This window comes from Megascapheus bottae, unplaced genomic scaffold (assembly GCF_031878675.1).
Source record: "Megascapheus bottae isolate mThoBot1 unplaced genomic scaffold, mThoBot2.hap1 HAP1_SCAFFOLD_45, whole genome shotgun sequence".
In the NCBI taxonomy this organism is placed as follows: domain Eukaryota; kingdom Metazoa; phylum Chordata; class Mammalia; order Rodentia; family Geomyidae; genus Megascapheus; species Megascapheus bottae.
Window position 1 is genome coordinate 2,343,867 of NW_028327483.1, and position 144,179 is coordinate 2,488,045.

At 40.9% G+C, this 144,179-nt stretch overlaps 1 pseudogene; it reads left to right on the forward strand.

Annotated features, from left to right (window-relative positions):
• Positions 1–76,591: 76,591 nt before the first annotated feature.
• Positions 76,592–76,928, forward strand: LOC150039748 (uncharacterized protein C4orf46 homolog pseudogene; annotated as a pseudogene).
• Positions 76,929–144,179: the final 67,251 nt, after the last annotated feature.

A 144,179-nucleotide genomic window follows, 5' to 3' on the forward strand; every position in this document is an offset into this window, starting at 1 on the left:
AAGCTGATCCCTGCCTACCAGAAAGGTGATCTCTTTTATGTGGGAAATGTACGGCACAATTTCAGATAGTGAGGTACAATGGAGCACTTGCTGGTTATTCTCTTGAAAAAGTGAGTGTTCCCCCTCCAAACCCAGGCTGCTCAGCCCCTCCTGGCCGAGGCTTGGAATACTTGGCACCTCTCTGAGCCTGGTTGGTTCATTGGGGTGTTCACAGGGGAGCTAAGCATGACTCAAGTGCACAAGCTGGCTACTTTATTAGGACTGGGCTACCACACCATTTCATTTCCCTCAGAAGCTACTGGAGTCTCAGCAGTGTGCTTATTGAGAAGTTGGATTACAGGCATTAGTGAGTGGCACCCAATTCCAGCCCTCACCTTGGTGAGGTCCTAGGAAATTCCATTTCCCAGGAGGAAATAAGGTTTTAAGTAGCAAAGGTGGAGGCCTGTGAAGTGTTGGAGACAAAGGAAGGCTAGGGACTGAATCACTTCTGAGCCAACAGGGAGGGATTGTGTTAGCTTTGCCTGTTTAGATCCCAAAGCATTTCCATTTTGGTGTGTGGTCCACTGCTGGCAATTGAACTTGAACCCAGGGCTGAGTGCCATCCCTTTGGTTTTCAATGATTACCATTTTACCATTTGAGCCATCGGTCCAGTTTTGGTTTTTTGCTGCCTAATTGAAGACAAGTGCCTTTAGACTTTTCCTCACTAGACTGGCTTCCAACTGTTATCCTCAGATCTCTGCATACTGAGTTGCTAAGATGAGAGGCATGAGCCATTGGTGCATTTACTTTGGACAGATGCATAGAGGCCTCTTAGCAGAATTTTCATTAACCTATAGACATATCTCACTTGGGTAGCTTTATATTCCTGCCTGGCATTTAGTTAGCCCTGTACTTGTCTTGTTAGCTCCACATTGGAAAACCATACAGTTGACTTCCTTTTCTCCTTCCATCGCTACAGATCCATGCACCGTAACTGGGAAGAAGATGAGCAAGTAAAGAAGTAAGTGGGGTTACACAGAAATAGAATATCTGTCATGTAAAACTGGGTATATTTTTTTATTGGTCATGAGATTTTAAACTCTGGGCCTGTGTGGTGTCACTGAGCTCTTCAGCTCAAGGCTATCACTCTATCCCTTGAACCACAGCACTAATTCTGGTTTTTTTGGTGGTTAATTGGGGATAAGATTCCCACAGTCTTTTTTGCCTGAGCTGGCTGTGACCCTCCTTCCTCACATCTCAGCATCTTTAGTAGTTAGACTTGTAGGCATGAGCCACCATGCCCGCCTAAAAAACTGGGTATTTTTGAGGCATCTAATCAAAACACAATTTTCTTGTTTGCACATCACTTGTGATTTCCACCAGGTCTTGAGGTTGGGACTTCAGTGGATGTTAGATAACACAGTTGTAGGTCCCCCGGGGTTTGGCCTAGTAGTAGAGTGCTAGGGTAGCATGCACCGAGGTCCAGGTTCGATTGCTTAGTACCACAAACATAGAAAGAAAAAACAAATGCTGGAAGTAGTGCTATGGGTCAAGTGGCAGAGTGCTAGCTTTGAGGAAAAAGCCCGAGGACAGTGGCCAGGCCCTAAGTTCAAGCCCCACGACCACCAAAAAAAAATACATAACAGAGTTGTGGGTGTAATTGTGAGTGTGGACACTCATGGATTACAGCTAGGGCTGTGTGCAAAAAGTCAGATCTCGTGGGGAAACAACCTTCTCATTGTCTATGACATCGAGCATTTTGGAGGATTGTCTCTAAGAAGCTTCTGAAAGTGGGGTGTAAAAATCCTGTTCTCTGATTTGTCTTCCCTCCTCCCAGCATACAAGTGCGCATCTCTGCAGGACAGCCACAGCATTAGAGTCCTGCAAGAAAGGGGCTTTGGTAGAAGGCTAAGAATGGAGAGAGAAGGCTCCTACTTTCCTTGTCCCCAGTGAGCCCACAGGACCCTGTGTTCCATCTTCAACGATGTGCATGGACTTCTACTCCAGTGATTTCTATGAGCTCAAGAACTGCCACACCCTGACACAACTCAGACTCTATATGAGGTCCACATGCCGGCCTCAGAGCTGCTCTTCCACTTACACATCGCTTTTGAGTAGGGGAAGAATGCATGACCAGTAAGACCAAAAAAAGAAGAAGACCTGGTGTGGGCGTCTCAGAGCCTGTGAGTAGGAAGCTCACCGGGTGTAGGTACTGGTTGGCCCTTACTTCTTCCCAGCTTGGCAAATTGCCCTTTATGGGTGGTGTCAGCCAGGTAATGTCTGTTCTCTGTTTGAAATGACTCAGGCATAAGCACTCATTAGAAAGACCGTACATCTCCTCAGTGTTCAGTCCAAACTCCAATTCTACAGCTTCCTCCATTAGAGCCTCATGGAAGTTGAGTGACACTTCAGCTTGTAGAGTTCACTCTTAGAATGCTGTACCTATTTTCATTCTTAGGTTTTGTAAAAGAGCTTCTCCTGAACTCCAGATGAAAAACCCACCAGTGGAACTGGTGACTGATGGAGACTGAGAATCATCACTGCACTCCAGAAAGCATGGGCCTTCTGCATAAAGCACCAAACAGGTTTGCAGTCCTGTGGATATAGCTTGTGCTCTGAACCCCACATGTGACACAGTTGAACATGCAGATACACTAGAGGAAGAAAAAAAGTAGGCACATTTCCTTCCATTTGCTTTCAAAGTGCACCCAGAGTCAGTCCACGTGAGTCAGAGTGACACTCTACTTACTGTGCAGGCTAAAGGGGCACACGCTGGGCTCATGGAAAGTGTTCCCAGCTTATGTGCAGGGGAAGCAGTAAGTGCAGTCTCAATACTGGATTCACTGGAGGAAAACGAATCGATCCTCACAAAATATCCAGACCCATCTGTCTCACCTCAGGAGAAGCAGTCTCCAGTCAACAATCTAGTATCTTCCCCCCTCTTCACTCAGAAAGAAGGTTCTGTTTCTTATGATGAGGCGAGCCCTTCTGAGGATTCTGAGGTAGAATTACAGCCTGAAGGCAACTTGGAGACCAGTCTGGATTTAGAGCTTCCCTGCCCCCTTCCTAAAAATACATCTCTTTACCTTGCTCTCATGATTGGTGTCAAGTGTTCATTGTATTTACTTTTCTAACTATTAAACTTTCATTGTTAATATTATGGTGTACAATTCTTCTGTCGTTTTTATACTCTGTTTTACTTTCCACCTACAATGTGAGCTCCCAGACACATAGGTCCTAGGTGGGCTAAAAACCAGACTGGCTTGCACCTATACAAGAAAACCTTACTGGATGTCCAGGGAACAATGACATGCATGGAATCACCAGGAATCCAGGCCAGGCCTCCATAGAGAGACAGGTCAGCTACCAAAGCTTAAGTACAGAGCATATGAGATGCCTAGAAAAGTATTCTGTCAATTGGGAGAAGTACCAGAGTAACTGAAGTAATATGTCAGACTCTGTTGTGAGTTTGTCTGTTTATATATCCATTGTGCTTTGTACAAATATTTAAGAAAATTAAAAGTCCACAACATCATCAAAATTCTACTTTGGCCTTGAGTGTGGCCTAGTCGTAGAGTGCTCACCTAGTATACAAGAAGCCATTAATTCAATTCCTAGGCACTGCATACACAGAAAAAGCCAGATGAGGCTCCGTGCCTCAAGTGTCAGAATGGTAGACATGAACAAAAGTGGCCAAGGACAGTTCCTCTTCCCTCAGTTCAAGCCCCAGGACTAGCCAAACAAGAAATCATACCACTTTTCCACACATTTTGAAATAGATCTGATTTATCTAACCCTACTCTGTTTTTGCCAGTCCAGGGCTTGTTCCACCAAGCCAAACTCCTGGCCTCCAAACTTACTATTTTTAATCATTTAATTATTTTTACATGATCACATTTCATGCTGTCTGTATTAATACCATAAACGGTATGCTTAGTGTAATAATGGTAAAGGCAAAACTTAAGAAATTAATAACTAAAAGTTCTTTTTATTTTTATTAGTTTTATAGCATTAGTACAATTTTTTGAGAAAAGATACCTTGAATGTGTATTTTAGAGTTCAAGTAATCCGTTTTGATAAATGATATCTGCCTATATCATTTATTTCAACACGTCACAAAATATTGTTTTCAATAATGAAAATACAAATATATTTGTTGGAAATGAAATTTATGACTTTGGGAGAAGGGAAAGAGAGAGAAATGGAGGGGAGGTAACAGTGTTTCCAATAAATATACTCATTACATATATAACAGCAATCTCTTTGCATATCACCTTGACAACAAAATCAAAAAAGTATAAAAATTTTAAAAATCTACTTTGGGAGAATTTTTTGCCAGTCCTGGTCTTAGACTCAGGGCCTGAGTACTGTCCTTGTTTTTGTTTTTGTTTTTTTCTTAAGGCTGGTGCTCTGTCACATGTGCCACAGCATCACTTTTGTCTTTCCTTTTCTATGTATGTTGTGCTGAGGAATTGAACCTGGGTCTATGTTCATGCTATGCAAGAACTCTTCCACTGGGCTAAACTCACAGCCCCAGTGGGAAGGAAGTTTTTGACAAAATATGTGGGACGTATGTACACTAAGAAGGAAAAGCCATCAACAATAGAAGAATAAAATAGAAAAAATATTTCCTTTGATAATGACATGCCAGTATCGTGGCACATCTCTGTAATTCTACCTTCAAGAGTGGGACAGTGCCCAGTCCCAGAGTTCAAGCCCCACAATTGACAAAAATCAAACAAGCAAACAAAATTCACAAGGAAGCCTGCAGACTAGAGCTGTTCCGCTGAGTCTCTTCTCTATGGGAATCAGGCAATATTTCACTTTTTCTATCTCTTCCCACCTCAACATTGATACTAAAATAAGACTGTGTTGAAACTTTCAATATGTAAAAATCTTTTTCATGAAACACCCTGAAATGTTCATTGCTTATATCTCAGTTGAAGATAGTTGATTTGGGGCTGAATTGATAGAGTGCTAGCCTTGAGCAGGAAAGGTCAGGGATAGAGCTGAGGCACTCAGTTGAAGACCCAGTGCCAACACACAAAAGAAATTATGCATTTTATACATATTTTCTAATTTCTTAATGAATTTTTCAATCTGTATAAAGACAGGGTATATTCCTCTTTACTTAAGTGAGATTGCTCTTTCTTTTTCTTTTTGCCAGTCCTGGGGCTTGGACTCAGGGCCTAGACATTATCATTGGACTCGCTTGCTCAAGGCGAGTGCTCTGCCACTTGAGACACAGCACCACTTCCAGCTTTTTTCTGAGTATGCGGTACCGGTGAATTAAACCTAGGGCTTCATGTATACTAGGTGAGCACTCTACCATTAGGCTACATTCCCAGGCCCAGTGAGATTCCTCTTAAAGTCATTGTATGTTCACAGAGTTTGATCTCACAAACTTTAGTGCCCTGGTTGGCTTTGATCTGTGATCCTCAGCTCTGAGCCTCCTAAGTAGCTGAGATTAAGGTGTGAGCCACCATGCCAGGCTTCCAATCTTTTTTCTACAAAAATATATGTAGTTATCTAAAATATATCTAGAGCAAAAAATATTGAATGTCTCCAAAACAAATCTTCAAAGAAACAACCATCCCATTAAAAGGTGGGCTAAATACTTACAAATGAGTATTCTCTGAAGAAAAAATTAAAATGGGCTTTGGACACATGAAGAAATGCTCCATATCTCTAGCAATAGAAAAATGAAAATCAAAACAACTTTGAGATTCCACCTCACTCCAGTCAGAATGGCCATTATAAAGAAATCTAATAAGAGATGCTGGCGGGGATGTGAACAGGGTGGATCACTACTACACTGTTGGTGTGAGTGTAAACTCGTTCAACCACTAGGGAAAGCAGTGTGGTGGTCCCTCAAAAGACTTAACATAGAGCTCCCCTATGACCCAGCAATTCCACTACTTGGCATCTACCCAATTGTTCAGAAACAAGGACATACTAAAGCCACTAGCACAACGATACCCAACGATGCTCTCTGCAGCACTATTTACCATAGCAAAGATATGGAACCAACCCAGATGCCACTCAGTAGATGACTGAATCAAGAAGATGTGGTACTTATACACAATGGAATTATACGCTGCCATCAGAAAGAAGGACATCACTGCATTTGTAAGGAAGTAGAAAGACTTGGAAAAAGTCATATTAAGTGAAGTAAGCCAGACCCAAAGGAACATAAGCTCAATGGTTTCCTTCATTTGTAATAATTAGTACATATCTAGGACTCTCCTAGCAGAGGATTACAATAACTCAAAAACCTAGGTATATAAGGTCATATAGGATGAGACTAAGTAAAAGGATCTCTAGGATATGGGAACAAGAGCTATATCTTGTGTCATCGTTGTTCTTAATCTTGTGTGATTGTTGTCCTTAATCTACTATGTTATTTCTCATCTCTTTTTTTGCCCTTTGGTAAATCTCATATTGTTACTGTATCTGACTTTGTTACCTGGCAAACTGTATATATGTTATTTGTTTAATTGAAATAGTAAAGGGAAGGGGGAAAACAAGATGATTGGGAAGGGTGGGGGGGAAGGAAATGGGGACAAAAATATGAGGAGGGGTATCAATGTGTGAGAAGTAATGCAGTCCACTACCTGTAAATGTAATTGTAACTCCTCTATACATTACCGTAACAATAAAAAAAAGAGACTACAAAAAATATCTATAGAAAATGAGGCTGAATGATGGAAACAACCAGATGCCCTACTGCTGATGAGTAGATACAAAAAATGTAATACACACACACACACACACACACACACAATAGAATTCTACATAGCCAACAGACAAGATAAAATAATGGGATTCTCAGGGAGGTGGATGAAATTAGAGTGAATCATGTTGAGTGAGATAAGTCAGTACCAAAGGAACAAAAGGCACATAGTATCCTCAATATGTGGATATTAGTTTCAAACAGTACAAAAGGGATGACTCAATAGTTGGGTACCCAAGTTCATGGACATAGTCTTGCAGATATAAACATAACTACATAGACATAAAAATCTGATTGACTATATACTCTATAGACATGTGTTTTATTACATAGATTAAAATGTATTTATGACATGCAAAGACTCAGCTTAATTTTAACTATATTCTAAAAAGTATGTGCAAGTGATTGTATATAGACTCCCTTCTTGAATTCTTGTTTGTTGAACATGATATTTGAAATATGATGTAAAAATCAAGGTTAATAAATCTTAAAAAAAAGATGCTGGAGGTACAGACCAATATTGGATTTGCTCTAAGTGGTACAGAATTTTTCTTAATGAATCAAGGGTTTTATAACAACTGTTTAGTATTCTGAATGTTCTACAATCAATGATTATTGTGGAAAGATGATATAGCTGACTGTGTAGATGGTATGAAGACATTATTGGCCTAAATGTAGAATAAAGCATTGGTAAGTGGCTGTTAGCTGTCCAGATTCTACTGGAGTATGTGGAATGAATTTATTAAGCACAAAGCAGGCTCTTAGTCAGATGTGGATCAAGATTATGTAGTTCTATGAGATAAATGAGGAAAGATTAGGAAAAATCTGCTCAGATATCTAGATACACTTTCTAAACTGAGGTATCCGGTATCCGGGTTCTTTTTGTTGTTGTTGTTTGTTTTTTTTTCATTCTTGGGAGCTTGAACTTTGGACCTGGGCAAAGTCTCTGAGTTCTTTTTGCTCAAGGCTACTGCTGTGCTAGTTTTAGCCACAGCTCCACTTAGTTTTCTGGTGGTTAGGTGGAGAGAAGAATCTTACACTTTTTTTTTATGCCTGCAATGGCTTTGAACCACCATCTCCCTGGCTAGCTAGAATGACAATTGTGAACCTTCAGCGCCTGGCTAGTGATTTTTTGAAAACTATACTTTTTTTCCAAATCACATAACTGGTTCCTAGCAAAGTTTTGAAGCCTGAGTTAAATGTGACAATCAAAGAGTTTTGTCAGGGTGAGACACTCTGTGCTCAACGTTAGCAATCTACCACTTCAGCCACAGTGGCACTTCCTGCTTTTTTGTTTATGTGGTGCTGAAGAATGAAATCCAGGGCTTCATACACGCTAGACAAGCACTCTATCTCTGTGCTATATTTTCAGCCCAAGGTTTTTTTTTTTTGTTTTGTTTTGTTTTTGATGTTGTTGCTTCTAAGGTACTGTATGATGTTCTTTCTTTTTATTTGATTTTTTCCTCTTTTGTTATTTTTCCCTTTAGTTTTAGCCTCTGTAGTCACTGTGATTGATTTGGGTTCCCCGTGTCTTTTATGTAAGTTTATCTCATTTAGGGAAGGGAAAGTGTTTAATAAAAAGGTAAAAACAAAGAATGAAGGGCGAACGATTTCAACAGTGATACTTACAAGATACTGAATGGAAACGAACTGTACAACCTGTACTCCCTCAGCTGAGCGTTGGAAAAGACAGAAAAATGAGGGAGGGGGTAACAATCTTCTCAAGACATGTACTCATTGCTTATGTAATTGTATATCAACTGTATATCAACTTAACAAAAAATTAACTTAAAAATAATTTAGCCAGTCGTGGTGGCTCACACCGGTAATAGTAGCTACTCAGCAGGCTGAGAACTGAGGATAACAGTTCAAAGCCAGCCTTGGCACTGAAATTCATGAGACTCTTATCTCCAGTTAACCACTAGAAAACCAGATGTGGCCCTATGGCTCAAGGGTTAGGGTGGTAACCTTGAGCTGAAGAGCTCAGGGACAACACCCAGGCCCAGACTCAGAGTTCAAGTATCACGACTGGACTGACTATATATATACGAATGATATGAGCCAGTCTCTGGGGGCTAACACTTGGAATCCTATCTACACAGGAGACTGATGTCTCAGGATCAAGTTTGAATCCAGCCCAAACAAATTCCATGAGATTCTGATTTTCAGTTAACTACCAAAAATCTGGAAGTGGAGCTGTGGATCAAGTGGTAGAACACTAGCCTTAAGCAAAAAAAAAAAAAAGAAAAAACATTCAAGGACAGTTCCCAGACCCTGGGTTCAACCTAAGACTGGCATAAAATAAAGAAAATGTGATGCTGAGTCCTCCATCATTTGGTGTTTTAGTTCAATATACTTGACATGATCCTTAGAAATTATATCCCTAGCAAACGCTCTCCCTTGAAATTCTGCTTCATACTTGATTCCTAGAATTTCAGAATCGTTATTATCTCCTCCCACTTAGCATAGCAGTCTAGTACTGAAAATTTTAAGAAATCATTTTAGTAATCCTAAGAAATCTGGTTATTATCTACACACACATTAAATCAGTAGAAGCCACTTTCCACTATTACCTGAATGTATTTGATACCTTCTTGAGTTAATGATCCTTAAAGAGTAAAACCTATGGAATAGTTATGAAACTAACAGTCACCATTCTTCTACCTAATATTGTAACATAAGTTTATAAAAGCGGGGACTATTCTGAAGTGTGAAGATGATAGCTTCTAACTCTAATATTCTCATGATGTAGGGTTTTACAGAATCAGGTTGCTTGCTTTTGGAAAGCAAAGGCAAGGATAAATGATATAAGTAAGTTGCCCTACATATCAGAAGGAAAATACTACTGGATTTAAATCACCTTCATTCATCCAGTGCTGGTGAAACAAATATTAACAATTCCAAAAGCTAAGAAGCATTATATAAATCACTTTATCATGATGCGCAAACAGCCAACTTAGATCAATCTTCCAAGAAAGAAAAAGGAACAAATGAGAAGCAATTAAGGTTTCCAAAATGAACCAGCCGGTGGTGGCAGCTCACACTTGTAATCCTAGCTACTCAAGGCCTGAAATCTGAGCATCTGGACTCAAACTATGTCTGGGATGAAAATCTTCCTGTCTGAAACATCAGCTCTGTGCCCACATCCCAGCTGATGCACTCTGCCCACCAAGTTCCAAACACCTAAGACCATATCCTATCTGAAATACTAGCAAATGTACTCACACATTATTTACTCTTTTGGAGATAGTTGAAATATTTATCAGAAACATTTCCTTGGCTTCATAGTGGAAGTGGAAATATGTACTCACTAGAAGCCCATCTGGTAAATTATACAGTCAATCATCTTTCCTCACATCTTGTCAGTTAGATTGAAAAATGAGTGTTTGGATCAGAAGAGATGCACATGAACATACAGTTTGTAAAGTACTGTAATCATAGGTACTCAAGATAAGCTGAGATCTGAGGATTCCAGTTCAAAATCAGCCATGCAATAAATTCTGTAAGACTCTTACCTCAATTAACCAGCAAAAAACCAGAATATTGAGTTGTGGTTAAATTTCCTAGAGGCCTAATCTTTGTATAAAAATTATAAGGGTTAGCATCCAGGCCATGAATCAAGCCCCGGCACTGGCTCACACACCCAAAAACTAACCCTGAGGACAATAGAGGATATGCACATGTTTGGGAGGGATGCAGATGGATGGGATGCTGATTTCATTTACCTAACAGTTAGTCTCAACCATTCTGTACAGGGCAGAACTCTCTGTGAAAAGTCCTAGGTAAAAATCGTCCTCAAGATCACCAGATGCATACCCATTTCCCACTGCACAATTAAAATACAAACACACGGCCAGGAATTTAGCCTAGTGGTAGAGTGCTTGCCTAGCCTGCATGAAGTCCCAGGTTCAATTCTTCTGCACTACATACAAAAAGCCAGAAATGGTACTGTGGTTCAAGTGGTAGAGCTTTAGCCTTGAGAAAGCCTGAGGACAATGCCCAGGACTGGGAAAACAAAACAAAACAAAAAAAAGGCTGTCAATGGGGTTGATATGGCTTAGTGGTAAAGTGCTTGCCTAGCATGCAGGAGGCCATGAGTTTTGATTCCTCAGTACCACATAAGGTACTCACACACTACCACTCTACCACTCTATCAGTAGGCCAACTCCCGGCCCCACTGACAGTCTTAAGCAAAAAAAAAATCTGATCTAATGTTCTAGGCCCTGAGTTCAATCCCTAGTCCTGGCCCAATACCACCCCAGAAGCCAAAACTGCAAAAATACCAAAACAAAAATGTGAAAATGTTATAACTTTTCAGCAAAATCCAATAAGACCACATAGTGTACTGTTTAAGATTCCTTGAAAATGGTGGTAAAGAAAAAAAAACCCACACAAATTCAACATGAGCTTATATGATGCAAGATACAGGCCACCAAAATAATTTTCCCATGCCGGGCATTGTGGTGCAATGCTACAATCCTAACTACTCAGGAGGCTTTGATCTGAGGATTGTGGTTCAAGCCAGTCCGAGTAATACCTTCAGTAAGACTTTCGTAGACTTTGTGAGACCATGAGCCACCTGAAACTGGAAGTGGTGTTGTGGCTCAATGAGCAAAGCGGTTCTCTTGAACTGAAGAGCTCAGGAAAAACACCCAGGTGCAGAGTTGAGTCCCATGACTGTCAAAAAAAATTCCCCAGTAAAAAATGTTGCTGGGGCTGGGAGTTTGGCCTCCTGGTAGAGTGCTTGCTTAGAATGCACGAAGACCTGGGTTGGATTCCTCAGTAACACATACATAGAAAATGAAGGAAATGATGTGTGGAACAAGTGCTAGAGCGCTAGCCTTGAAAAAGGGCAAGAAAAGTGCTTAGGCCCTGAGTTCAAGCCCCAGACTGGCAAAAAAAAAACCCAAAACAAGTCACCTCCTCAGTGTCATTGAAAGACATTGCAAGTGTGACAGCTTTTTCTCACATCAGAAAAAGTAGAAATATCCTGCAGCAAAGCTGTATTCAAGTTGAACAGACTGTAACATTTAGTAATCTGCTAAAACTTCAAGTCATCTTTATGTTTCTTTCTTTCTTTTTTTTTTGCTGTTGACAGTGAACAGAATATTCTGGAAGTATGGCTGCAATAGAAGGAAAATGAGATAGTCTGAATCTGTGATTTTGCCCCAAATTTTCCTACTTTAAACATTATACATATGCTGGAAAAGTATAAATTCTTCTTATGAAGGAATACTCTTTTGTGTCTCAAATAGAGCATTAAACTCTCCACCAAAGATGAATCCACAGTCCATTAGTTGGTAGATAAATATTATAAAGGCAATTAATTTCCAGGTTAATATACAAACAGAATTAATTTAAAAATATTTTTCCACAAAAATAATTGAAACAAAAAAATCCCCAAATCTTCACTAAAAGTAGTTATGACTGAAATACACTTAAGGATGTATGAACTATTTTTCCATTAATGTAAAGGTATCCTAGGGTTGCATTGAGCATTTGTACTCTACTCCATTCATTTACATATTTAAATACCATGTTATAAAAATATTTCTCACCCAATGCTAAAGCAGGAACGAATAAAAATAGTTGTCAAGTGGCACATTTCACAGTATTCAAATACTCTGTTCACTTGTGCAATGACTTGCAATCTGTCATTTAACCTGCTTGGGCAAAATTGACATCAGTAAAGAGGATATAAACCTGGTTTGAGAATTCCCTAATGTTCATGTTCTTAAACATTCATGTGAAGAATTTGACCATCCTCCTAGAGATACAGGACCAATAAAGATGCCACAGCACCAACAGCACAGAACAATACATCAAGAAAACACAACAACACAAAACAAAAACAAAAAAACCTTAGAGAAAAGGCAGAATTCAAAAACTAGTCACCAAAAACTCCTTAACATTTTATATATGGATTTTGGGAAGGTCTAAGAAATTAGTTGTTAGATTTTGAGAAATCTATATTGACCCAAGTATTGTGCCTTATATCTACTTAACAATCCTGTGATTTTATTTCAGTGTATACATTAAGTGTACATGAGAGTAGTGGAAAAAAGACCAGGAATTTAGTTTAGTTGCTTCAAATACTTTTTTCCAACTCTGATAAGCCCTACACAGCAGAGGCAGAAAAGACAGGAAGAGGAAGATGTTTGCTTGCCTTAAGCAGTATTTGGTTCTGCTTCCCACGTGTTACTCTCCTCCAACACTCTCAATCACTTGGTGATGTTTGAAGATTTAGAACAACTTTCAGGAAAGAAAATGAGCTGGCCTGTGGAATACACCAGAGCCTAATTATTAGCCAGGACATGAAGTCATGGTTTCGAGTGTAAGGACCTTTTCCACCATATTCTTCTGTTCTTCACAAATTACAATTTCTCCATTAGAATTATGAGCCTGTTTTACATCACTTCAAATGAGACTGACTAAACTTCAATTCTAAAATAATTGATAAAATATAATTTAGGGTCAGAAGGATAGCCTAGTATTAGAATGCTTGCCTAGCATTCATGAAGACCTGAGTTTGATTCCTCGGTACCGCATACACAGAAAAAGCCAGAATTGGTGCTGTGGCTCAAGTGGTGGAATGGTAGCCTTGAGGAATGCCGAAAGTGCTCAGGTCCTGAGTCCAAGCCCCAAGACTGGCAATAATAATAATAATAATAATAATGATGATGATGATGATGATGATGATGATGATGATGATGATGATGATAATTTAAATATAATGCAATTCCCTTTTTTGTGTGCTTCTACTTGTTCTTGAGGTCATGGTGTGGTCTGGGTACTGACCATGTTTGTCCAGGACTAATATAGTACTACTTAAACCACATCTCTTCTAGCTTTTCGTGATTATTTATTGGAGAATTGAGTCTCTTAGACTTTCCTGTTCCAGCTGACTTTGATCCTCAGATCTCAGACCTCTCACTAGGTAAGATCAGAAACTAGAGCCACCAAAGCCCAGTTACAGTAACTACTTTTGATTTTGCCAGTCCTGGGGCTTGAACTGAGGGCCTGAGCACTGTCCTTGGACTTTCTCCAGGCTAGAGCTTTACCATTTGAGCCACAGCACCACTTCTGGCTTTTTCTGTCTGTGTGTTACTGAGGAATGAAACCCGGGTCTTCATGCCTGCCAGGCAAGTGCTTTACTACTTGACCAAACTCCTGGCCCAGAAGCCTGACTTCTAAATACAGATTCTATTTCTAATAAAACACCCTGAAATAAGCCAGGTGCAGTAGTTCACACCTGTAATTGTAACTACTGAGGAGGCTGAGAGATCTGAGAATCTTGGTTCAAAGCCAGCCAAGGTACAAAAGGACCTTGATACTCTTATCTCCAATTAGCCTTTAGAAAATGGAAAATGAGGCTTGATTCAAGGGTAGGGTGGTATCCTTGTGCTGAAGAGCTCACAGACAATGCTCAGGCCCAGGGGTTGGGTGGTAGCCTTCAACTGATGAAATCAGGGAAAGCACCCAGGTTGGAGTTCAAGTCCCATGATTGACTAAAAAGCAAAACAAACAACACAAAAAAACCCCAAATCCAACATTTTTTATCCTTGGCTGAGGATGGTTGGTTAGGATATTTTATGTTGTATGGTTATTAAGTGCCGTATCTCCAGGAGGATGTCCAGGGCTCTTTACATGTTTAACCTAGAAGTGAATTGCTTTTATAATGCCTACCAATTAATGGAGTGTGGATTGGTCCTAGTTGAAGAGTTTAAGGAGTTATTTGAAACATAAAAGATTCTCCTCCCATAAGAAAGCTTTGTGTGGGGCCAGAAGTTTGTCCTAGTGGTAGAGTGTTTGTCCAGCATACACGAGATCTGGGTGTGATTCCTTGGTACCACATACATAGAAAAGCCAGAAATGGTGCTATGGTCCAGATGGTAGAGCGTTAGCCTTGAGAAAAGCCCAAGGACAGTGCTGAGGCCCTGAGATCAAGTCCAAGACTGGCAAATAAAAAAAGAATGCTTAGCCATCATGGTGGCTCACACCTGTAATCCTAGCTAATCAGGAGGCTGAGATCTGAGGAGTTCAGCTCAAAGCCAGGCCAGGCAGTAAAGACTGTGAGAATCCTAGGAAATAGGAAGTACTTCTTTGGCTTCAGGGTAGGGTAAGTAACCTTGAGCTGCAGAGGTCAGGGACAATACCCAGGCACAGAGTCTAAGCCCCATGACAGACCAGAGAGAGAGAGAGAGGGAGGAGAGAGAGAGAGAGAGAGAGAGAGAGAGAGAGAGAGAGAGAGAGAGAGAGAGAGAGAGAGAGAGAGAGAGAGAGAGAGGAAAACCCTTGCATCATGTTAGTTGGTTTATTTATTTATTTATTTATTTATTCATTTAGCTATGATTTTCTTGTGTGCGTGTATGTGGGTCCTGGGGCTTCAACTTGGCCTGGGCACTGTCCCTGAGATCTTCAGCTCAAGGCTACTACCCTACCCTTGAGCCAAGCCCCACTTCACATTTTCTTGAAGCTAAATATCAGGTTCTTTTGTGTCCTGGCTGGATTTCAACCTTGATCCTCAGATCTCAGCCTCTTGAGTAGGTTGGATTACAGGCATGAGCCACCAAACCCAACTTATATAATGTTTTCAGGTGAAAAATCTGGGGCAAAAATCACACAGGTTCTTTCCTGACTACCTCATTTGCTTCTCTTCCAGCCATGCTTCCAGAATCTTGTGTTCATTCTCAACAGGAAGAAAGAATGAAAGGATCTCTGGTGAGTTTCTTTTTCTCACTTTGTTTTACATTTCATTTTATTAATCCAAGGGTGTTCAAGATTTAAAAACGGAAAAAAAAATTCAGCTTTAGGGACATGAGCATAAGTCACAAAGATTGTTGGTGTCTTTCATCCCTGGTCCTTCTCTACTAGTAAGGGGATGGGGAAAACACACCCCTACCAGGCCAAGCCTGGAGAGGAAGCGGCCCCCTGTCCTCCCATACTCAGCCTTCTTACCCCGGAGCTCGAACAGAGACTCCACGTACCTTCATCAAGGCAGGAAAATCTCTCTCTCTTCTTTATGCCCCAAATCCCTCCTCCTTATATTGGCTATGGAAGCCTATCAGTATAAAATATGGACAGAACCAAGAGGTGCATGTTTTTTATCCTTACTACAAGACTCAACAGAAATTTATTAAACATGGCATTACTTGACCCCCGACAAAAGATAGTTTAGCAAACTTTAAAATCTGCACATCCTAAGTTGAGTGCAAATTTGCTTCAATTTCTTCAGAGTGTTTATATTTTTTTTATTTTTATTTTTTTTACTGTAAGAAAACGTCAGGGCCGGGAGTTTGGCCAAGTGTTAGAATGCTTACCTAGCATGCACAAAGACCCAGGTTCGATTCCTCGGTACCACATACATAGAAAAAAAATCGGAAGTCATGCTGAGGCTCAAGTGGTAGAGTTCTACGCTTGAGAAAATCCAAGGACAATGCTCAGGCTCTGAGCTCAAGCCCAGGTTTGGCAAAAAAAAGAAAAAGTCACAATTGTTATATGATTCAATGATACATAGGAGGTGACATCTCATGGAAGGTGAAGGTATGCTAGTAAGTGGTCAGAAATCCCATCCTCATGAGAATTATATTATCTTAATGAAGTCTTAGTGGAGTTGCTAAAATAGGGTGGTCACACATACCTTCTAATCTTCTAGGGAACTGAGTAAGCTATAAGTATTTACTCTCTAAGATTGCTTCTTGGACTGTTTTGTGGTCTTTGTCTTATGTGAAATTTAGGCTATATTTGATTATGCAGTTTGTGGTCTTTCTAGAAATCCCTCTTTTTTTTTGTAAGGTGTCTTCACAAAATTTTTTTCTCTAATTTCTGTCCTCATTGTCTGTTTCCTGCTCACTAGTTTTCTTCATTTCTCTTTTGTTTGCATCTGTTTTTCTCTGTCTCTTTTTCTTTTACCCAATCCCTCTTCCCTCCATATGTCTCTCACTTTTTTTTCTTTTCTTCAAATGCTCTGTCTGGGAGCTAGTTCTCCTTCCTGCTTTCCTAATCAATTTGGCTTTGCGGATGTGACTTTTCTAATTGATAATTTTCTTTTTCTTTTTTTTTTGTAGATTGTGAGGCTTGAACTCTAGGCCTGGATGCTGTCCTTGAGCTCTTCATCTCAAGACTGCAACCCTAACCCTTGAGCCACAGAGCCACTTCTGTTTTTCTAAGTGGTTAATTGGAGATGATAGTCTCATGGACGTCAGTGCCTGGGTTGGATTGGGGCTGGCTTTTAACCTTTTGAACCAGCTTTGAACCGAGATCCTCAGATCTAGTCTCCAGAGTAGCTAGGATGACAGGCGTGAACCATCATACCCTCCAAATAGATAATTTTCTTCTCAACAATGTAGGAAGATTATTGTTAACTGTAACCCTAGAAAATTATACAAGATTCCAGTGCCAAAGAAAATTAGAAAACTACAAAGACATAAACAGATAGAGACATGGGGACATTGAGGAGGGGAGGCCAGGGCTCCCAAGGCTCACTGTCACTTGAGTACACAAAAGCAAGTATATTTGCTCGAGTTCACACAGGGAAGGTTACCATGGGTACATGTAAAAAATAAAGCATCTGCATTAATACTACAATCAGAGCCAAAAAAGAGTTTGGGAGAGACACTTGTTCACTTATTTTTTTGAGTCTGTAACTAGAGTGCAGAGAAAGTTCAGATGTTAACTTCACCTTACCAAGCCTTAAAGGCCAACAGCAGGGCCATGTATGTGGCCTAGTGGTAGAGTGCTTGCCTAGTATGTGAGAAGACCCAGGTTCAATTCCTCAGGACCACATACACAGAAAAAGCCAGAGTTGCCAAGCACAGTGGCTCACACTTGTAATCCTAGCTACTCAGAAGGCTGAGATCTGAGGATAATGGTTCAAAGGCAGTCTGAGCACTAACGACTGTGAGGCACTTATCTTCAATCAATCAATACAAAATGGAAAGTGGCTCTGTGGCTCAAGGGATAGGGCTGTAGCCTTGAGTTGAAGAGCTCAGGGACAGCACCCAGGCCCTGAGTTCAATCCCCAGGACCCACAAAAACAGAAAAAGAAAAAGCCAGAAGTGATGCTGTGGCTCATGTGGAAGAGTGCCTGCCTTGAGGAATGCCTGTAATCCTAGCTACTCAGATATCAGGCTAATATCTGAGGTTTTGGTTCAAAGCCAGCCTGGCCATCAGAAATCTGTGAGACTCTCTTCTCCAGTTAACCACTAGAATATGGGAAGTAGCACTGTGGCTTCGTAGGTAGGGTGATAGCCTTGAGCTGAAGAGCTCAGGAACAGTGCCCAAAGGCCCAGAGTTCAAGCCCTACAACCCACCAAAAAAAAAGAAAAAAAGTTTCTCCCCCAACTGATTATTATGCCAGATATAGGAAATTAACATTCTGCATGTACTTCACTGTATTATTACTTGAAACCCTAAGATTTTGCAATATTCTCACACTATGAGCATATGCCATCATATAATGTAGTTTCTTTTGAATGGAATAATTGCATTCATAACGTAATTTATTCCCCCACCTTGCTTTTGTTGATACCACAAATTCTCTACCACAATAGGACACAAGACATTAGCCATTTTCTGGTGGGTAATTGGAAATGAGTCTCATGAAATTTTGTGCCAGGCTGGCTTTAAACCATGGTCCTCAGATCTCAGTCTCCTGAGTAGTTAGGATGACAAGTTTGAGCCACCAGTACCTGGCTTGCCTTTTTTTTTGTGGGTCGTGGGACTTCAACTCTGGGCCTAGGCACCATCCTTAAGCTCTTCATGTCAATATTTTATGTAAGTCTAAAGCATTCATGTAGAAGAATAAAATTCCAGGCATGGTGTGATTATAACTCAGGGCTAATTGCTTGATGGAAATGTACCATTACAGAAGTCTGTGTCATTTCATGATGTGGCTGTAGACTTCAGCTGGGAGGAGTGGCAGAATCTGGACAAAGCTCAGAGGACCCTGTACAGAGATGTAATGCTGGAGACCTACAGCAAGTTGGTGTCATTAGGTGAACAAAAGTCAAAATAACTTACAGGGTCAAGTGCCTTGTTATTTTGTAGATAGGTGAATATTTATAAAACTTTAAGTCCTATTTAAATGTAAGATTCTAAGCCCTGAGAAGTATCATTCCTTTCTAAAGAAAACCTAAGTTTATTTTGTTCTCATTCTTCAGGATACATAATCAACACTTTGACAAAAGTTCTAAGTTATGTTCCCACTAATGGAGATGACATTCCAAACTTACACAGTAATTGTAAGTGGATAAACAATCCAGAATAGAATATATATCATTATTGGAAATAAGATCTACAAATCACTAAACTGTGAGTTTATACTGGAAATCTGGCACTAGGTGCAATGTTTCATGCCTGTATTCTTAGATACTCAGAAGGAAGAAATCTGAGGATTCTAATTTGAAGCCAGCAATGGTAGAAAAGTTCCCATGAAACTCTATAACTCCAATTAACCCCTCAAAAATGTTAGTGGAGTGTCGAGGGTTTGGCCTTGTGGTTGAGTGCTTGCCTAGCATATATGAAGACCCATGCATGTCAGCGGAGCCAGGACTCAAACTGGTAGATTTCTAGCCTTCAAGCAAAAGAGCTAAATTCATGCCATACAGAATGAATCCAGAGCTGGGGAAAAGTCAACCATGGAGCCAGTGAGAAATGAGAAAAAATATTTAAGAGCTACCTTGTGAGCGGGATCTGAGTTCTTACAGCAATGATGACCAAGCATAAGCAATTATTCTCCACTGTTTCTAATTTACAGGTCCCTGTGTTCCCAAACCTGTATTTATTGTCATGCTAGAGCAAGGTGCAGAACCATGGATAGGAAATTCCTCTGACAAGAATATCACAGGTGAGTTAATGCATGTTCCTGTTGATGTTGGAGCCTGAGCCCAGTGGTAAGTTCATGTTGCAATGTACTGAGTAATAATGTTCTTAGTTATCCTAAGTCCTGTGTGTGGAACCTAGGGTAGTCTTTGTGAATGAAGCAAGAATCATGTTTGTTTGTTGGTTTTGTTTGTTTTTTTTGCCAGTCCAGTGCTTGGTCTCAGGGCCTGAGCATGGTCCTTGGGTTTTCTCAAGGCTAGCTCTCTACCACTGTAGTCATAGCACCACTTCTGGCTTTTTTCTTTGTATGTGATACCAAGGAAGTGAACCAGGTCTTTGTGCATGCTAGGCCAAACTCCCATCCCCAAGAATAATATGGTGATATAATGAATTATGTGGGGCAGTAGATTTAAAGGTAGATTTCTCTGTGGAAATCACTGTGAAACAAAATAAAATGAGAAAGCCGGGAGCCAGTGGCTCACACCTGTAATCCTAGCTACTTAGGAAGCTGAGATCTGAAGATGAAGGTTCAAAGCGAGACCTATCACAAAATGACCTTAGACTCTTCTATCCAATGAACCACTAGAAAATGGGAAGTGGGGCTGTGGCTCAAGAGGTCAGGGAAAACATCCAGGTCCAGAGTTCAAGTTCCATGACTGACAAAGAATGAAAGAAAGAAAGAAAGAAAGAAAGAAAGAAAGAAAGAAAGAAAGAAAGAAAGAAAAAAGAAAGAAAGAAAGAAAGAAAGAAAGAAAGAAAGAAAGAAAGAAAGAAGGAAGGAAGAAATGAGATTTCATTTTCTTTGAAACTGAGACTAAAGGTATGTGTAAAGAAGGAATAAGTCAGGGCTTTATTCTCTGGTAAGGATATTCACTTTTCGCTTGTTGGCAGACACTGGGATTCGGAACCAAACCTTTCCAGCCAGGAGTTGAGCATAGGGGTAGAGGGCTTGCCAAGCATGCACAAAGACACCCATTTGATTACTCAGTACCACATACATAGAAAAAGCCAGAAGTACTGACTTAATTGGTAGGATTCTAGCCTTGAGAAAACCCAAGGACAGTGGTCAGGTCCTAAGTTCAAGCCCAGGACTGGAAAGAAAAAAAATGAAGTTTTAGTCTAGAGAAGATAATTAACTAGACAATGAGCTGGAGTTTTTCTGGTCTTCCATGGTTCTCGGGGACAGGAGTGTCAGAAAAGTAATTTTGATGAGACTTCAAATGGAAAGAAACAAATTTCAAAATTCCCACACATACCTAAATTGAGACATTATGGAGAAGTTATAACTGAAGGGATGTAGGTATAAGTCCTTACTCTCAAGAACAATCCTTGCTTAGATGAAAGGCAAACAGACATATAAACCACTCTTGTGGCCTCTGAATCTAGAAAATATTCCTGTTCCTCACTTAATGGTTAAAAAGCATTGGAGCTGGGTGAGGTAATCCTAGCTGTTGCTCAGGATCTGAGGATCAAGGTTCAAAGCCAGCCTGGACACAAAAGCACCTGAAACTCTTATTTCTAGTTAACCTCTAGAAAACAGGAAGTATGGCTGTAGGTCAAGGATAGGGACTGTAGCCTTCCACTGAAGAGTTCAGGGACAGGGCCCAGGTCTATGAACCACAAAAAAAAAAGAAAGTTTAAAAAAGAAGCAAAGCAGCACAATATATAAATTATTTCTCAAAAATAAAAGAAAGGCAGCTATTTCCCAATGTATAAACAAAGCAGTATTTGAAAAAAACAGATGCAGGTATAGTATAAGCAGTATTCAGCTTAAAACTATAGCAATACATAGTTGAGTAATTTGAATAAATATTTCCTGTAATATAAAAACAAAACAAAAACACAGAAAAATATTGGTCATTGTAAAATATCATTTTCTTAATATGTTAAGGAGAAATGCATATATTTCCCCCAAATTAATTTCCACTTTTTTAAAGAATTTATTATCGTTGAGTTTTACGTCATATTTTAAATTACAGGTTTAACAAACAAGTGTTCAAGAAGGGAGTCTCTATTTACAATCACTGAGACTTAGTAATTAGAACTTAATCAAAATTATGCTAAGGGTTTGTATGTCAGAGAAAAATTAATTTATGAAATAAAACATGTCTATAGAGTCATAGGTTTTTATGACTATATAGTTATGTTTATATTTCCATTACCATGTCCACAGCATTGGGTATGCAGATATTGAGTCCTCGCTTCTGTTCTCTTTGGATTTAACAGGCACATGTTAAGGATACCATGCACATTTTGTTCCTTAGGTCTTGACTTGTCTCACTCAACATGATTTGCTCTAGATTCATCCACTTCCCTGCAAATGCCATTATTTTTTCTTGTCTGTTGGAATTCCATTGTGTATATATACCACGTTTTCTGTATCCATTCATCTGCGGTAGGGCATCTGGATTGTATGTAGAATTCCATTGTGTATATATACCACGTTTTCTGTATCCATTCATCTGCGGTTGAGCATCTGGATTGTATGTAGAATTCCATTGTGTATATATACCACGTTTTCTGTATCCATTCATCTGCGGTAGGGCATCTGGATTGTTTCCATCGCCTGGCTATTGTGATTAGTGCAGAGGTGAACATAGCTGAGCATCCTTATCATATCTTGGGTCATGTTCAGGGTAGATACCCAGAAGTGGTATGGCGGGATCGTAAAGAAGGTCTATTTTCAGTTCTTTCAGAAACCCCCACACTGCTTTCCAGAGTGGCTGAACTAGTTTACATTCCCACCAGTAGTGTACTAGGGTTCGTTTTTCTCCACAACTCCGCCAGCAGCTGTCATTGTCTGAGTTCAAACACTTGGCCATTCTTGTTGGTGTAAAGTGATATCTTAGGGTTGCTTTTATTTGTATTTCCTTTATGACCATAGATGATCAACATTTTCTCATATGCTTTTCTGTCATTTTATTCTCATCTTCTGATAGGTCTCTCTTAATTCCCTTGCCTATTTAGTGAATGGTTTATTGGGTTTAGAGGGGGATTAATTTCTTGAGTTCCCTGTAGATTCTGCATATTAAGCATTTGTCAGATGTATTATTGGTGAATATCTTTTCCCAGTTGGTTGGCTGTCTCTCTACTTTTGCGACTATGTTTTTATCTGTACAGAAACGTTTTATTTTTAGGTAGTCCCATTTATTGAGTCTCTCTCCAATCTGTTGTGACCCTGGGATTCTGTTCAGGAATCTTTTGCCTGTGCCTATGAGTTCCAATGTCTCTCCTAATTTATCATAAGGCAGTTTCATGGTTTCCTGTCTAATGTTGAGGTCTTTGATCCACTTTGAGTTAATGCTTGTGCATGGTGAAAGGCCAGGGTCAGTTTTAACTTTTCTGCATGTGGTGCCCAGTTTTGCCAGCACCAATAATTGAATAGACTGTGTTTGTTCCACTGTATATCTTTGGCTCCTTTGTCAAATACAAGTTGCCTATAGGTATGTGGTTCTATTTCTGGGTCTTCTATTCAGTTCCACTGATCTTCTGGTCTGTTTTTGTGCCAATACCAAGCGTTTTTTGTTATTATGGCTCCATAGTAGTGTTTGAAGTCTGGTATTGTAATACTACCAGCATTGCTCTTTTTGTCTAGAATTGTTTTGGCTATCCTAGGTCTTTTCTTGTTCCATATGAACCTTTGGATTATATCTTCTATTTCAGTAAAGAATGTCTTTGGGATATCGATGGGTATTTCATTGAATTTGTACATCAATTTTGGCAGTATAGCCTTTTTCACTATGTTGGTTCTCCCCAGCCATGAGCATGGGATGTCTTTCCATTTCCTAGTGTCCTCTTTAATTTCTTTCATTAGGCTTTTATAGTTTTCATTAAATAATTCCTTTACATCTTTGGTTAAATTAAATCCTAAGTATTTTATTCTTTTGGGGTCTATTGTGAATGGGATCATTTTCTTCATTTGGCCTTCTGTTGTTAGAGTATTGTTGGTGGACAAGAAGGCTACTGACTTCTGAAGGTTAATTTTGTATCCTGCCACTTTGCTAAAGTAGTTTATTAATTCTAGAAATTTGGGAGTGGAGTTTGTTGGGTCACTCAAGTAGAGGATCATGTCATCTGTGAATAGGGATAGTTTAATTTCTTCTTTCCCTGTGTGGATCCGTTTGATGTACTTTTCTTGCCTTATTGGACTGGCTAAGGGTTCCAGCACTGTACTGAAAAAAGTGGAGATAGTGGGCATCCCTGTCTAGTTCCTGATATTAATTTGAATGGTTCCAGTCTTTCACCATTTAGTATAATACTGGCTGTAGGTTTTTTCATATATGGATTTAACTGTTTTGAGGAATGTACATCTTATTCCTATTTTTCTAGTGCTTTCAACATGAATGGATGTTGTATTTTGTCAAATGCCTTCTCCACTTCCAGAGAGATTATCATATGATTCTTATCCTTAGCTCTATTGATGTGATGTATTACATTGATTGATTTGCGAATGTTAAACTAGCCTTGCATCTGTGGGATGAAGCCTACTTTATCATAGTGTATAATTTGTAAAATTTGCTTCTGGCCAATAATCACCATAGCAAAGATATGGAACCAACCTAGATGTCCCTCAGTTGATGAGTGGATCAACAAGTTGTGGTATTTGTACACAATGGAATTCTATGCTGCTGTCAGAAAGAATGACATTGCACCATTTGATAGGAAATGGGAAGACTTAGAAAAAATCATATTAAGTGAAGTAAGCCAGACTCAAGGGAACTTAGGCTCAATGGTTTCCCTCATTCGTCATAATCAGTAGAAACCTTGGTCTCTACTAGCAGAGATCTGCAATAGAGCAAAATCTTGATACATATGGCCATATAATGTGAAGCTAATTGAAAGGAACTCCAGGATATTGAAACAAAAGCCATATAATGAATGATTGTTGTCCTTAATGTACTATGTTGTCTCTCATCTCCTTTGCTGTCCCTTGGTTATCTCATATTGTTATAGTATCTCACTTTGTTATCTGATATATTGAATTTATTTGTATTTGGATATTTGAAATTTGACAGGGAAGGGGGGAAAACCAAGACGGGTGGGGGGTGTGAGGGGGGAGGGAAATGAGTACCAAGACATGTGAAAGAGTATCAATGTATGTGAATTAATGCACCTTCTATCTGGCAAATATCATGTAACCCTTTTACTAATTACAATAAAAAAAGAAAAAGAAAAAAAATAAATTTGTTTCTGGAATCTGTTGGCTAATATTTTATTCAGGAGTTTTGCATCTGTGTTCATTAGAGAGATAGGACTGTAGTTTTCTTTTTTTGTTGGGTCTTTCCCTGGATTGGGGATGAGAATAATATTAGCTTCATAAAATGAAAAACATTATTGGTCATTGTACAATATCATTTTCTTCATCTGTTAGTGGTAAACACATATATTTCTCCCAAATCATTTTCCACTTTTATATTTTAAAATATCTAACACTTAGGATGGGAAAGTGAAGTCCTTACCTTTACATTAAGGGATATTTGTATCTCATGTATGTTTTTGTCTTTTTTTCTGTTTCATTTTAGATGTCTAAGTAATGGAGAATGTTTTTAATACCTGCCAGGAAAGCCCACATGAATGTCTTTGTAAAGTATCAATTGCAATTAGTATTGAAGCAGAGCAAAACGTGAGATTAGCAACAATGTTTAATTTGAGCTCCACACATAAGCCAGAGCTGATTATTAATAGTGGGAACACCTTAGGGATAAGGATTGAGGAGTTTGTTAATTGTCAGAACATGCTTCTCTCTCCTGAGCCTGAGGAGATCCATGCCGCATATAGGTCTCGTATGTTTCCTGTTGTTGAAGAATCCCTCAGATATTCAGAGCATTTAATCATAATTGTGACAGTCCAAAAGCACTGCAGTATCATAATTCTGTTCTCTGTGCCCAAGAAATTCTTCAGGGAGGAGGAAAAAATGCTGAACGTACTGTGTGTCAAAAAATATTTTACTTAGCACCGACTATCACTAACCACAAGAAAATTTACACAGGAGAGAATCCTCATACATGTAGTGAATGTGAGAAATTTTCAGTAATAAAATACGCCTTATAATATCTCAGAGCATATATCTTGAGATATCTGATGAGTACATCAAGTGTGAAAATTTAATCTCTGAGAAGTCAGACCTGATGTTCCAACTTCGATCTCCAACAGAAGAGAAACCTTATGAGTATGAGGAACGCAATAAAATTTCTGCCCAGAAATCAGCTGTCAGAAGGCATCAGAGATCTCACACAGAAGAGACATTTTATGAATGCAATAAATGGCAGAAGTCTTTCAGAAAGAAGTTATGCTTCACTTTGCACCAGAGAACACACACTGGAGAGAAACTTAATGAATGTAAAAAATGTGGAAAGTCTTTCACCTTTCAGTCATCCCTTTATGTTCTTCAAAGAACACACACAGAAGAGAAAACTTATGAATGTAACAATTGTGGAAATTCTTTCACCCAGAAGGTATATGTTCGAGTTCATCAGAGAACACACATGGGAGATAAATCTTATGAATGTAACAAATGGGAAAGGTCTTTCATGTGGAAGGCATAACATATTATTCTTCAAAGAACACACACAGGAGAGAAACCTTATAAGTGTAATGAATGTGTAAAGTCTTTCAACTAAAAGTCACGACTCTGTGTTCATCAGAGAATACACAGAGGAGGAAAACCTTATGAGTGTTTCAGATGTGGAATATCCTTCTCACATAAGTCAAACCTCGAGACACATATGACAATTCACACAGGAGAGAAACCTTATGAATGTAACCAATGTGGAAAGTCTTTCAGACAGAAGTCTTCCCTCAATTTGCATCAGAGAACACACACAGGAGAGAAACCTTATGAGTTCAACAAATGTGGTAAGATCTTCAGGTGTAGGTCACATCTCGGGAGGCATAACAGAATTCACACATAACCTTATGAATGTTACCAAAGTGGGAAGTCCTTCACACAGTATTCACCCCTCAGGAAGCATGAGAGAGTTCAAACACATGAGAAGCTTTAGCAATGTAATAAATGGGAAAGACTTTTAATCTTTGGAAGAAAACTCAGCTTGTGTCACAGAACCAACACAAGATAAAACCCTTAATGAATGTAGCAAATGTTCAGTCTTTACCCCAGAAGGCACAACTCAGGATTTATCACTAAACACACACAGGAGAGAATCCTATGAATGAAAAAAACCTGGAAAGCTTTTCAAGAAGTCACACTTCTTTGCATGAGACCACACACACACACAGGATAGAAATCATATGAATATAAGGAATGTGGGAAGTCCATCATGAAGGCATGGCCAAGTATAGAATGCACATAGGAGAGAAAAACCTTATGAATATTACAAATGTGGAAAGTGTTTGACCTGGAAGGCATACCTCTGTGTTCATCACAAACCTGATTCACATAGAAGAAAAGAAAACTAATGAATATAACAAATGTGCAAAGACTTTAAATCAGAAGTCAATCTTCAGTACATTTCAGAACATATACAGGAGAGCAAGTCTGAGTCATGGAAAACATTTAGCTATATACAGTATCTCTATATGTAAGCATGAGAGGAAGTCTTCAGAAGTCAACCTTCAACAAGCATTAAGAGCACTCACAGAAGAAATAAATACAATATAGGAAACCTTTGTCAGAAACCTCTATTAGAGCTGACTGTGTGGCTTAGTGGTAGAGTGCTCACCCAGCAAGGATGAAGGCCTGGTTTCTATTCCTCAGTACTACATAAAAACAGCAAGCCAGAAGCAGCACTGTGGTCCAAGTGGTAGAGTGGTGCCCTTGAGCAAAAGAAACTCAGGCCCTGAGTTCAAGCCTGAGGATTGTCTCCAAAGAGAGAGGGGGGGAACTAATTTCCAAACTGTACAAAGAAATCCTGCATGGGAGAGGTAAGCTAGGTATAATGTGAATGACTCCCTTGGGCACTTTCTGCAGCAACATTTCTCATTGTGTTTAGTGGTGAAGTCCCTGAATATTATCCAAAGGAAGTGGACACAAACGAAGGGCATTAATTACTCCAGGCTTTACAATTAATTAAGAGAGTGGAGTTGTTGCCTTGTGACTTTTATACTAAGGAATGGTTTGTGAAGTTAATTTTATTAACTCAGTAATAAGAGCTCTGGCCCACTGAGACTGGAATAAGCTAATCTCCACGATGGTCTGGGGAGTGATGGATGGGAAAAGATTGTCAAAATTTGAGCCAAGTACCTGAGATCATCGATTTCTCCACTGCTCCCCTAAAGTCTGCTGTGTGTGTGGTCCATGCATTAAAACACAAATGACCTGCTACTTCAAATTAAATTTTTGAATGGAAGGTACAATGGGAGATACTACTCTTTGTTTATTGCAAAATTTGCCCAATAGGAAAATGTTTCTCATCACCTTTTGCCTCAAGTTATTTATGAAACATTCAGAAAAGATGTAAGGACATACTTTGGGGGATTTAATGTGTGTGTGTGTGTGTGTGTGTGTGTGTGTGTCTGTGTGTGTGTTTGTCTGTATGTCTGTATACACAAATCATTTAGCTTGAACTTAGAGCATAAGCACTCCTTAAGCATCGTTGCTCAATGCTCAGGCTTACCATTTGAGCCCCAGCTTCTCTTCTGGTTTCTTTGGTGCATAAAGACAAGACTCTTAAATATTTGGTTTTGGATGAGTAAGTCCAAAATGACTTCAGTGCTTTCTTTATATTTAATTACTCACTGATGGTGAATCACATGTGACTTAGTGACTTTAGCCTGTTCTTTTGTTCCGCTGAATGAGTTTTAATTAAACACCGGTGTTCATTAAGTGAAGAACCTGAGTATTCTCACTGTTCTGGAGGTGAAGTTAACAGGAGGATGAATATCTTTCTACCATCACTAATTATTATTTTAGACAGTTCCCTTCAGAATTTTGTACCCAAACTAAATGAAAACATAGATTTGTTAAACTTACAGCAGTGTAAAAAATTAGAAGCATGGCCAGACATGTTGGCTCACATCTGTAATCCTAGCTATTCAGGAGGCAGAGATCTGAGGATCAAGGTTCAAACCTGGCCCAGGCACATAAGAATCTGAGAATCTTATCCTCAGTTAACCTCCAGAAAATGGGAAGTAGGGCTTGGCTCAAGGGTAGTGCCTTGAGCTGAAGACCTCAGGGACAACCCCCAGGCCTAAAATACAATAATAGCCTTGAGCTCAAAACCTCAGAGACTGGGCCCAGGCCAAGATCAAACCCCATGACCCCCTGCCCACCAAAAATTTGGAAACATGGAAAAGATGAGAAACAGCAGCTAGTTAGAAGATTATTATGGAAATCCAAGTGATGTGGCCTGGGAGTTTAACCTAGTGGTAGAGTGCTTTCCTAGCATGCACAAAAAGCTGGGTTTAATTCCTCAGTACAACATACATAGAAAAAGCTGGAAGTGGTGTGATGGCTCAAGTGGTAGAGTTCTAGCCTTCAAAAATCCAAGGACAGTGCACAAGCACTAAGTTCAAGCTCCAGGACTGGCAAAAAAAATCTAAGGGATGAGACAGACAACTAGTTATAGGGAGAAATGTGGTAGGTATTTGAAGTACAGTATTATGTGCCATGTTTTCATTGTGCAATGATTGCATATACAAAGCCAGATTGCATGTTTCTTTGTCATGAGGACAGTCTCATGGATGGTTATGGACAATAATACATTACACTAACATACAGAAAGATATTGAGCAATCGCACAAACGAATCATGCCATTCTATTTCCTCTTCTTCACTGCTATCTTGTTCAATCCACCATGCATGTCCTTCTACTTCCTCTAAACACTTCAGGTTCCCTTTGTTTTTCCATGTTGAGCCAGTCTCTTCCACTTCACTAATAGTTTTGTAATCAACACAGATGAGTGTCCCTAGATAACTCCTCCTGTTGCTCTGTCTCTGCTTCGTGCTCTTTGGCTTTCTTAATGAACTGAACTTCATCATCCTCATCTGAGGATTCCAGGGGGGCATAGTCTGGCTTCTTTTATTTCATATATTTTTATTGTAATTAATAGAAGGGTTATATTATATTCACCAGACTGCATTACCTCACAAACATTGATATCCTTTCTTATGTCTTGGTCCCCGCTTTCCTCCCTCATCCCCATTCCTCACCTTGTTTTCCCCCTTTCCTATCCTGTTTCAAATAACCAAAGCTGCATCCATACATTATATCAGATAACAAGGTGAAACACTGTAACAGTATTAGATAACCAAGGGACAGCAAATGAGATGAGAGATAACATAGTACAGTAAGGACAACAGTCACTCATTATATGCCTTTTGTTTCTGGAGGTCCTTTCATTTAGCATCATTCTATATGGCCTTATGTACCTAGGTTGTATTCTATTGTAAATCTGCTAGGAGAGCCCAAGGTTCTACTGATTATGTATGACAAATGAGGCAAACCACTGAGTCTGTGTTCCTTTGAGTCTGGATTACTTTACTTATTATGATTTTTTTCAAAGTCTTTCCATTTCTTACAAATGGGACAATGTCATTCTTTCTGACAGAAGCACAGAATTCTATTGTGTAAAAATACCACGCGTTGTTGATCTACTCATCAACTGAGGGGCATCTGGGTTGGTTCCATATCTTTGCTATGGTAAATAGTGCTGTGATGAACATTGTTGTACTAGTGAATTTAGTATGTCCTTATTTCTGGATGATTGGGTAAATGCCAAGTAGTGGAATTCCTGAATCATAGGGGAGCTCTAAGTTTAGTCTTTTAGAGGCACTGCCATACTGCATTTCATAGTGGTTGAATGAGTTTGCACTCCCACCAGCAGTGTAGTAGTGATCCCTCCTGGCCACATTCCCTCCAGCATCTGTTATTAAATTTCTTGATCTTGGCCATTCTAACTGGAGTGAGGTGGAAAGGGGGTAGAGGAAGTGAGACTTTGCCTCTTTGCAGATGACACGGTTCTGTATTTAAAGAACCCTATAGACTCCCAAGCTGCTTGAGCTGATTCAAAACTTTGGCAAGTAGCAGGGTATAAAATTAACCCTCTAAAGTCAAATGCCTTCCTATATGCCAACAAATGAGAAGAACGAGGCAACAATCAGGAAAGCTACTTGTTTTGCAATAGCCTCAAAGAAAATAAAATACCTAGGAATTAACTAAGAATGTAAAGCATCTTTTTGATGAAAACTCTAAAACCCTGGAAAAGGAAATTAAAGCAGAACTAAGGAAATGGAAAAACCTATGTTCCTGGATTGGAAGAAGTAATATCGTGAAAATGGCAATCTTGCTAAGGGCTATCTACAAATTCAATGCAATACTCATCAATATCCCAATGTCATTCTTACTTTTTAAGTTCTTATGTTTATTTTAAACAACATTCTATATAATATACATTTTGAAGATTTTCTCTACAACGAACTCAGCTAAGAGGCTGAGGAGAGCCAAGTCCTGTCCATGAGGAAATAAGGATGGCAGCAGCGCAAATCTGCTACACTGTGTGCCTGCTTGGCAGTTCCTATTCTGTGGTAGACCAGACCAGAGGGGGCAATATGGACTCTGCTGCATGAACACAAGCCCTTCACCAAGAGCTTCCTGAGGGATCCTGATAAGCTACAGGGTGGCTACAGGGTGGTGGGATGTGTGTGGGGTGGAAGTGACAGAGGGATGGACTCATGACAAGATGGGTGAAGACATGAGAGGAATGATGAGAGCCCAGTGCATTGGTTTCCAGGGTTAATGGGTGAGAGGTAGAGAGGCATGATGAAGGAAAGATGGAGGCAGGGGAAGGTGGTGACAGAGTAAGGCCATCTGTGGTGCCAGCCTGCCCATCATCTGAAGCCCATAGGCAGCTTCCTGATCCCTCACTTTGTCCTGTTCCTTGTGGAGGGAATGTCATGTGAACCCAAAATTGGGACGTGGAGATTGGTAGTAGCACCTGGATAACCATTGGCCTCTACCTGGGTGAGGGGTGGTTATGGCTCCCGGGCAGGGTGGCCTGATAGCTGTGGAACAGATCTCTCCATAGCTACCACAAATTCAATGATTTGCCATCTAGGGTGAGAGCAGAAGTTTAGCCACCAGGACACCCCTAGCCAGGACAGAGGTCTATCATTCAGATGGCAGCACAGGGGTGAAGATGCTCCCACCATAGGCCTAGTTACATGGCCGTCCCTGAATGCAGGACAGGAAGAGGACATGAAAAATTGGATGGAAAGCATCTGTCAGACCACTGGATGGGGGCAGGTGGAGAGAACATGGCTGTGGTGGCACCCAAAAAAAGTATAAAAGAAGCAAAGGAACCAGGTGCTGGTAGCTCAAGCCTGTCATCCTAGCTACTCAGGCATTTGAGATCTGAGCATCACAATTCAAATACAGCCCAGGACAGAAACTCCATGAGACACTTACCTGCAATAATCTACCGAAAAAAATCTGGAATTGGTGCTGTGGTTTAAGTGGTAGAGCACTTGCCTTGAGTGAAACTAGGTCAAGCTCAGTGATAGCACCCAGGGCCAGCCTTTAACCTGTAGGAGAGGCAAAAAAAAATATCAAAAAAGGAGCTGGTGAAAAGTTAAAGGGACATTATTTTGACAAACAATGGAATGGTAAGCTGCACTCAGAAGACTTGCACAAAACCTGGAAATCCCTGAGACTTACCTATGTATCCTATCTGTCTAAATACATATTCTTTATGCATTTATATATTAGTATAGAGAGACAGATCAGTAAATATGACTATACATACATACATAGCCAGACACATATGGGTGTGTTATAGTGTATGTGACTTTGTGTGTGTGTGTGTGTGTGTGTGTGTGTGTGTGTGTGTGTTGTGGATGGGTACCTCTGTTTAAGAGAGACAATATGTGTAAATATCTTTACAAAACGTTGATAAAATGCAGATAGACATAAGCTCTTGGGGGAATCTGAAAGGAGAAGATTATTCACAGGCACCTTTATCCTTATGAAGTCCTCAGCAAGTTTTAATACTTTCATTATATACTTTTTCTTTCTAAACCAGTACTAAGGATTCCTTTCAGGGACCAGGTGCTGTCAGTTACTATTTTTGTTATGGCTGGTAGAAGAGGAACCAAGTCACAGTTCCACTTTTGCCTTATTTATTCGTGCTTAACTAAAGATAAAGATTTCTATCAGTGACTTTCTTTCTAGGGCTGGCTTCTAACCAGGATCCTCAGATCTCAACATCCTCTATAGCTACAATTAACAGAATGAGAACCCAGCACTGTGCATGTGGGAATTCAGTTCCAATGCACAGGGCAAGAAATTGTGTGAATCTCTCAATTCCAATTAGCTACAATAAGCTAGAAGTGAAAGACCAATACCTTTGAGGAAAAGATGCTCAGGGTTATCACATAGGTCCTGAGAGTAAGCCCTAAATCCTATACAAACATGTCCATGTGTAGACTGGTACACATACACACACACACACAATATCTCAGGAAATATTGGATCTTGAATTAATATCCAGAGATTGGACAACAGCATAGCAAGTTATGAAATCTGTTTTTCTTATGTATGTTGAGGGAAAGGAATAGGTAACAAGATGCAGAAGCAAAGACTTCAGAGACAAATGCTGTGAATGACTAGCTTGTAAAAAGCATTTTCTTTTCTTTTCTTTCTTCTGCCACTCCTGGGGCTTGAAAGCATAGCCTGAGCACTGTCCTTGGGTTTTCTCAAGTCTAGCCTTCTCCACTTGAGCCACAGTGCCACATCTGGATTTTCTATCTACCTGGTACTGAGGAATCAAGCCCACACCTTCATGGATGCCAGGCAAGCACTCTAACAGTGGGCCAAACTCCCAAAACTGATAAAGTATTTATAAATAGTAATCATCATCATAACTGACAACCAGCTAAAGCCAGCTCACTTGGCCTGTGGATCAGGCGGAAGAAAGTTACTGCTGTGCTATTGCCAAAGGTTATGAGACTTGGGTCTCAGGCATGAAAGATATGGATGCCTCACTCAAAGATGTAGATGCTTGATTAGTGCCAAGCCACGAATCCAGTGTATCAGGCCTTTGTCTAGGAAGAAAGCAAGGAAAATCAAGGGCAACTCAGACAAGGTATATTCCTGAGAGGAAACCTACTTCACCCCATCATCCACCCCACACACTACAACCTTCTTGTTGCTTTCAAGTGTCTATACTGACATGACATTTTGTGGCATTTTCAATCTACTCTATCCCAATTCCTTAGTGTGAAGTGTGCTCCCATTTCTGTGTTTGAAAGATCCATTCTTTTTGCCACCATAGTGTGATGGTGAGTCAGCTCAGACTCTGAATGAGCCTTGTAACCTATGGATCCTGGAGGAAGGCCTGTTGGAGATGCTGCTGATAAAGCTGATCCCTCCCTACCAGAAAGGTGATCTCTTTTATGTGGGAAATGTCCTGCACAACTTCAGACAGTGGGAGACAATGGAGCAGTTGCTGGAAATTTTCTTCAAAAAGTGAGTGTTCCCCCTCCAAACCCAGGCTTGCTCAGCCCCTCCTGGCCACGTCTTGGAATACTTGGCACCTCTCTGAACCTGTTTTGTTTGCTGGGGAGTTCACTGGAGAGCTTAGCATGCCACAAGTGCACAAGCTGGCTACTTTATTAGCACTGGGCCACCATGCCATTTTGTTTCCCTCACAAGATACTGGAGTCTCAGCAGTGTGCTTACTGAGAAGTTCGATTACAGGCATGAGTGAGTGGCACCCAGTTGCAGCCCTCACCTAGGAGAGGTTCTAGGAAATCCCATTTCCCAGTAGGAAATAAGGTTTCAGTAGCAATGGCGGAGGCCTGTGAAGTACTGGAAACAGAGTAAAGGCTGGGGGCTTAATTACTTCTGAGCCATCAGGGAGGGATTGTGTTAGCTTTGCCTCAAAGCATTTACATTTCGGTGTGTAGTCCAGTCCTGCCACTTGAACACTATTGGCAGTTATTAAGGGATCCGCAGGTTCTGCCCAGAAAAGGGGGTGAGGGGACTGAGGAAGAGGATGGAGGCGAGGAAAGCTATGCTTGGCACCGATGGTATCACGGAAGAGGTTGTGAGAGGCTCTGGGAGTCTGTGCTAGTGCCCTCTGTGTGCTGATGGTTATGGAGGGTGATAGCAGAGCAATGAAACCCTGGTGGTTGTTACTTCTCCTGTGCTGGAGAAAGACATGTTCCTTCTTCCAGTGGCAGGACTTCCGGTGTGCCCTGCGGTCTCTGCTCGTCATCAGGCCTAACACCACGCTTCTTGCTGAGAGGAAGAATTTTTGTGTGCTCTCTGTCTAGTTAGGCCTCTCCAGCCTGGTAACTCTCCAACAGTTACATTCCAGAAGGTCTCCCAGCTCCTCCAGCTCATTTCTGTGGATGGCCTTGTTCTTGAAGCCATCCTCTTATTCTGCATTGACCTCACAAACTCCTCTTTCTAGAGTCAACCTTCCCCCTTGTGCTGGGGTCCAGAGCTCTGTCCTAGGCCCATTCAGAAGGACAAAGGAAGTGGATACAGCTTTGGAAATATAAGCAGAACCACATCACAGTTGGAAAGGCTGACCAGAGGATAGCTCGAGTGGTAGAATGCCCTGTGTTCAATTCCTAGTACCACAAAAAAAGGTAATGAGTAGGTGTTGATGACACTTTGAATCAATAGCTATAGCTTTGGATGACAGAACTGGGGAGAGAAAAGGCCATCATGGCTGCAGAGGACATGGAGGCCACAGCTTCAAGATGCCAGAGATTTTAATCTGTTTGTATGTGGAAGGGAGAAAGTAGAGGAGAATGGAAATTCACAGGTGAGAAAGGCCACTGGGGGGATGCACCTGACAGAAGGAAGAGACTCTCTCTCCCCTTCCTGGAGGACAGGAGCCAGGTAGGTGTCAGGTGATGGTAACCCATTCCTTGGAATCCAGACCCCTCGATTGCATTGTCTCTGTAAAAAGGACCTTCAAAGATGGTGGGGGGAGGGCATAACAGAGTGCCCTGGAGGAGGAATGAGGAGGGGAGCCCGGTGCCTGCTGGATGATACAGTGGGCTGACTGGCACTGGCAGAGGCAAGAGTCGAGCTGTGGCTTCTCTTGTGGTGTCAGGTGGCCTGGGGCAGACAGTGCAGCAGGCATCGGGGCCTTGAGGGGCTTCGTTTCTCTGCTGGCTGGGAGACATGGAAGCCAGGAAGGCTGTCAGATAGGAAGACAACAGACAGTGTTCTAGTGACCTGGAAAGGCTCCAAGACCGGGGGGCTGAGCTGGAGGATGCCCCGCTCAAGAATTGAGGGGGGGCAGATGCTGGCTCCTATTTTCCCGCACCCCCTACCCACTGTTGTAAGGCAGGGTCCCAATGCCCTCCACTCTCCAGATCCAGTGGCCTGGGAGAGCAGCCTGGTAGGCGGGTGGGAGCTGGGACAGCTCCACCTCCCCTGGTGGGGTGCTGAGTCTTAGGGTCCGCCAGATTGTCAGTCTCCAGTCAGAGGGCTGGGGGTTGAGCCCTTTGGGCGGGTGGGAGTTGGGACTGCCCCGCCTCCCTTGGTGGGGTGCTGGGTCTTATGTGTAGCCCGCCTGTCAATCTCCAGTCAGTGGCCTGAGGGAGGGGGCTGTTGAGGGAAGGGACAGGATTCTAAATTCCTTGCTCCCCTGCTCCCGCCAGTCTTTCTCGGGCGGGGTGTTGGGGCCTGAGTTAAGTTCTATTGCTTGGCACCCGCTCCGCTTTCCCGATGTGTTTGGGGACACGCTGTATTACTCACGCCTCTGCGTCCATCTGCGGGTGCTCCACGGTGGTAGGGAGTCTTTCACTCCCCTCAGGTCTCCGCCGCTGCCTGTGTTCTGCGTCTGGGTTCCGCTGCTTGCTGTTCTGGTTCCGTGTCTGGGTTCCGTTGCTTCAGCCATTCGCTGGCCCGGTTCTGTGCTGGTTTCTGCAGCCATTGGGCTCCCAGCGTGGTGCCCTCCACTGCCGCCGCTTTTCGTGAATTAGAGCCAGTGCCCGCCCCTGCTTTCCCTGCGTGGAGCCGGCACCCGCTCAAGCTGCTTTTCGCGGCTTGGTCTGGCACCAGCTGCAGCTTATCATGGCTTTCTGCGGCTTTGGGGGAGTGGTCGGGAGGGGTCCTTGCGTTCCAAATTCTTTGAGAAAGTTGGATGTGAGTTTTATCTGGATTTCTTTTCCGGTTTGAGTCCTTCTCCGTTGCTTTTTGAGTTTGTTGTTGTGGATTTCTTTAGATAGTTGGCTCGTGGGACTCCCTGGTTCTCTCTTTTTGTCAGAGAAAGCTAGGCAGCGTCCCTATTGTCTCGGCGCCATCTTCCTTGCCCCTCTGGGTGAACCATTTCAACAGTCATACTTACATGACACTGAATGGAAATGAATTGTACAACATGGGTGGGCAGGAGGCTGAGGGTTGGAAAACAGAGAAAAATGAGGGAGGGTTAACAATATACACCTCAAGACATGTACTCAATACTTATGTAATTGTATACCAACTCTATATAAGTTAACCAAAAAATTAACTTAAAAAATAGTTTAGCCAGGCATGGTGGCTCACCTCGGTAATCATACCTATTCAGGAGGCTGAGATGTGAGGATAGCAGTTCAAAGCCAGCCTGGCCAGTGAAGTTTGTAAGACTCTTATCTCCAATTAACCACCAGAAAACCAGAAGTTGCTCTATGGCTCAAGGAGTAGGGTGGTAGCCTTAAGCTGAAGAGCTCAGGGACAACACCCAGGCCCAGACCCAGAGTGCAAGTGCCAGAACTGACTATATATATATATATATGTATATATATGTATATGTATATATATATATATATATAAATGTATGAATGATAGTAGCCAGGCTCTGGGGTCTCACACTTGGAATCCTATCTACACAGGAGACCGATGTCTCAGGATCAGGTTTGAAGCCAGCCTAAACAAATTCCATGAGATTCTGATTTACAGTGAACTACCAAAAATCTGGAAGAGGAGCTAGCAAAAAAAAATTCAAGGACAGTTCCCAGGCCCTGGGTTCAAGTCCCAGGACTGGCACAAAAAAAACAAAATGTGATGCTGATTTCTCCATCATTGGGTATTATAGTTTAATATACTTAATATGAGCCTTAGAAATTAAGTTCCTAGCTAATGCTCTCCCCTGAAATTCTGCTTCATAGCTGATTCCTAGAATTTCAGCATCCTTATTATCTCCTCCCAGTTAGCATAGCAGTCTACTACTGAAAATTTTAAGAAATCATTCTAGTAATCCTAAGAAATCTGATTATCATCTGCACACCCATCAAATCAGTAGCAGCCTACTATTATCTGAGTGTATTTAATCCCTTCTTGAGTTAATGATCCTTAAAGAGTAAAACCTATGAATAGTTATGAAACTAACAGTCACCATTCTTCTACCTAATATTGTAATATAAGTTTATAAATGCAGGGACTATTCTGAAATGTGCACATGATAGCTTCTAATTATAATATTCTCAGGAAGTAGGGTTTTACAGAAACATGTTGCTAGCTTTGGGAAAGCAAAGGCAAGGATAAGTGATATAAGTAAGTTACCCTACATAGCAGAAGGAAAATACTACTGGCTTTAAATCAACTTCATTCATCCAGTGCTGATGAAAAAAACTATTAACGATTCCAGAGGCCAAGAAGTATTATACAAATCCCTCTATCATGATGCACAAACAGCCAACTTAGATCAATCTTCCACGAAAGAAAAAGGAACAAAGAAGCAATAAGGTTTCCAAAATGAACCAGCTGGTGGTAGCAGCTCACACTTGAATTTCTAGCTACTCAAGGCCTGAAATCAGAGGATCTAGATTAAGTCTTTCTGGGATGAAAACATTCCTATCTGAAACATCAGCTCTATGCCCACAGTCCAGCTGATGCATTCTGCCCACCAAGTTCCAAACACCAAAGACCATCTCCTAATTGAAATACTAGCAAACGTACTTACACATCATTTCCTCTTTGGGACATATTGGAAATATGTATCAGAAACATTTCCCTGGCTTCAGAGTGGAAGTGGAAATATGTTCTAACTAGAAGCCCATCTGGTAAATTATACAGTCAATCATCTTTCCTCACATCTTGTCAGTTAGATTGAACAATGAGTGTTTTGATCAGAAGAGATGTGTATGAGCATACAGGTTGTAAAAGTACTGTAATCAGGGCCTTGACTTTGGCCTAGTGGTAGATTGTTTGCCTAGCATGCACGAAGACCAGGTTTCAATTCCTTGGTACCACATACATAGAAAAAAGATGGAAATGGTGCTGAGGCTCAAGTGGTAGAGCTCTCTCCTTGAGAAAGTCTAAGGACAGTGCTCAAGCCCTGAGCTCAAGACAAGGACTGTCAAAAAAAAGTAGTGTCATCATAGGCACTCAGGATAAGCTGAGATCTGAGGATTCCAGTTCAGATTTAGCCATGCAATAACATTTTGTAATCTGCTAAAACTTCAAGTCATCTTTATCTGATTTAGGAACATATTCCTGAAGCTCAATGTGTCTTGCTGTTAAGGCTGTATACCCTTAGTTTCAAAACATGGAAATGGAAAACCAAGTAAGAAATAAAAACCAACTCATCAGAGAGCTGTTCTTTTTCTTTTTTTCTTTCTTTGTTGCTTTGTTGCTTTGTTGCTTTATTGCTTTCTTTCTTTCTTTCTTTTTTTGCTGTTGACAATGAACTGGAGATTCTGGAAGTATGCCTGCAAAAGAAGGAAAAGGAGGTAGTCAGAATCTGTGATTTTGCCCCAGATTTTCCTGCTCTAAACATTATACATGGGCTGGAAAAGCATAAAAATCTTCTTATGAGAGAATAACCTTTTGTGTCTCAAATAGACCATTAAACTCTCCTCCAAAGAAGAATCCACAGTCCATTAGTTGGTAGATATATACTATAAAGCAATGCATTTCCAGGTTAATATACAAACAGAATTAATTTTAAAATAATTTTCCACAAAAATAATTGAAACAAAAAAATCCCCACATCTTCACTAAAAGTAGTTATGACTGAAATACACTTAAGGATGTATGAACTATTTTTCCATTAATGTAAAGGTATCATAGGGTTTCATTGAGCATTTGTACTCTACTTCATTTATTTACATATTTAAAGACCATGTTATAACAATATTTCTCACCCAAAGTTAATGCAGGAAAAAATAATAATAGTTGTCAAGTGGAACATTTGACAGTATTCAAATATTAGTGTTCGCTTGTGCAATGACTTGCAATGTGTCATTTAACCTGCTTTTGACAGCGGGACATCAATAAAGAGGATATAAACCCTGGTTTGAGAATTCCCTAATGCTTACATTCTTACATATTCATGTGAAGAATTTGATCATCCTGCTAGAGATACAGAACCAAATAAAGATGTAACATAAAAAAAAACTGCTCATAGGAGTGGCACAATCCTAAAAAACCATCCTCAGCCAAGGCACCAGAAGATTAATATTTTATGTGACTTCAATAATCTTGGCCAGAAGTTCGGTCTAGCAGTAGATTGCTTGCCCATATGCAGGAAGACCCAGGTTCGATTCCTTGCTATCACATACATAGATAAGGCAGAAGTGCTGCTGTGGCTCAAGTGGTAGAGCTCTAGCCTTGAGAAAGTCCAAGGACAGTGCTGAGGCCCTGAGTTCAAGCCCAGGTCTGGCAAAAAAAAATCTTAACACAAGAAATACCAACCTGAGGACACCCCAAAATGTAGATCCATAAAATTTAAAAAACAAAAATTAAGAAGGGATATCAAGGTTTGTTTGCTTGTACTCTGTAGACTTCAGTTAGATTGTGTTGGGAAACACAATAGGAATCATTTTAAAACAAGGTTAACATATTAGTTGTGGGTTTTTGTACTTCACAAGAATGGTTTCTGCCAAGTGCTAAAGGCTCATCTCTGGAATCCTAGCTACTCAGGAGGCTGAGATCAGAGGATCATGGTTCAAAGCCAGCCTGGGCAAAGTCCATGAGACTCTTTATCAACTATGAACAACTAAAAAACCAGATGTGGTGCTATGGCTCAAATTGGTGGAGCACTAACCTTGAGCTGACGAGCTCAGGGATAGCATCCAGGTCAAGAGTTCACTAGCACAAGAACGTTCATTGCAGCAGTATTTACTAGAGCAAAGATATGGAACCAACCCAGATGACCCTCCGTGGATGAGTAGATCAACAAGACGTGGTACTTTTACATAATGGAACTTTATGCTGCTATCAGAAAGACTGACATTGCCCCATTTGTAAGGAAATGGAAAGACTTAAAAAAAATCATATGAAGTGAAGTAAGCTAGACTCAAAGGAACATAGGTTCAATGGTTTCGCTCATTTGTCCTAATCTGTAGAAACCTTGGACTCTCCTAGAAGAGATTTACAACAGAACAAAACCTAGATACATAAGGCCATATACAATGAAAGGACCTCCAGGACATAGAAACAAGAGCCACATAATGAGTGATGGTTGGGTTTTTTTTGCTTTTGATAATTCTTTATTTGTATATATATTTTAAAATCACAGTTTTCAGAATACACAAGAAAATTTAAGAAAAATATTTGTCTTATACTGAAGCGAACATTTCTTTGGTATAGAAATTATATCATATATGGCTTTTAGGCGAAAACAAAAAAAATAAACAAAACAAACAAACAAACAAAAAACCAAGAATTAAGGCCTAACTTGCTAAATAAAACCATTCTTAACTATTCTTTGCCCATCTATTTGTCCCCTATTGCAGCTCCACTGTGTGGATTTTGAATATAGTTCTTTATGCATCAATAGATCTACAAAGACATAAAAAATCACATCAAAGGTGCTCAAAAGTCATAAATATATGATGTCAATCTTGACATGATAGATAGCTAAAATGAAACACGGTCAGTGAGATCAAATCATACAAAACATTACATCACTTAATTTGACACATTAGAAACAAAGTCTCTTCTGAAGTTATTAAAAAGCAATAACACAGATAATGTAATTCAAACATGAAAACATCAAATGTGAGAAATATTAAGTGTGAAGGCAATCAAACTTAAAAATAAGTGGGGAGCTGGGCATTGGTTATTCATCCTTCTATTCTTAGAAATTCAAGAGGCTGAGATCTCAGGATCTCTATTGAAGGCCAGCCCAGGCAGGAAAGTCCAAGAGAATCTTATCAAAAAGGTGGAGCTATGGCTGAAATAGTAGAGCTCTAGCCTTGAGCAAAAAAGGTCAGGAATTATAAGTATGGCCAAGTTTAAGTCCCATGATTATCAGGAAAATAAAATGGGGATAAAGGGCATATTTTCTCTAGACATACTTTTATTCTATAAAGTAAACACTTTTTCAAAAAGCATCACACAATGGGAAAATTTACTTATCTATTTCAAATATCCAGAAGGGCAGACCCATCCAGATACAAGAATCTTTTAGAACCCCAAACAGACCTGACCAGAAAAGAACATCCCACCGCCACATCGTAATCCGAACTGGATCAGTAGAAACCAAAAAAAGGATCCTAAAGGCAGCCAGGGAAAAGGGCTCAGTAACCTATAAAGGAAAACCAATCAGAATAAACCCAGATTACTCAGCAGAGACCATGCAAGCAAGAAGTGACTGGAAGCATATATGTCATGCCCTTAAGTCAAATAACTACCAACCAAGAATACTGTACCCAGCTAAGCTCTCATTCATAACTGAGGGAACAATAAAAACATTCCATTCCAGGGAAAAGCTGCAACAATATGTCGAAACAAAACCAACACTACAGAGAATTCTGAAAGATGTTCTATACATAGAAAACCAAAATAAATGCAATATAGGGAAAGAAATGGCACCTAAACAGCATACCACCTAAGGACCACAAGAACTGTCAAGACACAGGCCCAAATAAAAGCTTTTAAAAATGGTAGGACCTAATAAATATCTCTCAATCCTAACTCTCAATATCAATGGACTCAACTCTCCAATTAAACGGCATAGACTGTCTAGTTGGATCAAAAAGTAAGAACCATCGTTCTGCTGTCTTCAAGAGACACATCTTACCCAAAAAAACAATCATCTTTTGAAAGTGAGAGGTTAGAATAAACTCTATCAAGCTAACTGCCCCCATAAACAGGCTGGAGTTGCCATCCTCATATCAGATAAAATAGACTTCAAACCAAAATTAGTAAGAAAAGACAAAGAAGGTTACTACATACTACTAAAGGGATCTTTCCTCCAGGAAGATATAACGATCCTTAACATTTACACACCCAATCTCGGAGCTCCAAACTTCATCAAGCAAACTTTACTTACACTGAAAGCATACATAGATCGAAATACAGTGATTGTCGGTGACTTTAACACACCACTCTCACCTATGGACAGATCATCAAGGCAAAAACTCAAAAGAGAAAGCTTAGAACTGAACAACTCTATAGACCAACTAGATCTAACAGACATCTGCAGAATATTCAACCCAGCAACAACACAATATACGCTTTTCTCAGCAGCACATGGAACATTTTCCAAAATAGATCACATCTTAGGCCATAAAACAAACCTGGACAGATTCAGAAACACAGAAATTATTCCATGCACACTCTCAGACCACAAAGGCATCAAACTGGAACTGAACACACATCTCCACCAACGAAAACCCTGTAACTCATGGAGACTGAACAACACATTGTTGAATCACCAACGTGTCATCGAAGAGATCAGAACAGAAATCCAACAGTTTATGAAATTGAACAGTAAGGAGCACACAAAATACCAACTCCTTTGGGACACAGCAAAGGCAGTACTCAGAGGAAAATTTATAGCGCTGAGTGCCTACAACAACAAGTTGGAAAAATTGCAAACCAACAAATTAATGTCTCACCTTAAGCTCCTGGAAAAAGAGCAACAAACCAACCCTAATCCCAGTAGAAGAAAGCAAATAATTAAAATCAAAGCATAATTAAATTATTTGGAAGCCAAAAAAAACTATAGAAGGAATCAACAAAACAAGGAGTTGGTTCTTTGAAAGAATTAACAAAATTGACAAGCCCTTACCAAAAAAAGAAGAGAGCATATTGAAATAAACAAAATCGCAGATGAAAATGGTAATATCCCGACACAAATTACCAAGATACAGAATATCATGAGGGAATACTTCTCAAACCTTTATGCCAACAAATTTGAGAATCTAGATGAAATGGATGAATTCCTAGCCAATATTAACATACCCACACTGAACCAAGAAGAACTAAGCCAACTCAACAGGCCTATTTCAAGCTCTGAAATAGAAATGGCAATTAGAGAACTTCCACCTAAGAAAAGCCCAGGGCCAGGTAGATTCACAGCTGAATTCTACAAGGTCTTCAAAGCAGAGCTCACACTAATACTCCTCAAGTTCTTCAACGAATTTGAAAATGAAGGTTCCTTACCAAACTCATTCTATGAAGCCGGTATAACCCTCATCCCCAAACCAGACAGAGATTCATCAAAGAAAGAGAACTATAGACCTATATCTTTGATGAAAATAGATGCAAAACTTCTCAACAAAACACTGGCCAACCGTGTACAACAACTCATCAAAAAAATCATACACTATGATCAAACTGGATTCATCACAGGGAGGCAAAGCTGGTTCAACATATGCAAATCAATTAATATAATTCAACACATCAACAGGAGCAAGGACAAAAATTACATAATTGTTTCAATAGATGCGGAAAAGGCATTTGACAAGATCCAACACCCCTTTATGTTAAAAGCTCTGGAGAAACTAGGAATCCATGGAACATTCCTCAATGTAATAAAGGCTGTGTATGAGAAACCCACTGCTAGTATTACACTTAATGGTGAAAATCTAAAGCCATTTCCTCTAAAATCAGGAACGAGACAAGGATGCCCACTCTCTCCACTACTCTTTAACATAGTACTAGAATTCCTAGCCAGTGCAATAAGGCAAGAAGCAAGCATAAAGGGGATCCAAGTAGGGAAAGAGGAAATAAAACTATCCCTCTTTGCAGATGACATGATTCTGTATTTAAAGAATCCTATAGACTCTACTCCCAAGCTCCTTGAGCTGATTCAGAGCTTTGGAAGAGTAGCAGGCTATAAAATCAACCCTCAAAAATCAACTGCCTTCCTTTATGCCAACAGTGAGAGGAACGAGGCAATAATCAGGAAAGAAACTCCTTTCACAATAGCCTCAAAGAAAATAAAGTACCTAGGAATTAGCTTAACTAAGAATGTAAAGGACCTTTTTGACGAAAACTTTAAAACCCTAAAAAAGGAAATTAAAGCAGAACTAAGGAAATGGAAAAACCTCCCATGCTCCTGGATTGGAAGAATCAACATTGTGAAAATGACAAACTTGCCAAGAGCTATCTACAAATTCAATGCAATACCCATCAATATCCCAATGTCATTCTTTAAAGAAATAGAGGAGGCAATCCGAAATTTCATATGGAATAATAAAAGACCCCGTATAGCAAAAACACTTCTTAGCAGAAAGAACAGCACAGGAGGAATTTCAATTCCGAACTTTAGACTCTTTTACAGAGCTATATTTCTCAAAACAGCTCAGGACTGGCACAAAAACAGGCCTGAAGACCAATGGAATAGAACTGAGGACCCAGATATTAAACCACAGACCTATGGCCACCTAATCTTTGACAAGGGAGCCAAAAAAAATAGAATGGAAGAAAGACAGCCTCTTCAACAAGTTGTGCTGGCAGAACTGGTTAAGCACCTGCAGAAAACCAAAGCTGGATCTTTCTTTGTCACCTTGCAGTAGAATTAACTCCATATGGATCAAAGACCTGGAGGTAAAAGCTGACACACTGAAAACTCTACAGGAAGGAATAGGAGATACACTAGGCCTCCTTGGCACAGGTAGAAACTTTCTTAATAAGGACCAAGAATCACAACAATTCAGAGAAAGGCTGGATAAGGGGGACTGCATTAAACTGCAGAGCTTTTGTATGGCAAAGGACATAGCTAGTAAACTAATCAGGAAGCCTACAGAGTGGGAGAAGATCTTCACCAACCAAACAACGGACAAAGGCCTCATATCTAAAATATATCAACAACTCAAAAAATTGAATCACTCCAAAACTAATCTCCAAAGTAACAACCATCCCATTAAAAAATGGGCCAAAGACTTAAAGAGAGTCTTCTCTGAAGAAGAAACAAAAATGGCCTATAGACACATGAAGAAATGCTCAACATCTCTGGTCATAAAAGAAATGCAAATCAAAACAACTCTAAGATTCCACCTCACTCCAGTTAGAATGGCCAGGATCAGGAAAACGAATAACAACAGATGCTGGAGGGGACGTGGCCAGGAGGGATCATTACTACACTGTTGGTGGGAGTGCAAACTCGTTCAACCACTATGGAAAGCAGTGTGGCAGTGCCTCAAAAGGCTAAACATAGAACTCCCCTATGACCCAGCAATTCCACTACTTGGCATTTACCCAACCACCCAGAAACAAGGACATACTAAACCCACTAGCACAACAATGTTCATTGCAGCACTATTCACCATAGCAAACATATGGAACCAACCTAGATGTCCCTCAGCTGATGAGTGGATCAACAAGTTGTGGTATTTGTACACAATGGAATTCTATGCTGCTGTCAGAAAGAATGACATCGCCCCATTAGTTAGGAAATGGAATGACTTAGAAAAAATCATATTAAGTGAAGTAAGCCAGACTCAAAGGAACTTAGGCTCAATGGTTTCCCTCATTCGTCATCATCAGTAGAAACCTTGGGCTCTACTAGCAGAGATTTGCAATAGAGCAAAATCTTGATACATAAGGCCATATAATGTGAAGCTAATCGACAGGACCTCCAGGATATTGAAACAAAAGCAATATAATGAATGATTGTTGTCCTTAATGTACTATGTTGTGTATCATCTCCTTTGCTGTCCCTTGGTTATCTCATATTGGTATAGTATCTCATTTTGTTATCTGATATATTGAATTTATTTGTATTTGGATATTTGAAATTAGATAGGGAAGAGGGGAAAACCAAGACGGGTGGGGGGTGTGGGGGGGGAGGGAAATGGTTCAAGACATGTGAAAGGGTATCAATGTATGTGAATTAATGCACCTTCTATCTGGCAAATATCATGTAACCCTTTTACTAATTACAATAAAAAATAAATAAATAAATAAGTAAAACAACTAGTATCCAGAATGTACAAAGAAGACAGGAAATTCAAGAGGCTAACAGTTAACTACCCAGTTAATAAAGCCAAGTAGAGACTACTTTGTGTATGTGTGTGTGTGTATGTCGCTCATGGGGTTTGAACTCTGGACATGGGAGCTGTCCCATCAAAAGCAGCACCATGCTTACCTGTGCCTATCAAGCACCCATTGCCTCCCAACAACCCTACCAGGGCACTTTCTCACCTGGGGTCAGCTGGGGAGGAGCGGGACGTACCATCGCCGCGCAGAAGGTGGGAGATCTGATGTTTAGAGTCCCCAAATCACACCCAGATAGACTGGATCCACAAGAATGAGGATGTATAACTTACTAAGTGGAGAAGAAAAAATCCCTAGCACAGTTACTCCACGCTGCCCAACACTGGCGCTGGCCATGGTGATTCCGCATCCTTCCCCCACCCCCCAGGGAGTTGGTGGTAGTGTCCAATTCACTGGAAGTGAGAAGCTGAAGTGCAGCTGAAGTGCCTGGGAGTTGGGGCTTGGCTCTTGCTACTTTCATCATTCCTCCTTGGCCCACGTGTTGACCTGCTCCACCCTGTAGCAAGAAAACGCAAGGCTGGAGGGCCCTGACTCAGCAGAAGGAGAAGTAGCTTCTGCAGCCGGAGGCACTGGGACTGGTGGCCCTGTTTTCCTGCCCTATGTGCTACTGTGGGCTTTGCAGCAGCAGCCTGACTGGGACTGGGGGCTGGGCTTTTTCCTGTGGCCAGTCAGGTGAGTGACTTGGGGCAGAGGGGCCAGGGACACTCCATCCACCTCCCCGGCAATGGTTTTTACCACTTTGCCTCCTCATGTCTGTGTACTCAGAGAAGACTCTGGAACGGTCAGTGCTTCTTCTTCTTCTTCTTCTGTTGCCTACTCCTGTCCCCTGACCTGCTCAAGCATTCTCATTCTGGAAAGCACCCTGTCTGCATGTCTGTATCCAGGGTGTGATGCCTTGGATAGGACTGGTTCCCTCTTCAACTCTGCTCCCCACCATCACCCCCAACTGCTGATTCTGGTATTTCTTCTCAGGCAATCTGTTTTTCAATTTACCTGCTCCCCTCACCCTCAGCAGCTTTCCCCTTACTATTTCTTTGTCAAGTCCTGTGGATTCCTTGGGGAGTGAGTGCAATGATCTTGGAGTTTCAGATCCCTTGCATGGAGTGAAAGATGAATTTCTGGTTCCTGTCACTTTTGAATCTTCAGGAGTAGAGGTGTCCCATTGGAGGTATCCCCCAAAATGTTCCAGGGTTTCAGTTCCCTGAGGGTAGAATGCCCCATGCCTTCCTTTCCTCCTCTGAACTGATGGGACTTGGTTGGTTTTGTTTTGTTTTGTTGACACTTTTGGTCATTGAACTGAGGGCCTGAACACTGTCCTTGAGCTTTCTCAAGGCTAGAGCTCTACCACTTGAGCCACAGCACCACTGCCAGCTTTTTTGTATGTATATGGTAATGAGGAATTGAATCCCAGTCTTTATGCATGCTAGGCAATACTCTCCCAAACTCCTGGCCCCAAGACATGGTATTTCTTGTACTACAAACTGATCATGATCACATTATCATGGTCAGAATTGTGCCTCTTTGAAACTCACTCATAAACCTGCACATGTGTACATGCATTTGTACTAAATTAGTATTTTCTTCCTTCATGTGTGTATGAGTATTCAGATCCTGGGTCTTGAGCTCGGGACCTGTGCGCTGACCTTTAGAAATTTTCACTCATGGCTGGCACCCAACTTCTGGCTTTTTGGTGGTTCATTGGAGATTGAAGTCTTACAGCATTAACTGGGTAGGCTTAGAGCTAGGATTCTCAGATCCCAGTCCCTTGTGTGAATCACTGGCACCTGGCTTGGACTAGCATTTTCCTGCTCCATCATATTACTTCAAATCTCTCATCTTCTGGCAAGTATATGGCCAGAAGTTTGAATTTCTTTGTATAGTGGGATATTTCAGATTTGTTTATGGGGTTGTGTATCAGGGTCAGACTTGACTGAGTATTGGCTGTCCTCAAGGGAAGAGGCTGACTTTGAGGTTGATGGTTTTTGTTTTCTCCTCAGTATCAGGCTGTTATCTGTTTTGGTATCTTGAGCACAGAGGATTCTTTGTCACAGACCTAATCCATAGGGGAGTAACAATTCTACCAAGTTGTTGCAAACTGCCAGGAGATCTTTATTTATGTATATTTTTGTGAGTCATGGGGCTTGACTTCTGGCCTGGGCATTGTCCCTGAGCTCTTCAGCTCAAGGCTACCACCCTACCCCTGGGCCGGTGGTTGTCCATGATCTCTTCAACTCAAGGCTACTACCTTACCCCTAGAGCCACAGTCCCACTTCCTGTTTTCTAGTGCTTAATTAGAGATAAGAGTCTCACAGTCTGTGCCCTAGGGTAGCTTTAAACCTCCATCCTCAGATCTCCACCTCCTGAGTATCTAGGATTATAGGCATGAGCCCCCACACCCAGCTTTATGGTAGATCTTTACTGTTCTGAAACTGAAGAACATTAGAACACTTCTTTCCTCAACCCAAGATTCAAATCTTGATAGCCAGCCTAAACTTTCTCCTCTCTATATCTTGTGTGTATGTTTCTTTCTTGAATCTCTTTCCTCAAGGGGTCTGGATGCCAGGACTGGATCCTCAGCTCTGCTGTGGATTTACTGCGTGTGTTCATCATCAACCATCTCTGTCTCTAGACCTTAATTTCTCTATCTGTAGACTATGATTAATGGAGAGAAGAGCCATTAGTGCCTTGGCTGGCTTTGAGTCTTGATCCTCAGATCTCAGCTTTCTGAGTAGCAATGATTACAGATGTGAGCCACAGTGCTGGCAATTCTTTTTGATTGTTTTGTGGGTCATAGGGCTTGAACTGGCCTGGGTGCTGCCCTTGAGCTCTTCAGATCAAGACTACCCTCCTACCCTTGAGCCAAGCCCCACATGCCATTTTCTAGAGATTAAATGGAGTCTCAAGTCCTCAGTCTGGGCTGGCTGAGAACCTAGATCCTCCTATCTCAGCCTCGTGAGTGGCTAGGATTACGAATGGGAAGCATCCAACTGACTGTTTTTTTTAATTCCAGTGATGGGGCTTAGCCTCTTTTTCCCCCGTCAAGTTTTCCTCATGAGCCATAGGACTACTGGCATTTTCTGAGTAATTTATTCGACGTGAGAGTCTCATGGAGTTTTCTGCACATGGTGGCTTTGAGCTGCAGTCCTCAGGTGTCAGCCTTCTGAGTAGCAAGGAATATGGGTGCAAGTGTTCTCCCCACTTCATATTTTTTTGCCAGTCCTAGACCTTGAATTTAAGGTCTGAGTACTGTCCTTGAACTTTCTCAATGGCTAGAGCTCTATCACTTGAGCCTCAGCACCATTTCCAGCTTTTTTCTTGGTGTGTAGTACTGAGGAATTTGAACCTAGGTCTTTGTACATGCTAGGCAAGCACTCTACAAATGGGCCAGAATCCCGGTCCCCTAGTTCATATTTTTATTGGCTTTTTTGGCTTACAAATGGAACCGTGTGAGCCACATCTTCTGTTTTGGTTCTCTGTAGTTTTATTTTTCCTGTGAATTATTGATGATTCATAGACTGGGCTGGGAATGTGGCTTAGTGATAGAGTGCTTGCCTAGCATACATAAATCCCTGTGTTCAGTTTCCCAGTACCACATAAACAGAAAAACTGGAAGTGACACTGACCAAAGAGCCCAGGTCCTGAGTTCAAGACCCAGGAATGGCTCATGCATGTAATCCTAGCTACCCAGGAAGCTAAGAGCTGAGGATCACCATTCACAGCCAGCCTGAGCATGGGATCTCACATATAATGGAGGAAAACAAAGGATCTCTTCCACAGGCTAATGGATAAGGTCTGGGAAGACAAGTCCGAGGTCCCCATGAAGAGCAATGGATTGGATGGCGGTGACATACCATGCTCTAAGAAACCCCTGCATGGAAACTTTTCATTAGTTAGCTGAAGAATTTATTAACGGTCTGTGAGCTGTGCTCACAATCAGTGCCCAAGCTCTGAGTTCAAGCCACAGCACCAACAGCACAAAACAATACAACAAGAAAACACAACAACACAAAAGAGGAACAACCAAAAACCCTTAGAGGAAAGGCAGAATTCAAACACTAGTCACCAAAAATTCCTTAACATTTTATATATGGATTTTTGGAGTGTCCAAGAAATTCATTGTTAGATTTAGCGAAATCTTAATTGACACAAGGGTTGTGCCTTATGTCTACTTAACAATCCTGTGATTTTATTTCAGTGTATGCATTAGTTTAGTTGCTGCAAATACTTTTTTTTCTTCCTCCCTTTGGTCATGGGGCTTGAATTGTGGGCCTGGATGCTGTCCCTGAGCTTTTCAACTTCAGTCTTGTGCAACACCACTTTGAGCCACAGTGCCACTTCTGGGTTTTTGTGGTTAAAAAGGGATTTCATGCTGAGGATGGCATTGAACCGTGATCCTCATATCTGTTTCCATCATTAGTAGCTAGAATTATAGATGTGAATCACCTCACCTGGCATGCAAAGCATCTTGGTGGGGCAAAGGGAGGATCCTGGGACTTGAACTCAGCCTGGACAGTCCCTGAGTTCTTCAGCTCAAGGCTGCTGCAATACTCTTGAGTCAAGCCCCATTTTCTGTTTTCTAGAGATTAACTGGAGATAATAGTCTCAGGTCCTTTTGTTCCCAGGCTGGATTTGAACCTTGATTCTCAGATCTCAGCCTTCTGAGTAGTTAGGATTTAAAACACCTAAAGTGAGAGTGTGGAGAAGTTCAAAAAGTAAATAAATAAATAAATAAATAAAAACAATGCAGACTTACAACCTCAATTACATTATTTTTTTTTTGCCAGTCCTGGGCTTGAGCTCAGGGCCTGAGCACTGTCCTTGGACTTTTCTCAAGGCTAGAGCTCTACTACTTGAGCCTCAGCACCACTTCTGGCTTTTTTCTATATATGTGGTACTGAGGAATCGAACCCGGGTCTTCATGCATGCTAGGCAAGCATTTTAACCACTAGGCCAAACTCCCGGCCCTCAATTACATTATTAAAACTAAAAATTAAAAAATCAACTCATCTAATGCTCATGAAGCATTTTCATTTTCTAGTTGGTCTCACAGTGTTTCAGGAGGCAAACCGAGATTTTTTTTTAGAAGAACCTCGACTTAGCTCCCGGAGTTGTGAGAGAAAATTCCCCAGGCATCTGCACACTCCTGGACCTAGGGTATGGCATTGGTTTAACCTCTATAACAAGCTTACATTACAGCACATTGTGGGAATTATAGTCTCCTTTGGAGTACAAATCCTCTAAATGTGCTGGGGTTATGGAGGGGGGGATGGCAGGTAGGGGGATTCGTCTCCACTGTTGTTTTTCGCCGTTTACAAGACCTGGTTTCTCTCCCTTTGCCTTGCTGCTGGAAGCGCTCTGAAGTACAGTTTTGCCTTCTGTAGGTCAGAGCTCCAAGCCAAGTGCCCAGGATGTGTTCAGTAGACCTTGGGAGCTGTGACTTGAAGGGAACTCAGGCTACAGAACCAATATCAGGTATGAACCACGAACTGGGCTCAGGACCAGCATTTACCTTCCGTGTGTTCCTCCAGTCTGAGGTGGAGGATTTGGGTGGGATTCATAAGTTTGTGCTGCTATTAGTCTTAGCCTAAATGCCTCTAGATGGCAGAAACTGGCTCCTGAAGGTCCTAGAGCATGTTGGGTGGTTCTCTAGAGTAGGAGAACAGGAGCTATGCATTTATATTCCATGATTGAGTGATTGTGCTGTTAACCCACGTGACCTTCTTATTCACTTTACCTAGCTGTAAGCTAAGCACTTTAAAATTTGTAGCAAAATTATGAAGTGTGTGCCTGCCTTGAGTATTATTATAATTACTTTTTGGGGGCCAAATTTGTTTCTCCTAGAGGAGTTTCTGCTCTGCTACTCCCATGATATCCCTCTTGGGTTTTTTGTTTGTTTGTTTGTTTGTTTTTTCTAGTCCTGGACTTTCATTAGGCTTTTATAGTTTTCATTGAATAATTCCTTTACTTCTTTGATTGAGTATATTCCTAAGTATTTTATTCTTGGGGAGCTACTGCGAATGGGATCATTTTCTTGATTTGGCCTTCTGTTTGTTTATTGTTGGTGTACAAGAAGGCTACTGACTTCTGAAAGTTAATTTTGTATCCTGTCACTTTGCTAAAATAGTTTATTAATTCTAGACGTTTAGGAGTGGAGTTTGTTGGGTGACTCAAGGAGAGGATCATGCCATCTGCGAATAGTGATAGTTTAATTTCTTCTTTCCCTACGTGGAACCCTTTGATATCCATTTATTGCTTTATTGCTCTGGCAAAGGGTAACAACACTGTATTGAAGAGAAGTGGAGAGAGTAGGCATCTCTGTCTATTTCCTGATTTAAAGGTGAATGGTTCCAATCTTTCACCATTTAGTATAATACTGGCTATAGTTTTTTTTCATATATGTCCTTCACTATTTTGAAGAATGTACCTCTTTTTCCTATTTTTTCTAGTGCTTTCAACATGAATGGATGTTGTATTTTGTCAAATGCCTTCTCCACTTCCAGAGAGATGCAAATCAAAACAACTCTAAGATTCCACCTCACTCCAGTTAGAATGGCCAGGATCAGGAAAACAAATAATAACAGACGCTGGAGGGGATGTGGCCAGGAGGGATCACTACTACACTGTTGGTGGGAGTGCAAACTTGTTCAACCACTATGGAAAGCAGTGTGGCAGTGCCTCAAAAGGCTAAACATAGAACTCCCCTATGACCCAGCAATTCCACTACTTGGCATTTACCCAACCATCCAGAAACAAGGACATACTAAATCCACTAGCACAACAATGTTCATTGCAGCATTATTCACCATAGCAAAGATATGGAACCAACCTAGATGTCCCTCAGTTGATGAGTGGATCAACAAGTTGTGGTATTTGTACACAATGGAATTCTATGCTGCTGTCAGAAAGAATGACAGCACCCCATTTGTTAGGAAATGGAAAGACTTAGAAAAAATCATATTAAATGAAGTAAGCCAGACTCAAAGGGACTTAGGCTCAATGGTTTCCCTCATTCGTCATAATCAGTAGAAACCTTGGACTCTACTAGCAGAGATCTGCAATCGCGCAAAATCTTGATACATAAGGCCATATAGTATGAAGCTAATTGAAAGGACCTCCAGGATATTGAAACAAAAGCCATATAATGAAAGATTGTTGTCCTTAATGTACTATGTTGTCTGTCATTTCCTTTGCTGTCCCTTGGGTATCTCATATTGTTACAGTATCTCACTTTGTTATCTGATATATTGGATTTATTTCTATTTGGTTATTTGAAATTTGATAGGGAAGGGGGGAAAACCAAGACAGGTGGGGGGTGTGGGGGAGAGGGTAATGGGTACCAAGACATGTGAAAGGGTATCAATGTATGTGAATTAATGCACCTTCTATCTGGCAAATATCATGTAACCCTTTTACTAATTACAATAAAAATAATAAATGAATATTACTTGTAAAAAATATATATATAAAATAAATAAAATCTAAGTGCCAGTGGGGGGAAAAAAAGAATATTATTGCTCAGTACATCACAACATGAACTTACCAATGGGGCTCATGCTCCAACATCATTATGAAGATGCATTCACTCACCTGTGATATTCTTGTCAGAGGACTTTCCTATCTATGGTTCTGCACATTGCTCTAGCTTGTCAATCAATACAGGTTTGGGAACACAAGGCCCTGTAAATTAGAAAAAGTAGAGAATTATTGCTTATGTTGTGTCATCATTGCTTTAAATTCGCAGACATCCTACTCACAAGATATCTATTATATCTTTTTTCTCATTTCTCACTGGCTCCATGGTTGACTTTTCCCCAGCTCTGGATTCATTTTGTATGGCATAAACTTAGCTGTCTTGCTCAAGGCTAGAAAAATACCAGTTTGAGTCCCAGCTCCACTAACATGCATAGGTCTTCATGCATGCTAGGCAAGCACTCAAACACAAAGTCAAACTCTTGACACTCCACTAACATTTTTGAGGGGTTACTTGGAGTTATAGAGTTTCATGGCAATTTTTCTGCCATTGCTAGCTTCAAATTAGAATTCTCAGATTTCTTCCTCCTGAGTATTTTAAGATTACAGGCATGAAACATTGCACCTAGTGCCAGGTTTCCATTATAAACTCACTGTTTAGTGATTTGTAGATCCTATTTCCAATAATGATATATATTCTATTCTGGATTGTTTATCCACTTACGATTACTGTGTAAGTTTGGAATGTCGTTTCCATTAGAGGGAACATAATTTAAAACTGTTGTCAAAGTATCCTGAAGGTATCCTGAAGAATGAGTACAAAATTACCTTAGGTTTTCTTTAGAAAGTAATGATACTTCTCAGGACCTGGAATCTTAAATAGTATTGAAAGTTTGATAAACATTCACATATCGGCAAAATAACAAGTCACTTGGCCTTGCAAGTGAATTTTACTTTTGCTCACCTAAGGACACCAGGTTGCTGTAGGTCTCCAGCATTACATCTCTGTACAGGGTCCTCTGAGCATTGTCCAGATGCTGCCACTCCTCCCAGCTGAAATCCACAGCTACATCATCAAATGACACCAGCTTCTGGAATGGCACATTTTCATCAAGTAATTAGCCCTGAGTTATAAACACACCATGTCTGGAATTTTATTCTTCTACGTAAATGTTTAGACTTACATGAAATATTGACCTGAAGAGCTTAGGGATGGTGCCTAGGCCCAGAGTTCAAGTCCCAAGATCCACAAAAAAATAAAAAGGCAAGCCTGGTGTTGGTGGCTCATGCCTGTCATCCTAGCTACTCAGGAGACTGAGATCTGAGGACCATGGTTCAAAGCCAGCCTGGCACAAAATTCTATGAGACTCATTTCCAATCATCAACCATAAAATGGTTAATGGCTTGTAGCATATCATGGTAGAGCAATTGTGGTATCGACAAAAATAAGGAGGGGGGTAGATTTAGGTTATAAATGGAATTATTCCATTGAAAAGGAACTACATTATATGATGACATATGCTGGTACTGTGAGAATATTGCAAAATCTTAGGGTATCAAGTAATAATACTGTGAAGTACATCCAGAATGTTAATGTTCTATGTCTGGCTTAATAATCACTTGGGGAAGAAACTTTTTTTTCTTTATTTTTTGGCGGGGGGGGAGTTGTAGGGCTTAAACTCTGGGCCTGGGCACTGTTCTTGAGCTCTTCAACTCAAGGCTATCACCCTACCTATGAATCCATAGTTCCATTTCCCATATTCTAGTGGTTAACTGTAGATTAGAGTCTCATAGACTTTCTAATGCCCAGGCTGGCTTTGAACCAAATCTTTAGATATCAGCCTAATATCTGAGTAGCTAGGATTAAAGGTATAAGTCACTGTACCTGGCAAGAAATTTATTTCTTGCTGTTTTATACTACAAATTTACTGTATGTTTTACTTTTTCAAAAAGACTGAGCATGACTTTTTTTCTGTATATAATGGGAAGAGGGATAGGGAGCTGTGAGCAGAAGAACTGAGGGGCAATACTCAGGGTAGGACAATAGCCTTAAAATAAAGAGCTCACGGCCCAAGGTCCAAGCCCCATGACTTTCCCCACTACCCCACAAAAAAAAGGGAAAAAAATTGGAGATTGGAGAGGATTTTCTAAAAAGAATATATACAAATAGTTCAAAATGTAGAAAGAATTTCAATATTAACAGTCATGAGAAAAATTAAATTACGATGAAATCATTACTTTAAATATGTTAATATATCAGGGGAAGGAAGATGGCGCCAAGACAATAGGGACGCTGCCTAGCTTTCTCTGACAAAAAGAGAGAACCAGGGAGTCCCACGAGCCAACTATCTAAAGAAATCCACAACAACAAACTCAAAAAGCAATGGAGAAGGACTCAAACCGGAAAAGAAATCCAGATAAAGCTCACATCAAACTTTCTCAAAGAATTTGGAACGCGAGAACCCCTCCCCCACCTCTCGCCCAAAGCCACGGAAAGCCCCACCGGACCAAGCCGTGAAAAGCGGCTTGAGCGGGCTCCGGCTCCACACAGGGAAAGCGGGGGCGGGCACCAGCTCTAATCCACGAAAAGCGGCAGCAGTTGAGGGCACCAGGCTGGGAACCCAACGGCTGCAGAAACCAGCACAGAACTGGGCCAGCGAACAGCGGAAGCAGCTGAACCCAGACGTGGAACCAGAACAGCAAGCAGCGAAACCCAGACGCAGAACACAGGCGGCAGCGGAGACCCGAGGGGAGTGAAAGACTCCCCACCACCGTGGAGCACCCGCAGACGGACACAGAGGCGTGAGTAATACAGCACATCCCCAAACACATCGGGAGAGCAGAGCGGGTGCCAAGCAATAGAACTTAACTCAGACCTCAACACCCCCCCGAGAAAGACGGGCGGGAGCAGGGGGGCAAGGAATTTGGAATCCTGTCCCTCCCCTCAACAGCCCCCTCCCTCAGGCCATTGACTGGAGATTGACAGGCGGGCTACCCATAAGACTCAGCACCCCACCAAGGGAGGCGGGGCTGTCCCAACTCCCACCCGCCCAACGGGCTAAACCCCCAGCCCTCTGACTGGAGACTGACAAGCGGGCAGACCCTAAGACTCAGCACCCCACCAGGGGAGGCGGAGCTGTCCCAGCTCCCACCCGCCCACCAGGCTCCTCACCCAGGCCACTGGATCCGGAGACTTGAGTGCTTTCAGACCCTGACTTACAACAGTGGGTAGGGGGTGCGGGTAAATACGAGCCAGCATCTGCCCCTCTCAAATCTCGAGCGGGGCATCCTCCAGCTGGGAATCCTGAGCAAGACAGCACCGAGGGGCCCCCCACAGTCACAGACTCTGACAAAGCAGTGGAAACACAGCAGGGATCTGAAGGGCCAACCAGCAGCCAATCTCCCCTTCTGAGAACCAAAAAGGTGGGGCTCCGCCCTTAGAGCCCACGTCCCCAGCTGGGCCCTGCCCCTGGGAACAGAGGGGCCTCCTGCTGGTCCTGCTGAGAGCTCCTGAAACTCTCAATCCCCACACCCTTGACTTGGGGCCACCACCGGAAGCAGCACAGGAAAAGTCCGCCAACCTCGCTCAGACAGAAGCTCGCAGATCCATCCCATGGTCCACTGTGAGGCCACTGGTTGGGCTAAGGGCTAGTGGCGCAGCAACACATAAGTTTTATTCTAATACTTTCAAAACTTTGTACTCAAATACTCTACCTAATTACCCCCTGACCTCTCTCATTCTATTTTTCCATCTCTGGACATCTACTCCTCTTTCAACCCTTATACTACATGGATCTACACTTGATGGCTGTTCAGCAAAATTGTATATCTAGGTGTTTAATTATTCTCTAGGCTCAGAGGGACTTAAAGATAATAGAGATTGGATTGAGAGGCTTAATGTTTTGGATATAAATCGCTTATCGGTGAATAATCAGACTAGTCAGCAACTGCACAAAAAGAAAGAGTGATAACATCAATCAAAACTTGTGAACATCTAGAGTCTGCCAGCTACAGAGGTCTAGGTTGGTTATATCTGAAAAACTATAATCGTGTTTAGTATTAATCTTGCTCCCATCTTCAAATGGGCAGAACAAGAAACTCAAGAAAAATGTCAAATCAAGAAACAACATCTCCCATCTCCCCCACCCAATGTAAACAGCCAATGGAACAGTCACTGGCAAACCTAGAGGAGAGTCTTCCAAGTGCTGTACAAATGCAATTGATAAACATCATTAATGAAAAATGTGAAAATATAAAGAAAGAGATAAGGGGGGAAGCCACAGCTGAACAAGAGGAAACCATAAACAAGGTGATAAGTGAAAAAAAAGAAGCCATAAAGGAAGCCATAATAAAGGCTGTTCAAAGAAAGATGGATGAATTCATAGAATCCACAAATAAAAAGGTGACAGAACTCCAGCAAATGTTCAAAGAAAATAAAGCCACTGAGCTAACCACTCAAATGGAAATCAAGGAGCTAAAGAAATACATACATGATCTAAAAGAAGAGATGCAAGGCATCAAAAATGAGCAATTCGTAGCAAGGGAGATGAAAAATAAATAGATAGCTTTGATAGCAGCTTAGACAATGCAGAGGAGAGAATTTCCTGGGCTGAAGATAATTTAGTTATTATAGAGAAAGAACAGAAAATGAGTCAATCCAAATCTAGGAAAAATGAGAGAGGGCTCCAGGAGGTCCAAGACACAATCAGGAAGCCTAATTTAAGGCTAGTTGGTATTGAGGAGGGCGTGGAGAAAGAGGTCAATGGTATTGGAAATACACTTCAGGGAATCATCTCAGAGAATTTCCCAAATATCCAGAAGGGCAGACCCATCCAGATACAAGAATCTTTTAGAACCCCAAACAGACCTGACCAGAAAAGAACATCCCACCGCCACATCGTAATCCGAACTGGATCAGTAGAAACCAAAAAAAGGATCCTAAAGGCAGCCAGGGAAAAGGGCTCAGTAACCTATAAAGGAAAACCAATCAGAATAAACCCAGATTACTCAGCAGAGACCATGCAAGCAAGAAGTGACTGGAAGCATATATGTCATGCCCTTAAGTCAAATAACTACCAACCAAGAATACTGTACCCAGCTAAGCTCTCATTCATAACTGAGGGAACAATAAAAACATTCCATTCCAGGGAAAAGCTGCAACAATATGTCGAAACAAAACCAACACTACAGAGAATTCTGAAAGATGTTCTATACATAGAAAACCAAAATAAATGCAATATAGGGAAAAAAATGGCACCTAAACAGCATACCACCTAAGGACCACAAGAACTGTCAAGACACAGGCCCAAATAAAAGCTTTTAAAAATGGTAGGACCTAATAAATATCTCTCAATCCTAACTCTCAATATCAATGGACTCAACTCTCCAATTAAACGGCATAGGCTGTCTAGTTGGATCAAAAAGCAAGAGTCATCGTTCTACTGTCTTCAAGAGACATATCTTACCCAAAAAAACAAGCATCTCTTGAAAGTGAGAGTTTGGAATAAACTCTATCAAGCTAACGGCCCCCATAAAGAGGCTGGAGTTGCCATCCTCATATCAGATAAAATAGACTTCAAACCAAAATTAGTAAGAAAAGACAAAGAAGGTTACTACATACTACTAAAGGGATCTTTCCTCCAGGAAGACATAATGATCCTAAATATTTACACACCCAATCCCGGAGCTCCAATCTTCACCAAGCAAACTTTACTTACACTGAAAGCATACATAGATTGAAATACAGTGATTGTCGGTGACTTTAACACACCAATCTCAACTATGGACAGATCAACAAGGCAAAAACTCAACAGAGAAACCTTAGAACTGAACAACTATATAGACCAACTAGATCTAACAGACATCTGCAGAATATTCAACCCAGCAACAATACAATATATGCTTTTCTCAGCAGCACATGGAACATTTTCCAAAATAGATCACATCTTAGGCCATAAAACAAACCTGGACAGATTCAGAAACACAGAAATTATTCCATGCACACTCTCAAACCACAAAGGCATCAAACTGGAACTGAACACACATCTCCACCAACGAAAACCCTGTAACTCATGGAGACTGAACAACACATTGTTGAATCACCAACGTGTCATCGAAGAGATCAGAACAGAAATCCAACAGTTTATGAAATTGAACAGTAAGGAGCACACAAAATACCAACTCCTTTGGGATACAGCAAAGGCAGTACTCAGAGGAAAATTTATAGCGCTGAGTGCCTACAACAACAAGTTGGAAAAATTTCAAACCAACAAGTTAATGTCTCACCTTAAGCTCCTGGAAAAAGAGCAACAAACCAACCCTAACCCCAGTAGAAGAAAGCAAATAATTAAAATCAAAGCAGAATTAAATGATTTGGAATCCAAAAAAACTATAGAAAGAATCAACAAAACAAGGAGTTGGTTCTTTGAAAGAATTAACAAAATTGACAAGCCCTTAGCAAATCTTACCAAAAAAAGAAGAGAGCATATTGAAATAAACAAAATCGCAGATGAAAATGGTAATATTACGACAGAAATTACCAAGATCCAGAATATCATGAGGGAATGCTTCTCAAACCTTTATGCCAACAAATTTGAGAATCTAGATGAAATGGATGAATTCCTAGCCAATATTAACATACCCACACTGAACCAAGAAACACTAAGCCAACTCAACAGGCCTATTTCAAGCTCTGAAATAGAAATGGCAATTAGAGAACTTCCACCTAAGAAAAGCCCAGGGCCAGATGGATTCACAGTTGAATTCTATAAGGTCTTCAAAGCAGAGCTCACACCAATACTCCTCAAGCTCTTCAACGAAATTGAAAATGAAGATTCCTTACCAAACTCATTCTATGAAGCCAGTATAACCCTCATCCCCAAACCAGACAGCGATTCATCAAAGAAAGAGAACTATAGACCTATATCTTTGATGAACATCGATGCAAAACTTCTCAACAAAATACTGGCCAACCGTGTACAACAACTCATCAAAAAAATTATACACTATAATCAAACTGGATTCATCACAGGGAGGCAAAGCTGGTTCAACATATGCAAATCAATTAATATAATTCAACACATCAACAGGAGCAAGGACAAAAATCACAGGATTGTCTCAATAGACACAGAAAAGGCATTTGACAAGATCCAACACACCTTTATGTTAAAAGCTCTGGAGAAACTAGGAATCCATGGAACATTCCTCAATGTAATAAAGGCTGTGTATGAGAAACCCACTGCTAGTATTACACTTAATGGTGAAAATCTAAAGCCATTCCCTCTAAAATCAGGAACGAGACAAGGATGCCCACTCTCTCCACTACTCTTTAACATAGTACTAGAATTCCTAGCCAATGCAATAAGGCAAGAAGCAAGCATAAAGTGGATCCAAGTAGGGAAAGAGGAAATAAAACTATCCCTCTTTGCAGATGACATGATTCTGTATTTAAAGAATCCTATAGACTCTACTCCCAAGCTCCTTGAGCTGATTCAGAGCTTTGAAAGAGTAGCAGGCTATAAAATCAACCCTCAAAAATCAACTGCCTTCCTTTATGCCAACAGTGAGAGGAACGAGGCAATAATCAGGAAAGAAACTCCTTTCACAATAGCCTCAAAGAAAATAAAGTACCTAGGAATTAGCTTAACTAAGAATGTAAAGGACCTTTTTGACGAAAACTTTAAAACCCTAAAAAAGGAAATTAAAGCAGAACTAAGGAAATGGAAAAACCTCCCATGCTCCTGGATTGGAAGAATCAACATTGTGAAAATGACAATCTTGCCAAGAGCTATCTACAAATTCAGTGCAATACCCCTCAACATCCCAATGTCATTCTTTAAAGAAATAGAAGAGTCAATCCAAAATTTCATATGGAATAATAAAAGACCCCGTACAGCAAAAACATTTCTTAGCAGAAAGAACAGCGCTGGAGGAATTTCAATTCCAAACTTTAGACTCTATTACAGAGCTATAATTCTCAAAACAGCTTGGTACTGGCACAGGAACAGGACTGAAGGCCAATGGAATAGAACTGAGGACCCAGATATTAAACCACAGACCTATGGCCACCTAATCTTTGACAAGGGAACCAAAAAAATAGAATGGAAGAAAGATAGCCTCTTCAACAAGTTGTGCTGGCAGAACTGGTTAAGCACCTGCAGAAAACTAAAGTTGGATCCTTCTTTGTCACCTTGCACTAGAATTAACTCCAAATGGATCAAAGACCTGGAGGTAAAAGCTGACACACTGAAAACTCTACAGGAAGGAATAGGAGATACACTAGGCCTCCTTGGCACAGGTCGAAACTTTCTTAATAAGGACCAAGAATCACAACAAATCAGAGAAAGGCTGGATAAGTGGGACTGCATTAAACTGCAGAGCTTTTGTATGGCAAAGGACATAGCTAGTAAACTAATCAGGAAGCCTACAGAGTGGGAGAAGATCTTCACCAACCAAACAACCGACAAAGGCCTCATATCTAAAATATATCAACAACTCAAAAAATTGAATCACTCCAAAACTAACCTCCAAAGTAACAACCATCCCATTAAAAAATGGGCCAAAGACTTAAAGAGAGTCTTCTCTGAAGAAGAAACAAAAATGGCCTATAGACACATGAAGAAATGCTCAACATCTCTGGTCATAAAAGAAATGCAAATCAAAACAACTCTAAGATTCCACCTCACTCCAGCTAGAATGGCCAGGATCAGGAAAACGAATGACAACAGATGCTGGAGGGGATGTGGCTAGGAGGGATCACTACTACACTGTTGGTGGGAGTGCAAACTCGTTCAACCACTATGGAAAGCAGTGTGGCAGTGCCTCAAAAGGCTAAACATAGAACTCCCCTATGACCCAGCAATTCCACTACTTGGCATTTACCCAACCACCCAGAAACAAGGACATACTAAACCCACTAGCACAACAATGTTCATTGCAGCACTATTCACCATAGCAAACATATGGAACCAACCTAGATGTCCCTCAGTTGATGAGTGGATCAACAAGTTGTGGTATTTGTACACAATGGAATTCTATGCTGCTGTCAGAAAGAATGACATCGCCCCATTTGTTAGGAAATGGAAAGACTTAGAAAAAATCATATTAAGTGAAGTAAGCCAGACTCAAAGGAACTTAGGCTCAATGGTTTCCCTCATTCGTCATAATCAGTAGAAACCTTGGGCTCTACTAGCAGAGATCTGCAATAGAGCAAAATCTTGATACATAAGGCCATATAATGTGAAGCTAATTGAAAGGACCTCCAGGATATTGAAACAAAAGCCATATAATGAATGATTGTTGTCCTTAATGTACTAAGTTGTCTCTCATCTCCTTTACTGTCCCTTGGCTATCTCATATTGGTATAGTATCTCACTTTGTTATCTGATATATTGAATTTATTTGTATTTGGATATTTGAAATTTGATAGGGAAGGGGGAAAAACCAAGATGGGTGGGGGGTGTGGGGGGGGAGGGAAACGGGTACCAAGACATGTGAAAGGGTATCAATGTATGTGAATTAATGCACCTTCTATCTGGCAAATATCAAGTAACCCTTTTACTAATTACAATAAAAAAATAAATAAAAATAAATAAAAAAATAAAAAAACATGTTAATGTAAATATAGTTTTAAACAAAAAGATACACACACACACACACACACACACACACACACACACACACACACACCAAAAAAAAACAACTTTCAAAGTCTAACTATTCCTGGGAAGGTAGTGAGAAGAAATAGAACTTTGGAATACTTCTGCAAGGAATATAAAACAATCAAAAATTTCGTGGAGAGTGCTAAAAAAGTACATAGGAATGTGGTCCAACACTTCTATTTCTAGATTTGTACCTAACGGAACAGAAAGCAGAGACTATAAATAATATGTGGAGAATCAATTCACAACTATTAATAATAACCAAAAGATAGAAATATGCAAAACAGTGCATTGAAAAGGATGAACATTTTACTATATTTTACAGATGAATCTTGATTACAGTAAACTAAATAAAATACAGCAGTCATAAAGGAATGGCTAGGGTATGTTTTCCCTTCCAGAGCTTCCAAGGATGAACAAACCCTTAGAGCCAAAAGGCACGATGGTTCCAGAGAATGGAGTAGAGAGGAACAGGAACTGAATGCTTAATGATTATACATGGAAGATAAAAATTGCTCTAGATGGGTAGAATGAAGAGAGAACTGTACCCTAAACAATGGTTAATGTAGCCACACAGGATGGGACACACCTATACTCTCTGATCTTGGGAAACTCAAGAAGGATTTCTAGCCATCCTAGTTGCATGGAAAGATCGATCATAAAAACTAATGTGGAGGGGCTGGGAGTTTGGCATAGTTGTAGAGTGCTTGTATGAAGACCAAGGTTCAATTCTGCAGTATCACATACATAGAAAAAACCAGAAGTAGTGCTGTGGCTGAAGTAGAAGATCACTAGGCTTGAAGAAAGCTGAAGGACAGTGCTCAGACCGAGTTCCAGCCAAAGGGCTGGTTTTTTAAAAAAAAAAAAAAAAAAACAACATAAAGCTGAGCATGGTGGGCGTGGTGGCTCACTTTTATAATCCTAGCTACTCAGGAGGCTGAGATCTGAGTATCAAGGTTTAAAGCCATCCTGGCAAAAAAAAACCTGAGACTCTTATCTCCAATTTACCTTTAGAAAATGGGAAGTGGGACTTGGCTCCAGGGTAAGGTGGTAGCCTGGAGCTGAAGAGCTCAGGGATAGTGCCCAGGCTGAGTTCAAGATCTATGACCCACCAAAAAAAACCAAAAAACAAAAATAATTTGGAAAAATTTGGATTCTGTGAATTTTATCAGACATATAATCGTCTTTTTTTGCTGTTGAAATAACAAATTGTTTGGAAACATTTTTAAAGTTTTTACCTAGAAATGTACATTACAAATGGAATTAATAACAAACACAAAATATGCAAAAGATACAAATTATCATAATATGGGTATCCTGCTTCTGTATCTTTTCACTGACTCCTGTTCAAATGATTCACATATTCTGAATCATTTCTCCCAGTCGATATATGCCACACATGTTACCTTGTTCTGAAATTCTTGAGAAATCAAAAGCAAATACTGATCAAATGTGTGTTAGATTTTGTCAAAAGTGGTATTTCAAATATAAATCCCTACTCATTGTATTATTTAATATCAATGCCAGAATCTAACTTACACTGGCAGTGGATGAGAATCTTCAAAAGTAGTGAAACACAAAAACAAAACTACAGGCTGGGAGTTTGGCCTAGTGGTAGAGTGCTTGCCTAGCATGCACGAAGAACCAGGTTTGATTCCTCAGTGCCACAAATGGTTCTGAGGCTCAAGTGATAGAGCTCTAGTCTTGAGAAAGTCTAAGGACAGTGCTCAGGCCCTGAGCTCAAGCTCAAGGTTGGCACAAAAAAAAAGCTACAGTACCACATCCAATGAGGTTAGACCACATAAAGACAATACAATCAGGAGTGTGCTTGCTTAGCATGCATGAAAACCTGGGCTGGACTCCTTCATACTACATGCATAGAAAAAGCTAGAAGTAGTTCTTTGGCTGAAGTGGTAGAGCTCTAGCCTTAAGAAAACCAAAGAACACTGCTCAGGCCCTGAGTTCAAGCCCAGGATTGGCTAAATAATTAAATAAATAGATAGATAAATAAATAAATTTCTTGTTGGGAGCCCTGAATTTGAGCTGAAGGTAAAAACATTCTGAGATGTTGAAACTCCACCCTGACAACACTCTGAGAGCTGGCCAAGAAAGGGTTAAAACAGACAAATTTGGAGAGGGTTAAGAGACCCTTCCCAACCCTCTTCACCTTCCTGAGTGCTGCAAAGGCTGCAAACTGAACCTTGGATGCTGTTGACTTTTGTTTTTTGACAGTCCTTGGTCTTGAACTCAGGGCCTGAGCACTATTCCTGGGCATTCCTCAAGGCAGGCAATCTTCCACATAAGCCAGAGCAACTTTTCTGGCATTTGCTTTTTATGTTTTTGTGTGTCCAGGGGATTGAACTCTGAGCCTGGGCACTGTCCCTGAGTTCTTCAACTCAAGGCTACTGCCTTATTCCTTGAGTCAAAAACCACTTCCCATTTTCTATTGATTGATTAGAGATAAGAGCCTCACAGCCTTTAGTGTCCAGGCTGGCTTTGAACCGTGATCCTCAGATCTCAGCCTCTTGAGTAGTTAGGATTACAAGTGTGAGCCACTGCGCTTGGCAACTCTGGCTTTCTCTGTGTATGTGGTCCTGAGGAATTGAACCTGGGTCTTCCCGCATACCAGGCAAGCACTCTACCACTAGGCCACATTCATGGCCTTGCTGTTGGCCTTTAAGGCTAGGTAAGGTGAAGGTCACATCTGGACTTTCTCTGGGCTGTAGTTTACAGACTCAAATGAAGAAGTGAAGAAGTGTCTCTCCCAAACTCTGTTTTGGCTCCGATTGTAGTATTAATATATATACTTTATTTTTCACATGTATTCATGGTAACCTTCCCTGTGTGAACTCGAGCAAATACACTTGCTTTTGTGTACTCAAGTGCCAGTGAGGCTTGGAAGACCTGGCCTCCTTTCCCCCATCCCCCCTGTCTCTGTTTATGTCTTTGCATTTTTCTAATTTTCTTTGGCACTGGAATCTTGTAGAATTGTCTAGGGTTACAGTTAACAACAATTTTCCTACATTGTTGATAAGAAAAGTTTCAGTGTGAAAGGTTTGATGGCTCACGCCTCTCATCCTAGCTACTCTGGAGGCTAACATCTGAGGATCTCTGTTCAAAGCTGATTAAAATGGTTGAAAGCCAGCCCAAAGCTGGCTCAGGCATTGAATTCCATGAGAGTCTCACCTCCAAATAAACACTTAGAAAACCAGAACTGGCTCTGTGGCTCATGGGGTAGGGTGGTAGTCTTGAGCTGAAGAGCTGAAGAGCTGAAGGACAGCATCCAGGCCCAGAGTTTAAGCCCACAACCAATACAAAAAAAAACAAAGAAAAAGAAAAATCTCAATTCAAAAAGTCACGTCAGCAAAGGAAAATTGATCAGGAAAGCAGGAAGGAAAACTAGCTCTCAGACAGATCATTGAAGAAAAGAAAAAAAAGTGAGAGACTTATGAATGGAAGAGGTACTGGGTAAAAGAAAAAGAGACAGAGAAAAACAGATGCAAAAAAGAAAAATGAAGAAAGCTGGTGAGCAGGAAACAGACAATGAAGACAGAAATTAGAGAAAAAAATCTTGTGAAGATACCTTACCGAAAAAAGAGGGATTTCTAGAATACCACAAACTGCATAATCAAATATAGCCTAAATTTCACATAAGATAAAGACCATAAACAGTCGAAGAAGCACTCCTGGAGAGTAAATACTTATAGCTTACTCAGTTCCCTAGAACATTAGAAGGTATGTATGTGTGACCACCGTATTTTAGCAATTCCACTAAGACTTCATTAAGACAAGATACTAATGAGGATGGGATTTCTGACCAGTTACTAGCATACCTTCGCCTTCCATTAGACGTCACCTCCTAAGTATCACTGAATCATATAACAAATGTGATTTTTTCTTTTTTTCTTTTTTTTGCCAATCCTCAGCTTGAGCTCAGGGTCTGAGCATTATCTCAAGCCTAGAACTCTACAACTTGAGCCTCAGCACGACTTCCGACTTCTTTTTTTCTATATATGTGGTACTGAGGAATGGAACCTGGGTCTTCATGCATGCTAGTCAAGCACTCTACCACTTGGCCAAACCCCCGGCCGTGACTTTTTCTTACAGCAAAAAAAAAAACTATGAAGAAATTGAAGCAAATCTGCACTCGAACAAACTTGGGTTAATAAAATGAAATGTAAAACAACGTGAGAAAAAGCAACTCACCAGAGATCCTTTCATTCTTTCTTGCTGTTGAGAATGAACACAAGATTCTAGAAGCATGGCTGGAAGAGAAGGCAAATGAGGCAGTCAAGAAAGAACCTGTGTGATTTTGCCCCAGATTTCCCTGCTCAAAACATTATTCAAGTTGGATGTTGTTGGGGACCGACTGTGGGGTCAATGACCTTGGACCTGACCTTGGACCTACACAACTGTATACACAAGGAAGTAACTCTTATCAGGATGACTTTAAGCAATGTCAATCAGTTCTTATCAGGATGACTTTAAGCAATGTCAATCAGTTCTTATCATGATGACTATAAGCAATGTTAATCCTTTCTCATTTATCCTATATGTGATTTGTTTACTATTTTGTATGAATGTAGCCTCTGGCAGTTCCCTAGTTTTAAGAAGAGTATTTAAGGTCGGAACTTAAAATAAACAGGAGAGTCTTAGGCGGCAGTCTGGAGCTCACAGCCTTCTTGGACTGCTGACTTGGGCTGTAGTCCTCCTGAACTCCATCTGTTTGTCTCTCTTCTATTTTTTCCTAGTCCTTGCCCCTATTTCAGGAATCCCAATCCGCAAACCCTGGTTTGCTGCCGGGTGGCCCCGGCAGGATGTGGTGGCACAAGCCTGAAATCCTATGTACTCAAGAAGCTGAGATCAAGAAAATAGGAATTGGGGCTTGGCTCAAGGGTAGGGTAGTAGCCTTGAACTGAAGATCTCAGGGACAGTGCCCAGGCCCAGTTCAAGCCCCAGGACCTTCCCCCGCCCACACACACTAGAAAATGATAGCTAGTTAAATAAATAAATAAAAAAGCAACTAACATGATGCAAGGGTTGGAAAATCAAAAGCTTTTTCTTTTATCTTTCTCTTTTTTTTTTGTTAGTCATGGGGCCTGGACTCTGAGCCTAGGCATTGTCCCTGAGCTCTTCAGCTCAAGTTTTCTTACCCTACCCTGAAGCCACAGCAACACTTCCTCTATTCTAGGAGTTAAGGGTCTCAGAGTCTTTAGTGCCTGGCCTGGCTATGAGCTGAACTCCTCAGATCTCAATCTTTTGAGTAGCTACGATTACAGGTGTGAACCACCATGCTGGCTAAGCATTATTTTCTTCTTTTTGCCAGTCTTGGACTTGATCTCAGGGCCTAAGCACTGTCCTTGGGCTTTACTCAAGGCTAACGATCTACCATCTGGGCTATAGCATCATTTCTGGCTTTTCTATGTATGTGGTACCAAGGAATAAAACCCAGATTTCCATGTATGCTAGAGAAGCACTGTACCACTAGGCCAAAGTTCTGGACATGCATGATGCTTTTGTATGGGAGCAGAATTACTTTTTTCATATATTTTTATTGTAATAAATAGAAGGTTTACATTATATTTGCTAGATGAAAGGTGCAATACTTCCCATACATTGATACCCTTTCTCATGTCTTGGTCCCCATTTCCCTCCCTCCCACCCCCCCTCATCTTGTTTTCCCCTTCCCTATCCAATTTCAAATAACTAAACACATATAACAGATAACAAAGTGAAATACTGTAACAATATGAGATAACCAAGGGACAGCAAAAGACATGAGAGATAACATAGTACATTGAGGACAACAATCACTCATTATATGGCTTTTTTTTCTATATCCTAGAGGTCCTTTCATTTAGCATCATATGAGAGCAGAATCTTTAATGTTTCAAATAACACTTTAAACTCTTCACCTATGACCAATCCACATTCCATTAATTGGTAGGCATTTTAAAAGCAATTCATTTCTACATTAAACATTTAAAGAACCCTGGATATCCTCCTGGAGATACAGCACGTAATGACCATACAACATAAAATATCCCAACCAACCATCCTCAGCCAAGGATGAAAAATATCGGATTTGGGTTTGGTTTTTTTTTGTTGTTTATTCGTTTTGCTTTTTAGTCAATCATGGGACTTGAACTCCAGCCTGGGTGGTGTCCCTGAGTTCATCAGCTAAAGGCTACCACCCTACCCCTGGGCCTGAGCACTGTGAGTTATTCAGCTCAAGGATACCACCCTACCCTTCAGTCAATCCTAATTTTCCATTTTCTAGAGACTAATTGTAGATAAGAGTCTCAAGTTCCTTTTGTACCTGGGCTGGCTTTGAACCAAGATCCTCTGCTGTCTCAGCCTCCTCAGTAGTTATGATTAAAGGCACGAAATACTACACCTGGCTTATTTCAGCTTGTTTTATTAGAAATAGAATCTGTATTTAGAAGTCAGTATTGCGGGACAGGAGTTTGGCTTAGTGCTAGAGTGCTTGCCTGGCAGGCACGAAGACCCAGGTTTCATTCCTCAGTTACACAGAGATAGAAAAAGCTAGAAGTGGTGCTGTTGATGAAATGGTAGAGCTCTAGGCTTGAGAAAGTCCAAGGACAGTACTCAAGACCTCAGTTCAAGCCCCAGGACTGGCAAAAAAAAAGTCAGTATTGTAACTGGGCTTTGGTGGCTCTTGGTTCTAATCTTACCTACTCAGAGGTCTGCGATCTGAGGATTAAAGTCAGCTGGAACAGGAAAGTCTGAGAGACTCAATTCTCCTATAAATAATCACAAATAGCTAGAAGAGATGTGGTTTAAGTGGTACTACATTAGTCCTGAACAAATATGGTCAGTACCCAGACCACCCCATGAGCACAAGAAGGAGGAGTAGCACACAAAAAGGGCATTGTATTGTGTTTAAATTATATATATATTTTACTATTATTATTATTATTATTATTATTATTATTATTATTATTGTCAGTCTTGGGGCTTGGATTCAGGGCCTGAACACTTTGGGCATTCCTGAAGGCTTACCATTCTACCACTTGAGCCACAACACCAATTCTGGCTTTTTCTGTGTATGTGGTACTGAGGAATTGAACTCAGGTCTTCATGAATGCTATGCAAGCATTCTACCCTAGGATACCCTTCTGACCCTAAATTATATATTATCAATGGTTTTTGAATCCAAGTTTAGTCAGTCTCATTTGAAGTGATGTAAAACAGGCTCATAATTCTAATGCAGAAATTGTAAAAAGCAAAAAGCCATTAGTGGTGCTGTGGCTCAAGTGGTAGAGCCCTAGCCTTGAGAATATCCAGGGACAGTGCTGATGCCCTGAGTCCACGAGCAGGACTGGAAAAAAAACCAAGAAGGACATCATGGGAGTAGCAGAGCAGAAACTCCTATAGGAGAAACAAACCTGCCCCCCCAAAAGTAATTATAATAAGACTGGAGGCAGGCACACACACTTCACAATTTTGCTACAATTTTTAACGCGCTTATCTTACAGCTAGGCAAAGTGAATAAGAAGGTCACGTGGGTTAACAGCACAATCACTCAGTCATGGAGTATAACTGCATAGCTCCAGTTCTCATGGTGTAGAGAACCGCCCAACATGTTCTAGGAGCTTCAGGAGCCAGTTTCTGTCATCTGGAGGCACTTAAGCTAAGGCTAACAACAGCACAAACTCATGAATCCCACACAACTCCTCCACCACAGACTGGAGGAACACATGGAAAGTAAATGCTGGTCCTGAGCCCAATTCATAGTTCATACCTGACTTTGGTTCTGCAGCTTGAGATCCCTTCAAGTCACAGCTTCCAAGGTCCACTGAAGACATCCTGGGCACTTGGCTTTGAACTCTGACCTAGATAAGGCAAAACTATACTTCAGAGAGCTTCCAGCAGCAAGGCAAAGGGAGAGAAACCAGGTGTAGCAAATGGAGAAAACCAACAGTGGAGACAGATGCCCCTACCTACCACCCCCTCCTCCCTAAAAAAAAATAAAAAGCCAGCATATTTAGAGGATTTGCACTCCAAAGGAGACTACAATTCCCACAATGTGCTGTGATGTAGGCTTGTTATAGAGGTTCAACCAGTGCCATACCCTTGGTCCAGGAGTGCGCGGATGCCTGGGGACATTTCTCTCAAAGGTGCGGGAGCTAAGTTGAGATTCTTCTTAAAAAATCTTGGTTTGCCTCCTGAAACACTGTGAGACAAACTAGAAAATGGAAATGTTTTGGGAGCATTAAATGAGTTGATATTTTAATTTTTAGTTCTAATAATGTAATTGAGGTTATAAGTCCGTGTTGTCTTTCTTTCTTTCTTTCTTTCTTTCTTTCTTTCTTTCTTTCTTTCTTTCTTTTTGAACTTCTCCACCCTCTCACTTTAGGTATTTTAAATCCTAGCGACTCAGAAGGCTGAGATCTGAGGATTAAGTTTCAAAGCCAGCCTGGGCAAAAAAGGACCTGAGACTTTTATCTCCAATTAATCTCTAGAAAACAGGAAATGGGGCTTGACTCAAGGGTATAGCAGTAGCCTTCAGCTGAAGAACCCAGGGATTGTGACCAGGCTGAGTTCAAGCCCCAGGATCCTCCCTTTGCCCCACCAAGATATTTTGCATGCCAGGTGAGGTGGCTCACATCTATAATTCCAGCTACTCATTAGCGAAACTGAGATATGAGGATCACGGTTCAATGCCAGCCTCAGCATGGAAATACATGAGACTCTTACCTCTTTTTAACCACTAGAAAACCAGATGTGGCACTGTGGCTCAAAGTGGTACAGCACAAGCCTGGAGTTGAAAAGCTCAGGGACAGCATCCAGGCCCACAGTTTAAGCCCCATGACAAAAAGGAGGAAGAAGAAAAAAAGTATTTGCATCAACTAAACTAAATTCCTGGTCTTTTTTCCACTGCTCTCATATACACTTAATGTATACACTGAAATAAAATCACAGGATTGTTAAGTAGTCATAAGGCACAATCCTTGTGTCAATTAAGATTTCCAAATTCTAACAATGAATTTCTAAGACACTCTAAAAATCCATCTATAAAACGTTAAGGAGTTTTGGGTGAATAGTGTTTGAATTCTGTCTTTCCTCTAAGGCTTTTTGGTTGTTGTTGTTGTTTTGTGTTGTTGTGTTTTCTTCTTGTATTGTTTTGTGCTGTTGGTGCTGTGAATTGAACTCAGAGCTTGAGCACTGATTGTGAGCACAGTTCACAGACCATTAATAATTTCTTCAACTAACTAGTGAAAAGTTTCCATACAGGGGTTTCTTAGAGCATGGTACATCACCGACATCCAATCCATTGCTGTTCAAGGGGACATCAGACTTGTCTTCCCAGACCTTATCCATTAGACCCACAAAAAAAAAAAGAAGAAGAAGAAGAGCCGGGCACTGTGGCTTACAACTGTAATCCTTGCTACTCAGAAAGCTGAGATCTGAGGATCAAGGTTCAAGGCCAGCCAAGGCACTAATGGCTCTTCTCTCCATTAATCACATTCTACAGAGAGAGAAATTAAGGTCTAGAGACAGAGATGGTTGATGATGAACACACGCAGCAAATCCACAGCAGAGCTTAGGATACAGTCCTTGCATCCAGACCCCTTGAGGAAAGAGATTCAAGAAAGAAACGCACACACAAGATATAGAGGGGGGAAAGGTTAGGCTAGCTATCAAGACGTGAAATTTGGGTTGAGGAAAGAAGTGTACTAATGTTCTTCAGTTTCAGAACAGTAAAGATCTACCATAAAGCTGGGTGTGGGGGCTCATGCCTGTAATACTAGATACTCAGGAGGTGAAGATCTGAGGATATTGGTTTAAAGCCACCCTTGGGCACAGACTGTGAGACTCTTATCTCTAATTAAGCACTAGAAAACAGGAAGTGGGACTGTGGCTCCAGGGGTAAGTTGGTAGCCTTGAGTTGAAGAGATCAGGGACAACCCCAAGCCCAGAGTTAGGGTGATAGCCTTGAGCTGAAGAGCTCAGGGACAGTGCCCAGGCTAGAGTTCAAGCCCCATGACTCACAAAAATATACATACATAAAGATCAAGCTGACTCCTCCTGGCAGTTGGCAATAACTAGGTAGAATTGCTACTCCCCTATTGATTAGCTCTGTGACAAAGAACCTTCTGAGTTCAAGATACCAAAACAGATAACAGTCTGATACTGAGGAGAAAAGAAAACCATCAACCTCAAAGTTAGCCTCTTCCCTTCAGGACAGCCAATAATCACTCAAGTCTGACTCTGATACACAACCCCATAAACAAATCTGAAATGTCCCACTATACAAAGCAATTCAAGCATGCCATATACTTGCCAGAAAATGAAAGATTTGGAGTGATGTGATGGAGCAGGAAAATGCTAGTCCAAGCCAGGTACCAATGATTCACACAAGGGACTAAGATCTGAGAATCCTGGTTCTTAGCCTACCCAGGCAGTTAATGCTGTAAGACTTTTATCTCCAATGAACCACCAAAAAGCCAGAAGTTGGGTGCCAGCCATAAGTGAAAATTTCTAAAGGTCAGCACACAGGTCCTCAGCTCAAGACCCAGGATCTGAACACTCACACACGAAGAAAGAAATGCTAATTTAGTACGAATGCATGTACACATGTGCACGCTCATGAGTGAGTTTCAAAGAGGCACGATTCTGACCATGATCATGTGATCATGATCAGTATGTAGTACAAGAAACACCATGTCCTGGGGCCAAGAGTTTGGGGGAGTACTTGCCTAGCATGCACAAAGACCGGGATTCAATTCCTCATTACCACATACATACAAAAAAGCTGGCAGTGGTGCTGTGGCTCAAGTGGTAGAGCTCTAGCTTTGAGAAATCTTAAGGACAGTGTTCAGGCCATCAGTAGCCAGAAGTGGCAACAAAACAAAACAAAACCACCCATGTCCCATCAGTTCAGAGGAGGGAAGGAAAGCCTGGGCATTCTAGCCTCAGGGAACTGAAACTCTGGAACATTTTGGGGGATCCCTCCACTGCGACACCTCTACTCCAGAAGATTCAAAAGTGACAAGTTCCTCAGGAACCAGAAATTCATCTTTCACTCCATGCAAGGGATCTGAAACTCCAAGAAGATCATTGCACTCACTCCCCAAGTAATCCACAGGACTCAACAAAGAAATAGTAAGGGGAAAGCTGTTGAGGGTGAGGATAGCAGGTAAATTGAAAAACAGATTGTCTGAGAAAAAATACCAGAATCAGCAGGTTGGGGTTATGTTGGGGAGCAGAGGTGAAGAGGGAACAAGTCCTACCCAAGGCATCACACCCTGGATACAGACATGCAGACAGGGTGCTTTCCAGAATGAGAATGCTTGATCAGGTCAGGGGACAGGAGTAAGCAACAGAAAATAGTAGACATTTTAAATAAAGTCTGGAAATTTGAAGCTAGAGTTCTGGATTGGTTATCAAGAGCCCTGGGTTCTAATTCTAACTCTGTCGAGTGGATAAATCTCTGTCCTAGGTGCCTCAGTTTACCCCATGTGTCATTAATACTAACAGCACTAATAATAATAATAATAATAATAATAATAATAATAATAATAATAATAGGAAGAAGCACTGACTCTTCCAAAGTCATCTCTGAGTACACAGATATGAGGAGGAGAAGAATGAGCTGCAGGTTTGTAGTAAAACCATTGCTGAGGAGGTGGGTGTAGCGTCCCTGGCCCCACTACCTCAAGTCACTCACTTCACAGCCCCGAACCCAGTTGGGCTGCTGCTGCAGAGCCCACAGTCCCACGTAGGGCAGGAAAACCAGGGACACCAGTGCAGAGCCACCAGCTGGAGAAATTGCTTCTCCTTCTGCTGAGTTGGGGCCTGCCAGCCTTGCTTTTTCTTGCTACTAGGTGGAGTCGGTGCACACTTGGGCTGAGGGGCAATGATGAAAGTAGCAGGAGCCAAGCCCTGAGTCCCAGGCACTCCAGCTGCCCTTCAGCTGCTCACTTCTGGTGAATTGGATGCTACCACCAACTCGCTGGGGTGGGATGAATGTGGAATCACCGTGGCCAGTGCCAATGTTGGGCACTATGGAGTCACCACGCTCAGGATTCTTTCTTCTCCACTTAGTAAGTTATACATGCTCCTTCTTGTGGAAGGTTCCAGTCTATCTGGGTGTGACTTGTGGACTCCAAACATCAGATCTCCCACCTTCTACATGGCGATGGTGCGTCCCGCTTCTCCCCAGCTGACCCCAGGTGAGAAAAAGCCCTGGTAGGGTTGTTGGGAGGCAATGGGTGCTTGCTGGGCACAGGTGAGTATGGTGATGCTTTTGATGGGACAGCTCACAGTCCCCGAGTTCAAGCCCCATGAGCAACATAAACACACACACACATACACAAAGTAGTCTCATCTTGGCTTTGTTAACTGGGTAGTTAACTCGTAGCCTCTTGAATATCTTGACTTCTTTGTACAATCCGGATACCAGGTCTTTTACTTATCTATATGTGCAAAAGCCTCCTCTCAATCTGCAGGGTGTCTTTTTTTTTCATGTATTTGGGTCACATTATATTCACCAGATAGAAGTTGCTTTACTTCACAAACATTGATACCCTTTCTCATGTCTTGGTCCCCATTTCCCTCTCCGACACTGCCCTTCATCTTGTTTTCCTCCCTTCCCTATCTGACTTCAAATAACCAAACATGCATATATACAATATAACAGATTGCCAGGTGAAATACTGTCACAATATGAGATAACCAAGGGACAGCAAAACAGATGAGAGATAACATAGTAGTTTAAAGACAATCATTGGAAAGACAGTCAGTGGCGGTTTGGCTGCTGGGGTCCTGCACCATGGGGCCAGCCTTTTCCCCATATGCGTCAGCTGAGGAGCTTCAGGTTTGCGAGCCGCCTCTCCCACCTCCATCTACTCCTTCGTCTTTGGACGCATTTTCCTCCTGCGTGAGTGTGGGCTGGAGGGCTCTGAGTTGGAGTGGTGGACCCTCTGGAGGAGGTGGCATGGCAGATCAGAGACACATTGTTTTCATTAACCAAACTTCTTGAGGCCGCATCTGCAGTATCAGCTCAAGTGGAAGAGATTGCCATTAAATGTACAGAAAATGCACACTTCCTTAAGACTTGGAGAGACCTCTAGAAAGAAGGCAATGATTCTCTGAAACCTGACAACTGACTACAACTGTATAATTCACCTTCTCATATGGATTTGCACATGTGCGGCATGTATAGGACAATCTCCAGCATTTCTGTGTAGTCAGTATAAATTTTTTTCTTCTTTTTCTACACCTTTGTGAAAGCATAATATTGATATGATTTTTTTATGTTAACAAAGATGTGTTTATCCTTCCTTTCTGTTCTTTAAACATTTTGAGATTCCTTTACAAAAGTGAATTCTCTCAAAAGATAATTTTAATAGTGCCTTAGTATCACCAGATAATTGTTTTGAAAGATGGTGCATGTCAGAAGATCATGTTACAACCCAAGCGATATGACTAAATTTACCCATGTAAATCAGCTCCCAGTTCTATGAAAACAGAGACAAGTTTATGACTTCCAGACATACAGCACCTGACACTGTCACCTGACACTCCACAGGTTTTTTGTTGAGTAAAACACTTGGCAAACATGAAAAGCTTCCCCCCTCTTTTTGGGGGGCATGAAGACTAAGATCATTTTCCTAAAAAAAGATGTGTGAATCTGAACTAAAGGGAAAAAATTCTCCCAATGGACTTGAGGTGTGTGTGTGTGTGTGTGTGTGTGTGTGTGTGTGTGTGTGTGTGTTTTAAGACAGGATCTCACTATGTGGACAAGGCTAGCCTCATACTGTAGTTTCTCCAGCCTTAGCCTTCATGAGTGCTAGGGCTGCAGGTGTATACCACCATCCCCAGCAGGGTGAATTGAATTTTGATAACTTTTTGTTGTTGTTCCTGGGGCTTGAACTCTGGGCTTGGGGGATGTCGCTTCCATCCTACCCCTGGAGCCACAGCACTACTTCTGCTTTTCTGGGAGTTAATTGGAGATAAGTCTCTTAGACTTTCATGTCCAGGCTGGCTTTGAACTGTGATCCTCAGAGCTCAGCCTCCTGAGTAGCTAGGATTTCAGGCATGAGCCACTGTGCCGGCTGATGATAACTTTTAAAATAGAGAAGTAAATTTTCCCATTGTGTGATGCTTTTTGAAAAAGCATTTACTTTAGAGAATAAAAGTATGTCTAGAGAAAACATGCCCTTTATCCCCATTTTATTTTCCTGATAATCATGGGACTTAAATTGGCCATACTTATAATTCCTGAGCTTTTTTGCTCAAGGCTAGAGCTCTAGTATTTGAGCCATAGCTCCACCTTTTTGATAAGATTTTCTTGGACTTTCCTACCTGGGCTGGCCTTCAGTAGAGATCCTGAGATCTCCGCCTCCTTAATTGCTAAGAATACAAGGATGAACAAACAATGCCCAGCTCCCAACTTATTTTTAAGGTTGATTGCCTTCACAGTTAATATTTCTCACATTTGATGTTTTCATGTTTGAATTACATTATCTGTGTTATTGCTTTTTAATAACTTCAGAAGAGACTTTGTTTCTAATGTATTAAGTGATATAATGTTTTGTATGATTTGATCTTACTGACCATGTTTCATTTTAACTACCTATCATGTCAAGAGTGACATCATATATTTATTACTTTTGAGCATCTTTGATGTATTTTAAGTCTTTGTAGATCTCTTGATGTATAAATAATTATATTTAAAATCCACACAGTGGAGCTGCAATAGGATCCAAATGGGTGGGCAAAGAATAGTAAGAATTGTTTTATTTAGCATGTTAGGCCCTAATTCTTGTTTTTTTGTTTGTTTGTTTTGTTTTTGGCTAAAAGCCATATATTGATGATATAATTTCTTTTTTATATATAGTTTAATTCAGAAGCTTTTATTATTGGATTTTATTCATTATGAATAAAAATACTGAGCTTCTGAGCAAATTTCTGATGAGAAAAATAAAGCATGCTTAAAAATCAATTAGCTTATTGATAGACTAGGTGAAAATAAACATGGGTCTCTGAGATTTAGTGTATGTTGGGGGCCGACTGTGGGGTCACTGACCTTGGACCTGCACAATTCAGTACACAAGGAAGTAAGCTGTTATCATGATTTTGGGCTGTGTCAATCACTTCTCATTTAACCTATTTGAGACTTGATTGCTGTTTTGTATGAATGTAACCCCTGGTAGTGTTCTAGTCTTAAGAAAGGTATTTAAGGTTGGAACTTGAAATAAACTACGCTACATTCTTAAGCTCGCCTTAGGCTGGAGTCTTGGGCTGATGACTTAGGCTGTAGTCCTCCCAACCCCATCTTTTTTGTCTTCTTCTTTTCCCAGTCTTCACCCTCAAGGTCAGGAATCCAAGTTCGCTGCTGGCTAGCTTCAGAAAAAGTGACAACGAGAACCAATATACTCAAGGACTGGATATCATGTATGAAAGTTTCTTGCCCAGTATTTCCTAATCATGTCATATGTAAAGAAATTATCAAAAATCATAATAAGCTAGACAGGATGGCTCAGGCCTGTAATCCTAGCTACTCATGAGGCTGAGATATGAGGATTATGGTTTAATGTCAGCCCAGGAAATACCGACTGTGAAACTCTGATCTCCAACTAACCACTTGAAAACCAGAAGCGGCAGCGCTGTGGGTCAAGGGATAATGTGATAGCCTTGTGCTGAAGAGCTCAGGGACAGCACCTAGGCCCACAGTTCAGCCCCAGAACTGACCAAACAAAAAAATCAATAAGCCTTTCAGAGAAAAGCATAGCATCTCAGATATAAGGGAGGGAGATAAAAGGTTCATTCCAGCCAGATTTGGTGGCTCACACTGTAAACCTAGCTGCTCATGAGGCTGAGATCTGAGGATTGAGGTTCAAAGTCAGCCTGGGCACTAAAGTCTGTGAGACTTATCTCCAGTTAACCAGCAGAAAACCGGAAGTGGCTCCAGTGGTAGAGTGCTAGCTTTGAGCTGAAGTGCTCAAGCACAGCACCCTGGCCCACAGTTCAAGTCCCAAAACTGAGATAAAAAAAGATTTATTCCACATTGTAATGGATAAGCTTTGGAAAGACAAGTCTTAGGTCCCCTGGACATGTAACCTAGACCTACTGAGAGGAACTTGTAGGATCAGAGAAGAGGTAGGAATTGAAAACAACATAGGTGATACAAAATGAAAAGTATAAACAGACTGGTTTGAAGCAATCAATCAAGCTTCATATCAGCATAGACCTACCCCAAACTTCATTCTTCTACCCCATCCACATTCACACCGATTGCCCCAAACCACTGCCTCTTTGAAGAGTAATGAAGGTGCTGTGCTATGCACTAGGAAACCCCTGTAAGGAAACTTGGCACTAGTTAGCTGAAGAAATTATAAAGGAAAAGGCAAGTCCAGGAGTTTGGCCGAGTGGTAGAGTGCTTATCTAACATGCATGAATACTCGGGTTCCATTCCACAGTACTACATACATAAAAAAAGCCAGAAGTGATGCTGTAGTTCAAATGCTGAGAAAGCCCAAGGGCAGTGCTCAAGCCCTGAGTTCATGCTTAAGGACTGGCAAAAAAGAATAAAGAGAGAGAATATGAGAAAGAGAGAGAGAGAGAGAGAGAGAGAGAGAGAGAGAGAGAGAGAGAGAGAGAGAGAGAGAGAAAGAAAGGAAGGAAGGAAGGAAGGAAGGAAGGAAGGAAGGAAGGAAGGAAGAAAGGAAGGAAGAAAAGTAGAAAAAAGGCAAAGTCAAGTAGAACACAGCAAATGCTCAAGGACAATGCCCAAGTTATGAGTTCAAGCCACAGGATCCACAGCATAAACAAATAAATAATTTAAAAAGAAGCCAAAAAAAAACCCTCCTTAAGGTTTCATAGGTAGAATTTTGGAACCTCTGGAAAATTTATTGTATATTTTGAGAGATCTAAATTGAGACAGTGAGGCTGAGATTTTAGGACTGTGGACCGTGGTTCAAAGCCAGCTTGGGCACTACAGTCCTTGAGAGTCTTTTTTTTTTCTTTTGTGGGTCATGGGACTTCAAGTGGGCTGGGGCGCTGTCCCTGAGCTCCTCAGCTCAAGGCTACCACCCTATCCCAGAGCCAAGCCCCACTGCCCATTTTCTAGAAATTAATTGGAGAGAAAAGTCTGAATAAATTCTATTTATTACATAGCCATAATAACCCCCAGGAATGGGAACTATCATTATCCAATCATTTTTCTTTTTTCTTTTCTTTTAGTCAGTTGTCAAGCTTGAACACTTCTCTTGGTTGCTGCCCCTGAGCTTCTTTGTGCTCAAGCATAACATTCTATGACTTAAGCCACAGCTCCCTTATGCCTCATTCTGTGATTAATCAGAGTTAAGAGTTTCAGGAGCTAACTTTGAACCACGATTCTCAGATCTCAGGCTCCTAAGTAGTTAGGGTTACAAATGAGAGTCACCAGCACCAGGTGTCTGTTAGGTGATTATCTTCAATTAACCACCGAGATAGTTCAAAGTGAAGCTGTGGAGCAAGCAGCAGAGCACAGCGTTGAAAAAAATCAGGGACAATTCCAGACCCAGAATTCAAGTTTCTAGGACTGGCAAAAAATAAAACAAAATAATAAATAATATCTATATATATATTTGCCTCTTCTAAAAGGCAAAGGGAGTTCCTTGAGCCCTTAAAGTTTTTTCAGATACAAATAAAGGCTAAAGCATTACGGTTTAAGCAAATATCAGTAAAAGTTAAAAAAAATAAAAATGGATTTGTAAACAAAATTTAAAAGTAAAGTTGTCCTAAAAGTTTGTTTCAAGGGAAAAAAAATTAGGACTACCAAAATAATTGCTTAATTGCTATTTAGCTTGCTCTTGTAAGTCTCCTTATAGCAATTTCCAGCTGGCCCATGCAAAAGGGCAGCAATCCTTATTCAGATGTACCTTTGGCTCTTACCAGGTTTTGGGTAAAATCATGTGCCCTTCTAATGCACAGGGTAGGCTGACCAGACGTTTCAGCAGATAAAGACTGCCTTGCTGTCAGCCCAGCCCTAGGCCTTCCTGATGTTGCCAAACCCTTATGAACGGAAGGGAGTGGCAAAGGGGGTCCTAACTCAATATCTGGGACCTTGGAAGAGACCAGTTGCATACTTATCAAAAAAACTAGATCCAGTGGCAGTAGGATGGCCGCCTTGTCTGAGGATGGTCGCTGCCACTGCACTCTTGGTCAAGGATGCAGACAAACTAACTATGGGGCAGAAACTGTGTGTGACCACCCCCCATTCAATAAAAAAAAAATTTAAAGCAGCCACCCGACCAATGGCTCAGCAATGCCAGACTCACACACTACCAGAGTCTGCTGCTCAACCCGCCTAAAATATCCTTTCAGGCACTGCAGACACTCCATCCAGCAACCTGGGTGTCTGATCCAGACCTGGAGGCCCTGTTGCACGACTGCTAAAAGATATTGGCATAAGTCCATGGGACGAGAGAGGACTTGATTGACCAGACACTACCAGATGCTGACTTGGTATGGTTCACAGATGGGAGTAGCTTTATCTCCCAAGGACTTAGGTATGCAGGAGCAGCATAGTGACTGAGACTAAGGTGGTCTGGATGGTGCCAGGGGACTACTGACTACTGAAAAAAGGGGGCCAGACTTGGAAACCAGGTAAAACATGGGGCCTCCGGCTTTACAAATGCTACCTAAAAAGAGATAATAAAAATAGAGCTAAGTTTTTAGGAGTTATAAAGTTAAATTTTAAAATTAAGGTACTAAACCACTGAAGATCAACTAAATCATAGCTAAATACCCTGTCAGGCTCTACTGGATGCTGTAAAATAACCTAGATATTCCAGGTAAGATCATGCTTGGAGACTATTTCTGTGTTGACCACCTTGTGCTTTAATTGGAGTAACGTGGCCTTTTGTAGGACTCATTGATCTGAAAGCTGCAGTTTTGAGCCAGCCTGGGCAAAGCAAAGTCCCTGTGAGACTGTGGTGTCTAATCTGGCAGCAGAGTGCTATTAAGGCAGAGTTGCTTTGGAACTCGAAGCGGCAGAGTGCTAGCTCTGCGTTAAAAAGCTGGGGGACAGCACTCAAGCACCAAGCTCGGGACTCACTGTGGCAGAGTGCAAGCCTTGAGCTGCAGAGCTGAGGAGTGGCACTCAGGCACTGAGTTTGGGACTTAAAAGTGGCAGAGTGCTAGCCTTGAGCTGGAGAGCTGAGAGACAGCACCCAGACCCTGAGTTCAAGTCCAGCAACCAACAAAGTAAAATGCCAGTGGGATGTTTATCCCGGTGTAAAGAGACACTATTGGGATGAAAGCAAGTAAGCCACTACTTGGATGGCAGAGATGGTGTCAGATCCTAGAGTCACTCGTGCTTGGCCATTCAATATTAATCAGAGCCGGGAGGTCATAAAATAGTTTGTAAGCATGCCTTACTAATGCCCGTGCCTTGCATAACTGGGCAGAAACTTGTCAATCATCTGTGATAGTGGGTAGTTTAAAGTCCTAACTGAGTAAAGTTTGATTTGCCACCAGCCACAAATTCAGGAAAGTTTGTGGATCTGAGGCTTATGTCCCCATTGATCTGTATATAGGCCTACATAGGTAACTGAGGCATTGTTGGGGTCGCAGGGATTAAGTTCCCCAGACATTCAAAAAAATACCTTTGTAAATGGGTGCTAAGTAAGCTACACTATTGTAGCCAAAAAATTTGTACAGTTGTTAAATATTGTATATGTAATCCTGGCAACCCCTTGGTAAAATCGGCTAAGCTTTTAGGGTCCCTGGCCAAGGTTAGAGACAACGCCCCTGAGTCCGCTTAAAAAAGTTACAGAAGCTGAATCTCTGCCCATCAATCTCCTTTAGATAAAGGGACCAGAGTCATTTTTAAAATTAAAAAATATAAAAAAGAGTAGTAACAGATGTGCAAGAGTGGAGACTGCACTTATAAAAAATGGCTACAGGTTCAATTCTTCTATGCCTGCCTAAAAAAATCCTAGCCTCATTTAAAGAAAATCTGGTTACTAAAAGTTGTCATCCTGGTAAATTATTTTGGGGTCTCGCCTTCTACTGTCTTAAAAACCAGTGGGGTGCCAGCCTGCAAAAATGAGTGTGCTCAGGTAAAGCAACCAAAAAATCATTGGAAGACTTCATCAAAGTTAGGCCTCAAGGCAAGCTTCTCTAACCAGTCCATATAGAAATTTGCAGGCGACCCAGCAAAAGGTGTGACAGTCCATTGAAACTGCTGAGAGACAAGGTTGATGCCACACATCCTGTCCTGCCTGATTCCACCACTCCAAAGCTGCTTCCTGAAAGGACTGGAACTAAACCTTTGGTGGTGGGACATTCTATCTGTACTAAGTTTAAAGTCCTCTAGGTTTTTACAGCCATTATGGTGACTCTGAATGGGTAAAGGGATTTTTCCATCCAGTGCTGAACAGCCTAGAGGTGAGAGGTGCAAATGTAAATAAGGGCTCAAATAAAAAAAAGAGTAGTAAAAGTTTTGGGAGAGGAGTAAAAAATGGTTTATAAAGGATAAAAAACGATATGTTCATATAAATTATAAAAGATTTAAGTATGTAGCCAACGGTATGGGCATTATCTTAAAAATAAAAATTACAAGTAAAATTAGTAGGTATGTAATTGAGTTAGCCATGATGCAAGCTGGGTCAGGATTGGTAGACTGGTATAAAACTATTCTTTGTGCCACCTGAGGGATTATTAAGCATGCTTCCTAGTTGTGAAAGCTTTTTCTTTTGTGCAGAACTGGGAGGGCACACTATATGCCCCTCCAAACCAAAAAAATGTTGTCTGCCCAAGTCTGATAACAATTGTTGGCCCCCAAACCATGTGTTTTCTCATCTGGCATTGTTAACCATGATTCAATCCAGTCCTTACAGACCTTACAAGCTGATTTGCGGACATGTTCATCGTCTGGTTTCCAGTATCCTGGCATTCAAGTGTACCTGCACTGTGATACCCAGCACTCCAACCACTGTAAAGGTAGTGGAAAAAGACCTACTGGATTCATCACTCCTGTGGAGACAGCGTATAAAGACTTTGGACTTTCAGATTCCCAGAAAAACAGACTTTAACATTATTGGGTCCCAAAAAGAATGTTTGTGTGTCACCCTATGTCACTTTTGAGCAAACCATGCTGGAGTAATAAAAAATTAAAATAAAATAGTCTGGCAACTGTCAAGAGGAGACTAGATAAACAACAACAACAACAACGAAAAAGAGACAAGGGTCCTGAGGATAATACAAAAGGCTGTACAACTGGTCCCTCTGGGAAACTTCTCTAATCTCAGCCATTATTGGCCCACTGGTAATTATTGTAATGTTATTGTTAATTGCCCCTTGTGTAATTAATGCGATGATATCCTTCGGAAAAAAAGAGGGTTGGAGTTATCAAAATGATGATTCTAAACACCTGGTATAACCCCGTTTATACTGAGATAAATAGTCAAAGATTTGACTAGACTTAAAAAAGGGGGGGGGAATGAGGAGCATAGAAAATATCTATATATTTTCTATAAACCTGTGTTAGCCATTTGTATTTTTATACTTGTATTCATTTGGATGGTTATACTTGTATTTCCTTAACTTGCCTTTCTGCTTCTGTATATCTGCTTGCTAAAACCCTGAGAAATGCAACTGCTGTCCTTGTGGCTAATCTACAACCACCCATTTGTCCTTGGTTCCCAGACTGAGCTACACTGTAGTAAGGAGTATACACATTCCAAGCTGAGAGGTAGATAGAGTAGCCATCTGGTACCTGCAAGGTCGGACCTGCGAGGGCCAGCAAACTAGGGCAGATGTCAACCAATCACAAAGCCGTCACCATGAAGATCCCCCTAGACTCATATCTGGCCTAAAACCATCCTCCTAAAATTACAGCCAGCTAGACTGACCAATGATTAGCCACAACCCCTTTCTTGCTTTGTATTGCACCAATCATTTAATGGAATTATAGTATAAATTTCCCGCGTGGCATATTGATTTGTTGCTATTACTTGCTGGGGCCTTCCCCCTACCAAAAAATGTATAAAAGGGGCTGTAATCTTGTGCTCGGGGCCTCTGGTCTGCACTCAACTATGAGTACGCAGAGACCCATGCTGGAGCTCGTCAATAAACGACTCATTGCAATTTGCGTTGATCTTTGGTCTCTGGCTATCAAGGGGGTGGCTTCAAGTTTCTGGGCACAATACCTCCACATGGCAGAAACTGGTTCCTGAAGCTCCTAGAGCATGTTGGCTGGTTCTCTACACTAGGAGAACAGGAGCTATGCATTTATACTCCATGACTGAGTGATTCTGCTGTTAACCTTTGTGAGCTTGTTATTCACTTTTCCTAGCTGTAAGATAAGCACTTTAAAAATTGTAGCAAAATTGTGAAGTGTGTGTGCCTGCCTCGAGGCTTATTATAATTACTTTTTGGGGGGCAGATTTGTTTCACCTAGAGGAATTTCTGCTCTGCTACTGCCATAATATCCTTCTTAGCACTGCTTGCTTGAGTTCACATGTTCATACCCAACCTGTGTCTATAGCCGGTTCTACATGGGATATTGGAGTAGTGTGTGCTGGTCCTATGTTTTTAGGAATGGAGCCTGACAATGTTTGAAGGAGGTCACCCTATGAATAGGAGTCTGCCTCCTAAAGGACAGACTTCACCATCTCTGACAAAACCTAAAGAGCAGAGGCAGAAAAGCACAGGAAGAGGAAGATATTTTTAGCTTTCCTTGCCTTAAGCAATAATTGGTTTTGCATCCCAGAGCACAAGATTCATGAGGTACTCTCCTCCAACACGCTTAATCACTCAGTAATGTTTGAAGGTTTAGAACAACTTTTAGGAAAGAAAATGAACTGGCCTGAGGAATACGCCACAGCCAAATTATTAGCCAGGACATAAGGTCATGGTTTGGAGTGCAGGAATAACTGTCAAAACAAAGTATCTATGTACTAAGCACTAATTCTATTCTGACAAATTATTCAGCTTCTTGCCACTCTCACTTCCATTACATAATCTCTCAGAATTAGCCCAAATGTCCCATCTATGGAGTTGCTGATGCTAGCTCTAGCCTGTTGGCTCGTTCTGACAGTTTAGAAAGTGTTCATCAGAGATCTTTGCCTTATAATTAAATTTATAGAAGACTTTTGGTGTGGTAATGTATCTTGGTCAACGTTGTATAATTTGTAGATGTTACCTATCCTTAAGGTTTAGCTACTGTTGCTGTTCTTTCTGCACAGTCTGCTCAAAGAAGTATTATTTCACTTAGAAAATTCTATTTGGAGTTGAGTTCAGTAAAGCATAAACACTCCTTTAAAATGTCTTATAGAAAAGTGTGTTTATCCTATTTTATCTTATGGACTCCCCGTGGCTTTTGCAACTTTAAAATGTAACTAACATGGACCTTTCCCACTTTATTCTTCTGTTCTTGACAAATTACAATTTCTCCATTAGAATTATGAGCTTGTTTTACATCACTTAAAATGAGACTGACTAAACGTGGATTCTCAAACAATGGATAAAATATAATTTAGGGTCAGAAGGATAGCCTGGGGGGAGAATGCTTGCCTAGCATTCATGAAAACCTGAGTTCGATTCCTCGGTACCATATACATGAAAAAAGCCAGAATTGATGCTCTGGCTCAAGTGGTAGAATGGTAGTCTTGAGGAATGCCCAAAGTGCTCAGGCCCAGAGTCCAAGCCCCAAGACTGGCAATAATAATAAATAACTGGCAATAATAGTAAATATATATATAATTGAAATATAAAATAATGCCCTTTATTGTGTACTACTCCTTGTTCCTGAACTCATGGTTTGGTCTAGATACTGACCATGTTTGTTCAAGACTAATGTAGGACCACTTAAACCATATCTCCTCTTTTAGGTACTGGTGATTATTTATTGGAGAATTGAGTCTCTCAGACTTTCCTGTTCCAGCTGACTTTGATCCTCAGTTCTCATACCTCTGAATAGGTAAGATTAGAACAAGGAGCCACCAAAGCCCAGTTAAAATATTAACTTTTTTTTCTTTTTTGCCAGACCTGGGTCTTGAATTCGGGCCTGAGCACTGTCCTTGGTCTTTCTCAAGTCTAGAGCTCTACCATTTGTGCCACAGCACCACTTTTGGATTTTTCTATATATGTTTTACTGAGCAATGAAATCCAGGTGTTCATACCTGCCACATAAGCACTCTATCAAAGTCCTGGACCACAATACTGACTTCTAAAAACATTCTATTTCTGATAAAACAACCTGAAATAAGCCTGGTGCGGTAGTTCAGGCCTGTAATCCTAACTACTCAGGAGGTTGAGATCTGAGGATCTTGATTCAAAGCCAGCCCAGGCACAAAAGGACCTGAGACTCTTATGTCCAATTGAACTCTAGAAAATGGGAAATGAGGCTTGACTCAAGGGTAGTGCAGTATCCTTGAGCTGAAGAGCTCTAGCACAGTGCTTAGGTACAGGTGTAGGGTTTCACAGTTGTAGGGCCATAGTCTTCAGCTGATAAACTCAAGGAAAGCACCCAGGTCCTGAGTTCAAGTCCCATGATTGACTAAAAAGCAAAACAACAACAACAAAAAAACCCCCAAATCCAGTATTTTTCATCCTCGGTTGAGGATGGTTGGTTGGGAAATTTTATATTGTATGTTTATTATGTGCTGTATCTCCAGGAAGTTGTCCAGGGTTCTTTACATGTTTAATCAAGAAATAAATTGCTTTTATAATGCTTACCAATTAATGGAATGTGGATTGGTCCTAGGTGAAGAGTTTAAGGCTTTATTTGAAATACAAAAGATTCTGCTCCTATAAGAAAGCTTTATGCAGGGCCAGGAGTTTGGCTTAGTGGTAGAGTGCTTCTCTACCATGCACGAAGATCTGGGTTTGACTCCACAGTACCATATTCATAGAAAAGCCAGAAATGGTGCTATGGCCCAGGTGATAGAGCGTTAGCCTTGAGGAAAGCCGAAGGATAGTGCTTAGGCCCTGAGAACAAGTCCATGACTGGCAGAAAGAAAAAAAAAAGAAAGAATGCTTAGCCAACATGGTGTCTCACGCCGGTAATCCTAGCTATTCAGGAGGCTGAGATCTTCGGAGTTCAGCTCAAAACCAGGCCAGACACTAAAGACTGTGAGACTCCTCTCTCCATGCAAACAGAAGTGGTGCTGTAGCTCCAGGGGTAGGGCAAGTAGCCTTGATCTGAAGAGTTCAGGGACAATACCCAGGCCCAGAGTCCAAGCCCCATGACCGACAAAGAGAGAAAGAGAGGGGGGGTAGAGGGAGGGAGGGAGAGAGAGAGAAGAGAGAGAGAGAGAGAGAGAGAGAGAGAGAGAGAGAGAGAGAGAGACCTTTGTATTATGTTTGTTGGTTTATTTATTATTAATTTCTTGTGTGGGGGGGGCAGTTATGGGGGTTGAGCTCAGCCTGGGCCTTGTCCTTGAGATCTGCAGCTCAAGACTACTACCCTACCCTCGAGCCAACCCAACTTCCCTTTTCTTAAGGTTAATTGGAGATAAGGGTCTCAGGTCCTTTTGTGCCCAGGCTAGTTTTGAATCTTGATCCTCAGATCTTAGCCTCTTGAGTAGCTAGGATTACAGGCGTGAGCCACCGAGCCCAATTGTATAATATTTTGAGCAGGAAAATCTGGGGCAAAATGACACAGGTTCTTTCCTGACCACCTAATTTGCCTTCTCTTCCAGCCATGCTTTCAGAATCTTGTGTTCATTCTCAACAGCAAGAAAGAATGAAAAGATTTCTGGTGAGTTGCTTTTTCTCACTTTGTTTTACATTTCATTTTATTAAGCCAAGGGAGTTCAAGATCTAAAAACCAAAATATTCAGCTTCTGGGACATGTGCATAAGTCAGATAAAGATGGTTTAGCAGACTTTAAAATCTTCACATTCTAAGTTGAGTGCAGATTTGCTTCAGCTACTTTGTAGGGTTTTTTTTTGCTGTAAGAGAAGGTCAGGGCCAGGAGTTTGGCCTAGTGGTAGAGTGCTTGCTTAGCATACATGAAGACCCTGGTTTGATTCCTCGGTACCATGTACATAGAAAATAAATGTCAGGAGTGGTCCTCAGGCTCAAGTGGTACAGCTCTAGCCTTTAGAAAGTCCAAGGACAGTGCTCAGGCCTTGAGCCTAAGCCTAAGACTAGCAAAAAAAAAACAAAAACAAAAACAAAACAAAACAAACAAAAAAAACAAAGAAAGAAACAGTCACTGTTGTTACGTGATTCAGTGACACCTAGGAGGTGTCATCTCATGGAAGGTGAAGGTACGGTAGTAACTGTTCAGAAATCACATCCTCCTGAGTAACAGTATATTATCTGTTTTTGATATTTTTATTGTAATTAATAAAAGGGTTGCATGATATTTGCCAGATATAATGTGCATTAATTCACATAAATTGATACCCTTTCACATGTCTTGGTCCCCATTACCCTCCCCCACCCCCCATCTTGTTTTCCCCCCTTCCCTATCCAATTTCAAATATCCAAATACAAATATATCCAATATATCAGATAACAAAGTAAGATACTGTAACAATATGAGATAACCAAGGGACAGCAAAAGAGCTGAGAGATAACATACTACCTTAAGAACAACAATCATTCATTATATGGCTTTTGTTTTTATATCCTAGAAGTCCTTTCAGTTAGCGGCAAACTATATGGCCTTATGTATCAAGGTTTTGCTCCATTGCAAATCTCTGCTAGGAGAGCCCAAGGTTTCTACTGACTATGACAAATGAGGGAAACCATTGTGCCTAAGTTCCTTTAAGTCTGGCTTACTTCACTTAATATGATTTTTTCTAAGTCTTTCCAATTCCTAACAAATGGGGCAACGTCATTCTTTCTGACAGCAGCATGGAATTCCATTGTGTATAAATACCACATCTTGTTGATTCACTCATCAACTGAGGGATATCTAGGTTGGTTCCATATCTTTGCTATGGAAAATAGTGCTGCAATGAACATTGTTGTGCTAGTGGGTTTAGTATGCCCTTGTTTCTGGATGATTTGGTAAATGCCAAGTAGTGGAATTGCTGGATCATAGGGGAGCTCTATGTTTAGCCTTTTGAGTTACTGCCATACTGCTTTCCATAGTGGTTGAAGAAGTTTGCACTCCCACCAACAGTGTAGTAGTGATCGCTCCTGGCCACATCCCCTCCAGTATCTGTTGAGATTAGTTTTCCTGATCCTGGCCATTCTAACTGGAATGAGGCAGAATCTTAGCGTTGCTTTGATTTGCATTTCTTTTATGACCAGAGATGTTGAGCATTTCTTCATGTGTCTATAGGCCATTTTTGTTTCTTCTTCAGAGAAGACTCTCTTTAAGTCTTTGGCCCATTTTTTAATGGGATGGTTGTTATTTTGGAGGTTAGATTTGGAGTAATTCAATTTTTTGAGTTGTTGATATATTTTAGATATGAGACCTTTGTCGGTTGTTTGGTTGGTGAAGATCTTCTCCCACTCTGTAGGATCTTCTCCTGATTAGTTTACTAGCTATGTCCTTTGCCATACAAAAGCTCTGCAGTTTAATGCAGTCCCACTTATCCAGGCTTTCTCTGATTTGTTGTGATTCTTGGTCCTTATTAAGAAAGTTTGACCTGTGCCAAGGAGGCCTAGTGTATCGCCTATTTCTTCTTGTAAAGTTTTCAGTGTGTCAGCTTTTACCTCCAGGTCTTTGATCCATTTGGAGTTAATTCTAGTGCAGGGTGACAAAGAAGGATCCAACTTTAGTTTTCTGCAGGTGCTTAACCAGTTCTGCCAGCATCACTTGTTAAAGAGGCTATCTTTCTTCCATTCTATTTTTTTTGGCTCCTTTGGCTCCCTTGTCAAAGATTAGGTGGCCATAGGTCTGTGGTTTAATATCTGGGTCCTCAGTTCTATTCCATTGGTCTTCAGGCCTGTTCTGGTGCCAGTACCAAGCTGTTTTGATAATTATTGCTCTGTAATAGAGTCTAAAGTTTGGTATTGAAATTCCTCCTGTGCTGTTCTTTCTGCTAAGAAGTGTTTTTGCTATACGGGGTCTTTTATTATTCCATATGAAATTTTGAATTGCCTCTTCTATTTCTTTAAAGATTGACATTGGGATATTGATGGGTATTGCGTTGAATTTGTAGATAGCCCTTGACAAGATTGTCATTTTCACAGTATTGTTTCTTCCAATCCAGGAGCATGGAAAGTTTTTCCATTTCCTCAGTTCTGCTTTAATTTCCAGGTGGATTCACAGCTGAATTCTATAAGGTCTTCAAAGCAGAGCTCACACAAATAATCCTCAAGCTCTTCATCAAAATTGAAAATGAAGGCTTTTTGCCAAACTTATTCTACGAAGCCAGTATAACTCCCATCCCCAAACTAGACCGAGATTCATCAAAGAAAGAGAACTAAAGACATATTTCTTTGATGAACATAGATGCAAAACTTCTAAACAAAATACTGGCCAACCGTCTACAACAACTCATCAAAAAAATTATACACTATGATCAAAAGCCCTCATCACTCTATCTCCAAAATATTATTAACAAAAGCCTGGCTGGAGGTGTTTCTCGAGTGATAGAGCATCAGGTAAGCAAATTAAGATGTCTTTAAGCCCTAGTGTGCATGTGTGTGAGTCTGCGCATGTGCTCACATGCACATGCATGCACACGCACGCACGCACACACACACACACACACACACACACACACACACACACAGAGCAATTTTAAGTTGATTAGTATATTTCCAGTATATAGAAACCTCTCAGGGGCTTAAAAGATTTACATGTGTTGGTGAATAACAAAACAGTTTGACAATTAGATTTTTCCCTTAAAATATTCTGGGTATCAGACTTCAAACTCTACTATACAGCCATAATAACAAAAACAGCATGGTATTGTCACAAAACTGGACCAGAAGATCAATGGGACAGAATAGAAGACCCAGAAATGAAACCACATACCTATAGTCAACTAATATTTGACAAAGGAGCCAAAGATACGCAGTAGAACAAACACTGTCTATTCAATTATTGGTGCTGGGAAAACTAGGCAGCCACATGCAGAAAAATAAAAAGTGATCCTAGCCTATCGCCATGCAGAAGTATTAACTCAAAATGGATCAAAGACCTCAATATCAGACTTGAAACCTTGAAACTGCTACATAATAGAGTAGGCGAGACACTGGAACTCATAGGCACAGGCAAAAACTTCCTGAACTGAGTCCCAGAGTCTGGAGAGAGACTCAACAAATAAGAAGTTTCTGCACAGACAAAGGCAGATCTACTAAAGTAGAAAGACAGCCAACCAACTGGGAGAAGATATTTACCAATAATACATGAGACAAATGCTTAATATCCACTATCTACAGAAAACTCAAGAAACTAATCCCCCCTCCCAAACCCAACAAACCATTCACTAAATGGGCAAGGGGACTAAAGAGAGACTTATCAAAAGAAGAGGTTAAAACAGCAAAAAAATATTAGAAAATGCTCATCATCCATGGTCATAAAGGAAAAGCAAATAAAAACAACCTTAAGATACCCCCTTACTCCAATCTGAATGGCCAATATTCTAAACTCAGACAATGTCAGATGGGGTTGTGGAGAAAGAGGAACCCTACTGCACTGCTCGTGGGATTGTAAACTAGTTCAGCCACTCAGGAAGGCAGTTTGGAGGTTTCTTAAAGAACTGAAAACAGTCCTTCCCTACAATCCCGCCATACCACTCCTGGGCATCTACCCTGAACATCATAACCCAGGATACGATAAGGACACCTGAACAGCCATGTTCATCTCTGCACTATTCACAATGGCCAAGCGATGGAAACAACCCAGATGAATGGATTCAAAAATTGTGATATAGACATACATACACACTACACACACACACACACACACACACACACACACACACACACACACACACACACACACAGTGGAATTCTACATAGCCAACAGACGAGATAAAATAATGACATTCGCAGGAAAGTGGATGAAACTAGAGCGAATCATGTTCAGTGAGACAAGTCAAGACCAAAGGAACAAAAAGCGCATGGTATCCTTAATATTCAGATATTAGTTCCAAACAGTACAAGAGCAACGACTCAATATTCGGGTACCCAAAGTTATGGACATGGTCTTGGAAATACAAACTTAACTACGTAGACATAAAAATCTGTGACTGAGAGGCACAATCTGTCCTGGTGGCCGGCCTGTTAAGACTGTATCTTTTGGTAGCAGTGTTGACTAGAGGGCGCCCTGCTGCTCGTGTTCCAGGGGAATCCAGCTCCTCTTACTGGGGTGAAAGTAGTTGGCATTGTCCCCAATCATTTTATATTGTCATCTACTATGCGACCTTCACCAGAGACCCAGGTGAAGGATCACCTCAAAAAACTGAGAACAAGTAAAACTCAGCCAGCAAACCTTTTCTGAACAAACATTGGTGATGCATAGAATCTGAACTTTTAGAACTTTATAATCTCCTGCCCATTATACCACTACTATTAGAAAGGTATGGAAAAAATATGTGATTCATACCTATTTCTCTGGCCAGTTCTCTTCGTTTTAGTTTCTGAATAGTCTGCTTATGATTTTTGTCTTTTAGGCTCTCAGACACTAGATTCCTTCCTAATACTGCTTCCTAAAATACTTAAATCCTAGCCCGTCATTAGACTATGCTGAATGACTCCTCTGGGAAAATACCCAACCAAACAAGATTGACCAGAAGTGTTAGCTGAAGTCATTTTTTTGATGTACCTTTGCTTGGAAATGCCATCCATAATTTTCACCTTCTTCCCATCATCTCTAGTCAAATTTTATTCTGCCATCAGAAGCCAAATCTCTAGTGTGAATTCCTGCTGTATCACTAGATCACTAGGCTGCCACTAGAGTGAAGTTGTTCTGAAAGGTGTGAGTGCCCTGGAAAGCCTGGGAGGGAAAGTCACCTTTCCTGTGGGTTACTGAGACCCTTAGAATGATATCTAAATAGATCATGTCCTGAATAGCTCTGATGTCTTGGCTGCTTGATGTGGCAGAGGCTTAGAATCTCCCTGAAAACATTTTGGACATCATTATAGAGGAATAAAGAGAGAGCAGAGACCATAAAATCTGAAATTGAATCTCCTGTATTTGTCCTTTACCAACTATTATTAGTCATAAAGTCCCTGAGCCAAGGTGTCCTCACCTTTGAATTCCTGGTGGTAGTGGTGGTGATGGTGGTAGGTGTGTGTGTGTGTGTGTGTGTGTGTGTGTGTGTGTGTGTGTGTGTGTGTGTGTCTGTCTGTCTGTCTGTCTGTCTGTCTGTCTGTGTGTGTGTCAGTCCTAGGGCTTAACCTCAGCACCTGGGCACTGTCCCTAAGCTTTTTTGCCCCAGGCTTGAACTCTGCCACTTGAGTGACAGCTCCATTTCTGTGTTTGTTTTTGGTTTTGTTTTGTTTTGTTTTTGTCAATCTGGGGCTTGAACTCTGAGCCTGGGAGCTGTCCCTAAGCTCTTCAGCTCAAAGCTAGCACTCTATCACTTGAGCCACAGCACCACTTCTGGTTTTCTGGCAGTTAATTGGAGATGAGAGTCTCGTGGACTTCTTGTGTTTTGGTGCCTGGGCTGGTTTTGAATTGGAATCCTCAGATATCAGCCTCTGTGAGTAGTTAGGATTACAGGGATTGCGGGGTGAACCATCCATGCCTGGCCTGTGTTTTCTTTTTCTGTGATTAATTGGAGATAAGAGTCTTAATGACTTTCCTGCTTGGGCTGGCTTCAAGCCATAATCTTCAGAGCTCAGCCTCCTGAGTAGCTTGGATTACAAGTGTGACCCATGGGCCCCCAGCTTCTGGATTTCCTCTTATGGCTCCTGGGTAAATAGAGTTAGCACCAATCAGGGCCCTACAATGGATGAACCAGGGATGGAGTTTGCCTGAGATGCCCACTGTTTGCAGCTGAATTCGAGTCTGACTGGCTCAGGGACACACAATGACACTTGTACAATATTTGAAATGTGACTCTTAGAAAGTACATATGTGTGAGAGTTTGTAGGCAAAACAAGTCTGTGTTGACTAATTTGACCATGATATTTGGTTGGCAGCCACTTTCATTCAGCTATAACACATATTTCCTATTTTTTTATCAGCTAACAAATTTAAGTCCTTGATTTTTTTAAATACTCTGTCCTTTGTGGTCAGCAAAGGAGAATGCTACATTTAGATTTAAACATCCCTTTTTCAGAGTTTTTATCTCATGAGTGCTCCAGAGGTTGTAGAGTATGAAGCCAGTCTTAGCTCTGGAAAATGACTGAGGATTTTGTAATGGAAGAGTATATTTGAAGAAGGTGACTTGTAAAGAAATATGGTAGATGCCAATTATGTCAACACAGATACCCTTCAACTTTGGTTTTGGGGTTCAGTGTGGCATTTTAGGCAAAAATGGAAGACCATGTTTTTAAGAGCATACTGTGGTTCCTAATAGAATTTCATATAATTCATTGTTTTGGTGGAGATGACAGAGAATCGGTTGTGTAGAGGGAAGGTAAGCCATGGAACCCTTCAGGCTGCTAATGATTAAAAGTGAATGTCTGAGTTGAGCCTCGGAAAAGGAATGCAAGGCTTGGTGTTTAGCTCTAGGTAAAAGTACAAATTGCTAAGAAACCTGTTCGTTTAGCAGAATAATATGACAATAAAAACAAAAGGAACCCTAATGTCCACGAAAATTCTTATCCATACATCCTGATCCAAGTACCAGAAATTCCTAAGTTCTAGTCTTGTTTCTCAGTGAGTAATGACTTAGGTTTATGGTCTTGGCTAAATCCAAGCAAAATAACACTGACCTCAGAAAATAGAACAACTGAGTTCTCAAATGGACTGTGTTACACGTATTAACATTTAATTCATTTATCTTTTCTGGGCCTCAGTTTATTATCTACGAAATGGAGGTCAAAATAATATTCATTTCTTAATGTTTTTAAAAGAATTACATGGTTCTATATAAATATATGTATATATGTACACATATATTAATACATGTACAGTGTTTAAGATGAGTTTGTATATCTTTTAAAACTTCAGTTAAAGCAATGTACTCTCTCCCAGAAAAATTCACAACCACAAGAACCTTAGTCTAAAATTTCATGGAACTTAGGAATTACCCAAAGCTATAGGCTGTTTAATAAAGGGTTCTTTTATCCAAAGGAGAGAACCATTTTGCTTCTAAATTTCTTATTTTCTCACATGAAAGGAAACTGCAAGTCAAATTTAATTACAGTCAATATTCTACAGTAAATATTTCTTTATGATTGCCATCCCCTAAGATTTCTTAGTTTATTTATGTCAAAAACACACCAAATGAGAAAAAAAATCTGTGCAAATAAGGGATTTTATACAATTACAGTAGCTCATACAGAAATTGGTTCATAATAACAAGAAAAAATGACTATATAATTGCACATTAACTTATTTCTAAGTGTAGCTGTGTTAAGAATAATTTTTCATTTCTTATTTGTATGGCATAGATACTTTGTTCTTTGGTTTGATTTTCCACATCTATTTGGGGCAACCAAACTAGGAAAACTATTGCACAGGCCTGAAAAATTAAAAAAAAAAAAGATTCCTATTGTGTTTCACAACACAATCTAACTGAAATCTACAGAGTACAAGCAAACACACATAGCCATTTAATTCTTTTTACTTCTTTTTTATTATAATTATTGGAAGTGTTACATTATATTCGCCAGAGAGAAGGTGCATTACTTCACAAACCTTGATATACCTTCTTAATTTTCTTTCTTTGGGGGGCCGTCCTGGGCTTGAGCTCAGGGCCTGACCACTGTCCTTGGGCTTTTCTCAAGGCTAGAGCTCAACCACTTTAGCCTCAGCACCACTTTCAGCTTTTTTCTATATATGTGGTACCAAGGAATTGAACCGGGATCTTTGTGCATGCTTGGAAGCACTCTACCACTAGGCCAAACTCCCGGCCCCTAATTTTTGGTTTTTAAACTTTATAGATCTAATTTTGGGGTGTCCTCAGCTTAGCATTTTTTGTGTTAAGATTTTTTTTGCCAGTCCTGGGCTTGAACTCAGGGCCTGAGCACTGTCCTTGGACTTTCTCAGGCTAGAGCTCTGCCACTTGAGCCACAGCACCACTTCAGGCTTTTCTCTGTATGTGATACCAAGGAATAGAACCTGAGTCTTCATGCATATGGGCAAGCACTCTACTGCTAGGTCAAACTCCTATCCAAGATTATTGAAGTCACATAAAATTTTAATCTTCTGGTGCCGTGGCTGAGCATGGTTTGTTAGGATTGTGCCACTCCTATGAGCAGTTTTTTTATGTTACATCTTTATTAGGTCCTGTATCTCTAGCAGGATGGTCACATTCTTCACATGAATATTTAATAACGTGAGCATTAGGGAATTCTCCAACCAGGTTTATATCCTCTTTACTAATGTCCCTTTGTCCCATGCACAAGAGAATACTGAATATTTGAATACTGTAAAATATGCCACTTCAGAACTATTATTATTTTTTCCTGCATTAACTTTGGGTAAGAAATATTGTTATAATATGGTATTTAAATATGTAAATGAAGACCCAGGTTCAATTCCTCAGCAAAACATACATAGAAAAGAAAAGACAAAAGTGGTGCTGTGGCACATATGATAGAACTCTAGCCTTAAGAAAAAACAAAAACAAGGACAGTGCTCAGGCCCTGAGTCTAACCCAGGACTGGCAAAAAAAAATTCTCCCCAAAGTAGACTTTTAAAATTTTTATACTTTTTTGATTTTGTTGTCAAGGTGATATACAAAGAGATTGCTGTTACATAAGTAATGAGTATATTTCTTGGAAACACTGTAACCCCCTCCGTGCATTTCTCTCTCTTTCCCTTCCCCCCAAGTCATAAAGTTCATTTCCAACAAATATATTTATATTTTCATTATTGAAAAGAATAGTTTGAAACGTGTGGAAATAAATGATATAGGCTATCATTCATCAAAACGGATTACTTGAACCCTAAAATATACATTCAAGGTAACTTTTCTCACAAAATTGTACTAATGTTGTAGGTCAATTTTCAGGGCCCAATGACCAAAGCTCCTTGCTCACAGAAGACCTCCCCAAAAACATACTGGAGGTTGAATCTCCCCTCCAACCTCATAATACACTTGTGGATGTAGTAAGCAGCACACCTTGTTTGTCAAATCCCAACGTTTTTAACTAGGCCTAGCTACCAGCCTGGTCTCAGGCTCAAGGAGCCTTTCTTAGGTAAGATCAAACCTTAACTGTAACTATTCCCATCATCGTGCACAAGCCATTTTGTGTCACAGTCTCTTCTAAGCCACCATTTTGTCCCTTGCACATTTTTTTTTGTTTTTGATAGTCTTGGGGCTTGACCTCGGAGCCTGAGCGTTGCTCATGGACTTTCATTAGGCTATAGCTGTCCCACCGAACCACAGCACCACTTCCAGCGTTTTCTATGTATGTGATACTGAGGAATCAAACCGAAGTCTTTTTGCATGATAGCCAAGCCCTCTATCACTAGATCAAACTGCCAGCCCATCTTGCACATATTTTTGACAGTGATCTACTAGGACGTTGTTAGGTTTCTGTATCCTAATCTATTTTTTCCCTGATGAATATCTGTGCTGTCATCTGTAAAATATGTAAGTGGGAAAATCACAGAAGTATTGGCAAAATAAAAAAAGCACTACACACCTACGTAAGTGTTCCTTCTTTGTAGGAGAAAGGATATTTTGATATGATGATGATGACTATTTATAAATACTAAATCGGTGTTGTGAGTTTGGCCTAGTGGTAGAGTGCTTGCCTAGCATCAATGAAGATCTGGGTTCAATTCCTCAGTACCACACAATTTCTTACCCTGTGCATTGAAACTGGTTTCTCATATGCCCAGTGCTGGGTTCTCATTCTGTTAATTGCAGCCATAGAGAAGGCTGAGATCTGAGGATCCTGGTTAGAAGCCCGCCCCTGAAAGAAAATCACTGATAGAAATCTTTATCTTCAGGGGCCGGGAGTTTGGCCTAGTGGTTAAAGTGCTTGCCTAGCATGCATGAAGACCCGGGTTCAATTCCTCGGTACCACATACATAGAAAAAAGCCAGAAGTGGTGCTGAGGCTCAAGTGGTAGAGCTCGAGCCTTGACAAAGTCCAAGGACAGTGTTCAGGCCCTGAGCTCAAGCCCAGGACTGGCAAAAAAAAGAAATCTTTATCTTCAGTTAAGCATGAATAAATAAGGCTAAAGTGGAACTGTGACTCAGTTCCCCTTGTACCAGCCATGAGAAAATCAGTAATTGGCAGCACCTGGTCCCTGAGAGGAATTCTTAGTACTGGTTCAAAAAAAGAAAGAAAATAATGAAAAAAATTAAAACTTGCTGAGGAATCCATAAGGATAAAGGTGCCTGTGAATAATCTTGTCCTTTCAGATTCCCCCAAGAGCTTATGTCTACTACATTTTATCAAAGTTTTGTAAAGATATTTACACATATTCTAGCTTTCTTAAACAGAGATACCCATCCTCAGAAACACACACACAAACTCACATGCACTATACCACCTACCCATATGTGTCTGGCTATGTATGTATGTATAGTCATATGTATTAATCTGTCTCTCTATACAAATATATAACTGCATAAAGAATATGTATTTAGACAAACAGATAGGCTACGTAGATAGATAGGTCTCAGGGATTTCCAGATTCTGTGCCAGCCTTCTGAGTGCAACTTACCATTCTATTGTTTGTCAAGTTAGAGCCCCTCTAACTTTTGGCCAGCTCCTTGTTCTTTGATACTTTTTTTTTGCCAGTCCTGGGGTTTGAACACTTGGCCTGGGTGCTGTCACTGAGCTTCTTTCACTCAAGGCAAGTGCTCTACCACTTAAACCACAGCACCCATTCCAGATTTTTTTCAGTAGGTTATTACAGATAAGAGTCTCATGGAGGGCCGGGAGTTTGGCCTTGTGGTTAAAGTGCTTGCCTAGCATGCATGAAGACCCGGGTTCGATTCCTTGGTACCACATACATAGAAAAAAGCCAGAAGTGGTGCTGAGGCTCAAGTGGTAGAGCTCTAGCCTTGAGAAAGTCCAAGGACAGTGCTCAGGCCCTGATCTCAAGCCCCGGACTGGCAAAAAAAAAAAAGAGTCTCATGGAGTTTCTGTCCTGGGCTGGCTTTGAACTTTGGTACATGGGTCTCAAATTCCTCAGTAGCTAGGATGGCAGGCTTGAGCCTCCAGCACCTGTTTTCTTTGCTTCTTTTACCTTTCTTTTTTTGGCCCCCACCACAGCCATGGTATCTACCTTCCTATGTTTACTCCACCTGCCCCTAGCCAGGGGTCTGACAGATGCTTTCCACCCACTTATTCATGTACAACTCTGTTTTGGCTGACAATTAAGTAATGCACTCACTTGTCTGGATGCCAAACACAAAGCCATGTAATTGTTTCTCAGTCTGGAAGGTCCCATCAGATTTCTAGCCCCACAGAGACTCAGGTTGATGCTTCTCCAGGGATTCTTAGATTGTTCTCGTAGTAATCAACAACACCTTTGTCATCACTTGTCTAGCTAATTCATGGACTAACCAGCATTCCCTCCAGACTTAGATAAACATACCAATAGGACACTCGAGGGTGGATTAGGTGTGGGGCCTGCAGGTGGATCAGAGCCTGTCTAACTTGGAGGAGATTTCTCCACTATAGGAATTGGAATACAAATTTAGACTCTGCTTTCATGAGGTGACAATCACTGTCAGAAGTTCTTATCAAATGTGGCACTGCCTACTTCCAGCTTAGGACATGGGCTGATGACCCAGCACCACAGAGAATGTATTCACCCAGGCCCAACACATAGGCAGGGACCCTAAACTTTCAGGTAGCATTTGGCTTTGGAGGTCATGAGATCTTAGTCTACAAATGATGAGTCCCCCCGCATGAGGCATAGAGTACGGAGAGAAAGTACAACCCAGTTAAGCACCAGATCAAGCTTCCCATCTTCAGTAGTGTATGGTTTGAAAACTGTGCATACATAACATTTGAGGTTCTGTTTGAAGCCAGCCCAGAAAGGAAAGTCCATGAAACTCTCATTTCCAATTAACTGCCAAGAAAAAGCCAAAGATAGAGATGAAGCTCAAGAGAGCTAGCCATCTGTAAAAAATGGTTAGACACTGCAGCATCCACACTATCTGACCTTGAAAACACCTCTGCCTGCATCCCAGCATGCAGCCAGCATCTGGGGGTGACAGAAACCCCTGTGCCCATTGGTGATCTGCACTGTCTCTGACATCTGTGGTGTGAACCTCATTCTGTGGGGTCTGTGAAGAGGTGTCAACCCTGCGGAAGAAGCTTACTGTGCCCTAACTCCCACTGTCCCCTGGGGCCCCTAGAATTCCCCCATCTTCACCCCTCCTGTGGCCTCTGGTCCTATAGAGCCCTCCTGCCCTGTACAACATATTTCTTCTCCTGGGGCAACTTCTCCACAGACAGTATAAGACACGGCCACTCTCCATGGCAGGGGTAGAGCCTACTATAGCAGCTAATCATTGATAAGGACATAAAATGATGAAGAAAATTTTAGATCCTGATGGTAGACTGTCTGCAAAATCCAAAGGAGAATGGAATTGGATGGGACCAGGAATCAGGATGTGGGCATGGAGCTTTCCTTCAAAGGGTGATGGGGTAAGTCACAGGCTGGGGCATACACAGGATGGGCAATGGGCCCGGGGCAGCAGCTGGGCCACCCCCTTCTGCATCTCAGCCTTTGACTTTGAGCTCTGTGATTGTCATGGTGTGCACTGTCTTTGCTCTGCTGGCAAAAGAATGGGCCCTGGGAAGACAAGATACACTCTTTGTGAGTGTGGGAAGGGGTAGGCTGGACACCCAGTATCAGAGGAACAGGGAGTGAAGTCGAGGGGGGTCCAAGGAGTAGGGGTGATGGGTGGGGGCATTCATAGTCAAGACACAGTTGACTGTGGGGTAAGTGCCTCCCTGCAGTCACAGCACAAGAGATATCAGAGTTCCGCATGAAAAGAAAAAGCTGGAAATGTCACTATGGTTCAAATGGTAGGGCATCAGCCTTGAGCAAAAGAGCTCAGGGACAGTACCCAAGATCTGAGTTCAAGCCCCACGACTGAAAAAGATAAAAGGAACCAGAACTGTGAGATGGAACCTGGTACTCTCAGTCTAATCAGACATAAGAGGAGACTGTGATAAGCTGTGGATAAACAAAGAGAACACCTGCCCTCATCCTGGCTTGTAGTATGTCTCTTCTCCTGTCCCCAGCTCTTCCTGTCCTGCTTGCAGGGACGGCAATGTAACTAGGGCTACGCTGGGAGCATCTTCACCCCTGTGCTGCCCCTGGCATGGGGTGTCCTGGTGGCTAAGCAGGTGCCCTCACCCTAGATGGACAGCCGCCACTGACTTTGTGGTAGCTAAGGAGAGATCTGTTCCACAGCCAACAGGCCACCCAGCACAGGAGTCATAACCACCCCTCACCCAGATAGATGCCAATGGTTCTCCTGGTGCTACTAATGCCCCACCCCCTGGCTCTGGGTACAGGTGACATTCCCTCCACACGGAGCATGACAAAGGGAGGGATCAGAAAGCTACCTATGAGCTTCAGATGATGGCCAGGCTGGCACCACAGATGGCCTCACTCTGTCACCACCTTCCGCTGGCTCCATCTTTCCTTCATCATGCCTCTCTACATCCCACCCATAAACCCTGGAAACTACTGGGCTCTCTGAATCTTATCAACATAGGCTATAATATGCTTTAACTTATACAGTGCATTAAATTAATTTTACTAAATGGAATAAACACATGGCATTAAGCTTCAGAGTCTTTGCACCTATCAGTGAAGTAGAAGAAACTGGCTCAACATGGAAAAACAAAGGGAAAGTGAAGTAGTAGGAAAATAGGAGATGGGTGATGGATTGAATAAGATAGCAGTGAAGAAGACGAAATAGAAATGCATGACTATTTTGTGCAATTGCTCAATATGTTTCTGTTCGTTAGCTTAATGTACTATCATCCATAACCATCCATGAGACTGTCCTCATGACAAAGAAACATGCAATATGGCTTTGTATATGCAATCATTGCACAATGAAAACATGGAATATAATACTGTACTTCAAACACCAACCACATTTCTCCATATATCTAGTTGTCTCTCTCATCCCTTGGATTTTTTTTGGCAGTCCTGGAGCTTGAACTTAGGGCCTGGGCACTGTCCTTGGACTTTTTCAAGGCCAGAACTCTACCACTTGAGCAACCACACCACTTTCAGCTTTTTCTATGTATGTGGTACTAAGGAATCAATAGTGGGTAATTGTGCATGCTAGGAAAGCACTCTACCACTAGGTTAAACTAGAGACCATATGCCTTGGATTTCCATAATCATCTTCTAACTAGTTGCTGTTCATCTTTTCCATGTTAACAATTTTTTGGAGGGGAGTCATGGAGCTTGATCCTGGCCTGGGCCCTGTCTCTGAGCTTTTCAACTCAAGGCTATCGCCCTACCCTAGGCCTGGGGGCTTTCCCTGAGGTCTTCAGCTCAAGGCACTACCCTTGAGCCAAGCCACACTTCCCGTTTTCTAGAGGTTAACTGGGGATATGATTCTCAGGTTCTTATGTGCCTGGGCCGGCTTTGAACCTTGATCCTAAGATCTTAGCCTCCTGAATAGCTAGAATTACAGGTGTGACCCAACGTTCCCAGCCATACTTCTAATTTTTTCATTACTATATGTTTAACAAATCTATGTCTTTTATTGTGCTTTGGTACAAAATTCTGAAGGGAGCTCGTTAAAGGAATAATTAGCGGTGATAGAAAGATATTCATCCTCCTGTTAACATTACCTCCAGAACTGCGAGAAAACATCGGTTCTTCACATTATGAACACTGGTGTTTTATTAAAACTCATTCAGCAGAACAAAAGAACAAGAGTCACTAAGTCACACGTGCTTCATCATCAGTGAGTGTTTAAATATAAAGGAAGCACTGAAGTCATATTGTAGTTACTTATCCAAAACTAAATACTTAACACTCTTCTCTTTACCCACCAAAGAAACCAGAAGTACAACCGTGGCTCAAGTGCCAAGCATTAGAATTGAGCAGAGATGCTTAAGGAGTGCTTATGCTCTAATTTCAAGCTAAACGACTTGTGTACACAGATACACACACACACACACACACACACACACACACACACACACACAGAGTATATCCCCAAAAGTGTGTCCTTACATGCTTTCTGAATGTTTCATAAATAACTTGAGGCAAAAGGTGATGAGAAACATTTTCCTATTGCAATAAACAAGGAGTAGTATATTCCATCATAACTTCCATTCAAAAATTGAATTTGACTCCGTAAGTCATTTGTGTTTTAATGCATGGACCACACACACAGCAGACTTTAGGGGAGCAGTAGAGAAATTGATGCTCTCAGGTCCTTGGCTTAAATTGTGACAGTCTTTCCCCATCCATCATTCCTCAGACCATTGTGGAGATTACCTTAGTCCAGTCTCAATGGGTCAGAGCTCTTATTACTGAGTTAATATTACTGAGTTAATAAAATTAACTTAACAAACCATTCCTTATTATAAAAGCCACAAGTCAACAACTAAACTCTCTTAATTACTTGTAAAGCCTGAAGTAATTAATGCCCATCGTTTGTGACCACTAAACACTTCACCACTAAACACAATGACAAAAGTTGGCTCAGTAAGTGCCCACAGCTGAAGAATCATTTCCATTATATTTAGCTTACTTCTGCCATGCAGGATTTCTCTGTAAAGTTTAGAAGTTAGTTTCCCTCTCCTTCTCTCCCCCCCCTCTCTCTCTCTGTGTGTGTGTGTAAAGTTTAGTAGTTTCTCTGTCTCCCTCTCTCTCCCTCTCTCTCTCTCTCGTGACAATCCTCAGGCTTGAACTCAGGGCCTGAGCTTCTTTTGCTCAAGGTTAGCACTCTACCACTTGAACCACAGTACTGCTTCTAGCTTGCTCTTTTTATGTAGTATTGAGGAATCTAACCCAGGCCTTCATCCTTGCTAGGTAAGCACTCTAGCAGTAAGCCACACAGTCAGCTCTTAGATATTTCTGACAAAGTTTGTCCTATATGGTATTTATTTCTTCTGTGAGTGCTCTTAATACTTGCTGAAGGCTGACTTCTGTTTTGAAGACTTACCCTAATGCTTATATATACACAAAGTCTATATTATAGCTAAATGTTTTTCATTTCTCAGAATTTCTCTCTTGTGTATGTTCTGAAATGTACTGAAGACTGACTTCTGATTAAAAGTCATTGCATATTTGTTATTTTCATTAGTTTTCTTTTCTTCTATGGGAACCAGGTTTGTGATGAACAGAGAGGTATGCCTTCCAGGTCAAACACTTTCCACATTTGTAATATTCATAAGGTTTTTCTCTCCTATGTGCATTCTATACTTAGCCATGTGTTCATGATGGATTTTTCACATTCTTTATATTCATACAGTTTCTATCCTGTGTGTGTGATCTCATGCAAACTCAAGTATGACTTCTTGAAAAAATTTCCCTTTCATTTTATTCATAGGATTCTCTCCTGTGATACTTCTTAGGGCCTGGAATCTTACATTTAAATAGCATTGAAAGTTTGATAAATATTCATGTATTTACAGAATACCAAGGCACTTGACCTGGTAAGTGAATTTGACTTTTGCTCACCTAATGACACCAGGTTGCTGTAGGTCTCCAGCATTACATCTCTGTACAGGATCCTCTGAGCATTCTCCAGATCCTGCCACTCCTCCCAGCTGAAATCCACAGCTACATCATCAAAAGACACCAGTGTCTGTAATGGCACATTTCCATCAAGTCATCCTAGCTACTCAGGAGACTGAGATCTGAGGACCATGGTTCAAAGCCACCCTGGCACAAAATTCCATGAGACTCATTTCCAATTACCCACCAGAAAATTGCTAATGGCTTGTGGCATATCATGGTAGAGCAATTCTGTTACCGACAAGAAAAAGAGGGGGGCAATAGATTTAGGTTATAAATGGAATTGTTCCATTGAAAAGAAACTACATTATATGATGGCATATACTGGTACTGTGAGAATATTGCAAACTCTTATCATATCAAGTAATAATACAGTGAAGTACACCCAGAATGTTAATTTCCTATGTCTGGCATAATAATCACTTGGGGAAGAAACTTTTTTTTATTTTTCTTTTTTTTTTGTGGGTTGAGCTCTTCAGCTCAAAGGTATCACCCTACCTATGAAGACACAGTGCCACTTCCAGTATTCTAGTGGTTAATTGGAGATGAGAGACTCACAGACTTTTAATAGCCAGGATGGCTTTGAACCAAATCCTTAGATATCAGCCTGATATCTGAGTAGCTAAGATTACAGGCATAAGTCACTGCACCTGGCAAGAAATTTATTTCTTGCTGTTTTATACTGCAAGTTTACTGTACGTTTCACTTTTTCAAAAAGACTGAGGATGACCTTTGTTCTGTACATAATGGGAAGTGTCTCAAGGGGTAAAATGGTAGGGAGCCTTGAGCTGAAGAACTCAGGGGCAATATGCAGGGTAGGACAATAGCGTTCAACTAAAGAGCTCACGGTCCAAAGTCCAAGCCCCATGACTTTCCCACTACCCCACAAAAAAGGGAAAAAATTTGGAGATTGGAGAGGCTTTTCAAAGAAGAATATATATAAATAGTGGTTCAAAATGTAGAAAGAAGTTCAGTATCAATAGACATGAGAAAAATTAAAATTATAATGAAATCACTACTTTAAATATGTTAATGTAGACATAGTTTTAAACAAAAAGAAACACACACACACACACACACGCACAAACAAAACCAACTTTCAAAGTCTATTACTGGGAAGGTTGTGAGAAGAAAGAGAACTTTGGAATATTTCTGCAAGGACTATAAAACAATCAAAAATTGCGTGGAGAGTACTAAAAAAGAACTAAATATAGAAGTACATAGGAATGTGGTCCAACACTTCTATTTCTAGATTTGTACCCAACAGAAGAGAAAGCAGAGACTAGAACAAAGATGTGGAGCATCACTTCACAACTATTCATAATAATCAAAAGATAGAAGTATGAAAAACAGTGCATTAAAAGGAAGATAATTTTACTATATTTTACAGATGAATCTTGAAACTAAATAAAATACAGCAGTCATAAAGGAACAGCTAGGGTATGATTTCCCTTCCAGAGCTTCCAAGGATGAACAAACCCATAGAGCCAAAAAGCATGATGGTTCCAGAGAATGGAGTAGAGAGGAACAGGAGCTGAATGCTTAATGATTATACGTGGAAGATGAAAATTGCTGTACATGGGTAGAAGGAAGAGAGAACTGTACCCTAAACAATGGTTAATGTAGCCACACAGGATGGGACACACCTATACTCTCTGATATTGGGAAACTCAAGAAGGATTTCTAGCCATCCTAGACTACATGGAATGATCTATCATCAAAAGGAATGTAGAGTGTCTGAGAGTTTGGTATAGTTGTAGAGTGCTTGTATGAAGACCAGGGTTTAATTCATTGGTACCACATACATAGAAAAAGCCAGAAGTGGTGCTGTGGCTCAAGTAGTAGATCACTAGGCTTGAGGAAAGCTGAAGGACATTGCTCAGACCGAGTTCCAGCCAAAGGGCTAGTTTAAAAAACAAAAAAAATACAAGGAAGAGGGGCATGGTGGGCGCAGTGGCTCACTTCTAGCTACTCAGGAGGCTGAGATCTGAGCATCAAGGTTTAAAGCCACTCTGGCACAAAAAGACCTGAGACTCTTATCTCCAATTTACCCTTAGAAAATGGGAAGTGGGGCTTGACTCCAAGGCAAGGTAAGCCTGGAGCTGAAGAGCTCAGGGACTGTACCCAGGCTTAGTTGAAACTCTATGACCCACAAAAAAGAAAAAACCCAAAAAAAGAATATGGAAAAATCTGGATTCTGTGAACTTTATCAGGCATATAAATGTGTCTTTTCCTGTTGAAATAACAAATTAAGTGTTTAGAAATGTGTGTTAGATTTGCCAACAGTGATATTTAAATATAAAATCCCTACTCACTGTATCATTTAATATCAATACTAGCATCTAACTTACACTGGCAGTGGATGAGAATCTTCAAATGTAGTGAAAGGAAAAAAAACAAAACTACAGTACCACATCAAATGAGGTGAGAACACATAAAGGCAATACAATCAAGAGTGTGCTTGCTTAGCACGCACGAAAACCTGGGCTCGACTCCTTGGTACTACATGCATAGAAAAGGCTGGAAGTGGTTCTGCGGCTCAACTGATAGAGCTCTAGCTTTAAAAAAAAAACAAAAGAACACTGCTCAGGCCCTGAGTTCAAGCTCAGGACTGGCTAAATAAATAAATAAATAAATTTCTTGTTGGGACCTCTGAATTTGAACTGAAGTTAAAAAATTCTGAGAGGTTGAAACTCCACCCGGACAACACTCTGAGAGCTGGCCAAGGAAGGGTTAAAACAGACAACTCTGGAGAGTGTTAAGAGACCCTTCCTAGCCCTCTTCGCCTTCCTGAGTGCTGCAAAGGCTGCGAACTGAAAACTGGATGCTGTTGACTTTTTTTTTGCCAGTCCTTGGTCTTGAACTCAGGGCCTGAGCACTGTTATTAGGCATTCCTCAAGGCAGGCTCTCTTCCACATGAGCCAGAGCACCTTTTCTGGCTTTTTCTTTTTCTGTTTTTGTGGGTCCTGGGGATTGAACTCTGAGCCTGGGCACTGTCCCTGAGTTCTTCAACTCAAGGCTACTGCCCTATCCCTTGAGTCACAGACCACTTCCATTTTCTATTGATTGATTGGTGATAAGAGTCTCATCGTCTTTTGTGCCCAGGCTCGCTTTGAACCGTGATCCTCAGATCTCAGCCTTCTGAGTAGCTAGGATTACAAGTGTGAGCAATTACGCTTGGCAACTCTGGCTTTCTCTGTGTATGTGGTCCTGAGTAATTGAACCTGGGTCTCCCCACATACTAGGCAAATACTCTACCACTGGGCCACACTCATGGCCCTGCTGTTGGCCTTTAAGCCTAGGTAAGGTGAAGGTCACATCTGGAATTTCTCTGGGCTCTAGTTTACAGACTCAAATGAAGAAGTGAAGAAGTGTCTCTCTCAAACTCTTTTTTGGCCCCGATTGTAGTATTAATATAGATACTTTATTTTTTACATGTATTCATGGTAACCTTCCCTGTGTGAATTCGAGCAAATATACTTGCTTTGGTGTACTCAAGTGCCAGTGAGGCTTGGAAGCCCTGGCCTCCATTCCCCCATGTCCCCCTATCTCTATCTGTTTATGTCTTTGTATTTTTCCAATTTTCTTTGGGACTGCAATCTTATAGAATTGTCTAGGGTTACAGTTAACAACAATTTTCCTACATTGTTGATAAGAAAAGTATCCATTTGAAAGATGTGATGACTCACACCTGTCATGCTAGCTGCTCTGGAGGCTGAGATCTGAGGATCTCAGTTCAAAGCTGGTTCAAAACAGGTTGAAAGCCAGCCTAAATCTAGCCTAGGCACTGACGTCCATGAGACTCTCATCTCCAATTAACCACTTAGAAAACTATAAGTGGCTCTGTGGCTCAAGGGGTAGGGTGGTAGTCTTGAGCTGAAGAGCTCAAGAACAGCATCCAGGACCAGAGTTCAAGACCCACAAAAAAGATTAAAAAAAAGAAAGAAAAAGAAAAATATCAATTAGAAAAGTCACGTCAGGAAATGCAAATTGCTCAGGAAAAGAGAAAGGAAATCTAGCTCTCAGACATCATTTGAAGAAAAGAAAGAAAGTGAGAGACATATGGAGGGAAGAGGTACTGGGTAAAAGAAAAAGAGACAGAGAAAAACAGATGCAAAAAAAGAAGAGAAATGAAGAAAGCTAATGAGCAGGGAACAGATAATAAAGACAGAAATTAGAGAAAAAAATATTGTGAAGACACCTTACAAAAAAAGAGAGAGATTTCTAGAAAGACCACAAACTGCATAATCAAATATAGCTAAATTTCACATAAGACAAAGACCACAAAACATTCAAAGAAGCACTCCTGGAGAGTAAATACTTACAGCTTACTCAGTTCCCTAGAACATTAGAAGGTATGTATGTGTGACCACCTATTTTAGCAACCCCACTAAGACTTCATTAAGATAATATACTGTTACTCATGAGAATGTGATTTCTGACCAGTTACTAGCGTACTTTCACCTTCCATTAGACGTCATCTCCTAGGTATCAATGAATCATATAACAAATGTGACTTTTTCTTTTTCTTTTTTTTTTTCTTGCCAATTCTGGGCTTGAGCTCAGGACCTGAGCATTTTCCTTGAACTTTCTCAAGCCTAGAACTCTTACCACTTGAGCCTCAGCACAACTTCCACCTTTTTTTTTTATGTATGTGGTACTGAGGAATTGAACCTGGGTCTTCGTGCATGCTAGTCAAGCACTCTACCACTTGGCCAAACTCCCAGTCATGACTTTTTCTTACAGGAAAAAAAAACTGCCAAGAAATTGAAGCAAATCTTGACTCGAACACCTTGGATTAAGAAAATGAAATGTAAAACAAAGTGAGAAAATCCAACTCACCAGAGATCCTTTTGTTCTTTCTTGCTGCTGAACAGGGACACATGGTTCTGGAAGCATGGCTGGAAGAGAAGGCAAATGAGGCAGTCAGGAAAGGACCTGTGTGATTTTGCCCCAGATTTTCCTGCTTAAAACATTATACAAAATGGATGTGGTAGCACACGCCTGTAATCCTACCTACTCAAGAAGCTGAGATCTGAGGATCAAGGTTCCAAGCCACCCAAGACACAAAAGAACCTGATATTTAGCCTCAAGAAAATAGGAAGTGGGGCTTGGCTCAAGGATAGGGTAGCAGCCTTGAACTCAAGATCTCAGGAACAGTGCCCAGGCCTAGTTCAAACATCTGACAAATGCTTAATATCCATTATCTACAAGGAATTCAAGAAATTAATCCCTCCCCCAAACCCAATAAACCATTCACTAAATGGGCAAGGAAACTAAAGAGAGACTTACCAGAAGAAGAGATTAAAATGGCAGAAAAGCATATGAGAAAATGTTCATCATCTACGGTCATAAATGAAATGCAAATAAAAACAACCCTAAAATACCACCTTACCCCAACAACAATGGCCAAGACTTTGAACTCAAACAATGACAGTTGCTGGTGGAGTTGTGGACAAAAAGGAACCTACTACACTGCTGGTGGGAATGTAAACTAGTTCAGCCACTCTGGAAAGCATGTGGAGGTTTCTTAAAGAACTGAAAATTGACCTTCCTTATGATCCTGTCATAAAACTTCTGGGCATCTACCTTGAACATCATAACCCAAGATATGATAAGGACACCTTCTCAGCTATGTTCACCTCTGCATTAATCACAATAGCCAGGTGATAGAAACAATCCAGATGCCCTACTGCTGATGAATGGACACAGAAAATGTGGTATATATACACAATGGAATTCTACATAGCCAACAGACAAGATAAATTAATGGCATTCACAGGGAAGTGGATGAATCTAGAGCAAATCATGTTGAGTGAGACAAGACAAGACCTAAGGAAGAAAAGGAGCATGGTATCCTTAATATGTAGCTATTAAATCCAAAGAGTACAAGAGCGAGGACTCAATATACCCAATGCTATGGACATGGTAATAGAAATATAAACATAACTATATAGACATAAAAACCTATGATTCTATAGACATAATGTTTTATTACATAAATTAATGTTCCTATGACATACAAAGGCTTAGCCTAATTTTGATTAAGTTCTAATTACTAAGTCCCAGTGATTGTAAATAGAGATTCCCTTCTTGAACACTTGTTTGTTAAATCTGTCATTTAAAATATGATGTAAAAATCAACATTACTAAATTCTTAAAAAAAAGTAGAAATTGATTTGTGAGAAATATATGCGTTTCTCCTTAACATATTAAGAAAATGATATTTTACAATGACCAAAGTTTTTCTGTGTTTTAGTTTTCTTTTTATATCGCAGGAAATATTTATTCAAGTTACTCAACTATGTATTGCTACAGTTTTAAGCTGAGTACTGCCTATAGTATACCTGCATCTGTTTTTTTCAAATACTGTTTTGTTTATACATTGGGGAATAGCTGTGTTTCTTTTATTTTTGAGAAATAATTTATATATTGTGCTGCTTTGCTTCTTTTTTAAACTTTCTTTCTTCTTTTCTTTTCTTTTCTTTTTTGTGGTTCATAGGCCTGGGCCCTGTCCCTGAACACTTTGTGGGAATTTTGAAATTTGTTTCTTTCCATTTGAAGTGTCATCAACATTCCTTTTCTGACACTCCTGTCCCTCTGAACCATGGAAGACCAGAAAAACTCCAGCTCATTGTCTAGTTAATTATATTCTCTAGACTAAAACTTCATGTTTTTTTTTCCTTCCAGTCCTGGGCTTGAACTTAGGACCTGGCCACTGTCCTTGGGTTTTCTCAAGGGTTGAATCCTACCAATTAAGTCACTACTTCAGGCTTTTTCTATGTATGTAGTACTGAAGTAATCAAACCGTTGTCTTTGTGCATGCTAGGCAAACACTCTACCACTAGGCTCAACTCCTGGCTGGAAAGGTTTGGTTTGGAATCCCAGTGTCTGCCTACAAGTGAAAAGCCAGTATCCTTACCAGTGAATAAAGCCCTGACTTATTACTTGTGCACTCATACCTTTAGTCTTAGTTTCAAAGAAAATGATATCTCATTTCTACATTTTTTTTCTTTCTTTTTTCTTTCTTTGTCAGTCATCAGACTTGAACTCTGCACCAGGGTATTGTCCCTGAGCTCTTCACCTCTTGAGCCACAGCTCCATTTCTCATTTTCTAGTGGTTCATTTGAGAGAAGAGTCTAAGGTCCTCTTGTGATTGGTCTTGCTTTGAACCTTCATCCTCAGATCTCAGCCTCCTAAGTAGCTAAGATTACAGGCGTGAGCCACCGGCTCCCGGCTTGCTCATTTTATTTTGTTTCACAGTGATTTCCACAGAGAAATCTACTTTTAACTCTACTGCCACATAGAATTCATTATATCACCATATGATTCTTGGGACCAGGAGGTGAGCCTAGCATGCACAAAGACCTGGTTCAGTTCCTTGTTACCACACACAAAGACAAAAGGCAAAAGTAGTGCTATGGCTCAAGTGGTAGAGAGGTAGCCTTGAGAAAACTCAAGGACCATTCTCAGGCCTGAGACCAAGCACTGGACTGGCAAAAAAAAGGTTCTTGATTCATTCACAAAGAATACTCTAGGTTCCACACACAGGACTTAGGGTAACTAAGAACTTTATTGCTCAGTACATCAAAACATGAACTTACCAACTGGGCTCAGGCTCCAACATCAATATGAAGATGCATTCACTCACCTGTGATATTCTTGTCAGAACACTTTCCTATCCATGGTTCTGCACCTTGCTCTAGCTTGACAATCAATACAGGTTTGGGAACACAGGGCCCTGTAAATTAGAAATAGTGAAAACTTAGTGCTTATGCTGGGTCTTCATTGGTGTATGATCTCAGATATCCCACTCACAAGGTAGCTATTAAATCTTTTTTATTCATTTCTCACTGGCTCCATGGTTGACTTTTCCCAAGCTCTGGATTCATTCTGTATGGCATAAACATAACTCTTTTGCTCAAGGCTAAAAATCTACCAGTTTGAGTCCCAGCTCCACTAACGTGCATGGGTCTTCATGCATGCTAGGCAAGCACTCAACCACAATGCCAAACTTTCGACACTCCACTAACATTTTTATTTCCAATAATAATATATATTCTATTCTAGATTGTTTATCTACTTACAATTACTGTGTAAGTTTGGAATGTCATCTCCATTAGTGGGAACATAATTTAGAACTTTTGTCAAAGTGCTGATTAGGTATCCTGAAGAATGAAAACAACATTACCTGAGGTTTCCTTTAGAAAGAAATGATACTTCTCAGAGCCTGGAATCTTACATTTAAATAGCACTGAAAGTTTGGTAAATATTCACGTATCGGCCAAATGCCAAGGCACTTGACGTTGCAAGTTATTTTGACTTTTTCTCACCTAATGACACCAGGTTGCTGTATGTCTCCAGCATTACATCTCTGTACAGGGTCCTCTGAGCATTGTCCAGATTCTGCCACTCCTCCCAGCTGAAATTCACAGGTACATCATTAAATGACACCAGCTCCTGTAATGACACATTTCCATCAAGTAATAAGCCCTGAGTTATAAGCACACCATGTCTGGAATTTTATTCTTCTACATGAATGCTTTAGACTTACATAAAATATTGACACGAAGAGCTTAGGGATGGTGCCTAGGCCCAGAGTTCAAGTCCCATGACCCGCAAAAAAAAAAGGCAATCCATGTGCTGGTGACTCAAGCCTGTCATCCTAACTACTCAGGAGACTGAGATCTGAGAACCATGGTTTAAAGCCGGCCTGTCTCAAAATTCCATGAGACTCATTTCCAATTACCCACCAGAAAATGCTTAATGGCTTGTGGCCTATTGTGGTGAACAATTGTGGTACTGACAAAGGGGTGGGCAATAGATTTAGGTTATAAATGGAATTATTCCATTGAAAAGAAACTACATTATATGATGGCATATGCTGGTAGTGTGAGAATATTGCTAAATCTTAGGGTATCAGGTAATAATACGGTGAAGTACATGCAGAATGTTAATTTCCTATATCTGACATAATAATCAGTTGGGGGAGAAACTTTTTTCTTTTTTTGTGGGTTTTAGGGCTTGAACTCTGGGCCTGGGCACTGTTCCTGAGCTCTTCAGCTCAAGGCTATCACCCTACCTATGAAGCCACAGTGCCACTTCTCATATTCTAGTGGTTAACTGGAGATGAGAGTCTCACAGACTTTCTAATGGCCAGGCTGGCTTTGAACCAAATCCTCAGATATCAGCCTGATATCTGAGAAGCTACGATTACAGGTGTAAATCACTGAGCCTGGCAAGAAATTTATTTCTTACTGTTTTATGCTACTACAAGTTTACTGTATGTTTTACTTTTTCAAAAGCACTAATGTTTCAGACTGAGGATGACCTTTGTTTTGTACATAATGGGAAGTGGCTCAAGGGGTAGAGTGGTAGGGAGCCTTGAGGTGAAGAGCTCAGGGGCAATACACAGGGTAGGACAGTAGCCTTGAACTCAAGAGCTCACGGCTCAAAGTCCAAGCCAAATGATTCCTCCTGCTCCCACACACAAAAAAGGGAAAAGATTGGAGATTGGAGAGGCTTTTCTAAAGAGAATATATACAAAGAGTGGTTCAAAATATAGAAAGAATTTCAATATCATTAGTTATGAGAAAAATTAAAATTACAATGAAATCACTACTTTAAATATGTTAATATAGACATAGTTTTAAACAAAAAGAACCACCCCCACACACAGACACACACATACACACACACCAAAAAAAAAAACAACTTCCAAAGTCTAACTATTGCTGGAAAGGTTGTGAGAGGAAAGAGAACTGTGGTATATTCCTGGAAGGAATATAAAACAATCAAAAATTGTGTGGAGAGTATTAAAAAAAGAACTGAATGTAGAATTACATAGGAATGTGGTCCGACACTTATATTTCTAGATTTGTACCCAATGGAAGAGAAAGCAGAGACTAGAACAAAGATGTGGTGCATCACTTCACAACTATTCATAATAACCAAAAGATAGAAGAATGCAAAACAGTGCATTAAAAAGGAAGAACATTTTACTATATTTTTAAATATATTTTTATTGTAATTAATACAAGGGTTACATGATATTTGCCAGATAGAAGGTGCATTAATTCACTTACATTAATACCCTTTCATATGTCTTGGTACCTATTACCCTCCTCCCACCCCTTCATCCCCACCACCCCCGTCTTGGTTTTCCCCCCTTCCCTATCAAATTTCAAATAACCAAATACAAATAAATTCAATGTATCAGATAACAAAGTGAGATACTGTATCCGTATGTGATACCCAAGGGACAGCAAAGGAGATGAGAGATAACATAGTAGATTAAGGACAAAAATCATTTGTTATATGGCTTTTGTTTCAATATCTGCAATAGAGCAAAATCTTGATACATAAGGCCATATAGTGTGAAGCTAATTGAAAGGACCTCCAGGACATTTTACTATATTTTACAGATGAATCTTGAAACTAAATAAAATACAGCAGTCATAAAGGAACAGCTAGGGTATGATTTCCCTTCCAGAGCTTCCAAGGATGAACAAACCCATAGAGCCAAAAAGCATGATGGTTCCAGAGAATTGAGTAGAGAGGAATAGGAGCTGAATGCTTAATGATTATATGTGGAAGATGAAAATTGCTGTAGATGGGTAGAAGGAAGAGAAGACTGTACCCTAAACAATAGTTAATATAGCCACACAGGATGGGACACACCTATACTCCTTCATCTTGGGAAACTCAAGAAGGATTTCTAGCCATCCTAGACTACATGGAATGATCTATCATCAAAAGGAATGTAGAGGGGCTGGGAGTTTGGCATAGTTGTAGAGTGCTTGTATGAAGACCAGGGTTCAATTCATTGGTACCACATACATAGAAAAAGCCAGAAGTGGTGCTGTGGCTCAAGTAGTAGATCACTAGGCTTGAGGAAAGCTGAAGGACAGCACTCAGACCGAGTTCAAGACAAAGGAGTGCTTTAAAAAAAAAAAAACAAGGAAGCTTGGCATGGTGGGCTGGTGGCTCAGTTCTATAATCCTAGCTACTCAGGAGGCTGAGATCTGAGGATCAATGTTTAAAGCTATCCTGGCATAAAAAGGCCTGACACTCCTTTTTCCAATTAACCTTTAGAAAATGGAAAGTGGGGCTTGGCTCCAGGGTAAGGTGGTAGCCTTCAGCTGAAGAGCTCAGCCGCAGTGCCCAGGATGAGTTCAAGTTCCATGACCCACTAAAAACAACAACAACAACAAAAAGAATATGGAAAAATCTAGATTCTGTGAAGTTTATCAGGGATATAAATGGTGTATATGTCTCTTTTCCTGTTGTAATAACAAATGAAGTGTTTGGAAACATTTTAAAAGTTTTTACCTAAAAATGTACACTACAAATGGAATTAATAACAAACACATATGGACAATAGATACAAATTATTATAATATGTGTATCCTGCTTTTAGTTTTTGTGTCTTTTCACTGACTCCTGTTCAAATGAGTCACACTTTCCTGAATCATTTCTCCCAGTCGATATATGCCACACATGTTAGCTTTTACTGAAGTTCTTGAGAAATTAAAAGCAATTACTAAGCAAATGTCTGTTAGATTTTGCCACCAGTGATATTTCTAATATAAAAAACCTACTCACTGTATTATTTAGTATCAATATGAGCTTCTAACTTACACTGGCAGTGGATGAGAATCTTCAAATATAGTGACCAAAAAACCCGAAAACCACAGTACCACATCAAATGAGGTTAGACCACATAAAGGCAATACAATCCAGAGTGTACTTTCTTTGCATGCACGAAATCCGGGGCTCAACTCCTTGGTACCACATGCATAGAAAAAGCAGAAGTGGTGCTGTGGCTCAAGCGGTAGAGCTCTAGCCTTAAAAAAACCCAAGAACACTGCTCAGGCCCTGAGTTCAAGCCCAGGACTGGCAAAATAAATAAATAAATTTCTTGTAGGGAGCCCTGAATTTGAGCAGAAGGTAAAAAATTCTGAGAGGTTGGAACTCCACCTGACAACACTCTGAGAGCTGGCTAAGGAACTGTTAAAACAGACAACTCTGGAGAAGGTTAAGAGACCCTTCCCAATCCTCTTTCCCTTCCTCAGTGCTGCAAAGGCTGGGAAATGAACCTTGCATGCTGTTGACTTTTCGGGCTTTGTCTGTGTATGTGGTCCTGAGGAATTGAACCTGGGTCTTCGCACATACTAGGCAAGCACTCTACCACTAGGACACAGTCATAGCCCTGCTGTTGGTCTTTAAGGTGTGGTTCACATCTGGACTTTCTCTTGGCTCTAGTTACAAACTCAAAAGAATAAGTGAACAAGTGTCTCTCCTAAACTCTTTTTTGGCTCTGACTGTAGTATTAATACAGATGTTTTATTTTTTACATGTATCCAGGGTAACCTTCCCTGTGTGAACTTGAGCAAATACACTTGCTTTGGTGTACTCAAGTGCCAGTGAGTCTTGGGAGCCCTGGCCTCCCCTCCTCCATGTCCCCATGTCTCTATCTGTTTATGTCTTTGTACTTTTCTAATTTTCTTTGGCACTGTAATCTTGTACAATTGTCTATGGTTACAGTTAACAACAATTTTCCTACATTGTTGATAAGAAAAGTATCAATTTGCAGGGTGTGATGGCTCATGCCTGTCATGCTAGATACTGTGGAGGCTGAGATCTGAGGATCTCGGTCCAAAGCTGGTTCAAAAGGCTGAAAGCCAGTCCAAATCCAACCCAGGCATTGAAGTCCATGAGACTCTCACCCAAAATTAACCACTTAGAAAAAGAGAAGTGGCTCTGTGGCTCAAGGGGTAGGGTGGCAGCCTTGAGCTGAAGAGCTCAATGGTAGCATCCAGACCCAGAGTTCAAGACCTACAACTGACAAAAAAAAGAAAAAGAAAATTATCCATTAGAAAAGTCAAGAGAGCAAAGGGAAATTGATTAGGAAAGCGGGAAGGAAAACTAGCTCCCAGACAGATCATTTGAAGAAAAGAAAAAAAGTGAGAGACATATGGAGGGAAGAGGGACTGGGTAAAAGAAAAAGAGACAGAGAAAAACAGATGCAAAAAAAAAGAGAAATGAAGAAAACTAGTGAGCAGGAAACAAGACAACGAAGACAGAAATTAGAGAAAAAATCTTGTGAAGACACCTTACCAAAAAAAAGAGAGGGATTTCTAGAAAGACCACACAAACTGCATAATCAAATATAGCCTAAATTTCACATAAGACAAACATAATGAAACAGTCCAAGAAGCAATCTTAGATTGTAAATACTTATTGCTTACTCAGTTCCCTAGAAGATTAGAAGGTATGTGTGACCACCCTATTTTAGTAACTCCACTAATTCTTCATTAAGATAATATACTGTTACTCATGAGGATGGGATTTCTGACCAGTTACTAGCGTACCTTCACCTTCCATGAGATGTCACCTCCTAGGTATCACTGAATCATGTAACAAATGTGACTTTTTCTTTTCTTTCTTTCTTTCTTTCTTTCTTTCTTTCTTTCTTTCTTCTTTTTTTTGCCAATCCTGGGCTTGAGCTCAGGGCCTGAGCATTGTCCTTAGACTTTCTCAAGCCTAGAACTCTACCACTTGAGCCTCAGCACGACATCCGACTTTTTTTTCTCTGTATGTGGTACTGAGGAATTGAACATGGGTCTTCGTGCATGCTATGCAAGCACTCTAACACTTGGCCAAACTCCCGGCCGTGACATTTTCTTACAGAAAAAAAAAAAACTATGAAGAAATTGAAGCAAATCTGCACTCAACTTAGAATGTGCATATTTTAAAGTTTGCCAAACTATCTTTGTCAGGGGCCAAGTAACGCCATGTCTAATAAATTTCTGCTGAGGCTTGTAGTAGGGATAAAACATGTGGACCTCTTTGATCTATCCATCTTTTATACTGACAGGCTCCCGTACCCAATATAAGGAGGAGTAATTTGGGGAATAAAGAGGAGAGAGAGGTCTTCCTGCCTTGAAGAAGCTGTGTGGCGTCTCTGTTCGTAAGAAGGATGAGTGCAGGAGGACAGTGGGCCCCTTCCTCTCAAGATTGGCCTAGTTGCGGTTTATTTTTCCCCATCCCCCCTACTCGTAGATAGGGACCAGGGACGAAGGACCCCGATAAACTTTGTGACTTGTGCACATGTCCCAGAAGCTGAATGTTTGCTAATGTCCCTAAAGCTGAATGCTTTTCTGTTTTAAAATCTTAAACCACATTGGATTAATAAAATGAAATGTAAAACAAACTGAGAAAAAGAAACTCACCAGAGATCCTTTCATTCTTTCTTGCTGTTGAGAATGAACACAAGATTCTGGAAGCATGGCTGGAAGAGAAGCAAATGAAGTAGTCAGAAAAGAACCTGTGTGATTTTGCCCCAGATTTTCCTGCTCAAAACATTATACAAGTTTGGTGTGGTGGTTCATGCCTGTAATCTTACCTACTGAAGAAGCAGAGATCTGAGGATCAAGGTTGAAAGCCAGCCAGGAGACAAAAGTACCTGAGATTTAGCCTCAAGAAAATGGGAAGTGAGGCTTGGCTTGAGGGTAAGATAGTAGCCTTGAGCTGAAGATCTCAGGGACAGTGCCCAGGCCCAGTTCAAGCCCAAGGACCCCCCCCAAATACACAAAAAAGATAGCGAAATAAATAAATAAACCAACTAACATGATGCAAGGGTTGGAAAAGCAAAAACTTCCCTCTCTCTCTGTCTCTCTCTCTCTCTCTCTCTCTCTCTCTCTCTCTCTCTCTCTCTCTCTCTCTCTCTGTCTCATTTTTTTTGTCAGTCATGAGGCTTGGACTCTGTAAAGAGCCCTGGAGTAAACATGTAAAGAGTCCCGGAGATACAGCACTTAATAACCATACAACATAAAATATCCCAAACAACCATCCTCAGCCAAGGATATAAAAATATCGGATTTGGGGTTTTTTTGTTGTTTGTTTTGCTTTTTAGTCAATCATGGGACTTGAACTCCAGCCTGGGTGCTGTCCCTGAGTTCATTAGCTGAAGGCTATCACGCTAACCCTGGGCCTGAGCACTGTCCTTGAGTTCTTCAGCTCAAGGATACTTCACTACCCTTGAGTCAAGCCTCATTTTCCATTTTCTAGAGGCTAATTGGAGATAAGAGTATCAAGGTCCTTTTGTACCTGGGCTGGCTTTGAACCAAGATTCTCAGGTCTCTCAGGCTCCTCAGTAGTTACGATACCAGGCGTGAACTACTGTACCTGGCTTATTTCAGGTTGTTTTATTAGAAATAGAATCTGTATTCAGAAGTCAGGATTGGGGCCAGGAGTTTAGCTTAGTGGTAGAGTGCTTGCCTGGCAGGCGCAAAGACTCGGGTTTCATTCCCCAGTAACACACAGATAGAAAAAGGCATAAGTGGGGCTGTGGCTCAAATGGTAAATCTCTAGCCTGGAGAAAGTCCAAGGACAGTGCTCAGGCCCTCAGTTCAAGCCACAGGACTAGCAAAAAATAACAAAAAAAAACAACAAAAAATACATAAGTATTGTAACTGGGCTTTGGTGGCTCTTGGTTCTAATCTTACCTATTTAGAGGTCTGAGATCTGAGGATCAAAGTCAGCTGGCACAGGAAAGTCTGAGACACTCTATTCTCCAATAAATAATCACAAATAGCTAGAAGAGATGTGGTTTAAGTGGTACTACATTAGTCCTGAACAAACATGGTCAGTACCCAGACCACACCATGACCTCAAGAACAAGTAGAAGAACACAAAAAAGGGAATTGCATTATATTTAAATTATTATTATTATTATTATTATTATTATTATTATTATTATTATTGTTACAAGTCTTGGGGCTTGGACTCAGGGCCTGAGCACTTTGGGCATTCCTCAAGGCTACCATTCTACCACTTGAGCCACAGCACCAATTCTGGCTTTTTCTGTATATGCGGTACCAAGGAATCGAACTCAGTTCTTCATGAATGCTAGGCAAGCATTCTACCACTAGGCTATCCTTCTGACCCTAAATTATATTTTATCAATTGTTCTAGAATTGAAGTTTAGTCAGTCTCATTTGAAGTGATGTAAAACAGGCTCATAATTCTAATTGTAATTTGTGAAGAACAGAAGAATAAAGAGGAAATGGTCCCTGCCCTCAAAACTATGACTTCATGTCCTAGCTAATAATTAGGCTCTGGCACATTCCTCAGGCCAGCTCATTTTCTTTACTGAAAGTTGTTCTAAATCTTCAAACATCAGCAAGTGATTGAGACTGTTAGAGGAGAGTAACACGTGGGAATCAGAACCAATTATTGCTTAAGGCAAGGATACATCTTCCTCTTCCTGTGCTTTTCTGCCTCTGATGTGTAGGGCTTGTCAGAGTTGGTCAAGTTTGTCCTTTTAGGAGGGAGACTCCTATTCATAGGGTAACCTCCTTCAAACATTGCCAGGGTCCATTCCTAAAAACATAGGACTAGCACACACTACTCCAATTTCCTTATGTAAAACTGTCTCTAGATACAAGGTTGTGTATGAACACGTGTGAACTCAAGCCAGCAGTACTAAGAAGGATAATATGGCAGTAGCAGAGCAGAAACTCCTCTAGGAGAAACAAATCTTGCCCCCCAAAAGTAATTATAATAAGATTCAAGGCAGGCACACACACTTCACAATTTTGCTACAATTTTTAAAGTGCTTATCTTACAGCTAGGCAAAGTGAATAAGAAGGTCACGTGGGTTAACAGGAGAATCATTCAGTCATGGAGTATAACTGCATAGCTCCTGTTCTCCTAGTGTAGAGAACCACCCAACATGCTCTAGGAGCTTCAGGAGCCAGTTTCTGCCATCTGGAGGCACTTAGGCTAAAGCTACAGCAGCACACACTCATGAATCCCACACAAATCCTCCACCTCAGACAGGAGGACACATGTAAGGTAAACGCTGGTCCTGAGCCCAGCTCGTGGTCCATACCTGACATTGGTTCTGCAGCCTGAGATCCCTTCAAGTCACAGCTCCCAAGGTCCACTGAAGACATCCTGAGCACTTGGCTTGGAGCTCTGACCTAGAGAAGGCAAAACTGTACTTCAGATCACTTCCAGCAGCAAGGCAAAGAGAGAGAAAAAGGTCTTGCAAACGGAGAAAACCAACAGGGAAGATGGATCATCCACCTGCTACCTTCCCCCACCCCCAAAAAACCCCAGCACTTTTACAGGCTTTGCACTCCAAAGGAGACTACAATTCCCACAATGTGCTGAGATGTAGGCTTGTTAACTGAGGTTCAACCAGTCCAGTGCCATACCCTAGATCCAGTAGTGTGTGGGTGCCTGGAGAATTTTCTCTCCCAGCTGGAGGAGCTAAGTTGAGTTTCTTCTTAAAAAATCACGGTTTACCTCCTGAAACATTGTGAGACCAACTAGAAAATGGAAATGTTTAGGGAGCATTAGATGAGTTGATTTTTTTAATTCTTAGTTCTAATAGTGTAACTGAGTTTATTGCATTGTTTTTATTATTTTTTGAACTTGTCCATGCTCTTACTTTAGATATTTGAAATACTAGCTACTCAGAAGTCTGTGATCTGAGGATCAAGGTTGAAAGCCAGCCTGGGCACAAAAAGACCTGAGACTCTTTTCTGTAATTAATCTCTAGAAAACAGGAAATGGGGCTTGATTCAAGGGTATGGCAGTAACCTTGAGCTGAATAGCTCAGGGACTGCATCCAGGCTGAGTTCAAGCCCCAGGACCCTCCTTTACCCTGCCCAAGGCATTCTGCATGCCAGGTGAGGTGGCTCACATCTATAATTCTAGCTACTTATGAGGGACACTGAGATATGAGGATCACAGTTCAATGCCAGCCTGGGCATGGGAATCCATGAAACTCTTATTTCTTTTTAACTACTAAAAAACCAGAAGTTGCTCTGTGGCTCAAAGTGGTGGAGCAAAAGCCTGGAGTTGAAAAGTTCAGGGACAGCATCCAGGCCCACAGTTCAAGCCCCATGACCAAAGGGAGGAAGAAAAAAAAATTTGCAGCAACTAAACTAAATTCCTGGTCTGTGTTTCCACTGCTCTCATGTGCACTTAATGTATACACTGAAATAAAATCAGAGGATTATTAAATGGATATAAGGCACAATCCTTGTGTCACTTTAGATTTCTCAAAAAATTGACAATGAATTTCTTAGACACTCTCAAAATCCATATATAAAGTGTTAAGGAGTTTTTGGTGACTAGTTTTTGAATTCTGCCTTTTCTCTAAGGGTTTTTTGTTTTTGTTTTTGTTTTGTGTTGTTGTGCTTCTTGTTGTATTGCTTTGTGCTGTTGGTGCTGTGGCTTGAACTCGAGCTTGGGCACTGTCTGTGAGCTATGCTAACTAGTGAAAAGTTTCCTTACAGGGGTTTCTTAGAGCATGGTACATCACTGCCCTCAATTCCATTTCTCTTCAAGGGGACCTCACACTTGTCTTCCCAGACCTCATCCATTAGCCTGTGGAAGAGAGCCTTTCTCTTCCTCCACTATCTGTGAGATCCCACGCTTTGCTCTTAAAGGTTTATTGTGATTGGAAGGAGAGAGCTGGGAATTTTCATGCCTGCTATTCAGTCATCCAGAGTATGGGTTCTGCCTATTTAGTGGACTTAGTCTATTCCTCAGGAAAATTGAGATTGTAGGGCATATTTGGTTGTAGAGACTTCAACTTGAGTGTACCTAAAGAAAGGAAAAGAGCAAAATGCCTTTTTGGTAAAGTAAATTCTTCAGTAGCAAAGAGATAAGGTTAGGTAAAAACTAGGGTGCTTCCAAGATTAGCTGCTCTGTCTAGTTTTCATTGTCCAATGTTACATTATTGTACATTTATTACTAAATGTTTTATTTCTTATTCTAATATAAATAGAATTGAGTCCCTAAATTATTGTTAAATTGTTCATTGCTCACATAAGTTCAATTTTTACTATTACTATTATTATTATTATTATGATTATTATTCTTTTTGCCAGTCCTGGGTTTGGGCTCAGGGCATGAGGACTGTCCTTGGGTTTTCTCAAGCTCTACCATTTGAGCCGCAGCACCACTTCTGGCTTTTTTCTATGTATGTGGGACCAAAGAATCAATCCTGGGTCTTCATTCATGCTAGGCAAGAACTCTACCACTCGGCCAAACCACCAGCACCAATTATTTTTTATTGATAGGGAAGGGGGGAAAACCAACACGGGTGCGGTGGTGGGGGGAGGGTAATGGGTACCAAGACATGTGAAAGGGTATCAATGTATGTGAATTAATGTACCTTCTATCTGGCAAATATCATGTAACCCTTTTATTAATTACAATAAAAAAAGAAAAAAAATTATCCTGTAACTTCACTGAACTTATTGATTATAATAATGTTGTAGGGAAGACCACCAGAAGATGGCATGGGAGAAAGATCTGACTGGAAGGTTTTAGGAAGGACAAGGAAAGGCTCCAATTCCAGGTACTGAACACCCCATCTCTGCCTCTTCTGGGAAGGAGAGGTCCTTGATAGCCTCATTTTCGTAGTCTTTACAAATGAAGCAGATTCCAGCAACTCCTTCTCAGGCCCTGTGAAGACTTAAGCAGATGAGAACTAAGGCAGGGTAGGGGCTCTGTAGGTGGAATCTCACCTTCAGCACCAGCCAAGGCCTGAGTTAAACTCAGTTTCACCTCCTTGCTCTTAGCAGGTTCCCATATATCTAGCAGCACCCAATTTACTCAACTCTTAGAAAGAACCAGTTCTTTCCTTTCCACTCCCCCCTTTCTTACTTTCTCTCTTTTGTCAGTCATGGGCTTGAACACAGGGTCTGGGCCCTGTCTATGAGCTTTTTTGATTAAGGTTAGCTCTCTACCGCATTGAGCCACGCAGCTTTACCTCAGGATTACTGACTAGAATTACAGGTGTGAGCCACTGAAGTCAGACCTTTCTCCCACCCCACTTCCTTCCTTTCCATCCTCTCTCTTTTTTTCCTTCCTTCCTCCATCACTCCCTATCAATCTCACTGACTCCCTCTTTTCTTTATCTTTTATTTTATTTTTTATGGGTCAGGGCCTTGAACTGGGCCTGGTCACTGTCCCTGAGCTCTGCACCTCAAGGTTACTGCTCTAACCTTGTGAAAAGCCCCACTTCCCATTTTCTAGAGGATAACTGAAGATAAAATGTCTCACATACTTTGGTGTGTGGGCTGGCTTTGAACCCTGATCTTTAGATCTCAGCCTCCTGAGTAGATATGATTACAGGTGTGAGCCACGGCACCCAGCTGAGAGTAATATTTTTAAATTTTCTCGTTCCATAGAGATTCCTACTTAGTACAACGCATTTTATTAAAAAGCTTGGCTCTTTCTTTCACTTTGTGCTAGCACTAGGGCATGAAATCAGGGCCTGGATGCTCTTCCTGACCTCTTTTGTTCAAGACTGGAATCTGGAATTCTAACAATTGAGTCACCGCTTCACTTCCAACGTTTCTGAAGTTAATCAGAGGTAGAAATCACATAGACTTCCTGTCCAGGCTGGCTTTAAACCGCAATCCTCATATGTCAGCCTCCTAAGTAGCAAGGATGACAAGTGTGAGCCACCAGCACCTGGCTTATTTTCTTTCTTTCTTTTTTTTTGCAGTTTTTGCCAGTTCTGGGCTTAAGCTCAGAGCCTGAGCACTGTCTTTGGACTTTCTCAAGAGTAAAGCACTATCACTTGAACCTCAGCACCACTTCCAGCTTTTTTCTATATATGTGGTACCAAGGAATCACACCTAGGTCTTCCTGAATGCACTCTACCACTAGCCCAAACTCCTGGCCCTAGCCTAGTTTCTTTTCAAAAACTTTAATCAGACTGGGGGTTTGGACTAGTGACAGAGTGCTTGCCTAGCATCCAGAAGACCCGGGTTCTATTCCTCACTATCACATACATAGCAAAAGCCAGAAGTGGTTCAGCGGCTCTAGTGGTGGAGATATAGCCTTGAGAAAGCCCAAGGACAGTGGTCAGGCCCTGAGTTCAAGCCCCAGGACTGGCAAAAAAAAAAACTTCCATCACAGGCAGGGGTAGCTAGTGCTGTACTGAAGCACCAGCCAGGCACTGTGAAGAGGGAATACAAGCCTCAACCGGCCTAGGGTTATTAAAACGAGTTCACATTGAGTAAACTAAGTTTCACATAAAACACATTTACCTAGAAGGGTTGAGAATCTATGCCTTATTCCCAAACACTATGATCTTAGCTACAGATAAAGCTGAGATTTAAGGACTGGAGTTCAAAGCCAGGCTGGACAGAAAGATCAGGGAGACTCCAATAAACCACTAAGGAGCCAGAAATGGTAGAGTGTACCAACCTTGAGAATGAAAGCTTAAGGACAGCACCCAGACTATGACTTCAAGCCTTACCATATCAACACATAAGACAGACACAGACATACAGACACACACCCAGAATCCCTCTAGCCTGTTTGTCTCTTGGGCATCATGTGTTGCATGTTACATGAACAGAGGAAAGGATTCAGGCCCTAGGCCAATAGTGTGTGTGTACCCCAGTGCTAGAACTTGAAGTGAGCATGGGTACTGTCCTGAGCTTTTTTGTTCAAGGCTGGCAGTCTACCACATGAGCCACAGATCAGACCCACATATTTTTTTGGGTGGAGTGGGTCATGGGTCTTGAACTCATCCAGGGTGCTGTGCCTAGGCTCTTCAGCTTAAGGCTACCGCCCTACTCCTGGGCCTAGGTATTGTCCCTGATCACTTCTTGCTCCAGGCTATTGCCCTACCCTAGAGCCAAGCCTGCTTCTCTTTTCTGGAGATAAGAGTTATCAGCTGCTTTTATGTCCAAGATTGCTTTAAACTTGGATGCTCTAATCTCAGCATCCTGAATACCTAGGATTACTATCATGAGACACCAGTCTGGCTAGCATCTAGCTTTTTAGGAGGTAAGAGTCTCAAGGACTTTCCTACTTTGTAATGGCATTGACCCATAATCCTCAAACTGCTATCCTACCAAGTACCTAGGGTCACAGGCGTGAGCCACTGGCTCCTTGTAGTAAGGTTTTAGTAAAGGACAGCTGGTGAGATTTTCAGTACCTATTCTGTGCTGACAGACTCTGAGACCCCTAATGTGCCATCAGAGAAGGGTTCTGCCAGAATGAGTCAGTACCACCCAAGGACCAGTGCAGTGACAAAAAGCATCATCTGATTTCTACTCACAACATGTGTTCAAGGTGACTTAGTAGGCGATTCTGTTCTTCCTGTGAGGAACAGAGGCCACCAGGTGGAGTGTCCACTCTGACACTCTGCCAAGATCACTGTAGCAAATGGAAATGAACACAATGATTTTCACATTGGCCCATAGCGTCTTCAGCTATGGTGTTATAATCACATTACTGTGCTGAATCTGATACAGAAAAGCATAAGTCTACCATGTTCTGGAAAGTAAGTCAGGTATGTATGTAAACATACTCACAAGTGCTAATATACTCACAAGTGTTGAAGCCCCGTAGATAAGAAGTCACTTGGTCTCTTTTTCTTTTCTTTTTTTAATTTTTGTGCTGGTGGTGTACCGTAGGACTTGAACTCAGGGATGCTGACTCAGTGACTTGAACCCAGGTATTTTTACTCACGGCTAGTGCTTTACCACTTGAGCCACAGCTCCACTTCTGGATTTTTGATGGCTAATTAGATACAACAGTCTCTTAGACTTTCCTGCTTAGGCTGGCTGTGAATGGTGATCCTCAGCTCTTAGCTTCCTGGGTAGCTACGATTACAGGCATGAGCCATTCCTGGGTCTTGAACTCAGGGCCTGGGCTCTTTGGTCACAGTATCACTTCCAGCTTTTTTTGTTTATGTGGTACTGGGAAACTGAACCCAGGGATTCATGTATGCTAGGCAAGCACTCTATCACTAAGCCACATTCCCAGCCCACTCTATGACTCATCTCTAATAAACAGGAAAAATAAAACTACAGAGAACCAAACAGAAGATGTGGCTCACATGGTTCCAATTTTAAGACAAAAAAGCCAATCAAAAATATGAACTAGGGGGCTGGGAGTCTGGCCTAATTGTAGAGTGCTTGCCTAGCATGCACAAAGACCTAGGTTCAATTCCTCGGTACCACATACATAGAAAAAAGCTGGAAATGGTGCTGAGCCTCAAGTGATAGAGCTCTAGCCATTGAGAAAATCCAAGGACAGTGCTCAGGTCTTAAATTCAAGGCCCAGGACTGGCAAAAGAAAATATGAACTGGAATTGGGAAAGACACTTGAACCCATAGTCCTTGCTACTCAGGAGGCTGACACCTGAGGACTGCAACTCAAAGCCACAATGTGCAGAAAACTCCATGAGACTCTTACCTCGAATAAATTACTCAGAAAAAGCCACAAATGGTACTATGGCCCAGGAGGAAAACTTGACGGACAAAAAAAAAACCACTCAAGTTTAGTGCCCAGGTCCCAGTTCAAGCCCCAGAACTGGCATTTCAAAAAAAAAAAGATACAGACCCTGTGGGGTGGCTCACATTTGTAATCCTAGCTACTCAGGAGGTTGAGATCTGAGGATCGAAGTTCAAAGCCAGCCTCGGCAACAGACAGTGAGACTCTTATCTCTAATTAAGCACTAGAAAGCAGAAAGTGGGACTGTGGCTCCAGGGGTAAGATGGTAGCCTTGAGTTGAAGAGATCAGAGACAACCCCAGGCCCAGGGGTAGGGTGGTAGCCTTGAGCTGAAGAGCCCAGGGACAGAGCTCAAACCACATGACTCACAAAAATATACATACATAAAGATCAAGCTGACTCCTCCTGGTAGTTGGCAACAACTAGGTAGAATTGCTACTCCCCTATTGATTAGCTCTGTGACAAAGAACCCTTTGTGCTCAAGATACCAAATCAGATAACAGCCTGATACTGAGGAGGAAAGAAAACCAACAAGCTCAAAGTCAGCCTCTTCCCTTGAGGACAGCTAATACTCAGTCAAGTCTGACATTGATACGCAACCCCATAAACAAATCTGAAATGTCCCACTATACAAAGCAATTCAAGCATGCCATATACTTGACAGAAGATAAGAGATTTGGAGTGATGTGACAGAGTAGGAAAATGCTAGTCCAAGCCAGGTACCAATGATTCACACAAGGGCCTGAGATCTGAGATTCCTCTTCTAAGACTGCCCAGGCAGTTAATGCTGTAAGACTTTTATCTCCAATGAACTACCAGAAAGCCAGAAGTTGGGTGCCAGCCATGAGTGAAAATTTCTAAAGGTCAGTGCACAGGTCCTGAGCTCAAGACTCAGGATCTGAACACTCACACACACATGATGGGGGAAAAATGCTAATTTAGTACAAATGCATGTACACATGTGCAGGTTCATGAGTGAGTTTCAAAGAGGCACAATTCTGACCATGATCATGTGATCATGATCAGTATGTAGTACAAGAAATACCATGTCCTGGTGCCAGAAGTTTGGGAGATTACTTGCCTAGCATACACAAAGACCGGGATTCAATTCCTCACTACCACATACATAGAAAAAAGCTGGCAGTGGTGCTGTGGCTCAAGTGGTAGAGCTCTAGCCTTGAGAAAGCCCAAGGACAGTGTTCAGGCCCTCAGTTCAATGCCCAGAAGTGGCAACAAAAGAAAACAAAACCACCCATGTCCCATCAGTTCAGAAGAGGGAAGGAAGATATGGGGCATTCTCCTCTCAGGGAACTGGAACTCTGGAACATTTTGGGGATCCCTCCACTGGGACACTTCTGTACTCCTGGAGAGTCAAAAGTCACAAGTTCCTCAAGAACCAGAAATTCATCTTTCACTCCATGCAAGGGATCTGATGCTCCAAGAAGATAATAGCACTCACTCCTCAAGGAAACCACAGGACTTGACAAAGAAATAGTAAGGAGAAAGCTGCAGAGGGTGAGGGGAGCAGGTAAAGTGCAAAACAGACTTCCTGAGAAGAAATACCAGGATCAGCAGGTGGGGGTGATAGTGGGGAGCAGAGATGAAGAGGGAACCAGTCCTACCCAAGGCATCACAACCTGGATACAGACAGGCAGACAGGCTGCTTCCCAGAATGGGAATGCTTGAGCAGGTCAGGGGACAGGAATGGGAAACAGAAAAAAGAAGACTGAAAATAAAGTCTGGAAATTTGAAGCAACAGTTCTGGATTGGTTATCAAGGGCCCTGAATTTTAATTCTAACTCTGTCGAGTGGATAAATCTGTGTCCTAGGTGCCATAGCCAGCAATGCTAAGAGGCCCTGAACAAGGATTTTACACAGCTTTTATAGGGGAATTCCATAATTTCAATCACTTGATTGGCTATTTGGTAACTCAAACCACTGGTCGCTTTAAGATTAATCAGAGCTCAGGTGTCTAACCACTGAGCATCAAGCTGTTGCCACCTGAGGTTCAAGTACATGGGCCCTGAGCAAGGAAAGGAGGGGGTCATTCCAGAACATGGGACAATCTTGGCACAACAGAACCATTCATCTGTTCTGCTGTGGGGACCAGCGTGACCCCCGACCCTCATTGGGCTGCCACTTGTGGTGCAGAGGCCACAGCCCCACATAGGGCATGAAAACCAGGACCACCAGTCCCAAAGCCACTGCCTGCTGAAGCTGTTTGTTCTTCTTTCCTCCTCAGGGCCTCCTCTTTTCGTGCTGCAGGTTGGAGCCAGTCCACACGTGGGCCAAGGGGAGTGGAGGAAATCAGAGGCCTCCAAGCCCTGGTTCAGACTCCCAGGCACTTCTGCTGCACTTCTGCTGCTCACTTCCAGGAATTGGACTCTACCACCAAGCTCGCTGCTGGCAGTGGGGGGAGAAGAATGTGGAATTACCTCTGCAAACGCCAATATTGGGTACCGCGGAGGGACCACGCTCGGGATTCCTTCTTCCCCACTTCGTAAGTTATACTTCCACCTTCTTGTGGAAGGTTCCAGTCTATCTGGGTGTGACTTGGGGACTCCAGACATCAGATCTTCACCTTCCTGCACGGTGATGGTGCATCCCGCTCCTCCCACCTGACCCCAGGTGAGAAAGTGCCCAGGTTGGGTTGCTGGGAGACAGTGGGTGCTTGCTGGGCTCAAGTAAGCAATGCTGCATTTGATGGGACAGCTCCCAGGCCCAGAGTTCAAGCCCCATGAGCAACACACACACACATACACAAAGTAGTCTCTACTTGGCTTTGTTAACTGGGTAGTTAACTCTTAGCTTCTTTAATTTCTTGACCTCTTTGTACAATCTGGACACTAGGTCTTTTACTTATCTATAAGTGCAAAAGCCGCCTCTCAATCTGCAGGGTGTCTTTTTTTCATATATTTTATTGGCATTATTAGAAGGGTTACATTATATTCACCAGATAGAAGGTGCATTACTTCACAAACATTGACACCCTTTCTCATGTCTTGGTCCCCATTTCCCTCCCCCCACCTATATCCCTCATCTTGATTTCCCCCCTTCCCTATCCTTTTTCAAATAACGAAATATACATATATACAATATATTAGATAACAAAGTGAAATACTGGAATAATATGAGATAACTAAGGGACAGCAAAAGAGATGAGACATAACGTAGTACAATGAAGAAAACCAGCACTCGTTATATTGCCTTTGTTTCTATATCCTGGAGGTCCTTTCATTTAGCCTCATTCTATATGGCCATATGTATCTATATTTTGTTCAATTGTAAATCTCTGCTTGGAGAGACCAAGGTTTCTACTGATTAGGACAAATGAGGGAAACCTTTGAGCCTATGATCCTTTGAGTCTGGCTTACTTCACTTAATATGATTTTTTCTAAGTCTTTCCATTTCCTTACAAATGGGGTGGTGTCATTCTTTCTGACAACAGCATAGAATTCCATTGTGTAAAAATATCACTTCTTGTTGATCTACTCATCAACTGAGGGGCACCTGGGTTGGTTCCTTGTCTTTGCTCAGGTAAATAGTGCTGCAATGATTATCCTGTGGTAGTGAACTCAGGGTGCTATCCCTGTGCTCTTCAACTCAAGGCTAGTGCTCTCCCACTTTAAGCCATAGCACCACTTCTGGTATTTTAGTTGTTAATAGGACATAAAGAGTCTCATGGACTTTGCCCAGGCTGGCTTTGAACTGTGATCCTCTGATCTCAACCTCCTGAGTAGCTAGGATTCCACAGATGAACCTCAGCACTTGGCAGAAAACATTCGTGTGATGCACAAAAACCCACAACTAATATAGAAACCTTGTTTTAAAATGATTCCTAGGGGCCAGGAGTTTGGCCTAGTGGTTAAAGTGCTTGCCTAGCATGCATGAAGACCCGGGTTCGATTCCTCGGTACCACATACATAGAAAAAAGCCAGAAGTGGTGCTGAGGCTCAAGTGGTAGAGCTCTAGCCTTGAGAAAGTCCAAGGACAGTGCTCAGGCCCTGAGCCCAAGCCCAGGACTGGCAAAAAAAATAAAAAAATAAAAAAATAAAATGATTCCTATTGTGTGTTCCAACACAATCTAACTGAAGTCTACAGAGTACAAGCAAACACACATAGCCATTTAATTTTTTTACTTCTTTTTTATTATAATTAATGGAAGGGTTACATTATATTAGCCAGAGATATCCCTTCTTAAATGTATTTTTTTTTAATTTAAGGATCTACATTTTGGGGTGTCCACAGCTTGGCATTTTTTGTGTTTTGATTTTTTTGCCAGTCCTGGGCTTGAACTCAGGGCCTGAGCACTGTCCTTGGACTTTCTCAGGCTAGAGCTCTACCACTTGAGCCACAGCACCACTCCCGGCTTTTCTATGTATGTGATAGCAAGGAATCAAACCTAGGTCTTCATGCATATAGGCAAGCACTCTACCCGTAGGTCAAACTCCTGGCCAAGATTATTGAAGTCACATAAAATTTTAATCTTCTGCTGCCTTGGCTGAGGATGGTTTGTTAGAATTGTGCCACTCCTATGAGCAGTTTTTTTTTTAATGTTACATCTTTATTAGGTCCTGTACCCCTAGCAGGATGGTCAAATTCTTCACATGAATGTTTAAGAATGTGAGCTTTTGGGAATTCTCAAACCAGGTTTATATCCTCTTTATTAATGTCCCTTTGTCCCATGCAGGTTAAATGACAGATTGCAAGTCATTGCACAAGAGAACACTGAATTTTTGAATACTGTGAAATGTGCCACTTGACAACTTTTAGTATTTTTTCCTGCATTCACATTGGGTGAGAAATATGTAAATGAATGGAGTAGAGTATAAATGCTCAATGCAACCCTAGGATACCTTTACATTAATAGAGAAATAGTTCATACATTCCTAAGTGTATTTCAGTCATATCTACTTTTACTGAAAATGTGGGGATTTTTTTGTCAAATATGTTTGTGGAAAAATATTTTAAAATTAATTCTCTTTGTATATTAACCTGGAAATGAATTGCCTTTATAGTATTTATCTACCAGCTAATGGACTGTGGATTCATCTTTGGTGGAGAGTTTAATGCTCTATTTGAGACATAGACGATTATTCTCTCATAAGATAGCTTTATGCTTTTCCAGCCTATGTATAATGTTTAAAGTAGGAAAATTTGGGGCAAAATCACAGATTCTGACTACTTCATTTTCATTCTTTTGCAGCCATACTTCCAGAATCTTCTGTTCACTGTCAACAGAAAAATAGAAAGAAAGAAAGGCTCTCTGGTGAGTTGCTTTTTATTTCTCACTTGGATTTACATTTCCATGTTTTGAACCTAATGGTTTCCAAGCTCTAAAAGCAATACACATTGAGTTTAGGAATCTGTTTCTAAAGCAGATAAAGATGACTTGAAGTTTTAGCAGATTACTGAATGTTACACTCTGTTTGAGTACAGACTTGCTGCACGTTGTTTCTACTTTTTCTAATGTGAGAAAAAGCTGTCACGCTAGCAATGAACTTCAGTGACACTGAAGAGGTGACATGTTTCTTTGTGTGTTTCTTTTTTTCTTTTTTGCCAGTCTGGGGCTTGAACTCAGGGCATAAGCACTCTTCTTGCTTTTTCTCAAGGCTAGCACACTACCAGTTATGCCACAACATCATCTCCTTCATTTTCTATGTACATGGTACTGAGGAATCCAACCCAGGTATTCCTGCATGCTAGGCAAGCACTCTACCAGGAGGCCAAACTCCTGGCCCGAGGAACATTCTTTACTGGGGAATTTTTTTTGACAGTCGAGGGACTCGAAATCTGCACCTGGGTGGTGTTTCTGAGCTCTTCAGTTCAAGACTACCACCTTAATCATTGAGGCACAACACCACTTCTTCTTTCTGGTGGCTAATTGTCTAAAAATTCTACGAAAGTCTCATTGAAATTAGTACTCTGACTGGCTTTGAACCCCAATCCTCAGATCACAGCCTCCTGAGTAGCTAGGATTATAGAGTTGCACCACCATGCCCGGCATGGGAAAATTCTTTTGGTGGCCTGTTTCTTGCATCATATAAGCTCATCTTGAATTTGGGTGGGTTTTTTTCTTTACCACCATTTTTCTACCAAATCTTTAACAAACTGTACACTATGTTGTCTCATTGGATTTTGCTGAAAAGTTATAACATTTTCACATTTTTGTTTTGGTATTTGTGCAGTTTTGGCTTCTAGGGTGCTAATGGACCAGGACTAGGGCTTGAACTCAGGGCCTGGAGCACTAGATTAGATTTTTTTTTGGTTCAAAACTGTCAGTGGGGCTGGGAGTTGTCCTACTGGTAGAGTGGCATTGTGGTAGTATGTGAGTACATTTATGTGATACTGAGGAATCGAACCCAGGGGCTCCTACATGCTAGGCAACACTTTAACACTAAGCCACAACAACCCCATTGACAGCCTTTATTTGTTTTGTTTTTTGCCAGTCCTGGGCATTGTCCTTGGGCTTTCTCAAGGCTAGAGCTCTACCACTTGAACCACAGTACCATTTCTGGCTTTTTGTATGCAGTATGGAAGAATTGAACCTGGGTCTTCATGCAGGCTCAGCAAGCACTATATCACTAGGCTAAATTCCTGGCCCTGTGTTTGTATTTTAAATGTGCAGTGGGGAATAAGTATGTATATGCTGATCTTGAGGACCCTTTTTTATCTAGGACTTCTCACAGAGAGGTCTGCTCTGTAGAGAGGGCTGAGACTAAATGTTAGGTAAATGAAATCAGCATCCCATCCACTGCATATGCATGTACTGTGTTGTTCTCAGGGTTAGTTTTTTTGAGTGTGCGCCAGTGCTGGGGCTTGATTCATGGCCTGGATGCTACCTCTTAGCACTTTTATGCAAAGCTTAGGCCTCTGGTATTTTAACCACAACCCAACGTTCTGGTTTTTTGCTGGTTAATTGAGGTAAGAGTCTTATGGAATTTATTGCATGGCTGATTTTGAACTGGAATCCTCAGACCTCAGATTATCTTGAGTAGCTAGGATTACAGTACTTTTACAGACTGTATGCTCACATGCATCTCTTCTGATCAAAACACTCATTGTTCAATCTAACAAGATGTGAGGAAAGATGATTGACTGTATAATTTACCAGACGGGCTTCTAGTGAGTACATATTTCCACTTCCACTCTGAAGCCAAGGAAATGTTTCTGATACATATTTCAACTATCTCCCAAAGAGGAAATAATGTGTGAATACGTTTGCTAATATTTCAGATAGGTGATGGTGTTGGTGTTTGGAACTTGGTGGGCAGAGTGCATCAGCTAGGCTGTGAATACAGAGCTGATGCTTAAGACAGGAAGATTTTCAGCCCAGACAGACTTTTGACCCAGATCTCTGATTTCAGGCCTTGAGTAGCTAGAATTACAAGTGTGAACTGCCATCAACAGCTGGTTCATTTTGGAAACCTTAATTGCTTCTAATTTGTTTCTTTTTCTTTCTTGGAAGATTGATCTAAGTTGACTGTGCATCATGATAATGTGATTTGTATAATGCTTCTTGGCCTCTGGAATTGTTAATATTTGTTTCATCAGCATTGGATGAATGAAGTTGATTTAAAGCCAGTTGTATTTTCCTTCTGATATGTAGGATAACTTACTTATATCATTAATCCTTGCCTTTGCTTTCCCAAATCAAGCAACATGTTTCTGTAAAATCCTACTTCCTGAGAATATTATAATTATAAGCTATCATCTGCACACTTCAGATTAGTCCCTGCATTTATAAACTTATGTTACAATATTAGGTAGAGGAATAGTGACTGTTAGTTTCAGAACTATTCCATAGGTTTTACTCTTGAAGGCTCATTAACTCAAGAAGGGATTAAATACACTCAAATAATAGTAGAATGTGGCTGCTATTGATTTGATGTGTGTGCAGATGATAATCAGGTTTCTTAGGATTACTAAAATGATTTTTTCAAATTTTCAGTGGTAGAGTGCTATGTTAACTGGGAGGAGATAGTAATGGTGCTGAAATTCTAGGAATCGTCTATGAAGCAGAATTTCAGGGGAGAGCATTAGCCAGGGACTTAATTTCTAAGGCTCATATCAAGTATATTAAACTATAACACCCAATGATGGAGGACTGAGCGTCACATTTTCTTTGTTTTATGCCAGTCAGGGAATTGAACCCAGGGCTTGGGAACGGTCCTTGAATTTTTTTTTTTTGCTTAAGGCTAGTGTTCTACCACATGATCCACAGCTCCACTTCCAGATATTTGGTAGTTAACTATAAATCCGAATCTCAAGAAAATTGTTTGGGCTGGATTCAAACCTGATCCTGAGACATTAGTCTCCTTTGTACTCCTTTGTAGACAGGATTCCAAGTGTGACCCCAGAGCCTTGGGCTTTTCTCAAGGCTAACGCTCTACCATCTGGGTCATAGCACCATTTCTAGCTTTTCTATGTATGTGGTACCAAGGAATCAAACCCAGAACTTCATGTATGCTGGACAAACACTCTACCACTAGTACAAACTTCTGGCCCCACACAAAGCTTTCTTATGGGAGGAGAATCTTTTATGTTTCAATATTTATGTTTCAAATAACATCTTAAACTCTTCAACTAGGACCAATCCACACTCCATTAATTGGTAGGCATTATAAAAGCAATTCACTTCTAGGTTAAACATGTAAAGAGCCCTGGACATCCTCCTGGAGATATGGCACTTAATAACCATACAACATAAAATATCCTAACCAACCATTCTCAGCCAAGGATAAAAAATATTGGATTTGGGTTTTTTTGTGTTGTTTGTTTTGCTTTTTAGTCAATCAAGGGACTTGAACTCCAAACCGGGTGCTGTCCCTGACTTCATCAGCTGAAGGCTACCACACAACACCTGTGCCTGAGCATTGTCTGTGAGCTCTTCAGCTCAAGGATACCACCATACCCTTGAATCAAGCCTCATTTTCCATTTTCTAGAGGCTAATTGGAGATAAGTGTCTCAAGGTCCTTTTGTACCTGGGCTGGCTTTGAACCAAGATTCTCAGATCTCTCAGCCTCCTCAGTAGTTACAATTACAGGTGTGAATTACTGTACTTGGCTTATTTCAGGGTGTTTTATTAGAAATAGAATCTGTATTTAGAAGTCAGGCTTCTGGGCCAGGAGTTTGGCCAAGTGGTAGAGTGCTTGCCTGGCAGGCATGAAGACCTGAGTTTCATTCCTCAGTAACACACAGATACAAAAAGGCCAGAAGTGGTGCTGTGGCTCAAATGGTAAAGCTCTAGCCTGGAGAAAGTCCAGGCCCTCAGTTCAAGCCCAAGGACTGGCAAAAACAAAAGTAGTTATTGTAACTGGGCTTTGGTGGCTCTAGGTTCTAATATTACCTACTCAGAGGTCTGAGATCTGAGGATCAAAGTCAGCTGGAACAGGAAAGTCTGAGAGACTCAATTCTCCAATAAATAATCACACATAGCTAGAAGAGGAGATGTGGTTTAAGTGGTTCTACATTAGTCCTGAACAAACTTGGTCAGTACCCAGACCACACCATGACCTCAAGAACAAGTAGAAGCACACAAAAAAAGAGCATTGCATTATATTTAAATTATTATTATTATTATTATTATTATTATTGCCAGTCTTGGGGCTTGGACTCAGAGCCTGAGCACTTTGTGCATTCCTCAAGGCTACCATTCCACCACTTGAGCCACAGCACCAATTCTGGATTTTTCTGTGTATGTGGTACCGAGGAATCGAACTCAGGTCTTCATGAATGCTAGGCAATCATTCTACCACTGGGCTATCCTTCTGACCCTAAATTATATTTTATCCATTGTTTTAGAATCCAAAGTTTAGTCAGTCTCATTTGAAGTGACGTAAAATAGGCTCATAATTCTAATGGAGAAATTGCAATTTGTGAAGAACAAAAGAATATGGTAGAAAAGGTACCTGCACTCGAAACCATGACTTTGTGTCCTGGCTAATAATTAGGCTCTGGTGTATTCCTCAGGCCAGCTCATTTTCTTTCCTGAAAGTTGTTCTAAATCTTCAAACATTACCAAGTGACTGAGAATACTGGAGGAGAGTACCACGTGGAAGCTGAACCAATTATTGCTTAAGTCAAGGAAACATCTTCCTCTTCCTGTCTTTTCTGCCTCTGCTGTGTAGGGCTTATCAGAGTTGGAAAAAAGTATTTGAAGCAACTAAACTAAATTCCTGGTCTTTTTTCCACAGCTCTCATGTAAACTTAATGTATACACTGAAATAAAATCACAGGATTATTAAGTAGATATAAGGCACAATCCTTCGGTCAATATAGATTTCTCAAAATCTAACAATGAATTTCTTAGACACTTCCAAAAAACATATATAAAATGTTAAGGAGTTTTTGGTGACTAGTTTTTGAATTCTGCCTTTTCTCTAAGGGTTTTTTGTTTTTGTTTTGTGTTGTTGTGTTTTCTTGTTGTATTGTTTTGTGCTGTTGGTGCTGTGGCATCTGTATTAGGTCCTGTATCTCTTGAAGGATGGTCAAATTCATCACATGAATGTTTAAGAACATGAGCATTAGGGAATTCTCAAACCAGGTTTATATCCTCTTTATTGATGTCCCTTTTGCCCAAGAAGGTTAAATGACAAATTGCAAGTCACTGCACAAGTGAACAGAGTATTTGAATACTGTGAAATGTGCCACTTGACAACTAGTATTATTTTTTCCTGCATTAACATTGGGTGAGAAATATTGTTATAACATGGTATTTAAATATGTAAATAAATGGAGTAGAGTACAAATGCTCAATGCAACCCTAGGATACCTTTACATTAATAGAAAAATAGTTCATACATCCCTAAGTTTATTTCAGTCATAACTACTTATAGTGAAGATTTAGGGATTTTTTTTGTTTCAATTATTTTTGTGGAAAAATATTTTTTAAATTAATTCTGTTTGTATATTAACCTGGAAATGAATTGCCTTAAGAGTATTTATCTACCAACTAATGGACTGTGGATTCACCTTTGGTGGAGAGTTTAATGCTCTATTTGATACACAAAAGAGTATTCCCTCATAAGAAGAATTTATGCTTTTCCAGCATATGTATAATGTTTAAAGTAGGAAAATTTGTGGCAAAATCACATTTTCTGTCTATCTCATTTTCCTTCTTTTGCAGCCATTCTTCCAGAATGTTCTGTTCACTGTCAACAGCAAAAAGAAAGAAAGAAAGAAAGAAAGAAAGAAAGAAAGAAAGAAAGAAAGAAAAAGATGATTTTAAGTTTTGGCAGATTACTAAATGTTACAGTCTGTTCAAGTTGAGTACAGCTTTGCTGCAGGATGTTTCTACTTTTTATGATGTGAGAAAAAGCTGTCACACTTGCGATGTCTTTCAGTGACATTGAGGAGGTGACTTGTTTTCGGGTATTTTTTTGCCAGTCTGGGGCTTGAACTCAGGCCTGAGCACTCTTCTTGCACTTTCTCAAGGCTAGCACTCTAGCACTTGTGCCACACATCATTTCCTTCATTTTCTATGTATGTGTTACTGAGGAATCCAACCCAGGTCTTCGTGCATTCCAAGCAAGCACTCTACCAGGAGGCCAAACTCCCAGCCCCAGCAACATTCTTTACCGGGGAATTTTTTTGACAATCATGGGACTTGAACTCTGCACCTGGGTGTTGTTCCTGAGCTCTTCAAGAGTACCACTTTACTCACTGAGCCACAACACTACTTCCAGTTTCTGGTGGCTCATGGTCTCACAAAGTCTACGAAAGTCTTACTGAAAGTTTTACTTGGACTGGCTTGAACCACAATCCTCAGATCAGAGCCTCCTGAGTAGCTAGTATTGTAGCATTGCACCACCATGCCCAGCATGGGAAAATTATTTTTGTGGCCTGTATCTTGCATCATATAAGCTCATGTTGAATTTGGGTGGGTTTTTTATTTTCTTTACCACCATTTTCAAGCAAGTCTTAAACTGTACACTATGTGGTCTTATTGGATTTTGCTGAAAAGTTATAACATTTTTACATTTTTTTTGGTATTTTTGCAGTTTTGACTTCTGGGGTTGTATTGGGCCAGGACTAGGGATTGAACTCAGGGCCTAGAGCATTAGATTTGATTTTTTTTTACTTAAGACTGTCAGTGGGGCCGGAAGTTGGCCTATTGATAGAGTGGTAGAGTGGTAGTGTGTGAGTACCTTACGTGGTACTGAGGAATCAAAACCCAGGGCCTCCTGCATGCTAGGCAAGCACTTTACCACTAAGCCACATCAACCCCATTGACAGCCTTTGTCTGTTTTTTTCCCAGTCCTGGGCATTGTCCTCAGGCTTTGTCAAGGCTAGAGCTCTACCATTTGAACCACAGTACCATTTCTGGCTTTTTGTATGTAGTACAGAAGGATTGAACCTGGGACTTCATGCAGGCTAGGCAAGAACTCTACCACCAGGCTAAACTCCTGGCCCTGTGTTTGTATTTTAAATGTGCAGTGGGGAATGGGTATGTATCTGCTGATCTTGAGGACTATTTTTACCTAGGACTTTTCACAGAGAGTTCTGCCCTGTACAGAATAGTTGAGACTAAATGTTAGGTAAATGAAATCAGCATTCCAGCCTTCTGCATCCCTCCTAAACATGTGCATATCCTCTATTGTCCTCAGAGTTAGTTTTTGGGTGTGTGAGCCAGTGCCAGGGCTTGATTCATGGACTGGATGCCACCCCTTAGAATTTTTACACAAAGATTAGGCCTCTGGCAAATTTAACCACAACTCAACGTTCTGGTTTTTTGCTGGTTAATTGAGGTAAGAGTCTTACGGAATTTATTGCATGGCTGATTTTGAACTGGAATCCTCAGACCTCAGATTATCTTGAGTACCTATGATTACAGTACTTTTACAAACTGTTTGTTCATATGCATCTCTTCTGATCCAAACACTCATTGTTCAATCTAACTGACAAGATGTGAGGAAAGATGATTTACTATATAATTTACCAGATGGGCTTCTAGTGAGTACATATTTCCACTTCCTCTCTGAAACCAAGGAAATGTTTCTGATACATATTTCAACTATCTCCAAAAGAGTAAATAATGTGTGAGTACGTTTGCTAGTATTTCAAATAGGAGATGGTTTTAGGTGTTTGGAACTTAGTGGGCAGAGTGCATCAGCTGGGTGGTGGGCACAGAGCTGATGTTTCAGTCAGGAAGATTTTCATACCAGACAGAGTTTGAATCCAGATCTTCTGATTTCAGGCCTTGAGTAGCTAGGATTACAATTGTGAGATGCCACCACAAGCTGGTTCATTTTTAGAAACCTTAATTGCTTCTCATTTGTTCCTTTTTCTTTCTTGGAAGATTGATCTAAGTTGGCTGTTTGTGCATCATGATAAAGTGATTTGTATAATGCTTCTTAGCTTCTGGAATTGTTAATATTTGTTTCACCAGCACTGGATGAATGAAGGTGATTTAAAGCCAGTAGTATTTTCCTTCTGATATGTAGGGCAACTTACTTATATCATTTATCCTTGCATTTGCTTTCCAAAAGCAAGCAACCTGATTCTGTAAAACCCTACTTCATGAGATTATTAGAGTTAGAAGCTATCATCCTCACACTTCAGAATAGTCCCTGCTTTTATAAACTTATGTTACAATATTAGGTAGAAGAACGGTGACTATTAGTTTCATAACTATTCCATAGGTTTTACTCTTTAAGGATCATTAACTCAAGAAGGTATCAAATACATTCAGGTAATAGAGGAATGTGGCTTCTACTGATTTAATGTGTGTGGAGACAAGAATCAGATTTCTTAGGATTACTAAAATGATTTCTTAAAATTTTCAGTACTAGACTACTATGCTAAGTGGGAGGAGATAATAACTATGCTGAAATTCTAGGAATCAAGTATGAAGCAGAATTTCAGGGGAGAGCATTTGCTAGGGATACAATTTGTAAGGCTCATATCAAGTATATTGAACTAAAACACCAAATGATGGAGGACTCAGCATCACATTTTGTTTGTTTTATGCCAGTCTTAGGACTTGAACCCAGGCCTGGAACCGTCCTTGAATGTTTTTTGTTTTTGTTTTAGTTTTTTTTTTCGCTTATGGCTAGTGTTCTACCACTTGATCCACAACTCCACTTCCAGATTTTTGGTAGTTAACTGAAAATCAGAATCTCATGGAATTTGTTTGGGCTGGATTCAAACCTGATCCTGAGACATCAGTCTCCTGTGTAGATAGGATTCCAAGTGTAAGCCCCCAGAGACTGGCTCATATCATTCGTATATATATATAGTCAGTCGTGAGACTTGAACTTGGGGTCTGGGCCTGGGTGTTGTCCCTGAGCTCTTCAGCTCAAGGCTACTACCCTACCCCTTGAGCCATAGGGACACATCTGTTTTTCTAGTGGTTAATTGGAGATAAGAGTCTCATGAATTTCAGTGCCAAGGCTGGC